Raw genomic sequence first — 121,487 nt, forward strand, 5'->3', positions numbered from 1 at the left:
AGGAATCATTCCCGGAGGTTCTAAGGATCAAACCTGGGTCAGCTACGTGCAAAACAATGACTGTACAATTGATCCAGCCCCAAGATTTAAGCATTTAAGGGATAGCATATGCTAAAATATATTCTGCCATCCCCTAGTCCAGAGGAAATTATTCACCATGGCAATTTCTTTCTCATACAACCTCTAACAAATGATCTGAAGCAAGGTGAGAGACATGGTCTAAAGCCAGCAGGATCTAATTCTCCCAAGAATTCTGCAAAGTGTGCATCCCGGCAATGGCCCTGAGACACTATTAATCCCACGTTGACACCAGATGCCAAGGCCTTGGGTTTTCCTCTAAGAAATTCTCTCAAGTTCAGCTTTGTAAGGAGTACAGACTAATTCCTCCTCAGGACAGCAAGAACAAACAAAAGAATAATTTGCAGGAAGGTAGATTTGTAATTTTCTTTTCAGTGGGTTTTTTGAGATTTTCTTTTGAGATTAGGGCACTAATGACTTCACAGAAGCTATATGGAAGGCTTATCATGTCTTTGCTATTTTGGAAGATCTTGAAGAGGATAGTTAATAAATATTCCATGAAGATTTCGTAGAAATTTTATAAATTACAAGTGACTCCATATAAAGCTGATTTTTGTTCATGGAAAGATTTTTAATTACTATTTCTATTCTTTATTTGTGAATATTAAGTTTAGGTTGTCTTCTCCCTCTCACTCAGTCTTCGAAGTTTGTATGATTCTAAAATTGTGTCCATTTCTTTAAGATTCTCCAAGTTAGTGGCATAAAGTTGTTCACAGTAACTTCTCCTCATATTTTGTATTTATCAGATTTCTATTCAAATAGAAGTAAGCATCGATGTCAAGAGAGGGGTTCGACAGGGTGATACCATTTCACCGAAACTCTTGAGCGCCACCCTCGAGAACATCATGCGACGACTGGAATGGGAAGGAATGGGAGTGAAGATAGATGGTCGGCAACTACACCACCTCCGCTTTGCTGATGACATTGTTTTAATAACACCAAACATCAGCCAAGCGGCACAAATGCTGGCTGACTTTGACCGTGAGTGTGGAAAGGTAGGACTACAGCTGAATCTTACGAAGACAATGTTTATGAGAAACAGCCTTGTTCCTGACGCCCCATTCGCTCTTAATGGAACGACCATCTCCGAATGCAACAGCTATGTGTACCTAGGTCGAGAAGTCAACATGAGAAATGACCTGGCACCCGAGCTGAGCAGGAGGAAGAGAGCGCTTGGAATGCCTTCAAGAACGTCGAAGAAATAGCTAAGAGGACGAAGAACCTCCGGTTCCGGGCACATCTCTTTGATTCCACTGTTCTTCCTGCGTTAACATACACCTCAGAGACCTGGGCCTTACGCAAACAGGATGAGAATGCTATTCGGGTCTCCCAAAGAGGAATCGAAAGAGCTATGCTTGGAGTATCATGCTTCACTCAAATGAGAGAAAGAATCCGGAGTTCTGGCCTCCATCGAAGATCAAGAATCAGGGATACTGTCTCGTTTGCCAAGGCATCAAAAATCAGATGGGCTGGACACATAATGAGATTTGGAGACGACCCCTGGACTAGAACCGTTACCCCATTACCGACTGGATTCCATGGGACGTCGAAAGACCACGTGGCCGCCCACCTACCAGATGGTCAGACTTCTTCGTCAAGATCCTGAACGATCGGTTTGAGGCTCTCCATGTTCCTAGAACGAACAGACACCATTGGGCTACACTAGCACGTGACAGGGACAAATGGAGACGTTACTGGCGTCCGCTTGAGCAAATCGCCGATTAACGGGAAGTCAAGTGATCAAGTGATCGGATTTCTATTGTAATTTCTTCCCTTTCCTCTGGATCCTAAGTTTTGGTTTTGCTCTCAACCACCTCCCACTGCCCCCAACCACCATCCGCCATCCACCTCGTGTGTCTAGCTAAGGGTTTATTAGTTATGTGACCAGGGAAATAGTCCAGTGTGTAGGATGCTTGCCTTGCACATGGCTGACCCAGGTTTGATCCCCAATATCTCATAGAGTCCCCCAAGCACCTCCAGGACTAGCTCCTGAATGCAGTCAGAAATTACCGAGCATCACTAGGTGTGGTCCCAAAACAACAACAATAAAAGGTTTATCAATCTTGTTTATTCTTTTTATAAAAATGACTCCTGGTTGTGTTTACCCTTTGGATTGTTTGCTTGATTTCTTGATTTCTATTATCATTGATTGATTTGTATTATTATTATCATTACCTGATTGCTATTATTGATTGTTATTCTTTGTGTGTGTGTGTGTGTGTGATTTCGTTTCTTCTACTTATTTTGAGTTTCTGTTGTTCTTTTAACAGTTTCTCCAGAGTTGATTGCAAGTAATTCCCTTGAATTTAAGCAAGCAATTGCCAAATAAGTTTACTCTCATTGGACAATATAATACAGTTCCGCAGTCTTTTTTTGGCTCTTTTTGTGCAATGCTATGTTGCAGCACAAAACTAATTCTGCCGCTTACTGCTTATTTTCTGCCTGTCATTTATTTCACTTCCTTTGCAATATACAACAAATGATACTAGTTTTTCTGGCTTGTAAGGGGCTTTTTAACCCCCAGCAACAAATTCACTAAGAGTTGAGCTATCAGTTAAGAAACATGTTTACTCACGCTAAACAATGCGCTACAAGTTACAGAGTAAATGCGTATTTGTGCTCTTTTCTAGAAGTGCACAAGGAGCAACACCCATCATAGCTGAACTTTTTCTCTAATTCTACCTTTCATTTATTTCAGTTCAAGTGCAAAACACAACAAAGATACGTTCCTCCACAGGGCTGGTAAGTGAAGTTTTAACCTGCTTCTGAAAAATCCACTAGGTGGCGCCAGCAGTTAAGATACACATTTCCTCTCCTTAAGCATTAGAGGATAATCCTCTGTTTGTATCCTTGAATTTCACTGGGAGCAACACCCCACCCACACATTCCACTTTCTACTATTCTGAAATCACCTGTCAATTATGTCACTTCAATTGCAATACACAGTGAAGGGACATTAGTTTCACTGGGCTCCTTTTAACTAGTTTTCAGTAAATTCATTAGTAGCACAAGTTTACTCTGAATGACGGAAAAGTCTGTCATGTATTCCTGCTCTGTCCTTGAAGTGCGTTAAGGGCGACACCCACCATGTTCTGCTTCATACTTCTATGAATGTTTCAGCTGTTTCACCTCAATTACAACACACGGCAAATGCACATTAGTTTTACTGGCCTTGCATGGAAATTTTTAACCCATTTGCAAGGAATTCACTAGGTGGCACTAGCAGTTAAGAAACAAGTTGACTCTCCTTGAACAGTGAGCTACCTGTTGGTCGTTCCCATACAGAGGCCTGGAGGGGCCTTTCTTCTTTTTTTAATTTAAAGAAGGATGATTTACAAAACTATTAGATAGTTGTTTTTAAACCATCCTTGCATTCCCACGATGAATCCTACTTGGTCATCGGGTATGATCTTTTTGATGAGTTGTTGGATCCTGTTTGCTAGTATTTTGTTGAGGATCTTTGCATCTGTGTTCATCAGGGATATTGACCTGTAATCCTCTCTCTCTCTCTCTCTCTCTTCACTCTCTCTCGGTGTCTCTGTCTGCTTTTGGTATTTGCTTTTGGTGATATTTGCCTCATAGAAACTGTTTGGGAGTTTTTTTGTGTTTTCAATTTCCTGGAAAAGCTTGAAAAGGATTGGGAGTGGGTCCTCTTTAAAGGTTTTAAAGGATTCACTAGGGAATCATCTATCTGGGCCAGGGCTTTTGTTTGGGGGGAGAAATTTTAATTTCCTCGATAGTGATAGATCTGTTCAGGTATTCCAGATCTTCTTGGTCCAGACTTGGGAGGTTACATGAACCAAGAATTCAGCCTTTGTAGTTCTCTTGTTTGGTGGCATAAACATTCTTAAAGTAATCCCTGGTGATCCTTTGAATTTCTGTGGTTTCTGTTGTGATGTCTCCCTTTCATTTCTGATTTGGTTGATTTTTAGACATAATAGTGTTCTAGTGGGCTGGAGCGATAGCACAGCGGGTAGGGCATTTGCCTTGCATGCAGCCAACATGGCCAACCCGAGTTCAATTCCTTCGCCCCTCTCAGAGCCCGGCAAGCTACTGAGAGTATCTCGCCCGCACGGCAAAGCCTGGCAAGCTCCCCGTGATATATTCAATATGCCAAACACAGTAACAAGTCTCAATAAAAAACAAAGAAGATGTTACTGGGCCCACTCAAGCAAATTGATGAACAATGGGAGTACGGCGACAGTGACAGTGACAGTGTTCTAGTATTATTATGTTCTAGCATCTAGTGGGCTGGAGCGATAGCACAGTGGGTAGGGCATTTGCTTTGCATGCGGCCGACCCAGGCTTGATTCCTCCCTCCCTCTCAAAGAGTCCGACAAGCTACCGAGAGTATCCCGCCCTCAAGGCAGAGCCTGGCAAGCTCCCTGTGATGTATTCAATATGCCAAAAACAGTAACAACAAGTCTCACAATGGAGACGTTACTGGTGCCTGCCTGAGCAAATCGATGAACGAGAGGACAGTGCTACAGTGCTAATGTTCTGGCACCAACCCAGTTAAGAAATAAGTTTGCTCATTAAACAATGCACCCATCATGGTTCAGAGTCATGTATTTATACTCTTTGCCGAAATGCATTGGCAGCAGTGCCCACTGCCCTCTCCCTTATGCTTCAGTGATTATACCCCTCAGTCATTTCTCTTCAATTGTATGACACCACAAATGAACATTAGTTTACTGAGCTTGTAAGTTAAATGTTAACCCACTTCCAAAGGACTCGCTAGGAGATGAACTATCAGTTAAGAAATTAGACTTAGGATCCTCTGCTTGCTTCCTCGTACTTCCAGGCAAGACTGACCTCCTGACTGACTTCTCGGAGACCTTCTCAGGATGGAGGCAATTTCCCCTTCCTTCTGACTAGGTCAGCTGAGGGCCTCAGGGCCACACTTCCTGAAGCACAAGTCCACATGACAGGTCTACTCATGGAACTTCACACAGCTTACAGTTATTTATACTTTCTGTCACTGGGTGAGACCGAGAGAAGGAAAAAGAGCAATGTGCAGCCCATTCCTTCAAGTTCTCCCAGAGAGTCTGCCTACAGAGACCATCCTCAGCACAGCAGGGACTGTGGAAGATTAATGGGGAAGGCACAGAGGAACTCACCTACTTCGGTTAGTGATGACAACACCACAGGAGGGTCAACTGGTCAACCAGTACAGCCAGGAATGACCCCTGAACACAGAGCCAGGAGTAAGCCTGAGCACTGCTCAACATGACCCACTAACCACCCCCCCAAAAAACCCAAGCAATAAGGAGCATTTATATGCATATGTGCATGTGTGCACATGTGTGTGTGAGTGTGTGTAGTTAGAATTTAATATGCTTCCAGCACAACCAGAGAAGAAGGAGGTGGAGGTGGAGGAGGAGAAGGAGGAGGAGGAGAAGGAAGAGGAGGAGGAGGAGGAGGAGGAGGAGGAGGAGGAGGAGGAGGAGGAGGAGAAGGAGAAAAAGATTCTGTGTGCACTTGAGAGTGATGTGTTCTCATCTTTGCAGGGTAGAGTGTCTTCTAGGTACCTATCAACTCCAGCTGATCTAATCCTTCATTTAGGGCTACTGCTTATGTGTTGATTTTATGTCTATTGCTTTGTCCATTGATGAGAGTATAGAGACCTCCTACTACAATTGTGTTCCTTTCACTTTTATTCTATAAAATTATTAAATTTGCATCACAAACCTATATACATATACATGCTCTTCATTGTTTGGTATTTTTTTTTCAATGGGGGGAGGAGGGTGTTAGTGGGTTTTGTCAGGCAGTGCTCAAGGCTTACTCCTGGCTGTGTTCAGAGCTCATTCCTGACTGTGTGCAGGGCTCACTCCTGGCTGTCTATTGTCTAGTGGGGGGGGAGGAGGGTGTTAGTGGTTTTTGTCGGGCAGTGCTCAAGGCTCACTCCTGGCTGTGTGCAGGGCTCACTCCTGGCTGTCTATTGTCTAGTGGGGGGGGGGGGGCGGAGGGTGTTAGTTGGTTTTGTCAGGCAGTGCTCAGAGCTCACTCCTGGCTGTGTGCAGAGCTCACTTCTGACTGTGCTCAGAGCTTACTCCTGGCTGTATGCAAAGTTCACTCCTGACTGTGCTCAGAGGTCACTCCTAGCTGTGTGCAGAGCTCACTCCTGACTGAGCTCAGAGCTCACTCACTCCTGGCTGTGTTCAGAGCTCACTCCTGGCTGTGCTCAGAGCAGAGCACAGGCAGTGTCAGGGAACAAACCAGGTCAGTTTAGTGCAAGGCAAGCTCCTGAAGCCCTGTGCTATCTCTCTGGCCTCCTATATCAGTACTCTTTAACTTGGTATATGGATACTAATGAGTACATCTTCTTATTAAAGGATTGACCCTTAGATCATTATAAAAGAGTTCTCACTGGGATTTTTGTTTTGTCTTTGTGCCAGGAGAGCCTGGGGTCACCCCTGTGTTCTTCAGCAGTGGTTCCCTGCTAGGACCTGACGAGGTGGTGCTGGGAGCTCAGGGGCCAATCCCAGCAGTACTCAGGGACCCCGGGATGATACCAGGTGCCTCCCAGGGATCTCTGTCATGCTGGAGATCTAACTGGTGACCCACAAATTACCCTGACCCCCACCTCTGTCTTTTTCATGTAAGAGTTTGCTTGTAGGATTGTTTTCTAGCACTTTACTTTGGGTCCCGAATGAGCTTACTGGGGACTATTTTCTCATCCAACCAGCCACTCTGTGTCTTTCGAATGATAAGTTGAGGCCATTGATTCTTAGTGCCATTATTGACCTTGGATGCTGAGTGTCCAGTTGTTGAAAAGATTGAATCCAAATCACCACACAAGTTCATTGCAGCCCAGAAATCAATGTGAGTGATGGTCCAAAAACCCAACCCCCATGGAGGACAGGGTGAGGGGGAATGCACAGAGATTGCTGTGACAACAGTTGAGTGCAGAAGCTGTCTGAGTTTAGGAGGAGATCCACCATCCCTGTCTTCTCAGCTGTGCTCTCTCGAAGGTTCTGCGGTGGAAGCCCAGCTCTGCTCTCGGCAGGCTCTGTTTGCCATGTGGGGTTTTGGCAAGAGTTGAGCAGTGGGTTATAGAGGACAGTTGCAAATTTTATATTTGGAAAATTTATACTTTTGGCAGTCTTCCCAGAAGCCCGCCGAGCCCGCGGGTGGAGGCACAAGTGTTTCACAAGTTGTACACAGCCAACAGGGACTGGCGATGGGATTTTCCGATTTTCTGCAGAAACGTCCATGGCAGCTGGCACTGCAGGGGAGCCGGCCCGGGGGCCTGTGCAGTGAGGCCCCAGGGTGGCAGCTGCCTCCCATATCACCTGCTGCCTAATCCCACCAAGTTCGTGCTGGGAATGAACTGCATGGACACGGAGAGGGCCATGCTGGGGAGGACGCGGCATAGGCCCAAGCCACAGGCTTGACAGACCTTAGCAGGTGCGAGGAACGCGGTGGCAGAGGGTGGCATACGGGCCTGGGCTTTGCCAGGGAATGAGCCTTCCTTCACCAGGGGCCAGGCAGGGGAGCATTTTACCTGCTGTGGGCTGGCCAGGGAGGACGGCAGGCACAGGCCGGCTCGAAATACAGTGCTTCTCAGAGCTGTTGTCACGGGGTCTGAGACATGCCAGGAGAGTGTTTGCTGGCTCCTCCGAACTGAGCTTCTCCCGAAAGTTGCCTGCCTGCCTCTTGAATCAGTGCTTTGGGTACAGTGTTTGAGGATTTCTTTTCCCTGGCCTGTGCTCAGATTCACCCCTGTAGGATCTAGCAAGGGTTGATCCACTGCCTTGCCCCTGTGCTGTGCCTCCAGCCTGTATCATCTCCTGTCTTTATAAAATAATCTAAACCACAACGTCCCATTTTATGTTCAAGGTGGTACGTTTTGTTTACAAAGTGGGTGTCTCTTAGGAGTTTTGGAAGCTATTGGTAGTGGAAGGTATCATTTATTTATCCAATTTCCAAATGATTTGCCTGAGCACTGTCCTCTCATTGTTCATCAATTTGCTCAAGCGGGCCCAGTAACTTGTCCATTGTAAGACTTGTTGTTTGGCATATGAATACGTCACAGGTAGCTTGTCAGGCTTTGCTGTGCGGACGAGATACTCTCGGTAGCTTGCCGGGCTCTCCGAGAGGGGCGGAGGAATTAAACCTGGGCCAACTGGGTCGGCTGTGTACAAGGCAAAAGCCTTACCCACTGTGCTATTGCTCCATTCCAAATGATATTTTTCTTATTTCTGTAGAGCTTCTGTTATTTTTCCCCCTCATCTTTTGTTTCTTTCTTCAATATCCCAATGTTTTTCTGGCAAGAAAGGGAAAAGGAAAGAAAAAAAGAAGCACCCCCAGCCACACACTTTTTTTTTGTTTGTTTGTTTGCTTTTTTGTCTTTTTGGCTCACACCTGGTGATGCACAGGGGTTACTTCTGGCTCATGCACTCAGGAATTACTCCTGGCGGTGCTCAGGGGACCATATGGGATGCTGAGAATTGAACCTGGGTCGGCCATGTGCAAGGCAAATGCCCTACCTGCTGTGCTATCACGGCAGCCTCCACACACACATTTTTGAGGAATCAGCTGGACTTTTCTGAAGCCAGCCACACACTTAAACCCTGGTGGGCAGAAGTGGGTAGTCGCCGGTGAAAGGGCTAGCACCTGTGAAGAGTGTGGCCGAAACTATATCAACAGTAGCTGCACACTGCAATCACGTACTCTAGAATTGTTTTAAAAATGGCAGTGGATATGCCCCCATATAACCTCTGGTTAATTGTTCTAATGTGCATTTAGAGTGTAATACCACTGAACTTCCAGAAAGGAAGTTTCAGGCGCATCAAGCCCCCAATTTAGAGATCAGCTGAGCAGACGTCCTATTTCCAGGGCTCACGCTTTCCATTCTATTGATGTTTACTGAACTCCTCCTGTGATTCTTATCTGTATCCACCATGAAAGAATACAAACTTAGTGGCTTAAAAACAGAGAAATTTAGGACCAGCGAGATGGCTCAAAGGGCTAGAGCACATGCTTCCCATAAAGGAACGCCAACATTGATCCTGGGCATTAGGAACAGTTCTGAGCACCACCGCAAAAAAAAAAAAAAAAAAAAAAAAAAAATCACTCAAGAAGTATATTTACTCACAGTTGTTCATTGTGCAAATCCTTTGCCCTACTTTAAAATTAATATAAATATGACCATATTTTCTCCAGGACATTACAGGGAAAATACATTGATGTCTTTTTCAACTTCTGGTGCCTGCTGACATTTGTCTCATAGCTACCTCATTCCAACACATGCCTCTATTTACAGTGCGTGTGTGTGTGTGTGTGTGTATAAGGGGAGGTGTGGGACAATCTACAGTTCAGGAGACAATAGCAGTTCAATCTCTCACCATTCTGAGTCCCCAACTAGCAAAAAGAACCTGTCATAGTGTTCAAGCCCACAAGTGTGGGATTCAGAATTTCTGGTTCTCCCAGCTGTGAAGCCATGAAGTGATAACAGTGATGTTCCTGCTCAGAGTGAAGCAAAGCCCCTGAGGGGGGTGATAACAGGGGCCAAGGGCAGATAGAAAGTGGACAACGGGGTCAGCGTGATAGTACAGTGGAGAAGGCACTTCCTTTGCATCTGGCTGACCAAGGTTCAGTCCCTGATATCTCATATAGTCCGCCAAGCCTTGCCAGGGGTGATCCCCGAGTGCAAAGCCAGGAGTAAATTCAGAGTGCTGCTGGGTGTGACCCAAACAACAAGAAAACAATAATTTCAAAAAAGGAAAAAAGAAAGTAAACAAAAAATGTCGGCTGCACATACCATATTTCATTATTAATTCCATCTTGGTCCTTCTCTTCTGTCCTCTACTGGTAATAAAATCACTTGATCACTCAATCACTTGATTTCCCGTTAATCGTCGATTTGCTCGAGCGGGCACCAGTAACGTCTCCATTTGTCCCTGTCGCATGCTAGTGTAGCCCAATGGCATCTGTTCGCTCCGGGAACATGAAGAGCCTCAAACCGATCGTTCATGATCTTGATGAAGAAGTCTGACCATCTGGTAGGTGGGCGGCCACACGGTATTTTGACATCCCGTGGAATCCAGTCGGTAACAGCTCTAGTCCAGCGGTCATCTTTAAATCTCATTACGTGACCAGTCCATCTGATTTTTGACACCTTGGCAAACGAGACAGCGTCCCTGATTCTTGATCGTCGATGGAGGTCGGAACTCCAGATTCTTTCTCTCATTTGAGTGAACCTTGATATTCCAAGCATAGCTCTTTCAATTCCTCTTTGGGAGACCCGAAGAGCGCTCTCATCCTGTTTGCGTAAGCCCAGGTCTCTGAGGCATATGTTAACGCAGAAAGAACAGTGGAATCAAAGAGATGTGCCCGGAGCCGGAGGTTCTTCGTCCTCTTAGCTATTTCTTCAACGCTCTTGAAGGCATTCCAAGCTGCTCTCTTCCTCCTGCACAGCTCAGGTGCCAGGTCATTTGTCATGTTGACTTCTTGACCTAGGTACACATAGCTGTTGCATTCAGAGATGGTCGTTCCATTGAGAGCAAATGGGGCATCAGGAACGAGGCTGTTTCTCATAAACATTGTCTTTGTAAGAGTTAGCTGTAGTCCGACCTTTCCACACTCACGGTCGAAGTCAGCCAGCATTTGTGCCGCTTGGCTAATATTTGGTGTTATTAAAACAATGTCATCAGCAAAGTGGAGGTGGTGTAGTTGCCGACCATCTATCTTCACTCCCATTCCTTCCCATTCCAGTCATCGCATGATGGTCTTGAGGGTGGCACTGAAGAGTTTCAGTGAAATGGTATCACCGTACTTTTTGGGGTATCACCCTGTCGAACCCCTCTCTTGACATCAATGATTACTTCTTTGTAGAATGGTGAGATCCTGGTAGTGAATCCATAATACAGCTCACGGAGGATCTTGATGTATTGAGTTTGAATGCCCTGATTGGCTAGGGCTTCGATGACCTCTTCCATCTGAACAGAATCAAAGGCCCTCTTTAAATCAATGAATGTTAGACAGAATGGCATCTTGAACTCCCGAGAAACCTCAATGAGCTTGGTTATCGTGTGGATATGGTCGATGGTGCTGAATCCTTTGTGGAACCCGGCTTGCTCGCATGGTTGTCCTTCATCTAGTGTTCTGCCAATCCTATTTAGGATGACTCGAGTGAACAACTTGTAGATGACAGACAATAGGCAGATTGGGCGATAGTTGCCAATGTCATGGATGTCTCCCTTCTTGTACAGTAAAATAGTCCTGCTGGTTTTCCATTGGGACGGAACCTTGCATTCAGACAGGTAGTGTGTGAAGAGCCGAGCCAGTGATTGATGAGTACTGACGGCAGGTTCTTCAGGTGTTTAGGTCTGACCTTGTCTGGGCCGGGTGCTGTTCATTTCTTTACTGACGAAATGGTGTGTTGGATTTCGGAAGGGAGAACATTGAGAACGACATGTCCATCCTGTGGAATTTGGTATGTCGGCAAGTGGACATGGCTATCAAAGAGATTTGAGTAGAAGTCATGGATAATCTTCTCCATTGCCGTTCTGGAAGATGTGATAGATCCATCAGGATGTCGGAGAGCAGTCATCTTGGTCTTGTAGTTGGCGAAGGACAGGCTGGTGTTACGAATACTTTTCCCAGTTTCTGCCGCATCTACCAGCACTTCTGCTCTTCTCTTTTTGAGTTCTTCCTTGATCGCATCTCTGCACTGCTTTGTGAGCTCGGACATTCGCTTGCAGTTGCCTGAGGCATGCGCCAAACCACGTTGGCGAATAAGCTCAAGAGTTTTCGAAGACAGGTGTTTTTTTGTGGCTATCTCTCTCTTGGCGTTCCTCGCACAATCATGGAGGTGCTGAACCAGTCAATCGTATTCCTCATCAATGTTGTCAATGATGGCATCTTCCCATGTTGCCGCAATAGTGCCAAAGAGCTCCCAGTTGGTGGTCGTTCTGGGAGTTCTCTTTTTAAACTTTGCAGCCCTTTCTCCCCACTCTGTGAAGTAGAATTTTGCACGAAGGAGACGGTGGTCCGATCCCGTTCGGAATTTTGGGACAACAACGACATTGGTCAGGCAAAACCGTCGATTGAATATGATGTTGTCTATTTTGTTGTGGAATCGTCCACCAGGAGACTCCCATGTCCAACGTTTAGATTCGACCTTCTGGATCTGTGAGTTACCATGGATGGTCTTGGTCGACATGATGAACTCAGACAGTCTCTCACCCTGTTCATTCCATTCTAGGCCATAGGTCCCGATGTGAAGTTCTTCAGCTGATCTTTTTGTTCCTATCTTGGCATTAAAATCACCCACGATGATCTTATAGAAGGTGTGGTCTTCTTTATAGAACTTCTCCAGCTCCATGTACAACTTCTCAATTTCTCTTTCATCATAATTAGATGTTGGTGCATAGACAACGAAGATAGAAACTGCTGGCAGTGAGCCACATCTATTCAAATGTAAACATATGGTTTGGGTTGTTAGGCATTCGAATGAATCAATGCTCATGGCCAAGTTTGTGTTGACAAGGACACCGACGCCACCGACACCTCTTTTATCACATGTTCTGAGGAAAAATTCTTCTCCAGTGTCGAAAATGGCATGGTGAGATTCGTGCCTTCTTGTCTCGGTCAGACCAATGATGTCGTGCTTGATCTTTCGCACTTGTACCATCAGGTCCTCGATGGATGCAACTGATGCTAGCGTACGTGCATTGAAAGTACAGATGATCATTTTTGTGTTCCTTTGTTGTGGCAGCCTTGAGATTTTATTGACCTTTCCTTTCTCATCCTTCTCAATGCTGCCATATTGGTGAAGCCTTCAGGGTCAGGGGAATGAGACCCATTGTAATTACTGGTTTTGGCATATTGAATACACAATGGATATCTTGCCATGCTCTGCGGTGTGGGTAATAAAATACCCACTCACAATCCTGGCTTAGAATTTCATGCTCTTCCACATAAACAAACCAGAAACATCCACGCCAAGACTGTAGGTTTCTCGGTCTGTACCTTCATCAAATGCCTTGTGGTTGCTTTTATGAAGTTATGTCTGTGTGTCATTTGGAATTGAGGGGGGGAGGAGTAATATTGATATACTTTAAAAACTACTAACGCTAGGGGCCAAAGCCATAGTACAGTACATAGGACATTTGCCTTGGATTTGAATGATCCAGGGTTTGATCCCCAATACCGCATACGGTCCCCAAGTCCTGCCAGGAGTGATACCTGAGTACAGAGCCAAGAGTAAACCCTGAGTACCGTTGGGTTTGTTCTCCCCTCCAAAAACCCCAGTGACTCCAAGTCAATGAAATGTGTCTACTACTGCTCTTCTGTAACTATTAATAAAATGTGCTTTTTGCTTTTTTGGGGTCACACCTAGCATTGAACAGGGGTCACACCTGGCTCATGCACTCAGGAATTACTTCTGGCGGTGCTCAGGGGACCACATGGGATGCTGGGAATTGAACCCGGGTCGGCCACGTGCAAGGCAAATGCCCTACCCGCTGTGCATTTGCATGCAGCCAACCTGGGTTCGATTCCTCTGTCCCTCTCAGAGGGTCCGGCAAGCTACGGAGAGCATCCCGCCCGCACTTCACAGACTGGCAAGCTACCTGTGACATATTCAATATGCCAAAAACAGTAACAACAAGTCTCACAATGGAGATGTTACTGGTGCCTGCTTGAGCAAATAGATGAACAATGGGAGGACAGTGCTACAGACAGTGCTATTAATAAAATGTGAAACCCTCTACCCTGTTGAGCAAAATAGAACTACTATTTAATTTTTTAATTTTCTCTATTGATTAATCTGTGCACTAGTGCACTCTAGGGAGTTTCCAGCCATTTGTCACCCAAGCCTAACCAAAGAATCAGATGAAAAGATCCCCAGGGGCTGATTTGGGGAGAAATTTGAAATTCTTTCTAAAGGAATGTCACTAGGCTCCTAGGCTTCAAATCTCATCTGCCTACCAGCCAAGAATGGATTCACCCACTTAGCTGAGTTTGGGGGGGAGTGGGGGAGAGCTTGGAAGGGAGAGGAGTTGGGGTCCTTGAGGGAGGGAGGTGGGGACACTGGGGAGGGGTTCGGTGTTGGGATCATGGACTTGGGAAACCATCATTACAGTATTGTACATCAGAGATGCTCCATCAATGTTTTAAAATTTACCTCCCAAAATCTCAGCTGCCTGTTTCCCCACTGCACATTTTAAGGGAGTCAAAATAGGAAAGTATTCATGTTTTCAGGGATCCAAATCTTGGGACAGTGCACGGGATCAGGCACACACAGTCACAAAGAAGCATTTAAGGTAGTGATGGTGCCACTGTCTGAGGGTCAGAGGGCTGAGAGGGTCAAGTGACCAAGGTTTGGTCACTATCAGTCAAAGTCTCATACACATTCTCATCCAGGAAAAGAGGGTGCCCGCACCCTGCTCCCCTCCCAAGAATGGACAGGACAAACAACCTCTTTTACTACCATGTTTCTGTTAAAGATAAGTTAAATTTTCTTTTTTTTTTTTTTTTGTAAATGAGAGTTATTAAGGTTTGCCATGAACCAGTCTTGTATCTCTATGTACTTTTGAACCAGTCTTGTATCTCTGTATTTTTGGACACAAATGAATTTTTCTAGAAATAGGAGGAATCAATCTATTACTAAATATTCTGGCCTGTTGTCAAAGCAGTTGTCACAATTGGTCCAGTGATCATCAACAGGAAGATTGACTTTTCATATTTTTACTGTTTTGGGCATTCTGCTAATCACTCTAATCTTATTTATTTATTTATTTATTTTTTATTGAATCACCGTGAGCTACACTTACAAAGTTTTTATGTTTGAGTTTCAGCCACACACTGATTGAACACCCATCCTTCCACCAGTGCACATTTTCCACCACCAACGTTCCCAGTGTCCCTCCGCCTTATCCCAACCCTACCCCTGCCTCTACGGCAGACGATTTCCGTCTTTCTCTCTACTTTTGGGCATTATGGTTTGCAATACAGACCCTGGGAGGCCATCACATTTGATCCTTGATCGACTTCCAGCACACATCTCCCATCGGGAGTGATTCCTCCAACCCTCATTGACTTAGTGACCCCTGTGACCCAGTCTCTATCCCAGCTGCCTTCTCCCCCAGCTCATGAGGCAGGCTGCCAACCATGGAGCAATCCTCCTGGCCCTTGTGTCTACTGTCCTTGGGTGTCAGCCTCATATTATGACATTTTATATTCCACAAAAGATCACTTGAATGTTATTTCTGTTCATCCTTACAAAAAACGAGTGGTTTAGGTATTCATCTATATTGCCAAAGAGAAAACAAAACAGCTCCTTTGGAGACATTTATTTATTTATTTTCTCTTAAATAGTGTTTCTTTTAAAATCTCACTGTCTCTTTCCCAACTGTCCCTGGCAAGGCTGCTGGCCCAGGTTTCCCTGGGGCGGGCGGGGTAGCCCCCTTGGCAACGCTCTGCTCTCTCTCCTTCCACCTCCGCAAACGCGGCGAGACGGGCGAGTTTTGGGCCCCAGCGGCTGCCGTAATCCTCCCGAGGCCTGCCCCCGCCCCCTTTCGGCGCCCCGCGGCGGCTTCCGCCGCGCTGGAGTGGGCGGAGCCGGCGGGTTTCGGGCCGCTCGACGCGTCCGGATTGGTCGGCGCCGGCGGCGCGTGCGCGCTGGCCGCCGGAAGTGCCGTTGGGCCGGGGCTCGGGAGTCGCCGGCCGGGACGGCTGCCCCGGAAGTCGTCGTCGGGCTCCCCTCCCGCCCCCCGCCGCCAGCGGCGAACATGGCGGTGGACTCGGCGATGGAGCTGCTATTTTTAGACACTTTTAAACACCCGACCGCTGAGGTAAGGCTTCGAGGTCGAGTCGTGCCCCGCCGCCTCGGCCTGGGGGGACCCTCCCGGGGACGCGCCGGGCCCGGCCGGCGCCCTGCTCGGCGCCAGCCCCGGGCCGCCTCCCCCGTCACCCCCCGCCCGGCCTCGCTGGTCCCGCGGGGTCGGGGGTCGCGCCGGGCTCTAGCCGGGGGCGTCGTGCGGCCTCGGCGCCCCGCGACGGCGCTCGGGCTCGGGCCTGGGCCTGGGGGGCCCCGGCGACTGCGGACCGAGGGAGGAGGACGCGATGCCGCCCCTTCCTTCCCCCTCCCCGGCTCCGGCTCGTCTCCAGAAAGCTCCAGGGTTTTCTCTCGTGCCCTCGCGGGCCGCGGGGGGTGGTGGTGGAGGAGGGGGAGCAGGGATGCTCTGGAGACTCTGAACCTCCCGCCCCCCCCCCCCCGCGCCCCCTCCTCGCCCGAACGTCAGCCCGGCCCTGCTGGGCGTCCTGGGAGCGTAGGAGGTTGCCCTGGGTTACGACGTCGGCCAGCCCGCAGGGAAAGTGGAAACCCGCAGGAAGACCCAGGACGTGCATTTCCCCTGCCTGTCTCCCCCCCACCCCGCCACCCGGGACGTGTATTCCCTCTGCCCTTCCCCCCTCCACCCAGGATGTGCATTTCCCCTGCTCTCCCTCCCCCAACCCAGGAGGTGCATTTCCCCTGCCCTCCCCACCCAGGACGTGCATTTCACCCCCACCCGGGAGGTGCACTCCCTCCCCTCCCCCCCTTTGTGAACTTCTTGCTGATTTCGTGGATTCTGCCTTCCCAGGACCCGTGACTGCAGGTTGCTTCCTTGCTTTGAAGCTCTGCTGGGCAGGATAAGAGACGTTTGACAGTCGAGTCTGCTTATTATTTATTTTCAGGAGTGGGTTGTAGGGCTGGTCGAAGGCCCAGCTGGGGGCAGGACGGTCCTCCTTAAGGATAAAGGGACCCGAGGCTGGAGCAGTTGCACAGCGGGTAGGGCGTTTGCCTTGCACACGGCCGACCCCGGTTCGATTCCCAGCATCCCATGAGCACCGCCAGGGGTGATTCCTGAGTGCAGAGCCAGGAGGAAGCCCTGTGCATCACCAGGTGTGACCGAAAAAGAAAAAAAAAAAAAAGACCTGCCTTGCAAGGGGTGAGGGCACCGAGTTTGGCACCTGGCACTAGCTTGGTGGCTCGCTGAGGTCCTGGCAGTTCTGCTCTCGGTGTCCGTCCCCCCCACTCCATCTTTCCCGTCATCCACACCCCCCACCCCGCAATGCCAATGCTGCTGCGAACTTTCAAAGGCCTGCAGACAGATGGAGAGCTCAAGTGAGCAATCCCTGCAAGTTCTGCAGTTAGGAGGATGTCGGAGCACCATGACCAGGAGTCAACCACAACCGAGGCGTGCCAGTAGGAGCAGTCCAACCAGAATCCGCATGAGCACCCCCACCAGAGTGTGACTGCAGGGGAGCAGTGCATGCTTGCAAGCGTGGCGGGCCACCCCCAGGAATGACTGGGACTATGTACACGCACACCACAGCCAAGCAGCTACGGAACCCCAGGCATCCCAGCAGAATTACAGAGCCGAGGGCTGGGGGTTATAATAAAGAAGTTGGTTAACAGTAGTGTTATCTTTTGGTAGATTAATTTATGGTCTCATTTCATGTGTATTAGCTCTGTTCGTTTTTCATTCTTTCTGGCTGTAGTTCCAGCTCAGGTTTCTACGACTTACAATGGAGGTTTTCTAACACATAATGGAGATGGGTTGAATCAGAACAAATCTATAGTCTGCAGAAATAGGAAAGGAGGACACACGTGATGGTTGATCCTCATGTTGTAGTATACCAGTGGCCTGTTGGTAGTCATGGAAAGTGCAGAAGCAGTTTTAATGGGGGCTGGATAGATTTTGATGTGTTTAGTGGTACACCAGGTAGGCTTGAACTATAGGGACTCTTGACATCTATGAAAAATACACCCAAAGGTGCTGCATAATCCGCTCGGGATCGATACCACTAACAAAACGAAAAAAGTAAAACCTGTTGCCTTGACTTTCAAAGAGATTTGTAGTCTAGAGAGAAGATAGACATTTATTCAAGTTGCCCAAGAATAAACTGGTTTTAAGTCACACTAAGAGATTTAAAATTGTGCTCGTTGCTTGTGCTGTGTGTGTACACCTCTGTATGCATAGAATGCCGAAGATTGAATCTGGGGCCTCGAATGTAAAACATGTAGTCTTACTACTGAATTATTTCCCTGACCTCTATGCCCCGCCCCACCCCACCCTTCCCATTTTCCTTTTGGCTTTTGACCACCCAGTGATGCTCAGCCTTACTCCTAGCTCAGGGTTCACTGGGGGGCTCAGGGGAATTAGTCTCTCATATGTGCCGGGTATTGAACCCTGGTCAGCCACATGCAAGGCTCACCTTACCTGTTGTTTCACTGCCTCTGGTTCCTTATGTCCATTTTTAAAAATTGGGGTCTCATCCAGCAGTACCCAGGCCTGGAACCACTCCTGGCAGACGCTCAACCCAGACTGGTAGTTCATAGGGGCCATGCTTAGTACCTCAGCCAGTAGCCATGTGTTTTTTGGGAATGAACATGTGTTAAGCATGTGATCTATCTCTTGAAATTGTCTCTCTGTGGACTTTGTTTTGGGCCAAACCTGGCGGGGGATGGGGGTGGAGTCATCACTCCCAGTGCTACGCAGGGGACCATGTAATGCTAGGGATAAAACCCTGGCCTCCAGCATGCAAAGTTTGTGCTCAGTATGTTAAACTATCTCCAGCTCCATTTACTTATTTTTTTTTAAAGAGAAATATAACTGGTTACTGAAAAATAAAATTCACTTACACCAAAAAATTGAAAAAAGCTAAGACTTGAAATCCGACCTTTCTTATATCATTTTTAGTTTTTCTTATTTTTGTAATTCTCTGGTAAATTTACTTATGCTTAAGCATATATAACTATAGTATCCATACCGTTGGGCTGGAGCAATAGCACAGCTGTAGGGCGTTTGCCTTGTGCGCAGCCAGACCGGCCGAGCCTGGTTTGATTCTTCCGCCCTTCTCGGAGAGCTCGGCAGGCTACTGAGTATCTCGCCCCCATGACAAAGCCTGGCATGCTACCCATAATGTATTCGATGTGCCAAACACAGTAACAACAAGTCTCAAAATAGACGTTACTGGGCACGCTTGAGCAAATGGATGAACAACGGGAGGACAGTGACAGTGATCAATACCGTTATGCAGTTTTGTGATTTCTTTCTTGCCTTATGAGCTGTATATCTGTATATATTAAATGAGAAATCCGGTCACAATCCGGTCACGGTCCTCCCGTTGTTCATCGATTTGCTCGAGTGGGCCCAGTAACGTCTCCATAATGAGACTTGTTGTTACTGTATTTGGCATATCGAGTACGTCTCGAATAGACTTTTCAAAAGAATTCCTTATTTTTAAACTTTTTCCAAAAAAATAACTATTATAACTTATGTCAACATGGCTACACTAGTGTTACCGTTTGCAGTTTCTATGCACAAAATTACTGCACCTTCACTATCCAAGTGCTTGGAGTACTCCACCACTGTCCTTGGCTTCCACTCCTAAACTAGCAAGTATTTTGGACCAGGTTGTTCTAAACGTAGTATGAGATACAAAAGATTTTTGGGGGGCTGGAGCGATAGAACAGCGGGTAGGACATTTGCCTTGCTCATTGCCAACCCGAGTTTGATTCCCAGCACGACAAAGCCTGGCAAGCTCCCCATGACGTATTCGAAATGCCAAACACAATAACAACAAGTCTCACAATGGAGATGTTACTGGACCCGCTCAAGCAAATCGAACAGCTGGTGGACAGTGCTACAATGCCCCTAATAAAGAGCTTTCAAAAAAAAAAAAAAGAAAAGAAATCAAAGAATGGGACCCAGGTCAGTGTGTGCAAGCCAAGTGTCTTGCCAACTATACTATCACTACAGCCCCCAGAGGTTTTTTTTTTTTTTTTTTTGCATAGCAATGTGATTCAGAGATCTCAGATCTGGCAAGTCTGTTGAGTTTGTGGCTGCCTGTTTTTGTTGCTTCTCATTATTTTTTGTTTTCAACTTGTGCTGTATCAGTTCATTTACTTTAGATAATTTAAGTTCATCCTTCATTGTAAATTTCTAAATTCTGAAATCGTAGTTTCTGTGAACATTTATTAAGTATTAAGATTCTTCAGTGGATATATGTGACACTGTAAACTTACCAGTAAACGTAGATCTGGTACTTCTATTTAAAACAATACTTGGGACAATTAAACACAGTTTTTACTTAATTTGATACAAAGGGTTTGGATTTCCCAGAGAAAGGGGTATGTATCTGGATTTGACCTGACTCAGGAAATTTTCCATAGAAAATGGGTATTTAAAGGATCCTGGTGCCAAGAAGTGTGAACGTGAATTCACATGTATAATGAGGAGGCACATGATATGTTCAGGCTGTAAAATTTGGTGTAGAAAGAAGAGATTTGTTAATAAGACCAGTGGGTTTGGCCTAGGGGATACAAGAACAGTGTTTGGGATTGTTCCTACCAACTATGTTGAGCTTACTTAAAACATCATCTTTTTTTTTTTTTTTTGGCGTTTTGGGTCATACCTGGAGATACTCAGGAATTACTCCTGGAGGTGTTCGGGGATCTTATGGGATGCTAGGATTTGAACCCGGGTTGACTGCGTGTAAGGCAAACACCCTACCCGCTGTGCTATCACTCCAGCCCCCAAAACATCATCTTCTAATTGTCTCCTCCCACCTTTTCTCCGGCAAACTGAATTCTGTGGTCAGTGTCCACAGGTTTGCTGTTTTGGGTAACCCTCCCTCCCTCCCCTACCCCTAGTCAGTTTCTTATCATCACTCACATGGGAAATGCTTTTTTGGGTGGGGGGAGAATGACAGCAAATCTTTATAGCACTGCATTGTCCTCCCTTTGTTCATCGATTTCCTCAAGCAGGTACCAGTAACGTCTCCATTGTGAGACTTCTTGTTACTGTTTTTGGCATATGGAATACGTAACGGGTGCCTTGCCAGGCTTTGCTGTGCGGACAATATACTCTTGGTAGCTTGCCGGTATCTCTGAGAGGGGTGGAGGAATCGAACCTTCCTTGGCCGCGTGCAAGGCAAACGCCCTACCCGCTATGCTATCGCTATGACCAAAAAATCGACTAAACAAATTTTAAGGTGACAATCTGTCAGTTGTGTTTTAAAGGCGTGGGGGCATGGTTTTGTGGAAATGCGGGTCATACCCAGCAGTGCTCTGGGACTACTCTTGGCTCTGCTTCATGTTCAGGGGACCATACAGCAAAAGAAATAAAACCCAGGGCTCCCATGTGCAAAGCATGTCCTTCAGCCCTTTGATTAATCTCGCTGGCCACTAGATAGGATGTTTCAACTCTTTGTGATAAAACATCGCTGCATACCAGCGACCATATTCTAGCACCAAATTCTATTTGGAGAATGCATACATTTCTGAAAATGTTCTTTTTTTCTGCAATCCCCACTGAAGTTTCATGCCATAGACAAACCTGGTAATTGTTCAGTTTTAGTGAGAAATGATTGCCTGTGAAAGAAAGAAATAGAAGATATGCAAGAACTCAACTCTTCTCAGCCAGTGTTCTCTCCCAACAATGTTTAAGATTATGTTACACAAAATTCTGGCCTATGGGAGTTAAAGAAAGCATTAGAAAGAATACGAAATACTTTGAAAAACTTTATAATCCTAACTTTTGAATAAGGATACTCATAGCAAACAAAAGCAATTTTTGAATGGGGAAAAAAAAAAGAACTAGGGCATGGGGTTAATGTCTAATCGGCTGGAAAAAAAAACCAGTTCCATACCATAGCTTAAAGAATCACAGCTCCCAGGTGATCATACCTAAACATTAATCATCCCTTCTCCACTTTTTTTTTTCTGTTGGAATGTGTACTCTCATCTTTGCCCAGCCGACTTTATTCTATAGAGTATAAAAATCATTGACCAACTTTTTTTTTTCCTTTTATTAGAGAAACACCATGAGATACAGTTGTAGACTTACAAACTTTTGTGCTTGGGTTTCAGTTATACAGTGACTGAGTACCCATCCCTCCACCAGTGCCCATTCTCCACCACCATGCTCCCAGTAGCCCTCCCCCCCCCCCCCCAACCTGATCCCCACCACCCTACCCAGCCTCTGTGGCAGGGCATTTCCTTTGGCTCACTCTTTCCTTTAGGGTGTTGTAGTTTGCAATAGAGGTTTTGAGTGGCCATCGTGTTCGGTCTGTAGTCTACTTTCAGCACGCATCTCGCATTCTGAGCGAGTCCTCCAAACATCCTTTACTTGGTGTTCCCTTCTCTATCTGAGCTGCTTTTTTCCCCAGCATGTGCTGCCGGCTTCCAAGCCCTGGAGCAGACCCCTGGTACTTACCTCAATTATTCTTGGGTGTTCGACTCCCATTCTGTTACTTTATATTCCCCAGATGAGTGTAGGCTTTCTATGACTGTCCCTCTCTTTCTGGCTCATTTCACTTAGCATGATACTTCTGTGTAGAACCACTTGTCTGTAAATTTCATGACTTCATCTTTTCTAACAGCTGCATAGTACTCCATTGTGTAGATGTACCAAAGTTTCTTTAACCAGTCATCTGTTCTTGGGCACTCAAGTTTTTTCCAGATTCTGACTATTGTAAAGGGTGCCGCAGTGAACAAACGAGTGCAGATGTCACTTCGACTATACTTTTTTGCCTCTCCGGGATATATTCCCAGGCGTGGTATTGCTGGGTCAAATGGGTACTCAATTGCTAATTTTTTGAGAATAGTCCATACTGTTTTCCAAAAGGGCTGAACCAGTCGGCATTCCCACCAGCAGTGGAGGGTCCCTTTCTCGCCACATCCATGCCAATACCGGTGCTTTTGTCCTTTTGGATGTGAACCAGTCTCTGTGGTGCGAGTCTCATTGTTGTTTTGATCTGCATCTCCCTGATGATTAGTGATTTAGAGCATTTTCTCATGTGCCTTTTTGCCATTGGAATTTCTTCTTTGAGAATGTTTCTATTCATTTCATCACCCCATTTTTTGATGGGGTAGGATGTTTTCTTCTTGTGGAGTTCAACCAGTGCTTTGTATATCCTATATCCTTGATATCAACCCCTTGTCGGATGGGTATTGGGCTAATATCCTTTCCCATTCTGTGGACTGTCTTTGTATTTTGGTCACAGTTTCTTTGGAGGTGCAGAAGCTTCTTAGTTTAAGATAGTCCCATTTGTCTATCTCTGTTTTCACTTGCTTGGCCAGTGGTGTGACATGTTTGAAGATACCATTCGCTTCAATGTCAAGGAGAGTTTTGCTAACTTTGTCTTCAATGTATTTTATAGCTTCTGGTCTTTAATCCATTTTGATCTTACTTTTACACATGGTGTTAGGTAGAGATCTGAGCCCATTTTTTTGCATGTAGCTGTCCAGTTTTGCCGGCACGATTTGTTAAAGAGACTTTCCTTGCTCCACTTCACATTTCTTGCTCCCTTATCAAAGATCAGATGACCGTATGTTTGGGGGGAGATGTCAGTATATTCAGCCCTGTTCCATTGGTCTGCAGCTCTGCCTTTGTTCCAGTACCATGCTGTTTTAATTATTACTGCTCTTTAATAGAGTTTGAAGTTAGGGAGGTTGATTCCTCTTATTTTTTCCCCCCAAGAATTGCTTCAGCTATTCGTGGGGGCTTATTGTTCCATATGAATTTCAGGGGTTTTTGATAGCATCATATTCTTAACATTGACAGATTCAAGACTCATCTTTCAGATGCAAGTAACATGAACCACTTTTAATTATAACTTTGACCACTAGGTAATGATGGTTGGTTGAACTACTAGGAAAACTTCATGTAAAACAATGTGGGAAGGGCTGGCGCTGTCATACAGCTGGTAAGTGGCTTGTCTCGCACTTGGCTGACCCAGCTTTGATCCTCAGCACCCCATCTGGTCCTTATACACTGCCACGAGTGAACTTGAGCACTGCTGGGTATGGTCTAATAATTTTGGGGGAAGTAAGGGGGAAAACCTTTTTAAATTTTTGTTTGTAAAAGCTATGTTTCTTTAATCTTGTGTCAAATGATTCATATAAATGTATACCTAATGCTATTTACCTTATTTTTATATGCTGATACATTCTTTTTGGCGGGGATGATTTGGGCCGCACCCTGCTGTGCTCAGGGTTTACTTCTCACTCTACTCAGATATCATTCCTGGGGATACTCTTGGAGACTCTGTGGTTTTGGGGAACCAGGGTCAGCTGCATGCCAGACAGGAACTTCACCCTTGTCCTATCTCTCTGATCCCTATGATAAGTTCTTAGTTTGCATTTTTTCTTAAATTTAAGGTGGGAGTTTAGTAAATTAAGCATAGACACGCCCGCACCCTCACCCCCATGTCTTCTTTCTAATTCAGAGATTCAGAGAGTGCTGGAGATCTGGCCCTTGATGGCTAGCATGTATGAGGTCCTGAATTCAGCCCCCAACAGTGCAGGTCCTGTCCCTAGCCCCAGCACTGCAGGGTGGTCCCCCTCAGCTCACCTCTAGCACCACTGGGTTAGTGACCCTTTACGGGCAAAAAAATATGCCTTGAAATCATTGGACTACTCAATCAGATCCGAACTGATAGAATGCCAGTCAGAATCTTTAGTGTGAATGTTTATATGTGTGTAGATGTGTTACAGTTATATAATCATAGAAGTTGAGAATGTTTAAATAATCAGAGATTTTGTATCATGTTAGCTTTATAACTATCCAATAAGTCAACTTGAGAGGCTTCTATAAAGGACTATGAATTTTTTTTGGTTTAAGCAAAACGTAATTTGGGAAGAAATCTGCATTAAGAAATGCTGTTACATAAAGAAGAAGTCTGACTGGGTGCGTTCTATCATTAGCCTTTTGAATTGGGTGGTGGGAGTGTTGGCGGCTCCCAGCAGTACCACCAAGTGTGCCTGGGCCTCCCACCTGGGGAGCGTGTGCTCAGACCCCTGTGCCTCTTCAGCCCACCATCAACTATTTCAAAAGAATGATTGAGATAACATTGTAAATTGTACGTGAACACTTTGGATGATTCTAAAAGAAATGTGTATGATTTTAATAAATTGTGTTGTATTTATGGTGTGTTCTCTTCTCTTTTTAAAGCAAAGTTCGCACATCGATGTGGTTCGTTTTCCATGTGTGGTTTATATCAATGAAGTCCGCGTGATACCTCCAGGAGTGAAGGCGCACAGCAACCTGCCCGACAACAGAGCCTATGGGTGAGTCGGCTTGCTTCTGAAAAATACTTGATTCTGTATTATTGTAGAGTTTCTGTTCTTGTTTGTGAGCCGGTGATAGTTGGGGGTTACTCCTGGCTCTGCACTCAGAAATTGTTCCCGGCATTTGGGAGCAGGCCATATTGGCCCTATTGAACCTATCGGCCCTGTGCGAGGCAGATACTCTGACCACTGTGCTAGTTCTCTGGCCCCTGGAGAAATACTTTTAAACATAAATTTGAGGTGATGATTTGCAAGTGAAACTGTTTATTTTCGGGCTGTTCTCAGGGCTTATTCCTGGCTCTATTCCCAGGGATCACTTTTGGTAGGATTTGGGGGGACCATATATGATGGTGGGGATTGGACCTTGTGTCAGCTGCAAGGCAAGCACCCTACCCGCTGTACTAGTGCTCTAGCAAAAATATATGGTTGGGGGGGGTTGGGAGCGGGGGGAGGTGGGGCCACACTTGGCATCCAGCAGTGCATGGATTATTGCTCTTTCATGCTCAGGAGTGATCCCAGGTAGTGCTCAAGGAACTCTATGTGATGCTGGGATTGAAGGACAAGCTCCTTACCTTCTTGACTCTTTCTATCGCCCCTATTACATTTCTTATTAATACTATTTTATAGTAAGTTTGATGACTTGTTTGGAGTTGTAGCCTGATTATGTGTCTTTTCATACATTTATGGTTATCTTAGTGTAGAACACTGTCTTGCATGCAGAAGACCTGGGTTTAATCTCTGGCATCTAAAAATTAGCAAATAGTGCTCGCTTCGGCAGCACATGTACTAAACTTGGAACGATACAGAGGAGATTAATGCAAGGCCCTGTGCAAGGATGGCATGCAAATTCGTGAAGCGTTCCATATTTTTAAGTCTACAACTGTACCTCATGGTGTTTCACTAATAAAAATTAAAAAAAAATAGCAAATAATTATCTGGTGCTTTCTCTTTCTTAAGCTCTGTGAGAAATAAATAGGATGTAGATAATAGTCTCTGAGCTTGGAACTTGTTGATAACTGTAACAACTGGCATTTAATAGGGGTTTGATCTTTGTCGTGACAAGAGTAGTTATTTGTTTGCATGACATGAATTGGAAATAGAAGCTAACTTTAGGTTTGGAAATATTAATATATAATAAACCTTAATGAATTTTTAGTTTATAGCATTGGTGTTAATCTTAATAGTAAAGGTAAGGTAAAGGCCCTCCCGTTGATCGTCGATTTGCTCGAGCGGGCCCAGTAACGTCTCCATTGGAGACTTGGTTGTTACTGTGTCTGGCATATCGAATACTCTCGGTAGCTTGCCGGGCTCTCCGAGAGGGGCGGAGGAATCGAACAGTTCATAATTTGTTATGTGTGTGCTACCTAGCATAATTTCTATTATATGAAAAAGTTACCAGATATTTAATAGTGAGTTATCTACAGATTCAAAGCTAAGGCTTCATTTCTTTATAATTGTTAAAAGTAATTGTATATTTATAGAAATTCATTAAAATCTTCAAAGGTTTTGGGGTTATTGCACAGAAAATCAATGCAGTAAAAATATTAATAATGAGAAATCATCGACTTTTTATCTTTTATCTGTGCTTAAGGAAATTAAAAATTCTTGTTTTCCTATAATTTTATCCTACTTTTCCTATAAGGGAGATTGTGTAGAATGAGAAAAAGGAGGTAATATTTATGTATTCAGATATTTAGTAGTACTGCTTTTAGTTAAGAAAGATCAAATATCCTTTACTTTCCATTGTTATAGCAAGGTTAGCAGCCTGAAATCATGAACAGTACTCTCTCTCACTCTTGCAGGTCAGAAAATAAGAAGTGGCTTAGGTGGGTCAGGTTCCCCCAAAATCAAGATACAGGTTGAGACTGCAGTCAAAATATTTACGTGAATTGTCGCTATATACATTTTTTACTTTAGTCTCTCCACAGTTTAGGACTCTGTTGCTAAAATTATTTTAATCCTTTCCTTACGTGCAGTAGTTTGAAATAAGTGTCATTGAAATTAATTTGGTTCTTTTTGCTAATGAAATAAACTTGTCACAGCTATTAGCGCTTGCTTTTAAAACACCTTCAGACAGGGGCTGGAGTGATAGTACAGCAGGCAGGGGTGCTTGCCTTGCAGGCAACTCATCTGGGCTTGATCCGCAGCAAACCATTTGGTCCTCAAGCCCTGCCAGGAGTAATATCTGTACAGAGCCAGGAGTGGGCCCTGGAGAGTTTGAAGTGTGTGGACAAAAAAAAAAAAAAAAAACCCCAAAAAACCAAACTAGCCTTGAAACTTTGAAACACAACAGAAATTTAGAACACAGTAGAACCATTGTACTAATGATAGATGGTAAAATTTGTTGATTAAAATTTGGTTTTCAATAATTTCTTAAAGTGGATAGTCGACTACTTGAGAGTTCGGTGTGAATACAATTACAGGAAATATTAAAATTCAATCAACTATTATTTAAATCTAATGGATACTACACATTCATTTTATACATGTCGTTTGTTTTAATTTGGAACTGATTATTTTGTTGCAAAAACTGAAATTTCAACTTTATCTCATACACAGGGAGACATCTCCGCACACATTTCAGTTGGACTTATTCTTTAACAATGTCAGCAAACCAAGTGCCCCAGTTTTCGATAGGTTGGGAAGGTACGTATCTACAAGGGAATTGCTCTATACATTCATAGGTTGGTCAGCAGAACCTGTTTCTTTGGATAAAAGATACGTGGTGGCAAACTCAAGAATTTAGAGCTGAATCTTAGTAGTATTGTCAATATTTTAAAAAGATCAGTGCTCCTGTGAGTTGCTGATGCAGACCTGGAGACTGTGGGCCTGGACAGCTGGCCCAGCCTGGCCCCGAGCATCAAACGGGGGGCTGCCAGCAGGGAGCTGGGAGCAGAATTGCGGCTGCCTGGGACCCAGAAGCCAACAACGCAGAGTCTAAAGCCTGCAGGAAAGCTCCAGTACGCCAAAAGAATCATTTAAAACAGGTTATGTTTCCCCCACTTCTATGAATTGGGGAAAAAAGCTCCACTATACATGAAAGCTTTGTAACTGTGTTGTATCTCAGTGATGTAATAAAAAACTTCACTATATACTGTGCATTGCTAAGCGAGGCTCTTCTGTAGATGAGGGTTGTAGTCTGGCCATGAATGAGATACAGGATCCTTTTGAACTATGAGTCAGTAAACATGAATCCTGTCATATTTCTTATATAGTTTGTAAAGTTATAATTTTATAATCTTGATTACGCCTTGGGATTTTAGGATCCTACAAAAGTTTTTTGGGGGGGTTGTGGGGTGGGGGGTTTTTTGGGCCACACCCTGCTGTGCTCAGGAATCACTCCTGGGCGACTTGTGGGACCATATGTGTTTCCTAGGGTGTGCTTTTGGCTAAATGCCAAGGTTTGTTTCAGTCAACAGCTAAACCCAAATTTTAAGTTTTTGCCATTTAAAACTTGGAGTTTACGTTTATTTGTGCTTTTGGAGATACAGTTCTATTATAAAAAATACATCAACTCATTTAATTTTGGCTTTTAATAAAATAATTTTGGGAGGAAAGAAGATACTGAATTTCTGTTTACAAAGAAAACTTTTTTTTCCCCCCTTTGGTTTTTGAACCACACCTGATGGTGATCAGGAGTTACCCCTGGCTCTGTACTCAGGAATTACTCCTGGTGGTGTTCTGGGGATCACATGGGATGCCAGAGATCGAACCGGGTTAGCTGCATGCATGGCAAACACATTGCTCACTGTTCTCTCTCTCCATTCCCTACAAAGTAAACTTTAAAATCTGTGAAACATGAACTATTAGTTGGTTTTTGGTTAGTGGTGTGTTTCCCACTCCTCCCCCCCCCCCCCCAACCCCTGAGGTACTCCTGGCAGTGCTTGGGGCACGATTATGTGATTCTGAGGATCCAACCAGTCTTGTTAGCATGCAAGGCAAGCCCTTTACTCCCTGTGCTATCTCTTTGTCCTCTTTTGTTTGCTTTTAATGGTGTATATATTTTTATACCTATAATATATGATTACCTTATTTGGTAAAAATAACTTTTTTGTTTTCTCAAAAACTGTATAGATACTGCATTCTGGAGTTGAGCCATATGCCAATTTAGTGTGTGTAATTTCCTTTATTTTCTCTCTCTGTGTGTCTCATGTATCTTAAATTATTTGCTTTCACTCAAAAATATATATAAACACACTGAGAACTAATATTATCAGACATAACCACAAATCACAAAATCACAAATCATCCTGTTATTCGTCTATTGCCTCGAGCAGGCCCCAGTAATGTCTCCTTCATCCTAGCCCTGAGATTATATTCAAGGCTCTTTAGGAGAATGAGACCCATTATTGTTACTGGTATTTGGCATATTGGGTATGACACAGGGTGTTTGCCAGACTCTGCCGTGTGGGCAGGCTACATTCGGTAGCCTGCCAGTTTGTCCAAAGTAGGAATGAGATAATGAGATGTCGTAATAAGATGTCGCACGGCCGCAAATGTGGCCGTGCGGTTCCGGGAGCTGGTTTTTATAGTCTCTGAGTCTTGGCCGCTGATGGGATTACACGGCGCCAGGGGGCCAGGTGGTGGGTGTGACCCCCGCCTACTGGAATTTGGAGGATCTGGGTGGAGGATGCTCGGTCCCGATCCGAGTAGGCGTGGAGATCTCGGCCCCGGAACCCGCGTGGCTTTGTCCCTCTGCCAGTACCTTCATGTGTGCGGAGAGTGGTCTCAGCATGGTGGTGGCTGGTCCTGGAGGTCTTCGGCTGCCGGAGCCCTGGTCGGGGCGGGGAGGAAAGCTCAACCCGCTCCCCTCCAAGGGGCCCGCCGAGCACAGCCAGGCGCGGGGGCAGGAGACTGCACTGTTCTCTTCCGGGAGCTGGTTTTTATAGTCTCTGAGTCTTGGCCGCTGATGGGATTACACTGGCGCCGTGTAATCCCATCAGCGACATAACCACACTACTTCACAATTTCAAATTCCAGTCAGATTTTGTTAGATAAGTTTTTTGTTTTTCTTTTTTGGCTTTTTGGGTCACACCTGGCGATGCTCAGGGTTTACTCCTGGCCCTGCACACAGGAATTACTCCTTGTGCTGCTTGGGGGACCATATGGGATGCTGGGGCCAAACCCAGGTTGCCCACGGGCAAGGCAAATACCCTCCCTGCTGTGCTATCGCTCCAGCTCAGCTAAGTTTTCTTAAAAGCACAAAAATTTGGGGTCAGAACAATAGTAAAATGGATGTGGTGTTGGCCTTACACACTGCTGACTTAGGTTTGATCTCCTGTACCCCATATGGTCCCCTGAGCCCTTCCAGAAGTGACCCTGAATATAGAGCCAGAAGTAAGCCCTGAACACCCTGGGTGTGACCCCCAAACAGAAGACAGACAATTTAAGGGCAAGAGGGTTGGGGAGAGAGCCCGACAGCAGAAAGCAGGATTTGTATGCTGGAGGCCCACATTCCATTTCTTAGATCATTTTGTGACGTGGTCCCTGAGCATCTCCAGGTTGTGATACCTGAGCACGTAGCCAGGAGTGGCCCTTGAGAACTGCTTTAGACCCCTGGTCCTAAAGCAAAAAACTATATATATCAGCTTAAAATTGAAAAATTTCAATCCCAGCATGAATTCGTAACTCTTTAGACTTTGCTTATGTTGTTAATTCTTGACTTTTTTTTATATTAAACTGTTGATAGCCTGCAAGTTTGTCCAAAGTAGAAATAAGACAATAAGATGTCATAAAAAAAAGTTCTGTTAAGATGTTGCGCGGCCGCATTTGCGGCCGCGCGGTTCCAGGATCTGGATTTTATAGTCTCTGAGTCTTGGCCGCTGATGGGATTACACGGCGCCAGGGGGCCAGGTGGTGGGTGTGACCCCCGCCTACTGGAATTTGGAGGATCTGGGTGGAAGATGCTCGACTCCAATTCGAGTAGGCTTGGAGGTCTCGGCCCCGGAACCCGCGTGGCTTTGTCCCTCTGCCAGTACCTTCATGTGTGCGGAGAGTGGTCTCAGCATGGTGGTGGCTGGTCCTGGAGGTCTTCGGCTGCCGTAGCCCTGGTCGGGGCGGGGAGGAAAGCTCAACCCGCTCCCCTCCAAGGGACTCCGGGAAGGAACACCCAGGCGCGGACAAACTTGCAGGCTATCGAATGTAGCCTGCCCACAGGGCAGAGTCTGGCAAACTCCCCGTGGCGTACCAAATATGCCAAATACCAGTAACATTGATGGGTCTCACTCTCCTAAACAGCCTTGAATATAATCTCAGGGCTAGGATGAAAGAGACGTTACTGGGGCCTGCTCGAGGCAATCGACGAATAACAGGATGATGAAATGAAAAAATGAAACTGTTGATAATCGGTTTTTCAATTAAAAAGGGGCAAAAAATAAGTGATTTTATTTTGGTTCAGAATATATTTTTTGAAGACTGTATAATGGTTCTATACCTTAGGTAATAAAATTACCTGGGATGCTTTTTAAAAACAGTACTTATATCTATACTTATCCTGGGCCAGTCAAATCAGAATCTCTAGAAACTTCATGTTTCTGTTGTTGTTCCTGTTCTTTTTTTCCCTTTGTTTTGTTTTGGGGCTGCATGTAGCGGAACTAGGGCTTCCTCCCGGTGCTTTGTGCAGGGTCGGTCATTCCTGCAGGGCTCAGGGAACTTGATGTGTGCTGGGTGGCAGACGCCGTTCCGCCTTGGACTAGCCAGTGTCTTGACAGGAGTCTGGCTCCAGCCCCTACGAACTGCAGTTCATGCTGCTTCTTGAGAAAATTCTGGGTGGGTAGTAACTTAATCCTCAGTTTTGTAGTTTACTAAACCAAGACAGAAATGGAATATTTTACAAAAATACATGAATACATGATCTGTGACCATATTATTCCAGTCTACCTTTTTCTACTCTTGGCAGCTTGGAATATGATGAGAACACTTCCATCATCTTTCGACCCAACTCAAAGGTAATTGTGCGCATCCTTTTTTAAATCTTTTGGTGTTTTCACTTCAAGAGTTTTTGACCCAAATAAGCCAGTGATGTCAAATGTCAGCTTGTCTACTGCTGCAGAATATCGTCACTTGTTGTCCGATTTCTCTGTATCTAGAAGCAGTTATAAAATTCAACAAAGGTATTGTAAGGTCATTCTGTATCTGTGAAACACTGCTTCGAATTTTACATGTGAGCCAGGAAGAGACCAACCTTTGTGCTTTTCCCTTTCTTCAGGTAGGTGAGCAAGTTCAGAAGATGATAGGTCAATTTTATTAGGCACCACTATGCCTTAATTAAAATGGGTTTTAATTAGGCATGGTAACTCTGGAGAGCCGTGTAAAAACTCCCTCTGGGTGAATTTCCACCAATACTGGTCTTGCATTTTCAGCATGCTTCTAAAAGACATTAATTGGCCCATCGAGTGATTTACAGGTGGCATATTAAAATGCGAACATGACAAATATTTTTCCCCCAACAAATTAGGTGAATACCGATGGTTTGGTCCTAAGAGGCTGGTATAACTGTCTGACGCTGGCAATATATGGATCGGTGGATCGAGTGATCAGTCATGACAGAGACTCTCCGCCCCCACCTCCTCCGCCTCCTCCACCTCCGCAGCCGCAGACAAGTTTGAAAAGGAATCCAAAACATGGTGAGAATGTAAAATTTACCTTGGCAGCTGCAGTCAATATCCGTTATAAAGGAAAAGGCTACTCTAGTAAGTTCTCAGCTTTTTGAAGTTGATTGATATCTGTCAGTCTCCAAATTCCTTGATTCAAGTTTTTTAATGTTAAACTATTTGCATTTTATTTTCTTCCTCTGCTTCCATAGAGTGCTTTTTTGACATCAGGATCTCTTCCCACTTAAGTGTGTAAATTATAATGTATTCTTTTACTTATTCTTTAATTATCACATTTCTAAAAAAGACTGGAAGATAAATTTGTATTTATTTAGATTTACTTGAAGTAAATTTATGTGTTCATGGAACACTTTTGTTGCTAGAATTTTTTTCAGTAGCGCGTTTCAAATTTGTTTAGATGCGTAAATCTTAATGCTGTTTTCCCCGGTTTTGACAATTCTTGACTAAGAGAAGAAAATCTCTCGGGGGGAGGAGGCTCCCAAGAGAGCTTAGGGGCAGAGCACCCGCTTTTCAGGTTTGAGACTGGTGAGGCCATGAATGTGATCCCAGGTGCACCTCTGCCCTTGTGCGACTCTGTTGCTTTGCTCTTTGGGATTCCCAGTGCCAGCACCCCAGGACAAAGCAGGTTAGGTGTCCTGTCATTGCAGGAACAGCAGCAGGGAAGTGAGAGAGAAGACAGAGGCCTCCAGAAAACTTCCGTAACTGCGCTACAAGGCATTGTTCTTGTTTCGCGGGATCTTTTCTGCTTCCAGTATTACTCACTGTGAGCTGTGGGAGCGAGGTTAGGTTGACAGAAGAGCTGTGGTATCAGCGCATCCTCTTCTGGGTGCACAGGAGGAATACATTTCAGTTTGTAACTGACGTCACAAGGGAAGAATGTCTGCCTTGCAGGAAGCTCTTTATGACGCCCAGACATAAGATTGCTGCGGTAATGGTGTTATATCAGCACTTTATGTCTGATGCTCACACACTATGTGTTCACACTTATTGTAGTGTTTTTCTCAGACATATCTGTAATTTTTTTTTAATGTTTCTTTTTTTTTTCTTTTTGGGTCACATCCAGCAGTAGACAGGGGTGACTCTGGTGTGCACTTAGTAATTACTCCTGGCGGTGCTTAGTGGACCATATGGGTTGCTGGGAATCGAACCTGGGTCAGCTGCATGCAAGGCAAACGCCCTACCCGCTGTGCTACCACTCCAGCCCCTGTAATTTTTAATGTATGGCATTGACTACTCAAAGTTTGTGGCAAATTAAAGTTGACTTTTGGGGCCAGAGAGATAGTACAGCAGGTAAGGCACTCACTTTGCATATTGCTGACCTGAGTTCATTCTCCAGGTACCGTGTATGGGGCCCCAGGGGCACCAGGAGTCATCACTGAGCCAAGTAGGGCTCAACCCCCCCCGAAATTGCAGTTAATAAATTCCCACTCATCCCTGATCTTTGGTGACCAATAACCTATTATCTGTGTAATTACATTATTCCATGAATATTACATAAATGGGATTATGCAGTTGGTGTCTTTGAGACTGGTTACTTTCAGAATAATTTCTTTGAGGTGTATCCCCTATGTTGTATGTAGTAATAGGTATTTATTATTGCTAGTTTTGCATAATATAAATGTATCATAATTTAAACATTTAAACATTAAAGGACACTTTGATAGCTTCAGGTGATTGTATGGCAAACAAGGAAATTTTTCTCTTGGATAATGCTCAGGGATGTATGTATTCTTTGATACATAAGAAACCTGGAAGTCTAATTGTCCTACTATAAGTTAATTAGCAAAATTTGTTTGACATCAGGAAGGAAAACAAAATTCTAAAGATAATATTCTCAAAAGACAAACAGAACTTTTCTCATACAGTCATCTCACATGCTTTCATATTTGAAAATTCTTTTTCTGTCTCTCATAAAACTCTAGCTGATGGAGAAAAGGAAGATCAGTTTAATGGGAGCCCTCCAAGGCCTCAGCCCAGGGGACCACGAACTCCTCCGGGCCCCCCTCCGCCTGATGATGATGAGGATGATCCAGTGCCCTTGCCAGGTCCGAGTAAAATCTTGCTGTTTTTAATACCTGTCCCATGTTAGTGCTTTTTGATGAAAGCTGTTTTTAATTAGTGCTTTTCGATGAAGGGAAAAAAGAGGCAGATGGTCAGATGTTGATGGCTGCCGCTCTGTCACCCCGTCCTTGCTTGTGTGTGCAATTTGAAATGTGCGTTGCTTAGAAAATGAAGCTTTGTCCACAGAGACAAGACAAGTGAACAAAGTACATAAGCATTTAGACTAGAAGACCAGCTAATGGTTACCAGAAGGGAAAGGATGTGTAAATTTGACAGAACGGTTCCATTTTATGGTGAGGGTTGAATTAAGAATTTAATGATGAATTTAATGTAGTTTTAAAAAATATTGGTTTGTAATGATTTGTACCTGCAACCTTTCTAATGTTACAGACCAGTGTATGTAGTAATAGTTATTTTCTATTGCCTATTGCTTTAATAAATGTTTCTAATAAGCAATAAAGAGGAGGCGAGGCAGTACAGGGGTTAAGACGCTTGCCTTGCGTGGAGCCATTCTTGGGCCAATCCCGTGCACCACATATGGACCCTGAGCACTGCCGGGAATGATCCCTGAGCAGAGAAGTACGAGTACGCCCAAAGCACTGCCAGCAGTGCGTCCAAAGAAAAGGGAGGGACCGAGGGAGGGCAGTAAAGAAGGAAGGAGAAAGAACAAAGGATCAGAGGGAAGGGAGGGATGGAGAGGAGAGAAGAAGAGCAGGGCTCTGGAGCTGCAGTCATACACAGCACGCAGGGCGCTTGCCTTGCACCCCACAGACTTCGGTTTGATCCTTGCGGCCCCTGAGCCCCACCAGGAGTGATTCCTGAGTGCAGAGCCAGGGGTAACCCTGAGCAGCCCCAAGGGTGGCCCAAAAAACAACAAAAAAATTGCTTTTAATAAAGCAGGGGACCAGAGAGATAGGGCAGTGGGGAAGTTGCTTGTACTGCATGCAGCTAACTGGGGGTTAGTCCCCGGTTCCACACATAGTCAGTCCCCCTGAGCACTGCCTGGAGTGGTCCTTGAGCACAGAAACTAGGGCATCAGCAGATTTAGCCCCTAAAACAAGATAAAGAACTAAAGAGAAGCAGTATTACTGGCTGGGGAGCTGACTTAGGGCTGGAAGCATCCCCGAGTGGAGTGCTCTGAGTTTAACCCCGGGGCCTCATGGTTCCTGCAGCCTCTGCCAGCTGTGGCCCTGCGGGCTACCAGCATGGACAGGCCCATACAGCGCTGCCTCACTCAGCCCGAGCACCAAGGATTGGGGCCCACAGAGCCTAGAGCCGTGTGTTCCGGGGAGTGCCCTGCACCTCCAGGAGTGCTTGGGAGGCTCCAGAGGATATTACGATAAAAGGTAATAAAGGAGATGCTTATATGGTTGCTGAGAAGGATTCGTCCATATTAGGACAAGAGCTAGTACACTTTTTCTTTCAAATTTTTCTTAGTGAAACACCGTAAGGGAGCTAGTATACTTTATTCTCATTGTATAAACTTATATATCAGTATTTTCTTCAAAGTACGTGATCATACACTCTTCCTTTGTTTAGGGCCTTTGCTTTATTTTAAGATTTTTCTTCAGTTTTATTTTCCCCTTACACTTTATATAAAGACTGTGGTTTACAAAGTTGTTTGTGATGATTCGTTGCAGACATTCAGTGTACCGACGCCAGTCCCACCACCATGGCACCTTCCCACCACCCTTATCTCCAGTTTTCCCAACCAGCCTTTAAGCCTGCCCCCATAGCAGGCCCTCAATAATTTTCTATTGCTCGTTATAATTTGCTAAAACAAGGATCAAAAAGTATTTCCTTAGAAGAACGTAAGTGAATATTGTGTATCTCACCATGGAACGATTACGCCCTTGTAAAAGAGATTATTAAGATGTTACGGGTTCAGCCTTCTGAGTTGATATTTTGCCAATGGAGATTGGTTTCCTTCTATGTTACATCCTATCCAGTCTGGCTTATCAGTGTTGTAGAGTTTGAGCTGTCATGCAGCTGCGAATGTTCCAGAAGGTCCAAGATTTTTAACAGGGTGATGCAGCTAAGTTAAATTTTTAACTGGATCCCAGATTTGCGGTGTTTGCATGACTTCCAGGACTTCTGGAAGTAAAGAGATATGGGGAGAAGTAGATCATCCCCGACTCTGTGAAAGCCTAGAGATTTTAGTCAATTTTATACTTTTTATTTATTTATTTTTTTGCTTTTTGGGTCACACCTGGTGATGCACAGGGCTTACTCCTGGCTCATGCATTCAGGAATTACTCCTGGCAGTGCTCAGGGGATCATATGGGATGCTGGGAATTGAACCCAGGTTGGCCGCATGCAAGGCAAACTCCCTAGCCGCAGTGCTATCGCTCCAGCCCCAATTTTATACTTTTTAAATGATACTTTAAAATGATATTTTAAAAAGTATAAAATTGGGGCTGGAGCGATAGCACAGCAGCTAGGGTGTTTGCCTTGCACGTGGCCGACCCGGATTCAAGTCCGATTCCTCTGCCCCTCTCGGAGAGCCCGGCAAGCTACAGAGAGCATCTTGCCCGCACGGCCAAGCCTGGCAAGCTACCCATTATATATTCGATATGCCAAACACAGTAACAACAAAGTCTCACAATGGAGACGTTACTGGGCCCGCTTGAGAAAATCGATGAACAACGAGAGGACAGTGACAGTGTGAAAATGATATTTATATTTTCATTACAATGACAAGAGTCTTTAAACTATCATTTAGGGGGCCAGGAGTGATGTACAGCCGGTTTGCTTTGCATGTGGCTGGGCCAGCTTCGATGCCCGTCATCCCAAATGGTCCCCTGAGCACCACCAGGAGTGATTCCTGAGTGCAGAGCCAGAATAAGCCCTGAGCATCGCAGGATGAGACCTAAAAAGCCAAAAACAAACCAATAAATGGAATTTAGTAATGTCGATTCCTGCTCCTTTCCATTGTCTAAGCCCTAAAATAACCTGTGCCTCACGTCTCCTTCTCTCTCAGTGTCTGGTGACAAGGAAGAGGATGCTCCTCATAGAGAAGATTACTTTGAGCCCATCTCTCCCGATCGGAATTCTGTTCCTCAGGAAGGTCAGTATTCCGATGAAGGGGAGGTAGAAGAGGAGCAGCAGGAGGAAGGGGAAGATGATGAAGATGATGTGGATGTAGAGGAAGAGGAGGATGAGGACGAGGATGACCGACATACAGTAGACAGTATCCCTGAGGAGGAGGAAGATGATGAAGAGGAAGAAGGCGAAGAGGATGAAGAAGGTGAAGGTTGGTTATTTGGAGATTTGGTTTTGATTTTCAGTTTTCGATTTAATCACTGGGGGCTAACTTGATGAAGCGTAAGCAGTGTAAGGAATTTAGAGGAAAAACATGCTCAAGGTTCAGAATGTATCTGGGCCTCAAGATCTGACCAGGAGTGGAATTTCCACCAGAAGTGGAATTATTTTATATCAGCTAATGGTTGTACTCACTCCACAGGTTTACATCTTTTTAGCCAGTCATCCTGAACTGCTTTAGATGAATTTTCATTTCCGTATCCAGTGTCCTGGAAGGGCCACTGGCGGCTTATAATTTTTATCAGTTGCCTCTTGACACCGTTGGCTTTGTCCAGGGAAGCAGGTCATGCAGTGAATACATGATAATAGGGATTTGGTGAGGTTTTTTTCATTGTAAGGTGTGGTGGTGGTGTAATTGGGGTGGAATTCCTAAAGCCTGTTTCCCGGATACTTTGGTAAATACCACATTATTGCAGAAATTCAAGGTGGGGGAGGAATTCTTACAGTAATATGTAACAGTTTGAAGTAGTCTAGCTTTATTTTTTTCTTTAAAAAAAAAAAAGTGAGAGTTAAACTATAACTCTTTAATGTGCCAAGGAATGGTATGTAAGATTGAAGCATTTCTACGAAGTGATATTATGTTTTTCCTAAAATATTGAGAAGGAGGGTCACTCAGCATGAATGTGAGGGTCATTTCAGAGTCACAGGGACTTGTTCTCAGCATTAGGTTGGCTGAGTCCTCATGTGAGGATTTACTCAGCTGGTGGTTGCTAGCTGAGCCTTCTGTGTCCTTGTGTTTGTGGGGCAGAGTTGGCTTCTCTGTGACTTTCCCATCCAATTAGGTGTGCTCCTACAGGAGTGTCGGCATTGTGGATTTGGGGGTCCAGAACTTGAGGATCCATAGAACTGACTGATGGGGCCACATGGTGGCTCTGGGAGGCGGAGGGTGTGGCTGCTGGGAAACCAGAAGTTGAGTGCGTGGGAGGAGGCTACCTGCACCTGAGTTCAAGTAGTTTCCAGAGGTCACAGTCTAAACACTGGGATACCTGGGATTTGGGTGTCTTTGGAGATGAGTTGTGGGCTGGGGCAACTGGTGGAGCGGGAGTAGTTGGTTGTGGGTGCCGTGCCCTGCCCAACGGTGTCCTGGGGATTTCAGCCCGAGAGCCGTGTTTCCATGACTTGAGGTGGCTTGGTTTACTCCTGTCTCTGAGGGCTGGTCCTCCTGGTCCTGGGGGCTGTATGATTTTTTTTCTTTTTTTTCCCTTTTTTTGATTTTTGGATCACACCTGGTGATGCACAGGGGTTACTCTTGGCTCATGCATTTAGGAATTACTCCTGGCGGTGCTCGGGGGACCATATGGGATGCTGGGAATCGAACCAGGGTCGGCTGTGTGCAAGGCAAACACCCTACCCACTGTGCTATAGCTCCAGCCCCTGTGTGATTTTTTTATAGATGACTTATAACTGTTTCAACATCAGGCCTCTGTAGTCCCTTAAACTGAAGTATGATACTGGTAAGACTGAACGGTTTTGAATGAAAGAATATCAGAAAAGGGATGATGTCGATATAATGCTCTGAAACATTGTTTTCCCTTAGTTATTATTGCCCGTTTCTCTCCAGCCAGGTAATATTAGTGTCACGAGCAAAACAAGTTTTCTAACCTGTGTGTATTATTTAAAGGAAAGGGAAAAGCTGCATAAATCAAGACAGCTTTGTTTTACGAAAAACTGAGCATTTTAGTGAACAAGTTTTCCATAGAAATGCACACCCAAGGACCTGAGGGTAGTGCAGTGGGTGGTGTGCTTGCCTGGCACATCGCCAACCTGTGTTTGGTCCTTGGCACCATGTGGTCACACAGGCCTCTCCTCTCCAGAAGTATCCCTGGTTGCAGAGTCAAGACCAAGCCTTGAGCAATGCCGGGTGTGACGCTACCTCCCCCAGCAAACAAAAAGAAGGAAGAAAAGAAATAATAGATAATTGTAGCAGAATATTGGACCATTAAATTAAATTTTGAAAAGAATCTAGAAAGACTAGTTAAATATTGGAGATAGCTTTGTATTTGTGGTACTAATTTGACACTTTAATTTTTGGCCATCAGTTTTTTTTTTTTTTAATCTTAGAATATGTTCTTGGGCCCTGGAGAGAGCAATTAATTATTTCTACCATAGGTTTTGGGGCCCAGTGAGGAGGGTTTCCAGCAGTTCTCAGGGGGCGTTGGGGGCCTTTCTGATGCCGCTTCCAGGCCGAATGATTATACGATTGGGCCTGAAAGTATTGCCGTACTGGGACCACCCAGGCCACCTCGAGAGCCTCTGGGGCCACACCGGGCACTGCTATCAGACTGTGGTACCAGAGATGGGCTGAGCTTGCTAGACATCCGCCTTTACCCCTCCACTACCTTCTCAAGAGTCAGGAGGTCACACAACCTATTGTGCCCCAACTACCAGGCTAGTACCATCCAGTGGCCCGCGGCCCCAGCACCACGAGGACAGCCACATGTATATATATCCTGTCGAGAAGACTAGCTTGATGCCTTTCTTGGAGGGAGTGAGATGTATTGGGGCCACACCCGGCAGTGCTCGGTACTTACTCCTGGCTCTATATTCAGGGGATACGATAGCATAGCGGTAGGGCGTTTGCCTTGCACTCAGCCAACATGGCCGACCCGAGTTCGATTCCTCTGCCTCTCTCGGAGAGCCCGGCAAGCTACCGAGAGTATCTCGCCCGCACGGCAGAGCCTGGCAAGCTCCCCGTGACGTATTCGATATGCCAAACACAGTAACAACAAAGTCTCCAATGGAGACGTTACTGGGCCTGCTCGAGCAAATCGATGATCAACGGGAGCGCCTTTACTTTACTCCTCGCAGTGCTCCAGGGAGCATATGTGGTGCCAGGGATTGAACTGGGATCAGCCATATGCAAGGCAGGAGCCCTGACCTCTGCTACTCTCTCTGGCCCTTCGTTTCGTTTTCTCCTGCAGCTGAAGATATGTGGCTCAATAGTAAGGTTCACGTCTTGTATGCGTGAGACCAGAGTTCAGTTCCCGGTACCATAAAAAAAAATGCAAAAATAGATAATTTCTCTGAACCTTTTTGATAAATAGTTCAGGTTTTTTCATTCTAAAAAAAGGATGGGTGGGAATGGGATGGGCGTGGGGGTGGGGTGCCTAGGGAGTTGACTCAAAGCCACAGCCCCCCAAGCATCCCTCGGAATAGCTCCAGATGGGATGCCTCTCCTGAAAAGTGATTTTGTTCTCTTGAGGCATTCTAGTTCTGTTTACATGAGAGATACTACGGGGGACATGATGCTTGCTCTCACATGGCTGACCTAGTCCAGTCCCTACACTACATACAGTCCCCTCAGCCCCTCTAGCAGTGACCCCTGAGTGCCTGGCCAGGCGTGTGTGGGGTCTCTTCCTGCACCCCCACCCCCGTTCAACTGTCAGACGTAAGTAGTGATTGATACAATAATTGTCTTGTGAAGTTTAGCTGTAGTTCTCCAGAATTATTAAGTATTGGCAGTCATTGGTAAGATGTCACAATTCAGTTTTGTTGAGAAAATCCTTGATTTTCATTATTTGCCATATTAAATGTACTTTTACATTATTCTTGTTTTAAACAGTGGAGTAATATGTATCTGTTCATACCGATTTCCAGGGGATGATGGTTATGAACAGATTTCCAGTGATGAAGATGGAATTGCAGACTTGGAACGCGAAACCTTTAAGTATCCGAACTTTGACGTCGAATACACCGCTGAAGACTTGGCTTCAGTCCCTCCGATGACGTATGACCCGTATGACAGGGAACTCGTACCACTCCTATACTTCAGCTGTCCATATAAGACTACTTTCGAAATTGAACTGAGTAGAATGAAGGATCAAGGTCCAGATAAAGAAAATTCTGGGGCAGTAGAAGCCTCAGTGAAGTTAACGGAACTGTTGGATTTGTATCAAGAAGATAGAGGTGCAAAATGGGTGACTGCTTTAGAAGAAATCCCAAGTTTGATAATAAAGGGACTAAGTTATTTGCAGCTGAAGAATACAAAGCAAGACTCCCTCTGCCAGTTGGTAGACTGGACCATGCAAGCGTTGAATTTACAAGTAGCCCTTCGCCAGCCCATTGCCTTAAATGTCCGGCAGCTCAAAGCTGGGACCAAACTAGTGTCCTCGCTAGCGGAATGTGGGGCGCAGGGTGTCGTGGAACTGCTTCAAGCAGGAGTGATCAATGGGTTATTCGAGCTCCTGTTTGCTGATCATGTCTCCTCTTCCCTTAAATTAAATGCTTTTAAAGCTTTGGACAGCGTCATCAGTATGACGGAAGGAATGGAAGCGTTTTTAAGAGGTAGGCCGGGTGAAAAAAGTGGCTACCAGAAGCTCCTGGAGCTCATCCTTCTAGATCAGACTGTGAGGGTTGTCACTGCTGGCTCAGCCATCCTGCAGAAGTGCCATTTCTATGAAATCTTGTCCGAGATTAAAAGACTGGGCGACCACTTGGCAGAGAAGACGTCTTCTGTTCCGAACCACACTGACCCGGAGCACGACACGGACGCCGGACTGGAGAGAACCAACCCGGAGTATGAAAACGAGGTCGAGACGTCCATGGACATGGATCTGATGGAATCCTCCAACATAAGTGAAGGGGAAATAGAAAAGCTTATCAACCTCCTAGAGGAGGTCTTCCATTTGATGGAAACCGCCCCTCACACAATGGTCCAGCCTCCTGTCAAGTCATTCCCCACCATGGCACGTATTACGGGACCTCCAGAGCGGGACGACCCGTATCCTGTTCTCTTTCGGTAAGGCATGTTTAGTCTCGGGGAATAGGTTGCACGGTGGCGATTTCATCCGGCCGATTTTGTTTTTTACCTGTCAGAATGAGTACGTGAGGAGACTTAATGTTTCTAAGGAGATATTGGGGAGACTGGGGAACTGAGAGAGATGGTGGTGAACTGTATTTAGGCAGAAAAATTGGAGGGCTCTCTCCACCAGCTGTGCTGCCAGGGGGTAGAAGGTGTCAGGGGGTGGGGTGTGGGGCGGGGGGCGGGGAGGAGAAGCATCTCGCCCCTCTGGTGACACTTCCTCACAGGTAATGCCCTGGAACCCCTGGCCTACATCACGTGGCTCTTCTGGCGAAGCCATGCCAGGAATTGCATACGACCTACCTCCTAGCCCCTGGATTTTGTTTTTAGGATCTAGGAAGCTCTTGAATTTTTTGGAGTTGCATATGTGATACGGTCAAAGTAGTATTCTAAGTTTGTATGTGCAGTGGGATAAAATTGGAAGTTAGTGAGTAGATCAGCTGGTGTGGAGATGTAGGTCCTTCTGTTAAGTACTTGACCTGACGTGGCATTTAAAGGTAGTGGAAAATCTTATGTTGAGTTTACGAAAGAGCACTTAACTCGGGCTTGGTAACAGGAGGCTAGTAGTTATAAGAGGTAGTGAGGTGGCACTCAGCATGTTTTTGAGATTTTAGCTCAGGTGGTAACTACTTGGAACTGTGGTTTTATTGGCAGAAGAGTGAAAGGTTATTTGGGGGAGGGATTCCCAAGTGATGCATAAGAAGTTCCTGGCCCAGCATGACACTGATTCATGCGCGGACCCAAGGAGACAGGGCTGCTCGGGGCCCACAGTGCTGGTTTACGTGGGTCATCCTGACGGAGCTGGGGGTTCTAGTGCTGCACTCATTCACTCTTAGGGGACCGTGTGGGAAAGGAAGTCAAACCTTCTGATTCCTGAGACAAAAGGAGTTGTTCTGCAAAAGAACTTATTTGAAAGGAGAGCAAGGTTAAATATCCTGTGTTAGATGACGTGACCGTAAGATTTCCTAGGAGAACCCATAGTACCCTTAGTGTTGTAGTCATAACTGCAAGTCAGATAGCCAACGCTTGGGAGCAAATAGCAGTGAGAAAAGTGACATGGGGCAAAGTTTGGAGAAACCAGTTCTGAGTTTTCAGAGTCTCCTTTGAGTGACAGGATGTGCTTAATTAACCCCCAGCTACGGACCGTTATAGCGTGTGAAATTGGCTGCTGGGGAAGTTCATTAGAATGTCAGGACCCCAGATTGTTGGGGTGGAGCCCATAAGCACCCAGTACTGGATTCGGACTGAGATTCTGAGCTCCTGGAGGAATGCAGGTAAAGAGCATGAGCCGTATTTGCTGAAAAATCTACAGTGAGCATCTTACAGTTGAGCCGTATTTCTCTCCACGGGATACTGAGCAGTCTTCCAGTTGAGGGGACAGCCCACTGCTGGAATCCCAGTGCCCAGATGCTAGTAAAGAAACAGCCTCTCTCAGAGATTAATTAACAGCTTCAGACCCCCCCCCCCCCCCCCCCCCGTTTGCCTTTTGTCGATTCTCCCTAAGATGCTTAAAGCATAGTAGTCAGTGCTGGGGCTAGAGAGAGTAAAGAGGATAAGGCTCTTTTCTTTGCACATCGTTAATCTCAGTACATGACACCATAAATGGTCCCGAATCCCCCAGCACCTTCCCTGCTATACTACCGCTCTAGCTCTTAAAGAGACAGTTTTCTTTTTCTTTTGCTTTTGCTTTTTTGGGTCACACCTGGCGATGCTCAGGGGTTACTCCTGGCTCTGCACTCACGAATTACCCCTGGTGGTGCTCGGGGATCATATGGGGTGCCGGGAATCGAACATGGGTTGGTCGTGAGCAAGGCAGATGCCCTACCTGCTGTGCTATCGCTCCAGCCCCGACAGTTTTCTGCTATGCGGTTTCATACCCAGGAGCAAGCACGTAGTACAGCGTAGTGTGGCCCCCAAACAGAAATTAATGGGACTGCAGTATAGCTGGTAGGGCACTTGTATGTGACTGTGCCAGTTTGATCTTCAGCACCCCATCTGGTCCCCTGAGCCTTGCCTGGAGTGATCCCTGAGTGCAGAGCCAGGAGGAAGCCCTGAGCACCACGGGGTGTGACCCAGAAACAGAACAAACAAGTACAAACAATTAGTAATGTTTCAGGAAGTCTGCAGAGACTTGTGTATTCTCACTTGCTGTGACTAAAAAGATGAAGGACACGAGTCTTTGTTGGGGGCCTGGCTCAGTGCTCGGTGGCGCCTGGAGCGAGTATCCTGTTGCAGCCCCCGCGTGGCGTGCGCGTACCCTTCGCCCTCTTTCCGGCCCCCAGTGAGCTCTTTGGAGTCATCTTTATTATTTATGGCAGGAAACTATTTTTTCTTAGCTCAAAATTAAGTTTACACTGAATCTGTCTTTTTTGTTTTTAAGAGCTGTTTTGAGATTTTTTTTTCTTATTTTTGAATTTTGAAAAAATGCTATTTTGTTCTTTCTTTTTCTATAAAATTTGGTTGATTTTTGTTTGAATTTAAAGTCAAGGTTGATTCTGGAAAGAAAATTTTTATCAGTGGTTATCGATCGAAAATTTATTGGATGATAGCAGAAAATCATAGCACTCACCCTCAGAAGGTTCAGTAGAGCGGATTTGTTTGTCGCCCTGTGTTTGTTGAAGTCATACGTAGCTGAGGATTTGGATCCTTCGTTAGAATTCTGCCTCTTAAATACTGAAATGGAGTGCGTGAATGTTCTTGCCCTGACGTAGTGTGTGCCGCTTCGTGCTTTTTCGCCAGGTATCTTCACAGCCATCACTTCTTGGAGTTGGTCACCTTGCTTCTCTCGATCCCAGTCACAAGTGCCCACCCGGGTGTGCTGCAGGCCACGAAAGACGTTTTAAAGTTCCTTGCGCAGTCACAGAAGGGTCTTCTTTTTTTCATGTCAGAATACGAAGCCACAAATTTGTTGATTCGCGCCCTCTGTCACCTTTATGATCAAGATGAAGAGGAAGGCCTTCAGTCCGATGGCGTCATCGACGACGCCTTTGCCTTGTGGCTCCAGGACTCCACGCAGACGCTGCAGTGCATCACAGAACTGTTCAGTCACTTCCAGCGCTGTACAGCCAGGGAGGAGACAGACCACTCGGATCTCTTGGGAACCCTTCACAATCTGTATTTGATTACTTTCAATCCCGTGGGGAGATCGGCAGTCGGCCATGTTTTCAGTCTTGAGAAAAATCTCCAGAGCCTTATTACTTTAATGGAGTACTATTCCAAAGAAGCCTTAGGGTAATTTTCTGCTACTCCTTAAATTTTCTGTTATTTTCAGTGAACTGCACTGATGGACTAGTTTATTCAAAAGAACACAGGATTTTGAGAGTAAAAACTCATTATTGAACGTATGCATGGTTGGACTAGAATGTAGGAAATCTGTAAAATGTGAGCTTGACTATATAATTGGATCTGTTAGAATTTTTTTTTTACCACTTTTCCTGTCAACTGGTGATCACAGCTGTGGTACTCTCTAGTTTTGTGTGGGGGAATCTGAAAGCATAGGAGTTTATACCTAAGAGTAATAGTAACTACTTTGCTAACTTAAAACCTTGACTCCTAAGCTTTATTTTTTGGATTTTTGAGTCACACCCGGCGATGCTCAGGGATTACTTCTGGCTCTGCATTTGGAATTACTCCTGGCGGTGCTCAGGGGACCATATGGGATACTGGGAATTGAACCCAGGTTGACCAGGTGCAAGGCAAATGCCCTACCTGCTGTGCTACCGCTCCAGCCCTGCCTTCTAAACTTTTAACTGCTCCTCTGGTTTCAGAAGTACTTTTGACTGGTAAGGGTGGGGAGGGGAGGTGTTTTGAAGAGCACGCCCAGTAGGGCAGGAGGCGTTGAGTATTTAAGAAGTAATACTCTTGCGGGCTGGGAGATAGCACAGTGGATGGGGCATTTGCCTTGCACGCGGCAGACCTGGGTTCAATTCCTCCGCCCCTCTGAGAGCCCGGCAAGCTACTGAGAGTATCTCGCCCGCAAGGCAAAGCCTGGCAAGCTACCCGTGACGTATTCGATATGCCAAACACAGTAACAAGTCTCACAATTTGTTGTGAGACTTTACTGATACCCACTCGAGCAAATCGATGAACAAAGGGAGGACAGTGCTACTCTTCTTGCATCTAGTTCGCTGGGCTCACAAGGTCCCAATAGGACTCATTGAGTGAGGCATTAAATTGGGTATGTTCGTAAGCCTACAGACAGCATTGATTTCTTTGTCCAGCTATATTTTTGTAACTCTTGTGAAGATTGATGATGATAGTTGATCCATCATATTTATTGTTATTGATGCAGAGTAGACATATTTTAAAGGAGACCCAAGAAACATAATTTCTAATCTTCAATGAATAACTTATTCATTGTTCTGACCCTTAATAGGACTAAGTTCTTAATAGAACTTCACTTTCCATTATAATTCTTGTGCTTTAAAAAAAACCCTTTTATGGGGCTGGAGTGATAGTACAGCAGGTAGGGCTTTTGCCTTGCAAGCGGCTGACCTGGGTTCAATCCCTGACATCTCATATGGTCCCCCAAGCACCACCAGGAGTTACTCCTGAGTGTAGAAACAGGAGTACCCCTGAGCATTGCTGGGTGTGACCCAAATAAACACAACCCCCCCCCCAAAAAACAAAAAAACTTTTAGATGTTTTTGAGTGAGTTGGAGGTGGAAATCTGAACTGTAAATTTTCTTTATCATTAAAATGAGAAAAGTGGAAAAATGTTCAAATTGTTTCTAAAGTACTGTATTCAGACCAAGAAGTGTGAAACTTTCTTCTGTTTCAGTGATTCCAAGTCTAAGAAGTCAGTAGCATATAATTACGCATGCATCCTTATTCTGGTGGTGGTTCAGTCTTCCAGCGACGTGCAAATGCTGGAGCAGCACGCGGCTTCTCTCTTGAAGCTTTGTAAAGCAGATGAAAATAATGCCAAGTTGCAAGGTAGGGGGCTTGGGGTTATTTTAAGCCGTCACATTTATGTATGTGGAAGAAAAAAGGCCTTGAATATCTCTGATTTTGCTTTAGTATGTTTCGATGATGTTGTACTTAGTAATATTCTGTTTTTAGCCTCCTGAAAGTGTGTTTTTCTGAAGATATTTTTCTAGTGTATATGGTGGGGGAGGCGGGAAGCGGCTGGTCACTAGCGTTGACCTGGTGCCTTGGCCCCTCTAACCGTCCTTGGCCTGTGTTCTTTCAAATATCTTTAAGGAAATCATTGGTGGTACTTTTTTTCTGGGAAGTCATGAAAATTTGCTGTTGAAGTTTGTAAATTAACACAGAAGCAGAACTTTGGAGATACACGCGGTTCATTTTTCATTGTTGTTTGCGTGCTTGTTTCTGCTGTTGCATTGAGGGCCATGCCTGGTGGTCACTACTGCTGCGCTGGGAGAAAGTACAGCGAAAGGGTCAAACTCAGGAGGGGGGGCGCAGGTCACGGGCTCTGCCACTGCTGCCACACCCCTGACTCTCTCTTCACCCTCTCCTCTCCCTCCCTCCTTCCCTCTGTCCTCTCTCTATCCCCTCCCCAGAATTCTCCAAGTTTCCATCGATAATACTATCTTGTTTCACTAAAAAGTCCATTTGCAATTATTTTAATGAACAAGAATGATTTATGAACATTATTTATCAGAACTATATAAATAGAAGTTTATAGCAGACTTTAAGTGGGCAGTTTTGAAAAGCTTAGAATACTTAAATCAGTTTAAATTTAATTTTGGCTTCTGACTTTTTGACCTTACCAAGTAGAACGTTGAGTAATAATTGTGTAAATAATTGTAAAAAACTTGTGGCCTCTACTCTTCTTTTAGTGCTTGTATGGACACCCCCAGTGATGTGGGGCTCTGGGCCCTGGACGACTCCCATTCTGCTCAACCCAGCGATAGAACCAAGGGCTAAGAGAAGCCGCTTTGGGGCCTGGCCAGGGCCTGAGTGCCAGTAGGGCTGTACCAGGCAGTGCTATGGTAGTGCAGGGTGAGAGTGAAATGCGGGTGTAACGTGCTAATGCCAGTACATGTTAATAGTATGGAGAGATAATGGGCTGGAGAGAGAGCACAGCGGTAGGGCGTTTGCCTTGCACGCAGCCAACATGGCCGACCCAAGTTCGATTCCTCCGCCCCTCTCGGAGAGCCCGGAAAGCTACCGAGAGTATCTCGCCCGCACGGCAGAGCCTGGCAAGCTCCCCGTGACGTATTCGATATGCCAGACACAGTAACAACAAAGTCTCCAATGGAGACGTTACTGGGCCCGCTTGAGCAAATCGATGAACAACGGGAGGACAGTAACAGTTAATGGTATGTTTGCCACTTCTGCCACGTGTCTCCAGCCCCATGACCTTTTTTTCCTTCTTTTTTTTTTTTTGCTTTTGGGGTCACACCCGGCACAGGGGTTACTCCTGGCTCTGAACTCAGGAATTACTCCTCGTGGTGCTCGGGGGACCATATGGGATGCTGGGAATTGAACCTGGGTCGGCCGCAGGGCAAACGCCCTCCCCGCTGTGCTATTGCTCTAGCCCCCTTTTTTCCCTTCTTAATCATGCTTTTTGCTTGTTTGTTTTTGGGGCCACGCCTGGCAGTATTCAGGCTTTGCTCCTTACTCTGCATGCTGAGATCACTCTTGGTAGGCTCTGGGGGCCTTATGGGTACTGGGGATCAGACCTGGGTTGGCCATGTCCAAGGCAAATGCCTGTCCATTCTCCAGTCCCTTGGTGACACACCACTAGTCTTGAGAAGTTTGGAGGCTACAAGGATAGTACTGGGGTTGAGGCACTTGCCTTGCACATAGCTGAGCAGGTTTGATCTCTGGCACTGCATGGGGTCCACCAAGCACTGCCAGGAATGATCCCCTAAAGCAGTGTGGCAGGGCTGTAAAGAAAGTATATTTCATTCTACTTTTCATTTATTTGGTTGTATTGTATTGGGGGATTGAGCCCCACCCAGCCTTTGTTCAGTGCTTACTCATGGCGCTATGCGAAGGGATCATTCCTGCCAGAACTAGGGTATCAATCATATGTGATCCAAGGGATTGGACTAGATCGGTTGTGTGTAAGACAGACACCTTATCTGCTGGACTCTCTTTAGCTCTACATTTTACTTTAAAGTTTGAAGATTTAAACATGAGCTCCTCTCTGTTGGAAATTTATATTATTGAAAGCAACATGGGTTTGATAATGTTTTTTCAAAAGAAAAGATTTCTTTTCAAACCTGTATTTGTTACAAAGATTTATTTTAAAATAATGTAAATTACTCTATCTTTTTCTTTAAGAGCTTGGCAAGTGGCTTGAACCTCTGAGAAACCTTAGATTTGAAATTAACTGCATCCCAAACCTTATTGAATATGTTAAACAGGTAAGTGGTGCTTTTAACTGTAGAATTATTTAAAACTTCATGAAGTCAGTTTCAGAGATCTTGCAGTCATTATTAAGTATGCTTGATTACTTTGTGGACTCAGATCGTTTGTGGAAGTGGGTAAGTGGGTGTTTGTGTACATGAATGTGATCATGTGAACTTCATGCTACAAGATTTGGATAATTTTTAATTTTTTTTCTCAAAGTAGAGTAAAGGAACCCACCCCTTTGATGAAATTTATAAAAGGTACTACATACTTTAGTAGTAAATACAATTGTTTTCGTTAAACTTCAATGAACACAGTTTCCCTCAGAATTTTTTTGTGAAAATTGATAGTTAATTTTAGATCATTGCTTTTTGGATTCTGTTTTTGATAATTTGTGATGGCTGACTATAAACCTAAAATAACATAAAAGGTGAAAATCATAACATTGTTAAAATAATGTCCAGTTATGAAATTTAAGTAATTTATAAAAGTTGAAAAATTCATAATCCAACTCAAGTCATTCATTTTTTTCCATTTAAAAATTAATTTTTATTAAAGATATTGTGACTTACAAAGTTTTTTCTTATACGGTTGTTTCAATCACTTAGTGTTCCAACACTACCAGTGTGACCTTCCTTCCACCGATATCCCCAGTTTCCCTCCCAATCCCAACTTGACTGCTTTGAAGCATAACAGATTTGCTTTATATTGCTTATTCCAACAAAGCTTTAAGAAGTGGCAAATGGAATGATCAGAAAATGAATTAGTAAGAGCCAGGTAGTGATTGTTATATGGTTTTGACCTATGTAAATAAGAAAATTAAAATCACTTAATATGAAAAATGCTCGTTCTCATTTACATATATACATTCTCAGCTCTGGAATCTGAGGTATATTACACTGAATTTTATAATACTTGGATCTTGTTATGGTAATAATCATGTCTCACATGTCATAACGCTTTATTTATTTATTTTTTTGCTTTTTGGGTCACACCCGGCAATACACAGGGGTTACTCCTGGCTTATGCACTCAGGAATTACTCCTGGCGGTGCTCGGAGGACCATATGGGATGCTGGGAATCGAACCCGGGTCGGCAGCATGCAAAGCAAGCGCCCTACCCACTGTGCTATCGCTCCAGCCCCCTCATAACACTTTTAAGGCAATTCTGTGATAATATATTTTGACTTTATATGGAATTGGTGAAGGACGACATATGTAAATTTTCCTCTTAAGCTTATGAAGATTTTTTAAAACTTAGTTCATCTAGTATCTTAACGTAGGAAGGACTGAAGATGCTCCTTCTTAGAAGCCTATGTAGTTTTGAGAAAGGAGGGCAGAATCGCCGTGAGTTAATTACCTGGTCTTTAATTTAGTGGATGAATATGTCAGTCACCTTGGTCTTAGAACTGAAATGTATTACTAGTGCATGTATATTATCTAATCCGGGGATTTTCACCACCGGCCAGTCCCCAGGTATGAAGGGAACAGAAATCCCTGGGCTGGCCTGCCTCAGATTTGTTCCAGTTACTTGTCTCTCCTTACTTTCCCTTTCACTCCATTCCTCCTACGATGCCATCAGCTTCTGTAGTTCTAATTCTGCGTCAGATGGTATCTAGATGTTTTTACTCAGTCTTTCATTTTTCAAAAGTATTATATCCTGTATATTTAGATTGTCCTGTGTTCAAGGTACTAGGGTGTGGGTGTATTCCTTTCCATTAAAGAGTCTAATAACTGTCGGACGGGTTGTGTAAACGTATTTAAGCCACAATATATTTTTCTTCTAGAAATTTAAATTTGGTACTGCAATTAAGAATTTATTTTTATGTAAATTTCCCCCCATTCATTACAGTTATTGTGAGTCTTATTTAAAGACTTAAGGCTGTTGCTCAGGGCTGGAGTGATAGTACAGTGAGTAGGGCGTTGGCCTTGAATGCATGCAACTGACCAGGTTCCATCCCGGCACCCACATGGTTCCCCGAGTACTGCCAGGAGTGATTCCTAAACTCAGAGCCAGGAGTAAGCCCAGAGCTTCGCTGCATGTACCCAAAAACCAGAATACAAACATGAAAAACAAAATAAACAACAAATGCTGAAATTCCACTTCTGTCCTTTGCTGCTCTGTGTAATTTGTGACTTAACGAAAGGAAATGAGATGGGAAGCAAAGGTAATCTAGGTGGGAAACAATGGAAGTTTTTTTTAAGTTTTTCCACTAAGTCTTAGAAGTTGAATTTCTTTTTCTTTTCTTTTTTATTTATTCCCCCCTCTTTTTTTTATTAGTGAAACACCATGAGGTACAGTTGTAGATTTACAAATTTTTGTGCTTGGGTTTCGATTATACAATGATCAAATACCCATCCCTCCACCAGTGCCCATTTCCCACCACCAAGGGTCTCAGTATCCCTCCCACCCCCGATCCCCCCCATCCCACCCTGCCTCTGTGAAGTCATGAAATTTTCTTTTTCTTTCTGCTTTCCTTCTTTTAACGGCATAGAAGGGCAGAAGAGGGGAGTGCACAGGGCAGGTCCGCGCGGCCGACCATACATGTAGCCCAGCCCCATTCAGTCCCTGGCAACTGTACATGGAACCTGAGCACTGTCACTCGTGACTCCTTGGTACAGAGACAGAAGAGCACTGCCTGAGCACTGCCATTGGGGCAGCTTCAAAAACACCCCAAACCTACATAGAGCAGTCTGTTCTGTGGAAGCTTAAAAAAAAGAAAAGGCGGCAACTTAAATTTTAACTGGTAAATTGTGACGAAAGGAAATGAGATGAGAAGCAATGTAATATTGGTTTGTGCTAAGAGCAGGACAGCTCTTTCTTTTCTCCTCTGATCATGCCCCAGCTGACTTCATACACAGGCCCCGTGGTATCTGTGTATGGTAGGTAGTACTTAACGCTCTTCCTTTTGGTATGTAGTGTTGAATAAGGCATGTTGCAGATCATGTATGGAAAGAGTATAGAGAAAAGTACATTTAAAATTTTTAACACGGGGCTGGAGCGATAGCACAGAGGATAGGACATTTACATTGCATGCGGCTGACCCGGGTTCAATTCCTAGCAACCCGTATGGTCCCCTGAGCACCGCCAGGACTAATTCCTGAGTGCATGAGCCAGGAGGAACCCCTGTGCAAAGCTGGGTGAGACCCAAAAAGAAAAAAAAATTTTTTTTTTTTTGAAATAAATAGATTTTATTTGGAGGGCTTTTAAGGTGTGGAGGGAGAGAGAGAGTAACGTGCTCCAGAAAGAACCCGGGCTTCTCCAGAGGCGGAGAGAGCCCCTACAGACACCCAGCATTAGGTGTGAAAGCATGAAAGTACACATCTCAAGAGGGGAGATGTGGGCGACACATGTGCTCGGGCACCACGTGGGCTCGGGCAGCATATGCGTCCCCCTCTCCCCCCCCAAATTTTTTTTTTTAACACAGACAAATCTCCTGCACTTTATGTTACTTTTAGTCACTATTTACTTGCAATATACAAAAATGAAGTAAGGAAATAGTCCTCACAGGGGCCTTTAGTTGAAATTATTTTTTTGGGGGGTGGGGTTTGGAGGAACTTGTGGCCACACCCAGCAGTGCTCAGGCCTTCTTCCTGGCTTCGCACTCCTGAATCACTCCTGGCGGAACTTGGAGAACCATATGATGTGCTGGGGATTAAACCCGGGCCAGCTGTGTGCAAGGCAAGTGACTTACCCGTGGTACTTTTCTCCAAACCTTCTGAAATTAATATTTTTTCCATTGAGTCATTTTATGTGCTCGTAAGTATTATATCCCAGTATTATATCTCACAGACAGGTTGAAATTCATATTTTTTAAGTGAATCTTCTTTGGGATCATCACTTGATCTCATTGGTAGCAAGGTAATCAACTTTCTGTTCTTTATTTCTAAAGAATATTGACAACTTGATGACCCCGGAGGGAGTTGGCCTCACCACTGCTTTGCGTGTTCTTTGTAACGTGGCATGCCCACCGCCGCCAGTTGAAGGTAATGTAGCTACTTTAAAAGGTCTCGCATTCTCATTAAATGAAATACTAAGAACCCTTAATTTTTGACACGTAAGTAATTCATTTTTCCCACCTTTTCCTCTGTAAAGGTCAACAGAAAGATCTGAAATGGAACCTTGCTGTTATTCAGCTCTTTTCAGCTGAAGGAATGGACACCTTCATTCGGGTTCTGCAGAAACTGAACACAATTCTGACTCAGCCTTGGAGGCTCCATGTCAACATGGGGACAACCCTTCACAGAGTGACTACCATTTCCATGGCCCGCTGCACGCTCACGCTGCTTAAGACCATGTTAACGGAGCTCTTGCGAGGCGGATCCTTTGAGTTCAAGGACATGCGCGTTCCTTCTGCACTTGTGACTTTACACATGCTCCTGTGCTCTATCCCCCTCTCAGGTCGTTTGGACAGTGACGAGCAGAAAATTCAGAATGATATCATTGACATTTTGCTGACTTTCACACAGGGAGTCAATGAAAAACTCACCATCTCCGAGGAGACTCTGGCCAATAATACTTGGTCTTTAATGTTAAAAGAAGTTCTTTCTTCAATCCTGAAGGTTCCTGAAGGATTTTTTTCTGGACTCATACTCCTTTCAGAGCTGCTGCCTCTCCCGTTGCCCATGCAAACAACTCAGGTATCACTTCCAGATAACATGCATCTTAGAAATGATTGCATTGCTGTAAATGTGTTTTAAAAGCCAGTGATTAAAAAAAAAAAACAAAAAACAGGAAGCACAATATGTTCTCATCCTCATCCTCTAAAAAAGACAGGATAGCTGGATGAGGGTGAGATCAGTTGAAACAAGTTGGTCATTAGGGAACTATGGGGTTAACATTTTAAATGAATTTTTGTGAATGTGAATTTTTATGCTGTTATGTATCATTGTATCTTTTATTTTTAAATTATTATTTTCTTTTCATCGTGCAGTAGAATTTGCCATATACTAGGTTGCTTCACCAGTGGACTGCTCTGCTCACTGCTAAACCGGGAACAATAAGATCTTTCTAGCTGCATTGAATACAAGCACATGTTTCATTGTACTCTAGAAAATTAAATGTTTTAAGAGAGTGGTAAAGATGTCCTCTTCATAACAGTTCTTCCTGAATGAATTTTGTGACTAAATATTTTAAGAAACTCTACATACACACTCATTATACTTCCTCAACAGGTGATTGAGCCGCAAGATATCTCCGTAGCACTCAACACCCGGAAGCTGTGGAGCATGCATCTTCACGTGCAAGCCAAGTCGCTCCAGGAAATTGTCCGCTCCTTCTCTGGCACCACCTGCCAGCCCATTCAGCACATGCTGCGGCGAATCTGTGTCCAGTTATGCGACCTGGCCTCACCCACCGCGCTTCTGATCATGAGAACGGTGTTGGATTTGATTGTAGAAGACTTGCAAAGGTATTTCCACTTTTTTTTTTTTTTTTTTTGCTTTTTGGGTCACACCCAGCGATGCACAGGGGTTACTCCTGGTTCATCATGCACTCAGGAATTTCTCCTGGCCATGCTCGGGGGACCATATGGGATGCTGGGAATCGAACCTGGGTCAGGCTGCGTGCAAGGCAAATGCCCTACCTGCTATGCTATCACTCCAGCCCCGGTATTTCCACTTTGTATTACAATGTTTTTCCTCCAGTTGTCCTTGACCAAGACAGATTTTTTTCCACCTCGGATTTGGAACCCAAGTTGAGAATGCTATGGAGACACAAATCTGTGATTCTTTGTTTCGGTTTTCCTGGTCTGGATGTCCCCAGCACTGCAGGGGGGCTCCAGCACTACATGGAGAGGTGCCTAGGAGGCCAGGCAGTGCCGTGGATCAAGCCCGGGGTCTTTGCCTGCACCCCGACTTAGGGAGACCCAGCCCTGGCTCCTTCCTGGATTATTTTAAATGAGAAAACAATTATTTCATGTGTAGGATACCCACAGCAGAGAGTAGTTTTCACAAAACAAAGCACTCAGACTTAGTACGTCATTATAAACCCAAAATCATCAAAATGTGTAGTGGACATGAAATGCAGAAAATGTTGTCATATCCAAGGAATGAAATGCTTATATAAGATTTGTTTGTATAAGTCGATATGTTAAAAAGTAACTGTTAGTTAAATGCCTTAAAATCAAGAATTTTGTTTGCTAAATTTATTGGTTTTTGTTTCAGCACTTCAGAAGATAAAGACAAACAGTATACCAGCCAGACCACCAGGTTGCTTGCTCTTCTCGATGCTCTGACTTCACACAAAGCTTGTAAATTGGCTATTTTGCATCTAATTAATGGGACTATTAAAGGTGACGAGAGATACGGAGAAATATTCCAGGATCTGTTAACGTTGGTGCGGTCTCCTGGGGACAGCGTCACTCGCCAGCAGTGTGTGGAATACATCACCTCCATTTTGCAGTCGCTCTGTGACCAGGTGTTTATCATTGTTTTGCAAATTGTTGTGTATGCTTTTCAGAGCTTTTCTTGATAGACTTTTCCTGTGAGGGCCAGGGAAAACAGTGGGTAGCGTTTCGGGAGTGCATCCAACATGCTAAACTCTGCTTGCCTTGCACACAGCCAAGCCAGGGTCAGTCCTCGGCACCCCATGTGATTCCTCAATCTGCTCCGGGGGGAGCCTGGAGTGGATTGGGGACTATCTGGGGTGCCAGGCATCCAACCCGGGTGAGCCACATGCACGGCATGAATGTGCCTACCCTTTCTTTGTACCATCTCTCCAGCTCATGGATAGTTGTCATATGTGCCACTGTATTTGCTATTGGCTACGTTGAGTGAGGTCTCTTTCTTTCCAATTTTGATTTAAATCATTCATGAATTTTACAGGTGTGTAATTGTTTGGCGTAATCACCATGTTCTCTTGTAGGTTTTGAAGATGTCATAGCATCATTTAATTCTGTTTTTCCATGTCCTCCTTTTCACATATAGATGAGATGAAGGGTGTGGGCTGATGTGTCTGTGGGTCAGTTTATTGTGCCTCTTCTGTACAGTTGTAGCCCGTGGTAAGCGCCAACATCCGGTGTTGCTTCGGGCTTCCTCGTGGCTCTGCACTCAGGGTCACTCTTGGTGGGCTTGGGGCACCGGATGGGGTGATAAGGATAGAACCCGGATGAGTGTTGTGCAAGGCAAGCGCCCTACCCACCGTACTATCTCTTTGGCTCCAGGAGGCCAATAATTTAGAGTATCTCAGATTTCTGTGCTTACAAATGTTGACAGAAAGTCACAGTCCTTCCATCTGTCTTTGATAAGATTTTCAGTTTTTAGTTCAGTAAGTTATTACGAACTTTTAAATCGGAGATTCTTTTTCTCTGCTCCCTTCCTCACAGGACATCGCACTTATTTTGCCCAACTCTTCGGAAGGCTCGATCTCTGACTTGGAGCAGCTCTCCAACTCCCTCCCTAACAAAGAGCTGATGGCCTCCATCTGCGACTGCCTGCTGGCCATGCTGGCTAACTCTGACAGCAGCTATAACTGTTTGCTGACATGTGTCAGGACTATGATGTTTCTGGCAGAGCATGATTATGGATTATTTCACTTAAAAAGGTAACTCCTCGTATACTGAATGTACGTTGAAATATGACTGTTACCCCTCAAATTATTCTAGAGAAGGTTGAAGATGTAACCTCCTTCATGGAAAAGATTTGTTAGCAGTGAAATGTTCTAGTAATAAAAATACTTGGATTTAAAATATAGGTGGGGGGCTGGAGCGATAGCACAGCAGGTAGGGCGTTTGCCTTGCACGCAGCCAGTGTGGCCAACACAGGTTCAATTCCCAGCACCCCATATGGTCTCCCGAGCACCGCCAGGAGTAATTCCTGAGTGCATGAGCCAGGAGTAAACCCTGGGCATCACCGGGTGTGACCCAAAAAGCAAAAAAGCAATAAATAAATAAATAAAATATAGGTGGGGTAGACTAATGTACGATTTTTAAATTGTGGATTTTTTTTTTTTTTGGGTGGTTATCCCTAACTCTGTTCAGAGGTCACTTGTTTTGGTCAGGAAATCGTATGCGGTGCTAGGGATCAAACTGGGGTCAGCCCTATGCAAGGCAAGTGTCTTAGCCCTGTGCTAAGATTTTTTGTTTAAGCAGGAAAAGTTACTGTTTCAGAGATGCTGATTCAGCTTTAAGATAACTTGTCTTGTGGTCCTTCAAAGGTCATATTTGGTGACCTTAAGCCCCAAAGTGCTGATCTTATTTTTCTCTAAAGAATATCTAAGAAAATTAAATTTTCAAGTGTAGTTTCTGCTCTTCTCTCTGCCGGACTCTCACCTTTTTATTAGGAAGGTATCTGGTTATTACATACATTTCATGCTTATGAGATAAAAAGCACAAGAAAATACATATTTTTGCCTCAGTACAACAAATGTGTTACATTTGTGTTCTTGATGCTGTGTGTGATGTGGTGCCCACCTTCTTTATCTTTGTATCCTGATAACCCTGTCTCCTGTCTTGCACTCTCTGTTTTCAGTACCTGCTAAGTATCCCAGGTATTTTTACTTTCTTCTAACTCTAATCACCAAAGACTTGACATTTTATTTCCTGAATGTCTTTTCCCCTACTGCTTGGATGTTTTTATCCGTTAGCACAGTGGTTTTTTTATTTCCGGTCTACAAAGAAGTGGTGGTCTGCAGGAATAAAAAAAAAAAAATAGTGGAAATTCATTGCTTTGGAACTTGACCTATACATTACATATATAAGAAAGCCGAACACTTTTCTTAATCCCCCTGGTTATAGACTGTCATAGACGGGAATGATAAACCTCAGAAATTGATGATGTGTTATTGATATTAGCCTTGACCATTTGATTGAGGTACTGTTGGCCAGGGTTATGTGTTGCAAACTTGATGGGGTTATTTATTTTTTTTTTGCACCAAACCCAGCAGTGCTCAGGAGTCACTCCTGGCTGTGATGATGGGACGATATGGGATGCCAGAAATTGAATCCAGGTCAGCTGTATGCAAGGCAAACACCTTACCCTCTATTATCTTTTTAGCCCCTAATTTTTCATTTTTCACTTAATCACTTAACTTCCCGTTAGTCGTCGATTTGCTCGAGCGGGCGCCAGTAACGTCTCCATTTGTCCCTGTCGCGTGCTAGTGTAGCCCAATGGCATCTGTTCGCTCCGGGAACATGAAGGGCCTCAAACCGATCGTTCATGATCTTGACGAAGAAGTCTGACCATCTGGTAGGTGGGCGGCCACGCGGTCTTTTGACATCCCGTGGAATCCAATCAGTAACAGCTCTAGTCCAACGGTCGTCTTTAAATCTCATTACGTGACCAGCCCATCTGATTTTCGACACCTTGGCAAATGAGACAGCGTCCCTGATCCTTGATCGTCGACGGATGTCAGAACTCCGGATTCGTTCTCTCATTTGAGTGAAACGTGATATTCCAAGCATAGCTCTTTCTATTCTTCTTTGGGAGACCTGAATAGCGTTCTCATCTTGTTTGCGTAGGGCCCAGGTCTCTGAGGCATATGTTAATGCAGGAAGAACAGTGGAATCAAAGAGATGTGCCCGGAGCCGGAGGTTCTTCGTCCTCTTAGCTATTTCTTCGACGTTCTTGAAGGCGTTCCAAGCCGCTCTCTTCCTCCTGCGCAGCTCGGGTGCCAGGTCATTTGTCATGTTGACCTCTCGACCTAGGTACACGTAGCTGTTGCATTCGGAGATGGTCGTTCCATTGAGAGCAAATGGGGCATCAGGAACAAGGCTGTTTCTCATAAACATTGTCTTCGTAAGATTCAGCTGTAGTCCTACCTTTCCACACTCACGGTCAAAGTCGGCCAGCATTTGTGCCGCTTGGCTGATGTTTGGTGTTATTAAAACAATGTCATCAGCAAAGCGGAGGTGGTGTAGTTGCCGACCATCTATCTTCACTCCCATTCCTTCCCATTCCAGTCATCGCATGATGTTCTCGAGGGTGGCACTGAAGAGTTTCGGTGAAATGGTATCACCCTGCCGCACCCCTCTCTTGACATCAACAATCACTTCTTTGTAGAATGGTGAGATCCTGGTAGTGAATCCGCAATACAGCTCACGGAGGATCCTGATGTATTGGGCTTGAATGCCCTGATTGGCTAGGGCTTCAATGACCGCTTCCGTCTCAACAGAATCAAAGGCCTTCTTTAAATCAATGAACGTTAAGCAGAGCGGCATCTTGAACTCCCGAGAAACCTCAATGAGTTTGGTTATCGTGTGGATATGGTCGATGGTGCTGAATCCTTTGCGGAACCCTGCTTGCTCGCATGGTTGTCCTTCATCTAATGTTCTGCCAATCCTATTCAGGATGACTCGAGTGAACAACTTGTAGATGACAGACAATAGGCAGATCGGGCGATAGTTGCCAATGTCATGGATGTCTCCCTTCTTGAACAGTAGTACGGTCCTGCTGGTTTTCCATTGGGACGGAACCTTGCATTCAGACAGGTAGCGAGTGAAGAGCCGAGCCAGTGTATTGATGAGTACTGACGGCAGGTTCTTCAGGTGTTCAGGTCTGACCTTGTCTGGGCCGGGTGCTGTTTGTTTCTTTACCAACGAAATGGCTTGTCGGATTTCGGAGGGGAGAACGTTGGGAACAACATACCCATCCTGTGGAATTTGGTATGTTGGCAAGTGGACATGGCTATCAAAGAGATTTGAGTAGAAGTCATGGATAATCTTCTCCATTGCCGTTCTGGAGGATGTGATGGATCCATCAGGACGTCGGAGGGCAGTCATCTTGCTCTTATAGTTGGCGAAGGACAGGCGGGCCTTACGAATACTTTTCCCGGCTTCTGTCGCATCTACCAGTACTTCTGCTCTTCTCTCTTTGAGGTCTTCCTTGATCGCATCTCTGCACTGCTTTGCAAGCTCGGACGTTAGCTTGCGGTTGCCTGAGGCATGCGCCAAACCACGCTGGCGAATTAGCTCAAGAGTTTTCGAAGATAGGCGACTTTTTGTGGCTATCTCTCTCTTGGCGTTCCTCGCACATTCATGGAGGTGCTGAACCAGTCGATCGTATTCCTCGTCAATGTTGTCAATGATGGCATCTTCCCATGTTGCCGCAATAGTACCAAAGAGTTCCCAGTTGGTGGTCATTCTGGGAGTTCTCTTTTTGAACTTTGCAGCCCTTTCTCCCCGCTCTGTGAAGTAGAATTTTGCACGAAGGAGACGGTGGTCCGATCCCGTTCGAAATTTTGGGACAACAGCGACATCAGTCAGGCAAAACCGTCGATTGAATATGATGTGGTCTATTTCGTTGTGGAATCGTCCACCGGGAGACTCCCATGTCCATCGTTTAGATTCTGCCTTCTGGAACTGTGAGTTACCATGGATGGTCTTGGTCGACATGATGAACTCTGACAGTCTCTCACCCTGTTCGTTCCATTCTAGGCCATGGGTCCCGATGTGAAGTTCTTCAGCTGATCTTCTCGGTCCTATCTTGGCATTAAAATCACCCACAATGATCTTGTAGAAGGTGTGGTCTTCTTTATAGAACTTCTCTAGCTCCATGTAGAACTTCTCGATTTCTCTTTCATCATAATGAGATGTTGGTGCGTAGACAACGAAGATAGAAACTGCAGGCAGTGAGCCACATCTATTCAAATGTAAACGTCCGATTCGGGTTGTTAGGCAATCGAATGAATCAATGCTCATGGCCAAGTTTGTGTTGACAAGGACACCGACGCCTCCAACACCTCTTTTATCGCATGTTCTGAGGAACAATTCTTCTCCAGTGTCGAAAACGGCATGGTGAGATTCGTGCCTTCTTGTCTCGGTCAGACCAATGATGTCGTACTTGATCATTCGCGCTTGTACCATCAGGTCCTCGATGGATGCATCTGATGCTAGCGTACGTGCATTGAAAGTACAGACGATCATTTTTGTCTTCCTTCGTTGTGGCAGCCTAGGTCGGCCTTGAGATTTTGTCGGCCTCTCCTTTCTCATCCTTCTCAGTGCTGCCATGTCGGTGAAGCCTTCAGGGTCAGGTGAATGAGACCAGTTGTAGTTACTGGTTTTGGCATATCGAATACACAGCGGATAGCTTGCCAGGCTCTTCCGTGCGGGCGGAATACTCTCGGTAGCTTGCCAGTCTTTCCGAGAGGGATAGAGGCTTTTGGGGTGACCTCTAATCACCCTTGTAGGTGTTACCATATTTGAACCCTATCAAATATGGTACGACAATTCCAGAAGATGTGTATTTAGTGTCTTATGATGTGTTGTGCGGCCGCTTGCGGCCGCGCGGGTCCGGAAAGCGTCCTGGAGTGTGGCAACGGCTGGGTAGTGGAAGTAGTGGTAGTAGTATTTTTAATTGCAGAATTTTTTTACTGTCTTGAGACCAAAAATATCCTATTTTTGCTTAAACATTTTGTTCCCCCAGACCTTTCTCTACCCCCTTCACAGAGCCAGGAGAGACCCTAATACTACTAGGTGGTCTCAAAGCAAAAATTTTCATCCGCTAATTTAAGTGTCCAGTAGAGAATCTTGGAATGTAGGAGTTATTAGTAATGTCTCCTAATGGTGATATTCTAACTCAAAAGTTTATTTCTGATTTGTTATTTTTCCTTTTGTGTGAAAGAATGGTTATTTTTATCTGTTCAGGAATTTATTGGTTGAACTCATGGATATTAATATTTTTCTTAGTACTATTATGATTATTGAGTACTATTATTATTATTAGGGCTGGAGTGATAGCACAGTGGGCAGGGCGTTTGCCTTGCACGCGACACATGCAGCCGACCTGAGTTCGATTCCTCCGCCCCTCTCGGAGATCCCGGCAAGCTACCGAGATTATCTCGCCTGAGATTATCTCGCCTGTACGGCAGAGCCTGGCAAGCTCCCCGTGACTTTTTCATATGCCAAAAAAATACAGTAACAAGTCTCACAATGGAGATGTTACTGGGCCCCCTCGAGCAGGACGATGCTGCTATTGTTATTATTGAATTACTGTGAGATACACAGTTACAGTGCTGTTCATGTTTGGGTTTCAGTCATACAATGTCCCCAGTTTCCTGCCCTTTACTCCCCACTTCTCTCCCCTCCCCTCCCCCCACCTACACCCCCACCAGCCCACCAGCCTGCCTCTATGCAGGCACTCCTTTCTCTCTCTTTTCGGCCATTATGGTTTGCAATACAGGTACTGAGAGGTGATCGCTTTTGTTCCTTTACCTCCCTTCAGCACGCAGTTCTTACCCAGAGTGATCATTTCCAACTACCATTGTCTTATGGTCCCTTCTCTATCCCAAGTGCCTTGCGACTTCCACCTGGGGAACCCTGCAGAGCTGGGAATCAACGCCAGGCCTTCCTCATGTAAAGCATGTGCTCTAGAACACCAAGCTCACTCTCCAGCTTTTGTAAATAACATTTCATTGGAATTTAGCATTTATGTGTTTTCTCTGAGTGCTCTTCTACTCTGCCAGTTAGCATTTGTGATTGAGGCTACTGTGGTTTTGCAGTTGTCTGTAGCCCAGGGAAACCAAAGGTTTTTTTGATTTTTTTTCTTTATTATTTTTAATTTTTTTTTGGATGGCCACACCCTGTGGTGTTCTGGGATTACTCCTAATCTGCACTCAGGTGTCACTCCTGGTGGTACTCGGGTAGGGGCACCCCGTGGGATGCTGGAGATCAAACCCAGGCCAACCACATGCAAGACAAGCACCCTACCCACTTCACTATCAATCTGGCCCCAGAAAAACCAAGTTTTTAAATTTTTTTTAGTATCTTTTTTTTCTTTTTATTAGTGAAACACCATGAAGCACAGATGTAGATTTACAATTTTTTTGTGCTTGGGTTTCGATTATACAATGATCAAATACCCATCCCTCCATCAGTGCCCAATTTCCACCACCATCGATAATATTCCCCCCCCCCCCCCCCCATCCCACCCTGCCTCTGTGGCAGGGCATTCCCTTTTGAAAAACCAAGTTTTTATCATTAGACTCTTCCCATAAAAATTGTCTAGGGGCACTGGTGGAGGGATGGGTATTTGATGATTGTATAATTGAAACCCAACCACAAAATTTGTAAATCTACAACTGTACCTCATGGTGTCTCACTAATAAAAATTAAAAAAAAAAAAAGTCTAGGGGCCTGAGAAATAGTCCAGCAGGTAAGGTGGATGCCTTGTATGCAGCTCTCCCGGGTTCAACCCCCAGTACCACACAGGGTGCCCGAAGCCCTGTCCGGGATGACGTGTGAGTGTAGAGCCCGGAGTCAGCACTGAGCACCCCCAGGTGTGGCCCAGCTGCAAGAGCTGAGGCGCTTCTGACCTCTGTCGTGGGCCCTAATAGAGGCATACATTGTCCTCGCACCCAAGGGTTTTTTTCCTTCGGGGATTTAAAGCTTAGGGCTGGGAATATGACTTGGTGCTAAGCACCTGCCTTGTAGAAGACCTCTTGGACGTCCGGCACCACAGGAAATCGCCAGCTTTCAAGGATGTCTACTTGGGACCAGAGTGATAGTGCAGAAGGTAGGGCGTTCCTTGCACGCTGTCAAGCTGGGATTGATCCCGGCATCGTATGTGGCCCCTGGGAACCGCCAGGAATGATTCCTGAGGGCAGAGCCAGGAGCACCCTCCCCCCTCCCGCCCCCCCCCCCCCCCCCCACACACACCCAGCACAGGGCGAGGCCCAAAAAACAAAACAAAAACTGTCAACTCTAGAAACAGCTTTGTTTTCATAGCTTTTAAAAGGTAAAGTAAATTTTAGGGTGGTTTTCTGGTTTCTGTATGCAGGTGCACCAAAATTTTACTTTGTTTTACTGGGATTGTACCTGTCTCATACTAGTATTTTTGTTTGTTCAAATTTTGAGACATTCTCTATTAATCTTTATTTGCAGTTCTCTAAGGAAAAATACAAATGCTTTGCATAGTTTACTGAAACGAGTGATCAGCACATTCAGTAAAGACACAGGTGAACTTGCTTCATCATTTTTGGAATTTATGCGGCAGATTCTTAACTCTGACACAATGGTAAGTGTTAGTGTTTCTTAAGTTTATGAGCTTTAATTACAAGTTAAAGAAACGCTCAGATTAAAAAAATAATGGTATAGTGGTTTTTGGAATTTAGAACAATGTTTTTTTCTGTACCATCATGCTACTGTAAATACATGTGTTTTGTTTATTACATAGATTTGGATTTTTGGTTTGGTTTTTGGCCACACCAGCAGTGCTCTGGGGTTACTCTTAGCTCTGTGTTCAGTGAGCACTTCTGACGGGCATAGGGGACCATATAGGGTTCTGGGGATCAAACTCCCACAGCTGTGCGGAAGGCAAGTGCTCTGCCCACTGTACTCTTTCTTTTCCCCCCTTCAATTGGCGTTTTAAGAGTAGGATTTATTTGGCCTGAGCAGCAGCACAGTGGGTGGGGCACCCGCCTTGCATGCTGCTGACCCAGGTGTGATCCTGGGCATCACATGCAGTCCCCAGGCATGCCCTGGGCACAGAGCCGGGTGTTGCCCAAACTGCACCCCCACCCCAAAAGGTTTTTTGGCCTCTTCTTTGTTAGTTGTCATTGGTTTTCTATGGTTTATAGACATAAACAGATAAAATACTATCTAAGATGCCCTACTTTGATGGTGGGTAGGGGGTGGGGGGTGGTTTGGTCTGCATCTACCAGTGCTCAGGAATAACCCCTGGCAGTGCTTTAGGTCACTGCAGAGTGAAAGGCTCTGCCCATTTTTTTTTCCCTATTTTAAGCCTTAATTCTCTACATCAAGTTACGTCCCAGAGTCATTTAGAATCATTCAGTTTTGTCACACTCTGTCATTAATTGAACATTACTCATTGTGTTTTCGGATTTTATAGCTTGGGAATGGATATAAATTAAAGGTTTTTACATCCATAGTAAACACGAATGAGAGGTTTTATTTCTCCAAATAAAAATTCTTATTGCTAAAATCTGATAGAGAATTTCTTTATTTGGGGCCAGAGATAATATAGCAGGTAGGACGTTTGCCTTGCATGCAGCCAACCTGGGTTTGATCCCTGTGTACGTTCCCCGTAGCCCGAAAGGAGTCATCCCTGAGCGCAGAGCCAGGAGTGAGCCCCGAGCACCTCTGGGTGTGACCCTCCCCCCCCAAAAAATGAATTAAAGAGTTTCTCTTGGAACTGGAGAGATAGTACAGGGATTAAGGCCCTTGTGTGTACTCAGCTGACCTGGGATCAGTTCCTGCCACCTCATCAGGTCCCTGCCAGCCGCAGAGACAGGAGGGCCCTGCACGCCGCCACGGAGCTTCCGCTCCAAGTGTTTGCTTGTGGGAATGAAAGCTGAAAGAGAGGCAAGAACCTTGTGCGTCTTTTCTACCAGTTTGTACTTTGGTCTTTCTCCCCAATAGTGTTTTTGGTAGATTTTAATTTTTAGAGCGGTTTTAGGTCCACAGCCAAATTGAATGTAGGAAGTTCTTGGTACTTTGCTTTCACCATCTCCATCCGCAAGATTTTATCATTATTCGTTTTCTCCTGGCACCTCCTACCAACCTATTGCACCTGAATGGTATATATGTTACTGTTGTTACATTGCTGTACATAGTCTAGGTCTCTATATTATCCAAGTCCATAGGCCTCTCACTTTCTATTGGGTTATTCTGTGGATTTTTTGCAAATGTACAATGATGTATTCACTAGTATAGTATTCTATACATTCTAAAGCTTTTGTGCTCACCTCTGTGTTTTTTTCCCTAATCCCTGGCATAAGGGCAAATACTGGTATTTTATTGCACCCGTAATTATGCTTTTTATGAATATTATATAATTGGAATCAGATCATACATAGAAATTCTTTCGTATCTATTTTTGGCTTGATAGCTCATAACTTTTGAGGGCCAAATAATATTATCCAGCTGTACTACGTTTTATTTATTCATTGACCTAGTGAAGGACCATCTTGGTTGTTGCCAGATTTTGGCCATTATTACTACAGCTCTTAAAAACATCTGTGTTCACGTTTTGTCTGAAACTAAGTTCTCCCATCTCTGGAGTTGGAGTGGTCGTACAGCAGGTAGGGCGCTTTCCTTGCCATGGCTTACCCGGGTTTGGTCCCTGGTACTCCAAGCACCATCAGGAGTAATTTTGCATAGCTGGGAGTAACCGCCTGAGTATCACCAGGCGTGGCCCAAAAAAGTAAAAGAAAACAAAACAAAACTAATAAGCCAGAGCACCAGCTCAGTGGGCTGAGCACCCGCTCTGTCTGGGAGTCCCGGCTTCGATCTCTGCACTGTATCTTGGTGGAGCCCCCTAGCATCATCAGGTGTCACCCCCAAACAGAGAATAGTGATCTCTGTAAGTGCTTTCTGATTCAGCGAATAGTCACCCACCTCAGGAAGAGGCATCAATAGTTAGGAGTGAGGAAAAAACTAGGTGTCTTTAACACCTAGTTTGTAATCTGGCTAATGTGTTTATTTCTACACATGAATATTGGTCTGTTATCATATGCATATTTAGTTTGACCTGGGGACTGCCTTGGAAGTACTCTGCTTCCCTTCCTAACTGTGATCCGGGGCTGCTCCCGGCTCTGCTTGGGGAATCCTCCAGTACCAGAGGTTGAGCCCAGGCCGCCGGCATGGAAAGTGCACGCATGACCAGAGTATGCATTTGCTCCACAAGTAGGGACCATTCTTCTTCCCTTTCAAGTGAAATAGTTTGGGAGCAGAGAGATAGTGCCAGAGGTAAGGCACTTGCCCCGCGTGTGGCCAACCCCAGTTTGCTCTCTGGCACTGCGGTATGGTGTCCTAAGCACAGCCAGCTGTGCCCAGGCCCTTGGCCCTACCTGCCCCATCCCCTCCAAATTTTATTTTGGGAAATGAGGGAGTAGGGAGGAAGGAGAGGGAGTCACATGCTCCCGAGAGAAGCTAGGGGCTTCTCCAGAGTGGAGGGAGCAGAGAGGACACATCTGGGAGATAGAGACTGCCCCTGGGGTGCTTCCTCTCTGTGGTTTCTTCACTGTGTGCCAGTGCACTCCGATGATTGTTTTTTGTTCACTTGAACCTTTTTGAATAAAGATAGATTAGACCTTTATTGGTCTCGCCATATCTGTGAGGACATATTAGTTTATTAAGTTTCTCATTAAAACTGTATCTTCTCGGGCTGGAGCGATAGCACAGCGGTTAGGGCGTTTGCCTTGCATGCGACTGACCCGGGTTTGATTCCCAGCACTCCACATGTTTCCCCAAACACCACCTCGGGTAGTTTCTGAGTGCAGCGCCAGGAGCAACCCCTGACCGTTGCTGGGTGTGACCCAAAAAAGAAAAAAAAAAACATCAACCAAACAAAACTGTACCTTCTCTTCCTTTGCACAACGCTAGCGAGACTTAGTCTGTAGTTTTCTTAAGTATTAGTTTTGGGGGGGGGGAACTCTTTTTCCCTTTTTGTATTTTTTAATGGAAAATTACAAAGATATTTGTGATTGAGTTTCAGCTGTACAGTGCTCCATCACCAACCTGAGAAGGGCAAATTTTTTTTTTTTTTGGTTTTTGGGTGACACCCAGCGATGCTCAGGGGTTATTCCTGGCTCTGCACTCAGGAATTACTCCTGGCGGTGCTTGGGGGACCATATGGGTTCTGGAGTCGTGGCCGTGCTGGAGAGCCGCTCGTGGGGGGCAACTGATGGCCTCGGTAGGGCGTGAAGGGCGGAGCGAAACGCCCCCCTTCCCATGAGGTTTTAGTCGCCCCCACACTCCCGGCTCATACCTGCTGTCCACAAGGCTCCCATGTGGCCGCCATCTTTCTTTCCAGAGGGAGGAGGGCGGAAGGGAGCAACACCCTTTCCCCTCTGGGCAGAAATGATTGCCTGGATTAACGCATAGTCCTTTCACTTTTCTGCTCCAAGCTGCTGGGTTCTGCATTAAGCCCTTGTGCTTCTGGGGCTGTGGCCGTGCTGGAGAGCCGCTCGTGGGGGGCAACTGGTGACCTCGGTAGGGCGTGAAGGACGGGGGGACCATATGGGATGCCAGGGATCAAACCCAGGTCGACCGCATGCAAGGCAAACGCTCTACCCGCTGTGCTATCGCTTCGGCCCCGAAAAGGGCAAATCTTTTAAAGAATAATTTTCATTTAGACTTTGTTTTGGGGGCTGGAGTGATAGTACAGTGGGCAGGGCACTTGCCTTTCATGCAGGCAACCCAGGTTTGATACCTGGCATCCCCCAAGCTTGCTAGGAGTGATTCCTGAGTGCAGAGCCAGGGGGAAGCCCTGAGCATCACTTGATCTGGCTTCAAAACGAAGAAAGAAAATGTGTTGTTAGAAATTCCAAGCAAATTTTGAGAGAGAGAGAGTAAGTGAGTGTGTGTGTGTGTCTGTGTGTGTGTGAGTCAGTCAGTGGGGCTTAAGGCGGTACATCTCCCCATTGGTGCTAAGGGCCATTGTGACCATATCCAGTGGTACTTGGCAGGCCATGTGCTACCAGAGAGCAAACTCAGGACCCAGGGAATGCCAGCTGTGCGCTCCAGACCTTTGAGCCGTCTTCCTGGCCCCCAATGTTCATCGTTAAAGCCTGCTTAAAATGCCAGATCTGGGGTGTGGGTGTCAGTGGGACTATTGATGTTTCCTATGTCTGAGGCTTGGCTTCATTCCCCTGCACCTAACAGTAATAGATGATAATCAGTCGTCATAATAGATGATGGTGTGTCCTAAATTAGTAGGTGTAATGTTGGATATGGTATTTATTTTGAGCCCTATTTCAAATAAGTCTGTGTTCTGAAGATTCAAAACTATGAGTTTTTTTTATCATATGTTACAGTAGGATGGATTTATTGTCATGAACCACGATTTGTTTTGCTCCATGAGTTTTGTAATAAATTATACCCCGATTTGATTTGATTTTATTTTTTAAAGTTATTTTATTTTATTTTGCCTTTTGGGTCGCACCCGGTGATGCACAGGGGTTACTCCTGGCTCATGCACTCAGGAATTACTCCTGGTGGTGCTCGGTGGACCATATGGGATGCTGGGAATCGAACCTGCGTGCAAGGCAAACACCCTACCTACTGTGCTATCTCTCCAGCCCCTGCATCCCAATTTTAAGAAAGTTTTCTTGGCATACTTTTTATTGTACCCCTGTTGCCAAATGCTGCTTCTCTTTAATTTCTTGCCTTATCTCCAGAAAGATTAGAGTCCATCAGTTCTCACTATTTATGGCAGGCATTTTATTGAATGTCAGTATGTCATGTGTCCTGCAAATGCCAGTGTATTTGCCATTGGATATTTTTGTTGAGAAATTTTGTTGCCACCAAATCGTGGTTGAGTCATTTGAATGCATGCGTTTAACTCTGTCTTACTTATATCTTACTTCAGCTTTCAGCTGACTAAATCTTTCTTAAAATTGGTCACTTGTAACGGTGTCAAACCAGTACATTAAGGGGAAGGTTGCAGCAAATGATTTAAATATCTGAATAAGTTTGGAAGCATCTTTGCGAATTTCTCTGCTGTCAAATTTAACTTGTGTGTGACATTTACAGGGATGTTGTGGAGATGATAGTGGTCTCATGGAAGTAGAGGGAGCTCATCCATCACGGACGATGAGTATTAATGCTGCAGAGTTAAAACAGCTTCTACAAAGCAAAGAAGAAAGTCCAGAAAATTTGTTCCTTGAACTAGAGAAGCTTGTTTTGGTAAAAAAGACAAAACAAAAACAAAAATCAAAAAAGCACCTCACTCCCAAGACACATTTCTTCCCAAATTGACTAGTACAGTAAAAGATTTTTATAGTGTCCTTTCAAAATACTGACAACTCAGTTGGACATTTATAACTGTTTCCAATAATTATTTGAATCCATAATTTGGAGTGAAGTTCTCCGTTCTGATACAGATCTTTAGAGGAGTAAATGGAGACAATGCTGTTTGAATTGTTTGTTGTTTGGGTGCTGGGTGCCCCTGCCATCATCCTTTAGAAGTGAAATGGCAGGTCTGTGTAGTGCCAATTTGATTTGATTATGTTGGATGTTTATGGATTGATGGTACTCCTTATTTCTGAGTAATGAAATGTGTAGCCTTTTCTGCTAAAGGGTCAGTAGATTATGGGCATAAATGCTGGGTTTTTGCCCGCAGCGATTTATTCTGCTTTTGTTTGTACCTAGGAACATTCCAAAGAGGATGACAATCTGGACTCTCTGTTGGACAGCGTTGTTGGGCTGAAGCAGATGCTAGAGTCTTCTGGTGATCCTTTACCTCTCGGGGACCAGGATGTAGAACCAATACTTTCAGCTCCGGAATCTCTCCAAAATCTGTTCAATAATAGGTAAATCAAGCAAATAGTTTATCTGGGAAAATAGTTTGTGTCTTGACTGAGATGTAGAGAGAACGTTTTCGGAGGCTGGAGCAATAGTACAGCAGTTTGGGCACTTGCCTCGCACGTGGTCGACCCAGGTTCAATACCTGGGACCACGTATAGTCCCCTGGGCAGTCAGGTGTGGTCCAGAAACAAACAAAAACCCACAAAATTTTTAGTAAGACGGGCTGGAGCGATAGCACAGCGGTAGGGCATTTGCCTTGCGCGCAGCCAGCCCAGCCAAGCTGGGTTCGATTCCTCTGCCCCTCTCGGAGAGCCCGGCAAGCTCCTGCCTCTGCATCACTCCTGGTGGTGCTTGGGAAGCATATGGGATGCCAGGGATCGAACCCAGGTTGGCTGTGTGCAAGGCAAAAGCCTCAGCCCACAGTACTATCGTTCCAGCTCCAATTCTGACAATTTTGATGTACAGAGTTACTTTGCTTCTACACCACACAATGTCTGCCAGCTTGCTCAGGGCCTTTGTATTACTACCAGCCTCTGTCTCTCTCTCCCCACCTACCCCTTGCCCTACTTCTTCCTTGACTTTCTTATTTCTTATAATCTGGGGCCAAGGATTTGCATCATTTAATTTTAATTGAACTTTCCACAGATTTTACTTAGAAAGATAATCTGAATATTTTCTTTTTCAACTCTGCTTTTTGTTTAAATACTTTTGCTTTCTAGGACTGCATATGTACTCGCTGATGTCATGGACGATCAGTTGAAATCTATGTGGTTTACTCCATTTCAGGCTGAAGAGATTGATACAGATCTGGATTTGGTATGAACAATTTTCTTACTAAGCACTGTAGCACTGTCCTCCCGTTGTTCATCAATTTACTCAAGCGGGCACCAGTAACATCTCCATTGTGAGACTTGTTGTTTCTGTGTTTGGCATATCGAATTCGCCATGGGGAGCTTGCCAGGCTCTGCCATGTGGGTGGGATACTGTCGGTAGTTTGCCGGGCTCTCCAAGAGGGATGGAGGAATCGAACCCGGGTCAGCTGCATGCAAGGCAAACGCCTTACCCGACTATCACTCCAGCCCACTAAGTAGTAGGAAAAAAGTTACTATTTAAAAATATATTTGGCATTGTTGGGGCTGGAGCGATAGCACAGTGGGTAGGGCGTTTGCCTTGCACGCAGCCAATATGGCTGACCCTGGTTCGATTCCCAGCATCCCATATGGTCCCCAGAGTACTGCCAGGAGTAATTCCTGAGTGCATGAGCCAGGAGTAACCCCTGAGCATCACCGGGTGTGACCCAAAAAGCAAAAAAAAAATACAAAAAATTTCTTTGGCATTGTTAGTACTAAAATACTACACAACTGTTAAAAGTCTCTTAGGGACCAGTACTGTGTTACTTTCTTTCATTAGTTTTCTTTTGGGGCCACACCTAGCAGTGCTCAGGGGCCAGGCCAAACAAGAGTGAACCTGTATCTCCCAAACACAAAGCATGTTTTCTAGCCTTTGAACTCTCCCTGGCCCACAGCACTGTGGGTTTTTGTTTTTGATCACTCACTCACATACTGGTTTCTAGGACTCTACGTTGTTTGGGGGAGGGCGGAAGGGATTTTAGGGGCCACAGCCAGTAGTGTCCAGGAGCAGTTCTTGTTTCTGTGCCCGGGAGACCATGTGTGGGTGGTGCCTGGGATTTACGATGAGGTTGGCCACAAAGCAAGCGCCTTAATCCCTGTACTAGCTCTCAGGCCCTGCACACTCTCAGTTTTTATGCTACTTAGTTTGTATCTCCCTAGTTAGCAATTATTTTATATTAGAGAATGAGACTCTTGGAGGAGAAATTACATTTTCTTAAGTTTCCTCTTACTGTGTTTTCTTATATTTACAGGGTACATAATAAAGAAAAATATCCACAGAATCCCCAATTCATTCCTGTTTGGGGGTTTTAAAACAATGAATCGTGGGGTGGTGTCAACCTAGGGGTCAGAGGGATAGAACAGAGAGAACTTTCTGTTGAGCCACAGATGTGTGGTGATTCTCATCACATGGTTGAGAAAAAAATTGGAGGCCTGTGGGCTTGATAAATTTAAATGACACCTACGTGTATATAATTTGTTTTCTTGGAAGTAAACTTAGTTCCTCAGGGCCTCGTTCAGTTCACAGAGTGAGAGCCGTGGCCCGGAAGCCTTGGGGCACATAGGCCAACGTGCAAGGCCCACACACTAGCGCGTTCTTCCCAGAGTCATTTGGGGAACGCTCTGGCGATGCCGTATTCTTAATTTGTAGAGGGAAATCTTGAACTGCATGTGAGGAGGAAGAGGTCTCCGGATTGCCTTCCTCCGAGGAGGGCTGTGACCCTGTGGTATACTGTGGGGGTGGCTTTTCATTTTGTTTCATGTTTATGGCCACAGGTAAAAGTTGACTTAATTGAGCTTTCTGAAAAGTGCTGCAGCGACTTTGACTTGCACTCCGAATTAGAGCGCTCCTTTTTGTCAGAACCGTCATCTCCAGGAAGAACCAAGACAACAAAAGGGTTCAAGCTGGGGAAGCACAAGCACGAGACCTTCATAACATCGAGGTACAATTGCCTGTCGGATACCTGGCTTCTGTTGGTAGTCACGGGAGCGGGTTTTGATACAGACACACGATTGTCACTCCCCAGTGAATGGAATCCGCACGTCATCCTTACCCCTACCTCCTCTGTTGCAAACTAATAGATGTGTGTGCAGGCTCAACTCGATAAGAAATTGAAAAGTATTTTTCAGTATTGCAAAGCTGAACTTGACATTTGCACCGAACACACACACACACACACACACACACACACACACACACACACACACACACACACAGAGGGAGGACACAGCTAATGGAGTCTTCTTGTTCCTTTACTAGCGGAAAATCAGAATATATCGAGCCTGCCAAACGCGCCCACGTGGTGCCACCGCCGCGGGGAAGGGGCAGAGGAGGCTTTGGGCAGGGCGTGCGGCCCCACGACATCTTCCGGCAGCGGAAGCAGAACACGAGCAGGCCCCCCTCCATGCACGTGGACGACTTTGTGGCGGCCGAGAGTAAAGAAGTGGTCCCGCAGGACGGAATCCCGCCTCCCAAGCGGCCGCTCAAAGTCTCGCAGAAGATCTCTTCTCGCGGTGGCTTCTCAGGCAATCGAGGAGGACGGGGGGCCTTCCACAGCCAGAATAGGTTCTTCACTCCGCCTGCCTCGAAAGGTTAGCTGCTTGCACTTTCCAACTGGCTAGAATACAGAAATATTAGAGTATTAAGTGAGAGCCAGGCAGACAGACAATTTTTCTGTAAGTACCTTTAAGCTTCCTCAAAACCAATGTGGTATGGTCACACAGTCCTCTACTGGTCAGAGGAAAATACCTTTCTGAGTTAATTTTTGATTGTGTGCACCATTCGTGATGAGTTTAAAACCTTGGTTATTTCCTTTATACATTAAGAATCAGGTTTATCCTATCTGAATAATGTACGTTATTATCACTATTACGCTCACCATTACATTTCCTCAGACTTGTTTTTTGAACATTGATTATCTTATCTACTTTGTTATATTTAATCCTTTTATAGTTTTTTTCAGTATTTAGTAGCTCTTTGAATATACTTACAGAGGTTATATTGCCAGCAGCATATTTCTGGACACAAAATTATCACCAAGCTTTTCAATAAAGATCCAACACTTCTCACATTTTTTAAAAGGGAGGGAGAGAGAAATCTTCCTTAGCTAGTGAATTGATGCCACGATTTCAATGTTGCTGCTAAGCTGGGATGGTAATAAAAGAGAATAGAAGCTTAGATGAGTGGTAAGTATGTAGGTGTGTGAAGGAATTGTTCCGATCACTTTCCATATGAGTCTCTCTCATCCCCATAGGTGGTAGGTCTTGTCTTCCTCTCTTCTCAGAAGGAAAGACTGCCTGTCAGCTGATCAGGACATAAGTGACAAACGCAGTTCTTGAATCCTGGCAGCACTCAGTTCCTGACACAGGATACTGCTACCAAACTGACGCTGTAGTAGGACTTTATTTACAGAATTTGATAGCATCTCTCAGTACTTTTGAATATTAATCCAGTTGAAACTATGGAGGAAAATAGAATTTGATTGTGTTGTCTGTGTTTAGGGAATTACAGTCGTCGGGAAGGAACTCGAGGCTCCAGTTGGAGTGCTCAGAATACTCCTCGAGGAACTTACAGCGAAAGTCGTGGAGGCCAGAGCAATTTTAACAGGGGCCCTCTCCCACCATTGCGACCGCTCAGTTCTACAGGTACGCGTCCTGTGAGACCGGCCAAGGAGGAGAGGCAGATCTTCCATCCAGACTGCCCGCTCTTGAAGACTCTCAGCCTGGGAGCGAGTTCTTTGGAAGACGCATTTATAATTCGGAATTTAATTTCATGTAATATCATGAGTGCCCAACATCCATCTTTTTTCAGAGATACCAAAGTTTTTGAGTCTGAGTGTTGTTTATAACTTAAGCAGTCTCATGGTGATATACTTTGTACTTCAGTGATGCAGTGCATCTTTAAGGTGTCTTCGACCACAGTTTTGTTTTGGTTCTTTGGGCCTCCACCCCGAACCCCGCTCCCCGGCAGTGATGGAGGATCCTGCAGCAGGGGCTTGGGCCCGCATGCGGACGTGAGCGCTCTGGTGCGGGAGCCCCAGCCCCAGCCAGGGCTGCGCTGCGCCCGACCAGGCGCCTCCGTGACCTTCCACACTCGCGGGAATTGCATATGGATTTTATTTCTTTTTTGGTTGGGGGCCACACCTGGCAGTGCCCAGGACTTAGGCTCTGCTTTCCGGGATCGCTCCCTGCAGGTTGTATGACCATGAGCGGCGCCGGGCACCGAAGCTGGGTGGGCCGTGGGCATGGCCTGCGCCCGCTCGGCCGCAGTGTCAGTGCTTAGAGACACGGACAGGAAATGAGGCTGGGACTGAAAACGATTCCCTCTCTTGCAGGCTACCGCCCGAGCCCTCGCGACCGAGCGTCCAGGGGCCGAGGGGGACTCGGACCTTCGTGGGCAAGTGCAAACAGCGGCAGCGGCGGCTCCCGGGGAAAGTTCGTCAGCGGCGGCAGCGGCCGAGGCCGGCACGTGCGCTCCTTCACGCGATGAGATGAGAGGACTCGAGCACGTCTTGGCCGAGACCAACGAATGGTTCAGGAGGACAATAAAATAAGACCTTGAAGGACCAATTTAGACTTAGCAATTACCTGGAGACATCTGAGAGAATATTTTTATCTGAAGAAAGCCGATTTTGTTTGATACCTAACACAAGATTTCAATAAATATCCAAACTTTGTATGTAAGTTTCTCTGTTTTTTCCCCCATATGTGACTATTTAAAAAATTTTTTTTTTTTACTTAGCAAATGTAACAGTGAAATAACTTCTGTTGTGGTGTATTTCTTTTCTCTACCAAAGACGTTTCCATACTTGCTCAGTTTGTTACACCCTTTAGTAACTTTGTTCACACCGTAGCACTGTCCTCTTGTTCATCGATTTGCTCTAGTGGGCCCAGTAACATCTGTTTGGCATATCGAGTACATCACAGGTAGCTTGCCAGGCTTTGCCATTCGGGTGCAATGCTCGGTAGCTTGCCAGGCTCTCTGAGAGGGGCGAAGGAGTTGAACCGAGGTTGGCCCTGGTCGGCTGCGTGCAAGGCAAGCAGCTTAACACTGTGCTATCACTCTGCCCATTCACTCCATACCTGCACCCAAAGAAATACACAGAGCTTCCATTTATTAGGCATTTCAGTCCGAACACCGTATCAGCAGTTTGTCATAACCTTAGTAATCCGACATGCATTGCTTCTCAGATCTGGAATTAGTCTGAACATCTGTGTCATTTCCTGTTCTACTACTGTGTTCTACCATTTTGCAAGTGTTGAAAGTCTCTATTTTGCAAAGATGCTGTCATGGAAAGGACACAGTGCTATCTAATCCTACAAATGTAAACTGCCTCAAATTGTCTTGTGTCCATTAGATGTGTTTTTCTCAAAAATTTAGAATACCCTGTGAAGCACACAGGGTATTCACTAGAGTGTCCTGGTTTACTGTTTGGGAAGTCTTTTGTAACAATATCCAAAAATGCATGACAGTCTTTACATTAGAAAGAAACATACTTTTTGTTTCTACTTAGAAACTACTCATGCTATTGAAGTGTAATTTTTAAATTTATTTTTTTGGTTTTGGGACAAAATTCTTTTTTGTTGGGGGGGTGATGCTGGAATAAGAATACAGTGGAGGGCTCGATCCGGGTTTGATTCCCAGCATCCCCTATGGTCCCCCGAGCACTGCCAGGAGTCATTCCTGAGTGCAGAGCCAGGAGTAATTCCTGTGTGTCGCGGGGTGTGACCCAGAAAGCGGGGGTGGGGGGGGGTGGACCAGCAATAGGGGACTTGTGAGTACGGATGACCCAGAACTACAGGACCAAGGTCTGCATTCAGATGTCGTGGATTGAAGTTAACCTCACCTATGCCAGCCAAGCACTCTGGCCATGGAGTCATCCCCTCTGCCCTGGAACTGTTGGTGTGTCAGGGTGGGGGGCAGCTGGCAGCTGTCCTTGGCTCTGCTTGGCTGCCATAGTGTGATGCTGGGAATTGAGACAATGTTGGACATACGATTTACAAGCACTCCAATACTGCATTTTTAAAATGACATTCTAATCTGTCTTTTGAAAATATAGGATCAAGGGAGAGCAGGGAAAAAACCCACTATAATGTGGAAATACAGAGTCAGTTAACAACTAGTATAGGGCCAGAGCGATATGCAGCGTGTAAAGTGGTCCCTTACAGGTGCCAGCCTGTCATCCCCAGCCCCCCACAGGGGGTCCCGAGCACTGCCAGGAGTCATTCCTGAGCACTGAGCCAGGTGGAAGCCCTGAGCAGCGCTGTGTGTGACCCAAAACAAGAAGAGATGTCTGAAGTGCCTGAGGAGGACCATTACTGTCCCCCGCACGTGGGCACGTTGGCGAGTCTGCTCTTCCGTAGTTCTCTTGCTGAGAGGGCAGGCCAGACAGGAAACACACACAGGTCAGGAGGAAGGGGTGGGGGGAACGGGAACGCAGGGTCAGGGACACAGCCCGGGGCAGGCTGGTCCCACGGCCCGTGGACAAGATGAAGTCTGAGCAATGCCCTGAAGAAAGGGAGCGAGCAAACCTGAAAGGAATGTGTCAGGGCACCCTGAGGCACACGCGGAGGCCTGGGGTTCCTGGCCTTCAGGCAGGCCCTGCCGACATCTCAAGGGTGATCTGTTTGCCTGTCCCCTTCTCTCTTGCTTTCCAGCCCAGACTGTGATGCACTGTGATGATCCTCACATCCCAACTCTTCAAAACATAGTCCCGGGAGCTGGCCAACGGGCCACACACTAGAGCTGTCAAAAGCACTCAAGGAAAAGTTTCTCCTCTAGGGAAAATGTTTTCCTTTTACTAGATGCTGTCAAAAACACTTTCCCGCAGATCGGGAGACGATAATCCTCACTGGGGGAGCCTGTCTCCCCTCTGTCGCCTACCGACACACATGGGTACTGCAGCCTAGCTGAGGGTGGGGAGGACCTGTCTCCTCACTGCCATCTACCAACACTGCTAGGTACTGCAACCAAACCTGCAGCCCCTTCAAGCTCAGTATCTTCTTTAACTTGAAATTTTCTTTACTGATACCCACTCCTGCCAGCAGTGCGCTTGTTCCCATTCAGCTTCTTTTTAAATCGTAGATAATGTTTTAACTGGAATTCTATTTATTAAAATATCTATTTGCTTATTCTTGGGCTGGAGTGATAGCACAGCAGGTAGGGCGTTTGCCTTGCACAAGCCGACCAGGGTTCGGTTCCTCCGCCCCTCTTGGAGAGCCCGGCAAGCTACTGAGCATATCTTAACTGCACGGCAAAGCCTGGTAAGCTCCCCGTGATGTATTTAATATGCCAAAAACAGTAACAACAAGTCTCACAATTTGATGTGAGACGTTACTGGTGCCCGCTCCAGCAAATCGATGAACAACGGGAGGACAGTGCTACAGTGCTTATTTTTTAAATTTTTATTAAAGAGCCACGATTTACAAAATTACTGATAGTTGCATTATAGGCATACAATAATTCAACACCCGTCCCTGCACCGGTGTCAACTTCGCTCCACCAGTGTTCCCAGATTCCCTCCCTACACTGACCCCCACAACCCCCTGCCCTTTCAACTTGACAGGCACATTACAAAGTTTCAGTGGTGGGACCAGAGCAGTAGTATAGCCGGTAGGGTGTTTGTCTTGCACGCGGTCAACCCAGGTTCAATCCCCGGCATCCCATATGGTCCCCCAAGCACCACCAGGAGTAATTCTGAGTGCAGAGCCAGGAGTAACCCCTAAGCATCCCTGGGTGTGACCTAAAAAGAAAAAAAAAACAAAAGTTTCAGTGGTTGCTGCTTAAATGGTTTCAGTTCTGTTGAGTCTATGTTTTGGATATATGGCTGTACCCTTCCTCATATCACTGATATAACTGAAGCCCTGATAACCTGTTCACGGTCATGGTCACGGTCACAGTCCTCCCATTGTTCATCGATTTGCTCGAGTGGGCCCAGTAACGTCTCCATTGACACTTGTTACTGTGTTTGGCATATCGAATACGTCACGGAGAGCTTGCCAGACTTTGCCGTGCGGGCGAGATACTCTCGGTAGCTGTGTGCCTGAAGTATGACCATTAACACATGGTGTTAATGCCTATGTCACTGTCACTGTCCTCCCGTTGTTCATCGATTTGCCCAAATGGGCCCAGTAACACTGTGAGATGACTTGTAACTGTGTTTGGCATATCACATACGTCACGGAGAGCTTTCCAGGCTTTGCCGTGAGGGCAAGGTACTCTCGGTAGCTTGCCGGGCTCTCCGAGAGGGGCGGAGGAATCGAACTCGGGTTGGCCATATTGGCTGCATGCAAGGCAAATGCCCTACCGCTGTGCTATCGCTCCAGCCCGATAACCTGTTCACCAATATTTATTTATTTTAAAAAAGTGCTCATGTATCCTTATACACAAATGAGGTATATTAAGCTCCAGTTTGGTGGATTTTTCTTCAAAGATGTGAAACGTTTTCTGGATTACTTCTTGTTTTCTTTAACAGTCTCTTCTCTCTTCAATGGCAAATCTTTGTTTTGTAGCAGTTTTCAAAAATATCTTCTTAGCTCCACAAGTATTCTTTGTGGAGGTCACCCAAAAATGTTCTTTGGATCCTTTTTACAGTTGTGTCAGTGTTGGGCATAGCCAAGAGTAGTCTTTTGCCACCTGAAATAGCTTTCCAATGAGCAAATTTATTTCTTCATATTTTCTCTAATTGTTTTTATAATTATTGTAAATTTGAGAATATGGCTACAATGGTGTTGGCATTCATCGTACTGATGTATACTGTTAACACACCACTAACAAAGTGTCCCAGACCCTCCACCAGTGTCCTTCTGCTCTTTGTCACCTCATCATTCCTCTCCCCACACTTGGTAGTCTTACTTTGATAGAGTTTAGTTGAAACTTTATGTTAAATTGTTTGTTGAAACGCAATGAATACCCCTTCACAACTGCCTGCTCTAGCTAGCGGTCTTCCTTCAGCCTTTTTATTTTTAATTACATAGGCATTGGGGCTGGAGCGATAGCACAGCGGGTAGGGCGTTTGCCTTGCATGCGGCCAACAGGGCCGACCCGAGTTCGATTCCTCCGCCCCTCTCGGAGAGCCCGGCAAGCTACCGAGAGTATCTTGCCCGCACAGCAAAGCCTGGCAAAGCCTCTCTGTGACGTATTCAATATGCCAAACACAGTTACAAGTCTCACAGTGTTACTAGGCCCGCTTGGGCAAATGGATGAACAATGGGAGGACAGTGACAGTGACAGGCATTAACACCATATGTTAATGGCTATACTTCAGGCACACAGCATTACTGTATCACACTCCCCACAGTGCCAGCATCCCAGTGCCAGCCACTGTCCCTAGATCCCTTCCTCTTGGTCCCTCCGTGTCTCCACCTCCACTCCCAGTCTCCTCCTCTGGCAAACCTCGGTCTGTTGCCAGAGTTGAATAATTTTGTTTTCACAGGACATTCATTTTGATTCTTTTTTTCTGTCCTCATTCTCAAGGTTGGCAGAGTTATCACTGTCCAGAACTTGGAAGGTAAATACTGAATGACATCACCGCCTAATGACATCACTTGCCTGCTTTAAGTTCTTGATTACTTTTCCAAGTCTGTGGAGAGGACCCCTTTTCTGAGAGTCCCAGAATCAATCACTTCTTCATCTGAGGTGATCACCCCAGAGCCTCAAACTGATTTTGGAAAATAATGGAAGATGGCACTAAATCGAAATGGATCACTTACTAATTTTGGGTTTTTGTTAATTAATTTTAGCTTCACATTTTGATACTCATGGTCTCTTCCTGGCTCTGTGCTGGAGATAGCCGAGGGGCGCTTGGGGGCCAGGTTCTAATCCTGCAGTGCTCTGAGCAACCTCCTTGGTCCTCAGTGAGATTATTTTTGCAGGGGTGGGAAGAGGGAGGCTCTCCCAAGAGACCCTCAGGTAGGGGTTGTGGGCAGGGCCACTGAGATTCTCAGCCAACCATCAATGTGAATCTTAATTTTATTACTATGACTACTCTTATTATTGCTACAGCATCATTATTATTTGAGTTTTTGGGCCAACCAGGCCGTGCTCAGGCACTGCCCTCCAGGCTCTGCACTCAGCGATCACTCTTGGTAGGGCTCAGGGTACCATATGGGGTGCTGGGGACTGAACCCCCGGTCATGTGTTTAAGGCAAGTGTCCCCTACCCGCTGTACTACTATGGCTCCGCCCCGCAATGTGAAATTTAAAAATCAAAATCCTATTGGTTAGGTAAGGAAAGGGCTCTAAAGCAGAACACTGATGTTCTTGGTGCCCTGCTGGGTCCTAGCATGGGAGGGAGCAAGCCCAAACAACCGCCTGGGAGGGGCCCCTTAGCACCAATGAGTGTGCGCCTTCCAAATAAAAAACATTATTTAATTGGTTTATAATGCCGTGTATGTACGTATAAGCCTTAGAGCTCCCGCCACCCAATGATCGGATGATGGATGAACTTCTGTCCTTTCATTCCCACGTTTCCCTCACCACACCATCATACTTTTCACCCTACAAGTTAACGTCAGTGATTTGTCGGTTGTGTTAGTGATTTTTTTTTGTTGTTGTTTCGGGGTTGGGGTGGGGGAGCACATCCAGCGGTGCTCAAGGCTTCCTCTTGGCTCTGTACTCAAGGATCCTTCCTGGCGGGGCCCGGGGGAATCATCTGGAGTGCCGGGATCGAACTGGGTTTGGACAGGAGCAAGACATGCATCTTATACCCGCTGCCCTCTCGCTGCATCCTAGTCTGAGTTCAAATACAATTGCATGAAGGAATCCAGTGCATCCCATATCCGTATAAACCACCTATGCATAATTTCTATCATTGCAATCATTGCACTTAGCACCCGGAATTAAAAATTAAAAACAAAAACAAAAACAAAGGGGCTGGAGCAATAGCACAGCGGGTAGGGCGTTTGCCTTGCACGCGGCGGACCCGGGTTCGATTCCCAGCAACCCATATGGTCCCCTGAGCACCGCCAAGGGTAGCTCCTGAGTGCAGTAACCCCTGTGCTTCGCCGGGTGTGACCCAAAAAGAAAAAAAAAAACAAAAACACCCCAAACCCAAATCTATGCACGCCCACGTCACCTGTGAGTTCCGTAAGCGCCAGATGCATCGTCTGCGTGGGAGCTCGGGACGCGGACGCCCCGCCCAGCGCTGCTCCCGGCCGTCCAATCAGCGCCGCGGCGGGGCGGGACGGAGCGCGCATGCTCGGCAGCTCGGCCGCGATTGGCTGGGCCGGCGCGGGAGCCTTGAGCGGCCGCCGAGAGAAGCCGAACGCGGCCGCGTCCGGGCGGGAGGTGGGCGCCGGGGCCGGGGAGCTGGGCCGGGGTCGACGCAGCCCGTGAGGGGGGAGCCGGAGGGTTCGGGGAGGGGGACGCAGCCCGTGATGGGGGGAGCCGGCGGGGCCCGTGAGGAGCCTGTGACGGGGAGGTAGCCCGTGAGAGGGAAGCCGGCAGGGCCCGTGAGGAGGATGCAGCCTGGGAGGGGGGTCTGTGAGGGGGGGATGGAGCCCGTGAGGGGGACGCAGCCCGTGAGGGGGGTCTGTGAGGAGGAGGGGATGGAGCCTCTGAGGGGAAGCCGCCAGGGTCTGTGAGGGGGGATGGAGCCCGTGAGGGGGACGCAGCTCGTGAGGGGGGTCTGTGAAGAGGAGGGGATGGAGCCTCTGAGGGGGAAGCCGCCAGGGTCTGTGAGGGGGGATGGAGCCCGTGAGGGGGACGCAGCTCGTGAGGGGGGTCTGTGAGGAGGAGGGGATGGAGCCTCTGAGGGGGAAGCCGCCAGGGTCTGTGAGGGGGGATGGAGCCCGTGAGGGGGACGCAGCTCGTGAGGGGGAAACAGCCTGTGAGGGGGAAGCAGCCTGTGAGGGGGATGCTCCCCTGCCCGTGCGGGGGAAACCGCCAAGGTCTGTGAAGGGGTTGCAGACTGTGAGGGGATGTAGCCTGTGAGGGGGATGCAGCTTTGAGGGGGATGCAGCCCGTGAGGGGGAAGCCGCCAGGGTCTGTGACGGGGGATGTAGCCCGTGAGGGGGATGCAGCCCGTGAGGGGGATGCAGCCCGTGAGGGGGATGCAGCCTGTGGGAGGGATGCAGCTGTGAGGGGGATGCAGACCCAGGGTCTGTGAGGGCGGAGTGTAGTCTGTGAGAGGGATGCTGGCAGGGGCGGCCCCGGAGGAGGATGCAGTTTGTGTGGGGGAAGTCAGCCCTGAGGGGGAAGCCGACGGGTCACGTCTTTCCCGCCCGCAGGGCTTCGGAAGTTCGGACTCCACCCCTCGGACACCAAACCCCCATCCTGCAAACCTCAACTGTGACGTGACCCACAACACTACGTGGTTGGAAGCTTTGTGGGGTTTTGGCTTTTTTTTGGCTTTTGTGTGTGTGTGTGTGTGTGTGTGTTTAGTTTTGTTTTTGGTTTCGGTTTCACCCGCTCTCAGGGGTCACTCCCTCAGGAATCACTGGTGGAGGCGCCCTCTGGGAGACTAGGGGCCGCATGGGATGGAATCTGGGCAAGGCAAACAGGCCCTCCCCGTGCCAGTCCACAGAAGCTTTGTTTGAAGAGCTTTAAGATTTCATGGAGATGTCCCCCAGAACACCCGTTTGTTTGTTTACCTTTGGGCCCCACTCTACTCAGTCAGGGCTTAAGCCCCTGAGGAGTAAGGGGGGGGGCGGGTTTCGAACTCCCGGCCCTGACGACCGAAGTTCCCCTTCCTAAGTGAGCTGACCTCTGCCGCTTGCCTCTCTGCAGACTCCCAACTCTTTGGGTTGCTCCAGGCTCCCTGTGCACCCACATGAAGGAATGCTGGTTAGGGGACAAGGAAAAGACACGACGGGGGTGGGAAGCTAGTTCTGATTCACAGGGTTAGTGTGTGAAACGAGCTGCCTGCTTTGTGTTGCTCTAACGTTAATCTAACGTTAACTTGCATGCTGAGGACTGTGAGGCTTCACTATATTCCCTGCTCTGGTTCTGTCATGGTGATGCTTAGACGTAGTTATTTGATTATATCCTTGATAGTTCCTTGGGGTGATTTCACAGGTGTGCAGTTTCCCAGTTAGTGCGGTAATTCTGATTCCCCATGTCCATCTTTGTTGCCTACCTAACAGTGTTTGGTGGAAACGCTGTGAACCGGAGTGTTGGCGACATCTCCTGCACAAGCATCAGCTATATATGATCCTTGTCTGCCCTGCCTAGTCCTTAGTAAATATATTAAGCGAAAGTTAAAATGTCTTATTCTGGTGTCTAAATTTAAGGTTTCATTTTTTCCTTTGTTGTTGGATCACACTTGACAGTGTTGGAGGTTTGCACGCTGCAGATTTATGTGGTGCGGGTATTGAAATGACTTCCTGCACGCAAGGGATGTGCTCTCAGGGCTGCAAATTCTCTCTCTCTCTCTCTCTCTCTCTCTCTCTCTCTCTCTCTCCACATCTGCTGATGCTCAAGGCTTACTCCTGGCTCTGCACTCAGGAATGACTCCTGCCAGTGCTTGGGGGACCATATGAGATGGCAGGGATCCAACCCAGGTTGGCTGCGGGAGAGGCAAATGCCCTATTGCTCCAGTCCAAGACTTCAAATTCTGCTTTTCAAATTAACTTTGATTTCCTTCCTCACTTCGCCAGTTCCTCTGTCGTGGGGGTTTGCACACTTGCCCAGCTGTGGTGCTTGCACAGCTGCATTGTGGAATTCATGGTGTTCACTCTTCAGGCCAGTCGCTTGGGTCTGGTGCTCACTGAGGTTTGTATTCCTTCCATTGTAGTGTGTGCACACTTGCACTCAAGGACTGAGTGGTGGTTGTACTTGTTGGGGTGGCCCAGGAGCTGACAGACATGCTCACAGACAGGGCTCACTGTTCTGGCCATGGCACGTGTACATCTTTATTTCGGTTGTGCTCACCAGTTACTGCATTCCTTTCTGTGCTGCACACACATGGCTGTGATGAGGTCAAAAATTGCTTTCAGCTCTCTGGGAATCATAGGCGCTGTCAAATGGGAGAGCTGTCAGGATCACTCTTGGCATGTGTGGTGCATTGTGGATTTCAGCTCATCACCATATACTTACACGGTTCAGGACCCGGCACTATTCCTTCTGGTCCAAGATTTTACTTTTCTTTTTTTTCCCCCTTTTTAACCACACCAGGAACTTCATCAGTGCTTACTGCTGCCTCCAGGCTCAGGTATCACTCCTGGTTGGGCTCCTAGAGCCCTATTGGATGACCACATGCAGAACAACCACTGCTATACTATCCAACACAAATCTCACTATTCAGAAAGGATATAAAATAATAAAAATAAATTGAATTATAAACACGTCATTTAAATTATAAGAATATTTTAAAAAATGTTACAAAAAAGTTTGTTACAGTGATTGGTGCAACTTACAGAATGATGAAGAAATAAGCATAGTACCTACGTCATGTAATTTATATATTCATTGAATAAACCAAAAGGTCCATGAGAATATTTTCTTTGATTTTTGCAAACTTCCATGAAAGTCTGTCATTTAGGGGCTAGAGAGATAGCACAGCGTGGAGGGCATTTGCTTTGCGCGTGACTGACCCAGGTTTGATCCTCAGCATCCCATATGGTCTACTGAGCATCGCCAGGAGTATCTCTTGAGAGCAGAGCCAGGAGTAACCTCTGAGCATCGCCAGGTGTGACCCAAAAAGCAAAAATAAATAATCATTTAATCTGTAATCTTATGAAAATTAAAGTATGTTCAAATTTATGTCATCCTATTTAAATCTTTGACCGTTCCAATATCCCTTTATGATAGAAAGTAAATTTTTTTTTCCTATTAAGTTTCTTTCTTTTTTTTTTTTTTTTGCAGGGGGCCACACCTAGAAATGCTCAGGGTTTACTTCTGGTTCTTAGGGGTCACTCCTGGCAGGGATCGGGGACAATAAGGGGTGCCAGGGATTGAACCTATGTCTGCCCCATGCAAGGCCAGTACTTGCCCTCTTGCACTGGGTTTGGGGGACTATATGGGATGTCGGAAATAGAACCCTGGTCTTGTGCAAGGCAAGTACCCTACTCTCTGTACTATCTCTAGCCCTGTATTAAGTTTACTTTCTAAGGCTTTTTTAGAGCGTTATTTTATTATATTTTTAAAGATGTGATAGTAATGAGTAGTCAGACTTGTGAATAATTTTTTATTGGATATTTTTCAGGTTGATCCTGCCAAAATATGAGACGGTCTGCAGCACCCAGTCAGTTGCAGGGGAATCCCTTCAAAAAACCCAAATTTATACCACCTGGAAGAAGTAATCCAAACCCGAATGAAGAGATTGTGAAGCTGAATTCAGATAGAAGACTATCTGAGGTAAAATAATAATATCACGGTCCTCCCGTTGTTCATCGATTTGCTCGAGCGGGCCCAGTAACGTCTCCATCAATGAGACTTGTTACTGTGTTTGGCATATAGAATAATAATAATATAATAATAATAATAATAATAGGAGCATGAGCCAGAGAGAGTGCACAGTCGGCTGAGCACATGGTTTACATGCACGTGACCTGAGTTCTAGCCTATATACCACATGATTCCCAGAGTACGGCCAGGAGTAACCCTGCATACAGCTGGGAGTAACATCTGATTTTTTTTTTTAAAGGAAATAAAGAGTTGACTACATAATAGATGATAAAAATTTTGTGTCTGGCAGACCCTTCCAAGATTTTAATAACTTTTTTTAAGAAATGATACTCAATTTGGTCTATAACACAATCTTTTGGTGAGGTTAGCAATACTTCTGTGGCTGGAGAGATAAAGTACAAAGATTAAGGTGCCTGGCTTGCATTCCCACCAACAATGGATGAGAGTTCCTTCTTTCCACCCCCTACGTCCAGGTCAGCACTTGTTGTTCTTGTTCTTTTTGGTATGTACCAGTCTCTGTGTTGTGAGATGGTAATCTCGTTTTGATTTGCGTCTCCCTTATGATTAGTGATGTGGAGCGTTTATTTTTTTCACTTATCCTTTGTGCATTTGTAATTCTTCTTTGAGGAAGTTTCTGTTCATTTTTTTTCCTCCCCATTTTTGATGGGGTTGGATTTTTCTTTTTTTTATTTTGTAAAGGTCTACCAGTGCCTCATATATCAGATAAGGATCCTCTTATCTGATGGGTACTGGGCAAATAATTTTTCCTATTCTGTGGGCAGTCCTTTGTGTATGTGATTTATTGTACCAGAGCATTGTGGTTTGAAAAAATGTTGGATATTATCTGTATCTGCATGATTTTATGGGCACTTGTTTTCCCAGCATGCAGGACATTTCCAGTGTGCACTGGAGAAGAATTTGAACTTGGCTGTTTTGGGGGTGGAGGACTGTATAGATGTCTATGAATCCCCACCCCCTGTTCTTATATACCTATCTTTAAGGTCAATATTTCCTTATTGATTTTTTAAATGTTGTTGACAACATTGACGAGGAATACGATCGACTGGTTCAGCACCTCCATGAATGTGCGAGGAACGCCAAGAGAGAGATAGCCACAAAAAATCGCCTATCTTCGAAAACTCTTGAGCTAGTTCGCCAGCGTGGTTTGGCGCATGCCTCAGGCAACCGCAAGCTAACGTCCGAGCTCGCAAAGCAGTGCAGAGATGCGATCAAGGAAGACCTCAAAGAGAGAAGAGCAGAAGTACTGGTAGATGTGGCAGAAGCTGGGAAAAGTATTCGTAACGCCCGCCTGTCCTTCGCCAACTACAAGACCAAGATGACTGCCCTCCGACGTCCTGATGGATCCATCACATCCTCCAGAACGGCAATGGAGAAGATTATCCATGACTTCTACTCAAATCTCTTCGATAGCCATGTCCACTTGCCGACATACCAAATTCCACAGGATGGGTATGTCGTTCCCAATGTTCTCCCTTCCGAAATCCGACACGCCATTTCGTCGGTAAAGAAACAAACAGCACCCGGCCCAGACAAGGTCAGACCTGAACACCTGAAGAACCTGCCGTCAGTACTCATCAATACACTGGCTCGGCTCTTCACTCGCTACCTGTCTGAATGCAAGGTTCCATCTCAATGGAAAACCAGCAGGACCGTACTACTGTTCAAGAAGGGAGACATCCATGACATTGGCAACTATCGCCCGATCTGCCTATTGTCTGTCATCTACAAGTTGTTCACTCGAGTCATCCTAAATAGGATTGGCAGAACACTAGATGAAGGACAACCATGCGAGCAAGCCGGGTTCCGCAAAGGATTCAGCACCATCGACCATATCCACACGATAACCAAGCTCATTGAGGTTTCTCGGGAGTTCAAGATGCTGCTCTGTTTAACATTCATTGATTTAAAGAAGGCCTTTGATTCTGTTGAGACGGAAGCGGTCATTGAAGCCCTAGCCAATCAGGGCATTCAAGCCCAATACATCAGGATCCTCCGTGAGCTGTATTGCGGATTCACTACCAGGATCTCACCATTCTACAAAGAAGTGATCGTTGATGTCAAGAGAGGGGTGCGGCAGGGTGATACCATTTCACCAAAACTCTTCAGTGCCACCCTCGAGAACATCATGCGACGACTGGAATGGGAAGGAATGGGAGTGAAGATAGATGGTCGGCAACTACACCACCTCCGCTTTGCTGATGACATTGTTTTAATAACACCAAACATCAGCCAAGCGACACAAATGCTGACCGACTTTGACCGTGAGTGTGGAAAGGTAGGACTACAGCTGAATCTTACGAAGACAATGTTTATGAGAAACAGCCTTGTTCCTGACGCCCCATTCGCTCTCAATGGAACTACCATCTCCGAATGCAACAGCTATGTGTACCTAGGTCGAGAGGTCAACATGACAAATGACCTGGCACCCGAGCTGCGCATGAGGAAGAGAGCGGCTTGGAACGTCTTCAAGAACATCGAAGAAATAGCTAAGAGGACGAAGAACCTCCGGCTCCGGGCACATCTCTTTGATTCCACTGTTCTTCCTGCATTAACATATGCCTCAGAGACCTGGGCCCTACGCAAACAAGATGAGAACGCCATTCAGGTCTCCCAAAGAAGAATAGAAAGAGCTATGCTTGGAATATCACGTTTCACTCAAATGAGAGAGAGAATCCGGAGTTCTGACATCCGTCGACGATCAAGAATCAGGGACGCTGTCTCATATGGCAAGGTGTCGAAAATCAGATGGGCTGGTCACGTAATGAGATTTAAAGACGACCGCTGGACTAGAGCTGTTACTGACTGGATTCCACGGGATGTCAAAAGACCGCGTGGCCGCCCACCTTCCAGATGGTCAGACTTCTTCGTCAAGATCATGAACAATCGGTTTGAGGCCCTTCATGTTCCCGGAGCGAACAGATGCCATTGGGCTACACTAGCACGCGACAGGGACAAATGGAGACGTTACTGGCGCCCGCTCGAGCAAATCGACGACTAACGGGAAGTTAAGTGATTAAGTGATTTTTTAAAGAAAATCTGGTTAATCTTTTCAGTGTTTGGGCATGGTGTTAAATTCTCCTGCTATTGTTTCAGTTGATTCCTGCCTACCTGCCTGCTTGCTCCTCTCCCTGGGGCTGTCAGCTCCTGGTTCTGTGCTCAGCAGTCACTCCTGAAACTAGGTGGTGCCTGATACCGAATCAGAGTTGGCTACATGCAAGACAAGCATCTTATTTCCTGTGCTATCTCTGCAGCCCCTATGTACTTCTTTAGACCTGTTAGTGGTTGTTTAATGTATTTTTGAAGCTCTTTCATTTGGTGTATATATGTTAATGGATGATTAGTTTTCTCTATGTAGTGATTCCTCATTATATAATTTCCATCTCATTTTTTTCTCAGTTGTTCTTGATTAGTGAGTAAAGACGATTGACATTAAGCAAAGCAATTGAAGTAAAGGGGTTTATTGGCATTTAAAAAATCAAGTTCTGGGTGGCTTGAACCTGGGCCTTGCAGAGTACACGCTAGCATGTTGAGCTGTCTCTTCACCCATCTCCCGATTCTTATACCCAAAGTGCCACACAGATCTCCCAGGGCTAAGGAAGAGCAGTAACTTGAAAGGGTGTATTAGTTTGCGAGATTTTAGCTGTTAGCTTTCGGCTTTCTAGGTGCAATAGCATTCACTTGCATTTCTCGGCTACTTACATATCTATTTTTTGCTTATGAGTGCCTGCTTTCCTATTCAGTGCCGGCCATAGGGTCCAGAGAGATGGTACAATGGGTAAGCTGCTTATTTGCCTATGGCTGACCCAGGTTTCATCTCTGGAACACCATGCGCGTCCCTCCAAGCTCGCCAGGAGTGATCCCTGAATGCAGTTAGGAGTAAGGAAGCCCTCAGCGTTGCTGAGCCGTGGAGTCCCTGAAACCAAGGCCAGCAAGGGTAATTTGAACCCTCATGTTGCTGTCTCTCTGGTTAGTTGTAACTGGACTCCTTTGATTACATTGGATAATTAGGATGCCCTCTCTGTCTCTGGGTCCTTAACCTAATTACACCTGTAAGTCTTCTTTTACTTTTTGAGGTTACATATTTACAGATCTAGGGATGCCTGGATGCCCCCTGGTGGTGCTCCTGGTCCTCCAGGGACATGCCTGGGGAGAGAGCCAGGGTTGGCTGGCCACTGTTGACAGTTTGACCCTGATGTTCGCTTTTTATTTTTATTTATTTTACTTTTTTTGCTTTTTGGGTCACAACCGGCGATTCACAGGGGTTACTCCTGGCTCATACACTCAGGAATTACTACTGGTGGTGTTTGGGGGACCATATGGGATGCTGGGAATCGAACCCGGGTCGGCCACGTGCAAGGCAAACACCCTACCTGTTGTGCTATCACTCCAGCCCTCATGATGTTCACTTTTAAAATCTGAGCTATTTAAATAGTGTTCCTAAATATTTGGGTGCATTTTTTCATATTTTATTTCTCTTGTGTGTATTCCCAGAAGCAAAATTGTTGGCTCCTATAAAATTTGTGTTTAATTTTTTTTAATGAACTCTTTAATGACTCTTAATCCAAAATGCCTGCACTGTATTCATGCTCACCTCCATTATTTGAAGACTTTTGATTTCTCCATGTTTTCTACACCATGTTTTCTACACTCACATGTTTTTTTTTTTTTTGGTTTAGCTATACTGTTGGGTGAAGAAGTCTCTCGTATCTGGTTTTGATTTGCGTTTCCCTAATAACTGCTATTCTTGATGATTATTTCTTTGGGGGAGGGAGGACGTATTCTTGGAACACCTGGCAATGCTCACGGTTTACTCCTGGTTTTGCACACAAGAATTACTCCTGGTGGTGCTCAGGGGACCATTTATCTGGGATGCCAGTGATTGAACCTGGGTGAGCAAGGCAAGCACCCTACTTGCTGTGCTATTGCTCCAGCCCTTCCTATTTTATTTTCTAAGGGTGGTGAAGTTTGTGCCATAGTGTTTGAGGGCTACTTCCTGCTTGGGGGTCACCCCCATCGGTGCTGGGGAAGAAAGAATGTGGGCCTTAACCCCTACATGATTGTTTTTTGCATGTGCTTATTAACCGTTTATGTGTCCATTTCAGAGGATCATCTATTTATGTTCTTCTTGATGTCAGATTATTTGCCTTTTATTATTGAATTTTCAGCATTTATGTATTCCAGGTACAGGTTCCTATGAGATCAACAATTTGCAAATGCCCGCTCAAGTCTTTCTTTTATTCAAAATTTTGTTTTTGTTTTGGGGCCACTCCTAGCTCTGTGCTCAGGTCACTCCTGGTGGTGCTCAGTAGACCATATGGTATTTTGGGAATCAAACCCCATCGTCCAAGGCAAGCACCCTGCCCACTATACTATCGCTTCATCCCCTGATTTATTTTCCACTTCTACCTTCTCTCTATTGAGGTTTCTGTTGTGATGACCAAGGGTCACACACATGCTTGGTTGCAGGAGCCGGGGTGATAGTATAGTGGGTATGGCAGCACTGTAGTATAGTGCTGCCTTAGTATAGTGGGTAAGCCGGGGTGATAGTTCAGTGGGTAAGGTACATTGCACACAGCCAACCTGAGTTGGATTCCCAGCATCCCATCTGGTCACCCAAGCCCACCAGAAGCAAACCCTGAACGCAGAGCCAGGAGTAAGCCTGGAGCACTGCTGGTGTGGCTCCCAAACCAAATGGCATCAACAACAACATGAAAAAAGTAAAAAAGCCTTGTGTGTGGTGTTTGCACATGTGGCTGTGGTGCTCACCAGGAGGCACACACTTCGTTTCGAGTCTTTGCACATGTGTATTCTGGGACTAGCTGCCATGCTCATGCACATTCTGGTCTGAGTGCTCCGAGGTGGTGCTCCTGCTTGTGGGGCCATCTGGGGTGGCCCCTTTGGTTGCAGTGCTCATACCTGGCTCGGCACCAGAAGCCGGGCATCCTTTTGGTGCTGGCGTCCCAGAGCTTGGCACACGCAGGCAGCACTGGAATTCATCTATATTTGCTTTTCAATTTACTTAAGTTACTTTGCTACTTGGATCTATAGAAACTGGTAGCTTTACTTTAAGCTCGGACACTTAGTTTGGGCATTGGAAACTGGATTTAATTTTGGTATAAAATATGTATTTCACTCTTTCAGGATGCTACGAACAATACTATCCTTCAGTCACAAAATAATTCCAGAGTAAGCAGTTTAGAACTCCCTGCTGGAGAAAATACTAGGAAATTGGATCATGGGGAGCGGTACAGTGGACAGTCCTCTTTAGAAGCCTCTTCAATGACAATAGCAGATGTACCTCGGACAGGTAAGGTTCACTTTACTTTTATCAGGTTTATGCTTGACTGGTTGTATTATAGTATTATTCAAATGGATTATTTTTCAGAAATAAATATGTTATATTTGAAAGTTACTGATGTAATAGCACTAGATTGTTGGCAGTTTAGATTTTTTGTTCAAAGTTTGTCTTTAAAGACCAAATTAATAACCATGTAATTAAAGTCTTCAATTTTATAATCGGTGTGTATAGAATATTTGTCGCTGTAAACCTATAGATTTGGTCCAATATGTGTTATTTTCCTCTGTATGAAAATACATTGTATTTACCAATTTGATATAGGGACTTGGGGCCGGGTCAGTGGTGCCTGGGTCCCCGCCTTGCAGGAAGCAGTGAATAAGTCCCCTCGTACTCCTGAATACTGGCTGAAATCACAGTGCCAAGATAGAAACGGAAACTTTGGCATGTCACTACCAACTGTGTGAGGGCTGTGTGTCACCCCTGGGTGTGATCCCCGTCACTGCAACAACACAGCAGAGGGAAGGGAAGTCGGGGCAAAGGTGTGATCAAAAATATGTCTGGTTCTTTTTTTTCCCCCCTTAATTTAAACATCTTGGTTTACAAAGTTGTTCATGATATTTGTTACAGGCATTCAGTATTCCAACACCAATCCCACCACCATTGTCTTCATTTTCCCAACTACACCCGAAGCCTGCCCCCATAGCAGGCCTGCACTAATTTGTTTTTTTATTGCTTGTTGTCACTAAATGGCTAACAGGATGATAAAAAAATATTCCAGTAGAGGAAAATTTGTAAAAATTGTATCTTACCCTGAGGACTTCACACCACGTCTGAGGGTTTACCAAGCTGTTGTTGCAAGCCTGTGTGTTAATGTTTTTGTTAGCTGACATTGGTTGACTTTGTTAGTTTGACATTGGTTGACTTCTGCGTTTCATCCCATCCAATCTGATGTGCTGCTACTGGGATGTCAGTGTTGTAGAGTTTGGGTATTCGTGGCTGCATGCTCCAGAAAATCCAGAATATTAAACTGGGTAATCTGGTCAGAGGCATGGTGGGAGATTTGGGTTGTGGGAGCAACCGCCGGGCTTTGTTGTGGTGGGAATTTGGTCCGTCCCCATTCGAGAGTGCCCAGAATCCTCAGCTGGGAATGGTAACTCAGAAAATTTGCTGCTAATTGATCTCCTTGGAGATTTCTTAAGAGTCTCTGGAACAAGGCCAGTACATGAGCTTACGTGTGGTGGCGGTGGAGTTGTGGGCTTTGTCTGTTTTGTTCTGAGGTCGCACCTGGCAGTCCTCAGGGGTTGTTCCTGGCTGTTTGGAAGTCACTCACTCCTGGGTTGTGCCAGGGACCAGACAGTACAGAATATCGGACTCAGGCCTCTGGATGCAAATCATGCTCTCCAACACATTGGACCGTCGTTCCAGCCTTTAATTAAAAATTTTTGTTTGTTTGTTTTTCTTTCTTTCTTTTTTTTTTTTGAGTTTCTGAGCCACATCAGGTAATGATCAGGGATTAGTTACTCCTGGCTCTGCGCTCAGGAACTACTCCATATTGGATGCTGGGGATCAAACCCTAATAGACCACAGGCAACGCAGGCACCCTACCTGTTGTACTCTTGCTCTGGCCCCTGATTACACAGTTTTCAAATCTAAAATATATGAAGTCTGGGGAGATAGCTCTGTGGGCTGGACCGCATGCCTTGGATTGCAGGACTGATCCTCAGATCAGGCCCGGTACCACGTGACTCCTGAACAATGCTGGGGGACCCTGTTGCTCCTGAACGCTGGGGGTGCAGTGGGGCTGGTGGCCCGGGGTCTGAGCAGCAGTATGTGGGACTGAGTAATTACCTTCAAGGGGTGTGACCTCAGGCTGCAGAGCACTGCTGGGAAAGGCTCCTCCCTCAATAAATAGGGTTTTGGGAAATAGCTCAAAGGGCTGAGAGCAATCTTCGCTGTAAGAGCCCCAGGTTCAACCTTCCACCACCCACATGGACCCCCAGCACCCTTGGGTTAAAAAATAAGCAGTGGTAATAAATGAAATGAGTAAAATCGTTTAATTTACTATCTTCATTGAACAGCTTCAAATCTGTTAAAGTGAAAAAAGGAAGGTGTAACGTTTCAGAAAAATCATTTAACAAACTCCTCCATTGTTGAGTCAGTTACTGATCATAATTCTTTTTTCCTCCTGTAAGAGATCAGAATGTCAAAGGCAACATTCAGACTATAATTTACCAAATTACATCTTGTGTTTTTTTTTTTTTTGCACCACACCCAGTGGTGCTTAGTGGCTGCTCCCAGCTCAGTGTTCAGAGCTCACTCCTGCAGTACTTGGTGTGTTTGAGCCTCTGCATGCTAAGCATATGCTCAGTTTATCAAGCTGCTCTCTCTCTGTCTCTCCCCACATCTCTCTCTCTCTCTAACACACACACACACACACACACACACACACACACACACACACACACAGTAAAAGAGTAAAGAGCCTGTTTGGTCTATATATCACACACACACAAACACAAACATATATATGCACACAAAGTAAGGAGCTTGCCTGCACATGCACACATGTGCACACACACATGCACACACACATGCACACAGTAAGAGCCTGTCTGTTCTATAGAATAGTAAATGCCTTCTTCATGATACTGTTCAGAGTGGATTCAGTGATTTGTGCTAGCCACCGCCCCTTCCTTCCTTCCTTCCTTCCTTCCTTCTTTCCTTCCTTCCTTCCTTCCTTCCTTCCTTCCTTCCTTCCTTCCTTCCTTCTTTGTGTGTGTGTGTGTGTGTGTGTGTGTGTGTGTGTGTGTGGGCCATACCTGGTGGTACACAGGGACTGCTGCCAACCCAGCACTTAGGGGTCCCTCCTGGTGATGCTTGTAGGACCACATGGTGGGTAGAACCTGGACTTTTTTACGTGCAAAGTTTGCACTCAATCCTTGGAGCTCACTCTCATGTTAGCCCTTGAAGGAAGTTTTTTACTTTGTGATGATCAATATATTTTAACCTCTGAATAGGTTCCCTTATTGACAAAATTTTGTATTTTCCCCACTGGCCAGTCCCTTAATGCTATTTATGTGCCCTGATATCTTTCCTCATAGTGCTATTTATGTGTCCGGATAACTTTCCAAAAGCTGTAACTGGTGTCAGGGCAAAGTTCAGAGGATCTTGTGGAGTCCTGAGCAAATGCTTGGGGTTATTTCTGTGGCAGTGTAATTGTTACTCTCTCTGATGATAGGCTTTCTCTTTCTTGCTTCCTGCTTCCCTCCCTCCCCCTTTCCTTCCTTGTTGTTAGGTGAATCTGCTCTTTGCCTGGTTTCTCTCACAACGGTCAAATCTGTGGCAGAAAATGATCATTGTTTACTCCTTGACCCACCAGCATGCATCTTTGTTTTTCATGGCAGCTGATCATCTTTTTTTTTTTTTTCTTTTTGGGTCACACCCGGCGATGCACAGGGGTCACTCCTGGCTCTGCACTCAGGAATTATCCCAGGCGGTGCTCAGGGACCCATATGGGATGCTGGGAATCTAACCTGGCTCGGCTGCTTGCAAGGCAAACGCCCTACCCGCTGTGCTATCACTCCAGCCCCGGTAGCTGATCTTACCAGAGAATGATGATATTAGACTCTAGAAAATATTATCTTATGTTGCTGATTTTGGACTTACTGTGGGTTGTGCTATACTTTCTCACATTGAAATATTTGTGTATTTCTTCATTCTTCCCAAGGATCTAAAAGTCTTAGAAGTCGAGGTCAACCTTTTTTGTTTCGTTTTTGTATTGAACTACCCTCACTGGTGCTCAAGGATGACCTCACTTGGAGTTTTGTGGAGGAGTTTTGGGTGGTCACTCCTGGCTGTGCTCAGGGAACTGTGCTGTGACCTCTTGCATTCAAAACGTACACTTAACCCAAGTACCTGTTGGTGCTGCAACACCAATTCAGTCTATTTCTAAGCACCGGTTATATTAAGAGTTTTGCAAGGTTTATAATTTTAAGTTGAATTTTAATTCATGTATTCACGTGGTCTCCAAAGAAACTTTGATATTACAGTTAGTTCTTAAAGAATATTTGAAGTTTTCCACATACATATTCATCTCTTTCCTCTTTGGTAATAAATGTCCGCACCCTTGAGCAGCTATGTGGGTTTCTGAAATAATTCACCAAGTATATTTTAGGCAGAGGGAAACTTTATTAACTTGCAAAGTAAGGGCAAGTGACCTTTTCTCTGGTCAGTAAGAAGAGCCAGTGTTGTCCTTTGTCAGGGTGGATACTCCCTTTTTTTTTTGGGATGTGAACCCCAACCTCCGGGAGGCCGTTTATGTGACTTAGGCCCAGTGGTCAGGCTGAGGATGGTGTCTTCTTTTTGGTCGGAAGCTGCCTGCATCCTGCTGATAAGTATTTTGCTGATTTGCTGTAAGTTAACTTCTGGGATCCCTGGTATGGATCTGGGTTTGGAAACAGAAGCCTGCTGAGACTCCCTGGAGGGCAGCCTGGGTCTTATCTCTATCTCGCTGGTTGTCTGCAGTTTATGACCTGACTCTTCTGGTGGGTTCCCTGCTGGCTTCCTGAAGCTTGGTTTGTGCCTGGGAACAAGGAGTTTGTTCAACAGTTTTTGTTTTGGAAATAGATCACCCCTTAGCTTCAAAATGAAAGTTCTGCCCTACACACATCAATAAATTTTTTTTTTTAACCTCGTGCCCTGTATTTGCACTCCCAAGTAAAGGACCAACATTTTTATTATTTCCTTAGACTCTGCCAGAAAGAAATATTGGGCTAAGGTAAAGCCCATCAGCTATCTCTCGAGGCTCTGTGCTCAGGAATCGTTTCTGGCAGGGCTCAGGGGACTTTATATTATGCCGGGGATCGAACTCGGGTTGGTCATGTGCAAGGCAAGTGCCCTACCCACTGTACGATCTCTCCTTTCCCCCCCATTTTCAGTTTTTTAAGGGACACCCCCCATACCATTTTCTGTGGAGTCTGTTCCCCTGTCCAGAATCACAATAGCATACCAGGATTTCTTTTTCTTCATACACTCAACATCATTTGTTATTTTCAATCTTAATTTGACAAAGGCCATTCTCATAGGTGTGAAGTGACATTGAATTGTGTGTGTGTGTGTTTGTTGTTGTTTTTTGGAGGGGGGCATCCTGCTGTGCCCAGGGCTGACTCCCGTCTCTGCACTCAGGAATTACTCTTGGCGGTGCTTGGGGTAACATATGTACTGCCCGGGACTGAACCTGAGTAGGCTGCATGTAAGGCAAACCACCCTGCCCGCTGTACCAATGCTCTGCACCCCCTTCCCCGAGCCTCCATTGTGACTAACGTTTCTTTAATGATGTGATATTAAACAATTTTGTCCTGTTGTTGTGGGCCATCTGTTTGGATTCAATCTTTGGAGAAGTGTTTGTTTAGATCATTTGCTCTCTTTTTGATTAGATTGTTTATATTGTTTCTGTTGTTAGCTTGTGTGACTTCTTCATATTTTTTTGGTTATTGTTGTTTTTTAAAATATTTCATTTATTTTTTTATTGAGTTCTGTGCTTTGTAATGTATCACTGATAGTTTCCATGCACACGATTCCAAAACCACACCCTTCAGCAAGAGATGTGGATTTGATCATCCCCTAATCTAGAGCTGCAGCAACAAAACAGTGCCAATGTTTAATGAGGATGTGGAGCAAAATTCATTCGTTCATTGCTATGGGGGCCAGGGAAAGAGCAGAGAGAAGGGCTTTTGCCTTCCACATCTCCCCCTGGGTTGGATTCTTACTGGGCTGGATGCGCATGGCTGAGGGTGCCCCTCTAACGACAGTTGGTGTTCATCATTTCACTCCATCTGGGCCCAAGTCCACAGCACTTGGGAGGCCTTCCACTCACCGACCCTGTCGGCTTCAGGTGACCTGCTGGGCTGCTTGCGGACAGCCGAGCATCCTCGAACTGCAGTTGGTGTGCATCCTTTCAGTCCTTTTTCTCAATGGTGGGCGGTGGGCCTTTGGGCCCGTGTATGCTCTCAGGATGCTCTGAGGGGGGCCACAGGTGAAAACCATGTAACTGGGGATGGGAGGGGAAGAGAGGTCACAGCATGAGACCAGGGAACCAAACAGTACCAACAGACTTGGGCCCAGATGGAGTGAAATGATGAACAGTAGGACAGTGGGACCGGAGAAGGAAACTGGTCAGGAAAAAGGCTGAGAAACACAGGCTCTTAGGCCTTCGGTCACACTTTTTTGTTGTTTATTTTGGGGCCACACCTGGCAATGCTCAGAGGTTACTCCTGGCTCTGCATTCAGGAAAACACTCCTGGCAGTGCTCGGGGGACCACATAGGATGCCAGGACCAAACCAAGGTCAGCCACATGCTAGACAAGCACCCACTGTAGTATCTCCTTGGCCCTTCAGCCACACTTCCTTCACACTGACAATGCAGGGCCAGCCACAGTCCAGTTGCTGATGTACTTATCTGGATTCTCCAGGAAATTTCCACTACCATCTTCATGTCTCTTCAGGTCTCTGTGTGGCATCACTGAGTTCCACTGAGTTCTCTGATAGGAATCCATTGACTGAGGGTGATGCAGGCAGGCAGGCAGGCAGATAGGGAAGGCCCCCTCCAGGTGGTGGCAGTAAATTTCCTGGGAAGTAATAGCTCTGAAGTTGCAAAGACTAGCCTTGCAGAAAACAGGAACTAAGGCCTGATAAGACCCTCACCTGGCATCAGCAACAGACCCTGAGGAGATTGGACCCCTCTCATGTAGGAAATTCCTCGAATACCCTCAAGGCCTCTCCCTTAATCCAATTAACTTTAGTGATTCAGCCCAGAGAAGACTTCAGAACATTCCAGACCAAGACATCCTGAGAAGAGAAGATACTCTACAAAAGCCACCTTGAACAAAGAAGTGTGCCTTATGCTGCCCGAGCCAATGTGCTGCTTGTGCCCATGTGGCCGACCACATATGTCACCCACATCTCTCCTCTTGAGATGTATACTTTCCTGCTTTCATGTCTAATGCTGGGCTATGTGTAGGGTTTTCTCTGCCCTTGGAGAAGCCCGCGTTATCTCTTGAGCGCGTTACTCTCCACTCTCTCACTTTCTCTCCCTCCTTCCCTTCAAAACCTCAAAATAAAAAACCGTAATTTCACTGCTCGTCTACTCCTGAAACTCCTTTCTGTGAGACGAGACGAGACAAGAACCCAATAACCCTGGGTCCTGGGAGGCAGAGGCGGATCGGGAGAAAGTGACCATCTCTCCTCCCCACTTCACATGAGCCACCCGTGGGGCCCACCGACATCAAGGTGACACTCTTTGTCCAGCAGGACCATCTTCCAGCTCAGCGAAGCCCCTGTGCTTCCAGGTCCCACTGGGAACTGTGCATCAGGCTTTCTGGTGGGAGAGGAAGTCTGAGTCCAGCCTCCACACAGGCTGGCAGGCTGGGCTGAGCACACAGGCCTTGTCTTCATATATTTCGGATGTAGGTGTATACCTTGTCAGCTGCATGTGTGTGTGCATTCCGGTTCAGAGGTTGCTATTTTTGTGCGTGTTACTTTTTTGACTATGGAATGTTCCCATCCTCCCTCTCTCCTTCCCTCCCTCCCTCATTTTCCATTTTTATTTTCGCAGTGTGGGGCGCCGGGGTGAGGGGGAGGGGTGTTCTCCCGATGGTGCTCAGGGACCTACTTGTTATTCCCAGTGATACTGGGTTTGGCAGTTCAGGTTGGAAGGTTCAGTGGCAACAGAGCTGCTTGACCCCAATGGTTTTGTTTGGATGACTGTAGCTTCATAGTAGTTTGAAATTTTGGGTACGGTAATGAGATGCCCTCTTACTTGCTCTCCCTCCTTCCCTTCAGTTTCTTATATTTCAATATGGCTTTGGCTGTTTGAGGTGGTTATTTAGTTAGTTTTTGGACTGTGCTCAGCAATGCTCTGGCAGGTGCTACTCCTAGGTGTGTGCTCAGGGATCTCTCCTTATGGGGCTCAGGGAACCACATGGGATGCTGGGGATTGAATCTCGGTCGACCCTGTGCAAGACAAGTGCCCTACCCATTGTGCTATGGCTCCATGCCCTGTTTGGGGTATTTTATGATTCCCTACAAACTTTATTGTAGATCAGTTTTAGTATTTGAAGAATTACATTGAAATTTGGATGGGGGTTGCACTGGATCTACATGGTAATTTAGGTGGGATGGTTCCTCTGACAGTACTGATTGTTCTAATCCTAGAACATGGGCTGTGACTGTCACTGTCCTCCCGTTGTTCATCGATTTGCTCGAGTGGGCCCAGTAATGTCTCCATTTTGAGACTTGTTGTTACTGTGTTTGGCATATTGAATACATCACGGGCAGCTTGCCAGGCTTTGCCGCACGGGCGAGATAACTCTTCGTAGCTTGCTGGGCTCTCCGAGAGGGGTGGAGGAATCGAACTTGGGCCGGTCATGTTGGCTGCTTGCAAGGCAAATGCCCTACCCGCTGTGCTATGGCTCCAGTCCAGAATATGGGCTAATTTTCCATTTTCCAAGGTTTTCTATCTTTTTCTTGAAGGACTTAAAGCTTTCATGGTATAATTATTTAACATCTTTTGTTGAGTTGATTCCTAGTTACTTAATGTTTTTGAACACTATTTTGAATGGAGTAGACTGATCTCTTTCTTTGGATCTCTTTCTCTTTCCTTTCTTTCTGATCTTTTCCTCTTTCTTACGTGGTTCATTGGCATGTAGGAATGTGACAGATTTTTGTATGTTGAGTCAGTGGCCAGGTGCTTTGCTGTATTGGATTATTCTTTCTAGGAACTTTTTTGGAGAGGGGTGGGATTTAGGATCTTCTGTGCATAACATATCACTTGCCAATAGTGATAATTTGACTGTTTTTCTAATTTGGATTTTTAAAATTTCTTTTTCTTGCCTGACTACTGTGGCTAGGACTTCTAATGCAGTAATGAATAAAAATGGAGACAGTGGCCATCCTTGCCTTGTGCCTGATCTCAGGAGCAATGCTTTCAGTTCTTTACACCATTGAGAATGATACTGGTCCTGAGTTTGCTATAGATGACCATTATTATCTTTTTATTTTTTGGGCCATACCTAGCAATGCTCAGGAATTAATCCTGACTCTTCACCCAGGAAATTACTTTTGGCGGTTCTCTGGGGACCATATTTGATGCTGGAGATCAAACCTGGGTTGGTTGAGTGCAAGGCAACCCTCCTCCACTGTACTGTCAATCTGATCCCAACCACTGCTATCTTAGGAAAGGTTCCTCTCAAGCTTTTTATTATTATTATTATCATTTTTTTTGCTTTTTGGGTCACCCCGGCATTGCACAGGGGTTACTCCTGGCTCTACACTCAGGAATCATTCCTTGCGGTGCTCAGGGGACCATATGGGATGCTGGGAATCGAAACCGGGTCGGCCACGTGCAGGGCAAATGCCCTACCTGCTGTGCTATCGCTCCAGCCCCAAGCTTTTTTATTATTTTTAAACATAAATGCATATTGGATCTTGTTGAATGCTTTCTCTGTATTGATTGGTGTAATATTTTTATCTTTTTTTGGTGTGGTATATTATTTTAATTGATTTTTATGTGTTGAATCATCCTTGCATCCCTGAGATGAATCTCATTTGATCTTGGTGTCTGATCTTTTTGATATACAGTTGGATTTAGCTTGTAAGATTTTTTTTGTTTTGTGCTCAGGGCTTACTCCCAACTCTGTGTTTAGAGATCCCACCTGGTACTGCTCACAGGTCCATATATGATGCTGCTGATTGAACCCAGGTTGGCTGCATGTAAGGCAAACTCTTACTTGCCATACTATATCTCCAGCCCATCGCTTTGTTAAGTTTTTGTTGAGGATTTTGGCATCAGTCAGGGAAATTGGCTTGAAATTTTCTATTTTAGTAGTATCTGTCTACTTTGGGTATTAGTGTGGTATTGTCTTTGTAGAATCTGTTAGGAAGAATTTCTGTTTCTTCATTTTTTTTTTCTTTACCTGGTGATGCTCAGGGGTTACTCCTGACTCTGCACTCAGGAATTACTCATGGAAATGCTTGGAGGACCATATAGGATGCCAGGATCAGACTTGGGTCAGACATGTACAAGGCAAATGCCCTGTCCACTGTACTATCATTCCAGCCCCTCTTACATAGCACTGTAGCATTGTCCTCCCGTTGTTCAACGATTTGCTCGAGCGGGCCCAGTAACGTCTCCATCGTGAGACTTGTTGTTACTGTGTTTGGCATATCGAATACGTCACGGGTGGCTTGCCAGCTTTTGCTGTGCAGGCGAAATACTCTCCGTAGCTTGCTGTGTTCTCCAAGAGGGGTGGAGGAATTGAACCCTGGTCTGCTGGGCCGGCTGTGTGCAAAGCAAACGCCCTACAGCTGTGCTATTGCTCCAGCCCCTCTTAAGTACTTTTTAAAAAATAGCTTGAGTAGTAAAGGCAGTAAGTCTTCTTTGCAGGCTTGATATACCCCAACAGCAGCCCACCTGTACCAGAGCTTTCGTTCCTGTTTAGATTCTTAGTGTTTCAGTTTTCTTGTTTGTGATTGGCCTATTTAGGTTTTCTCTTTTCTTCTTGCTCAGTCTTGGAAGAGTACCTGTTCCTAAAAATCTTTTTCCTTTATTTGGATAACCTGGGCTTGCTCAGGGTGGGTCAAGCCTGTATGCAAGGTAAGCATCTTATCCACTATACTATCTCTGGCCCCAAATCCATCTGTTTCTTCTAGGTTCTCCAGTTTAACTTGGAAAAGTTATTCATAGTAACCTCTTAAGGCATCTTGAATTTCTGAAGGGTCTGTTGTAAATTTTCCCTTTTTCTCTCTAATTGAATTTATTTGGGCATTTTCTCTCTCTCTTTTTTTTTCCTCATGAGTTTAGCCAAAGGTGTGTCTGTTTTGTTTGTTTATTTATTTTAAGAATCAGCTCCTGGTTTTGTTGATTATTTGTTTTTGCTTTCTTGATTGTTTTATGCTTCCTTGGTTGTTAATTCCTGACTATGCTCAGGGCTTACTCCTGTCTCTCACTCAGGATCAGTACTGGAGAGGCACAGGGTACCATGTGGGGTGCCAGGGTTAGAACCGATGTTGGCTGTGTGCAAGGCAAGCTCCCTACTTGCTGTCTTATTGCTCCAGCCCTCAAAATGGCTTTTTGGTTGCCCCTTCTTTTGTGATGCCAGCTTGTGTTTTAGCTTTAAGGTTGCAGATTAGGTCTTTGGCATTCTGAGTTCTCTGATTTGCTCTGATTTGCTACTGTATTTCTTTCAGTTCCATTTCGCTGTATTCTTTAATTATTTGCATCAGTTTTGGTTTTTCAAATTGACTTTCTCTTCCAGAGTGCCCTTCATTTCTTTGATCACGTTGAAACCTTACTCTGAGGTCCTTCTTGAATGGTGTCAAAGTTTATTGAATGGTTTTCGGGCATCCCTTGACTTCTTCTCCTTGTGCCTTTGAAGCTAGTTTCCTTAGTTTTTTCATTGTTCTCTGTTTTGTGGGTGATTAACTATGGGCTGCAAGCAACAGTGCAGGTTCAGACAGTTGATGCCCGCACAGGATCTAAGGATGTAGCTGCAGATGAAGGCTGGACTGCAGGGAAAAAGTGAGGGTGGTGTGTGGTGCATCCCACGATTTGTAAGGGGGCAGTCACCAGTGTGGGCTGAGGCTGCGGTGGGTTCCTGTGGTTTTCTGGCTGCTGAATGAAGGTTAGGGTTGCATGGTTCCTACTAGAGTGGGGGACATGGCACCAAGCTTGTGGTGGTATGGGGAAGCGGGGGGTGTTCCTCGCCTCTTTAGCAGTCCCAAAGATGGCAGTGAGGGTGTGAGCTGAGCTTGAAAGGTAATTCTGCATATATGTTTTTTTGGGGGGGGGGATTGGGGGTACCTATATCTGGCAGTGCTCAGGGCTTACTCCTGGCTCTGTGCTTAGGGATCACTCCTGGTGGGACTCGGGGGGCAGTGTATTGGGTGCCGGTGATCCAACCTGGGTCGGCTGTGTGCAAGGCAAGCACCCGACCCGGTGTACTATCTGTTTGGCTCTTAAAAGTATAATCTTAAGAACATCAAGAGAAGATTGAAGAGGGGGTATAAGATAATCATGAAACATATACGGTATCCATATGATACATACACCGTACTAAACAGTTTCTGTCCTATCCAGGTCTATCCTAGAGGTTTCTGTCACTCAGACTTGAAGGGGTAACTGAGCTCTATTCCATCTGGGATAAAGAGCTTTTTAGTTGTCACATGAAGGCATTCGTCACAGTATACTGGTCCTCCTGGTCAGAGAGATACCTCACAGGGCTGCTGCATGCAGGAGGCACAGTTCCACAAGGAACTCCACTCTCTCTCTTTTTTTTTTTTTCCTTTTTGGGGCACACCGGCAATGCACAGGGTTACTCCTGGCTTTGCACTCAGGAATTACTCCTGGCAGTGATCGGGGGACCATATGGGATGCTGGGAATTGAACGCGGGTCGGCCGTGTGCAAGGGAAATGCCCTTCCCACTGTGCTGTCGCTCCAGCCCCACCACTAGCAACTCTTGAGCACAAAGTGGCGGGTAGCTCCTGAGCATTACCAGGTGTGGTTCCCAAACCAGAAACACAAAAACTGGCCCTCACTTCTGTGAAAGGAGACCAATTCTACTTAGAAGTAGTAAGATGCCTTGAAATCACAGTGTGGGCTTGGAGAGAGTGCAATGGGTAAGGTGCTTGCTATGCACGTCGCTGATCTGGGTTCCATCCCCAGCACCCCACATGGTCCTCTGAGCCTACCAGGAGTGATCCCTGAGCACAGAGCAAGGAGTAAGCCCTGAGCACTGCTGGTGTGGCCCCCAAATAAGTAGATTTTCTCTATTGAGATTCTATATTTATTTATTTATTTACTTACTTATTTTGCTTTTTGGGTCAAACCCAGTGGTGCACAGGGCTTACTCCTGGCTCATGCGCTCAGGAATTACTCCTGGCGGTGCTTGGGGGACCATATGGGATGCTGGGAATTGAATCTGGGTCAGCCACATGCAAAGCAAAGCCCTCCCTGCTGTGCTATTGCTCCAGCCCCGAAATTCTATATTTATTATGAGATTTCTATCACTGAATGTAGTTGTACTATTTATTTGATACTATCTTGCTCAATTCAGGTTTTGGCTCCAACCATGTTTAGTATGTATTGATTTTCTTTTGAGAATGATTCATGTTGTCTTAATTCTTCTTTTGCTGAATAATAGTTTTGTATCTTAGATACTTTTTGTGTATTTATCATGAGTTTCTGTATTCTGTTTTAGTCTTTGGAACAATATTACTTTCTATTTTGTGTTTTTCAAACTTGCACTCCATTGGACAAACGCAAAAAGTTTTTTCTCTGAGTAGCAAGCAGCTCATATTTTTGCTTAATTCTTTGGTCTCTTACTGGGATGCTATGCTCTGACCTGTGCATACGTAATTAAGGGTTATTATGATATTTAGGTATAATTTATATGGAAACTTTGGCATAACCTTTTGACCACTCTTACCTCTAGCTCTCTAATTACTGAATTACTACCTATAATTTTCGGTTGTTCTGGTTGTCTCAAACTCACGGTTGTCAGGTTTGTCAAGTTTCCTGTTGGAGTTTCAGCCTCTTTCTGTGCTGAATTTGCCTTACCTTCAGGCAGGAACTGTAAAACAAAATGTTAACCTACACCACTTTCTTTTGAGTCTTAACATCTTTGCAAAATATGCTGAATCTTTGTATGTTCCTGTGACCTCAGGTACTCTTTGTTTTCGTGTTTGTTTATACTTTGCAAGTTTATAGTTGTTCTGGCAAGAGTACTTAACAACATACAGTTAGTACAGCACTAACACACTGTACTGCTAGTACAGTATGAAGGTTTTCCATCATAGAAATGACACAAAATTAAAAAGAAAATTCTTTATAGTAATGTATAAGAACTATGAGAATATGTTTTCCATCTACCGGCTTTCCATGTATCATTTTGTGTGTGTGTGTGTGTGTGTGTGTGTGTGTGTGTGTGTGTGTGTGTTGGGGGTGGGGCGTACCTGGCAGTGCCTAGGGCTTATTCCTGGCTCTGTGCTCATGTGTTACTCCTGGCACACTTGGGAAAATATGGATGCTGGAGATCTCTCCAGGGCACAAACAGGGTCCTATTGCTCCAGCCCCCCATATCACATTTTTCTCCTTTCTTTCTCCCATTTGCTCTTACTTTACTCAAACACTGTTGCTTTTACTCCAAACCAGTTCTCCTTTAAGACCTATGTGCTCATTTCTTTTTCTGCCTGATATTTTCCTACACTAACTTCATTTACACATGTGTTCACTTTCATTAAATTGTTACTTTATATAAAGATAAACGCCCTCCCGTTGATCATTGATTTGCTCGAGCGGGCCCATCTCCATTGGAGACTTTGTTGTTACTGTGTCTGGCATATCGAATATGTCACGGGGAGCTTGCCAGACTCTGCTGTGCGGGCGAGATATTCTCGGTAGCTTGCCGGGCTCTCCGAGAGGGGCGGAGGAATCGAACTCGGGTCTGTCATGTTGGCTGCGTGCAAGGCAAACGCCCTACCGCTGTGCTATTGCTCCAGCCGGAGAGTTATGAAAGAAACTGTCACTGTACTCCCGTTGTTCATCGATTTGCTTGAGTGGGCCCAGTAATGTCTCCATCGGAGACTTTATTGTTACTGTGTTTGGCATATTGAATACATCACGGGGAGCTTGCCAGGCTCTGTCGTGCAGGCGAGATACTCTCGGTAGCTTGCCAGGCTCTCTGAGAGGGGCGAAGGAATTGAACTCAGGTCGGCCATGTTGCAAACGCCCTACCACTATGCTATCACTCCAGCCCTATAAAAGAAACAATCTGTGTAATCCTTATGCCCATGATCTCTTGAATATATGCAGATGTTCTTAGGTATCATAATATGTTACACTTTACCATTGTCTGTTGAACTCTCTTCCAAAATGGTTATGTTATCACTAGTGTAGGAGAAAATTTTTGTACCTTACTACATGTTATTAAGCAGTTTGACTGTTGCTCATTGAGTTAGCCAAAAACTGTTGTGGCTTTTTTGTGTGTGTGTGTTAGTTTTGGGGTCATACCTGGTCCCGCTCAGCTTTCTCCTGGCTCTGCACTTAAGGGATAATCCCTACAGGTCTCTGGGGATCATATGGGTTGCCATGGATTGAACTTGGGTTGGCTTGTGTGAAAGGCAACTCCCTTGCCAGTTGTACTGTCTCCCTGCCTGTGTTGTGATCTTTTAATTTCCATTTCCTTTATATGTTTTTATATGTTTATATTATATTCTTCAAATTCTGTTTGTATTCTACATTAGTTTTTGCTTCCACTTTTTTTTAGTTTGTTATGTATATATATATATATATATATATAATATATAAGCACACAAGGCTCAACTTTCAGAAACATGTTAGTAACCTCTTATAGAAGGGCTTAATGGCCCCTGGGTCAAATACATTGATTTTTACACACTTTCCTCTAAAGAAATACAACGATCACTTGGATCTTGGATCACTTTCAGCAGCTTATTTATAACAAACAATACAAAATGAATTTTATCAGTTCTGCTTTGGGACAGGAGTTGGGGTCCGGGATGGGACCCAAATACAGTGGTGGGAAGGTGTTATGGTGGTGGGATTGGTGTTCCAACATTAAATATAATCAAATATTGTGATTTAAAAATTTTTTAAATTTTAATTAAATTTTTTTAATTTAAAAAAATTTAAACAGACTATAAAAAAATAAAGTGCTGCTGGATCCTCAAAAAAATAAAAGTTTGAAAAAAAATTTATTAGTGAATCATTCTGGACCTGGGTTTTTGGTTTGGGGAAGATATTTGATGACCATTTCAATTTTCTCAATAATAATGGGTGTGTTCAGATATTCCAGATCTTTTTGGTTCAGGTTTGGGAGGTTAGCAATCCAAAAATTTATCCATTTCTTTAAGGGTCTCTTGTTCCTTACATAAAGATTCTCAGAGTAAACTCTTATGGTTCCTTGAACTTCTGTGGTCTATGTTGGGATAGCACATATTAGTTCCCCCAGTCTCTGGCGACCCAGGGGTCACACCCATAAGCCGCTCCCTACTGACACCAGATAGATAATCTCATTGGTCACCCTCCAGAACTCACGGCTGATTCTCCCTGAAGGGAGCATAAAATGAGGCTCCCATAACCATGCCACCCAACTCCATGCCAGGCTGTTATCACTCAGGGAACCCCAGAGTGGGGTGGGTGAGAGCCCTCCCCACCCCAAGGGACCCAGCCCCAGCAGTCAACCTCCACTACCTAACTCCCGCCACGCAGGGCCGCTTTGCGGTCATCATAAGACACTTCCTACCCATTTTCCATAATTATCACACCATATTTGATGGGGTTCAGACAGTAGGCAACAAATCGGAGAGAGAAATATATATGCATACACACACACACACACACATATATATATATACATACATATATATGCCTCTCGGAGAGCCCGGCAAGCTACCGAGAGTATCAAGCCCGCACGGGAAAGCCTGGCAAGCTCCCTGTGACGTATTCGATATGCCAAACACAGTCTCACAATGGAGACGTTACTGGGCTCGCTCAAGCAAATCTATGAAAAATGGGAGGACAGTTATTTATAATTTAACTTTGATAAAATATTTACATGTTTTATATAAAACATGTAAATATTTAAAAGTAATTTCTGGTACAGTTAAATTACAGTTCTTTACATTCCCCCTCAACCTCAGTTTCCTTCCAGAAGAGACAGAGCATCTGACTCTAGTATTTGGTTTGTATCCTTCTAGATTAGAAACGTCTAATGGAAATATAGTACAAATCACGATGGTAGAGTATAAAATGATCTAGTAGCCACATTAAGAGAAAGTAAAAAGACATGAATTGGATTTTACAATATATTTTCTTCTTTTTTTTAGTAAGGTAGTTTTTATTGAGATGTATTTAGAGAGATGTGAGGAGAGAGAGAGAGAGAGAGAGAGAGAGAGAGAGAGAGAGAAGTGTGTTTTCACAGAAGAACGCATTCTCTATTGTGGAAAGTGCGGAATAAACAAGCAAAGGAAAATAGAGACAAGAAAGTGAGTTATTTGTTCATGGGAGAACATGGGCTTGAAGAGCAGGCCTATTTTCCTTCACTATTTTAGTATGTAGTGACTATAAAAATTATTAGTTGTTATTTATGCTAAGTCTTTGAAAACTATTTAAAAAAATAAAATACCTCATAGCATGCTAAGTTTGGATGCTGAATTTTTTTTTTGATTTATTAGTGAATCACCATGGGGTATAGTTACAGACTTACAAACTTTCGTGCTTGCGTTGCAGTCATACATTGGTCGAGTGCCCATCCCTCCACCAGTGCCCATTTTCCACCACCAATGGTCCCAGCATCCCTCCCACCATCCCCACCCCGTCCCCTCCACCCCACCCCGCTTCTGTGGCAGGGCATTCCCTTTCGTTCTCTCTCCTTTTGGATGTTGTGGTTTGGATGCTGAATTTTTATTGGATAATTTTTATCAATATTTAGCTTTAGTGATACTTAGTTTAAACAATAACTTTTTCTTGGTGGGGGGTGTCACACCTGGCGATGCACAGGGCTTACTCCTGGCTCTGTACCCAGGAATTACTCCTGGCGGTGTTCAGGAGAGCCTATGGGATGCTGGGAATCGAACCCAAGTCGGCTGCATGCAAGGCAAATGCCCTACCCACTGTGCTATCGCTCCAGCCCCTGTGGAATAGCTTTTCATTCTGGGGAGATAATATTGGAGTTAGGAGCATGGCTGGCTGTAGCTAGGCGGCCCCCCACGAGGGTCTGCCTTGGACCTGGTGGGCTGGCCCTACACGGCCTGAGCGGCACTCATTTGGACCCTCATGTTGAATTGCTCGTCAGGTTGACTTGAGAGTTTGAGTAGTGGCTCCAGGACCCCTGACCAGCAGCCAGGAGAGCCCCCCTGCTTCCCGCAGAAAAAGAGAGAATAGATTTCCACAAGCTGGATATGCATCTAGTGCTTAATTGCATATATGTGGGTAGAAGGCAACGAACCTTTTTTTTTTTTTTGCTTTTTGGGTCATACCTGGCGATGCACAGGGGTTACTCCTGGTTCCGCCCTCAGGAATCACCCCTGGTGGTGCTCAGGGGACCATGTGGGATGCTGGGAATCGAACCTGGGTCGGCTGCATGCAAGGCAAGCCCCCTACCCGCTGTGCTATTGCTCCAGCCCTGGCAACGAACCTTTGATGGTGCTCCTTCTGCTAGTACTGGAACCTGAATGGTGTCATAATGTTGCCTCCGGAAAAATGCCCAGGCTGCAGGCTCGGCCCAGTGATCAAGTGTACTCGGAGGGTCGGCCTGGGCCCAGCCTGCTCCTTCTGCAGGCCTGGGGGCCCCTGCATGCAGCCGCTTGGCGAAGCTCTAAACAGTGCCTGAGCACTGTGGGATAAGTCCTCAGTTTTCAATAAATGCAGATTTTTTTTTTGATGACCAGATTTTTACATGATACCAGTAATATCTGTTGCACTAGAACAGTTTTATCCATATCTAACTGAAATTCTTTGACAAATTGCAGCACTGTAGCACTGTCCTCCCGTTGTTCATCCATTTGCTTCAGTGGGCACCAGTAACATCTCCATTGTAAGACTTGTTACTGTTTTTTGGCATATCATATACGCCAACAGGGAGCTTGCCAGGCTCTGCCGTGTGGGCGGGATACTCTTGGTAGCTTGCTGGGCTCCTTGAGAGGGAAGGAGGAATCGAACCCAGGTTGGCTGCGTGTAAGGCAAATGCCCTACCCGCTGCGCTATCGCAAATATAAATATAAATATAAACATGTATGTGAGTTCACGTACATATTTCTAGTGAATTGATAGCATTTCTTTGTTCATTTATGATAAAATGTGATCCAAGTCATTGTCACTGTCCTCCTGTTGTTCATCGATTTTGCTCCAGTGGGCCCAGTAACATTGTGAGACTTGTTATTGTGTTTGGCATATCAAATATGTCATGGGTAGCTTGCCAGGCTCTGCCGTGCGGGCGAGATACTCTCGGTAGCTTGCCGGGCTCTCCGAGAGGGGCGGAGGAATCGAACTCGGGTCGGCCATGTTGGCTGCGTGCAAGGCAAACGCCCTACCCGCTGTGCTATTGCTCCAGCCCATGATCCAAGTATCAGATGAAAAGAAAATTACTTGTGATTTATTTGGAATCAGTTCATCTTTTACTATACTTAGGCCATGTTACAGGCAATTATTTGCTTAATTGAAGAGCTTTCATTTAAAATATCTTTAACATATCAAAAAAAATTTTCTAGCAGTTTCCTTCATTGGACAATCATTCTTCTTTTTTACCATCTCTTCACCTAAAACACAGTAACAACAAGTCTCACAACGGAGACGTTACTGGGCCCGCTCGAGCAAATCGATGAACAACAGGAGGATAGTTCTACAGAGCTACACCTAAAAATTATTTTTTTTCTTTTTTTCCACAAGAAAACAAGCTAGTTGAATGTTAGGGCTGGCGAACAGGTATTTGGGTTTGTGAAACGCACTGAGAATCAAAGTCTTAAGGAACTTTTCTTCAGAGAAATGGGACCGTTGCAAAGAAAGGGCAAAGGACTACTGTCCTTCTGGGCTCACACGTCTCTGATGTGAGGCCCCACCCGTGAGAGAGGCCTTGTGTCTGATGGAGGCCTGCTAGTCAGCTCTGGGATGGTTTCTAGTTACAGTAAGTATTGCCCTGCACCTACTGATAAGTCTTTTGCTGAGTGGCTGTGAGCATCTGGGTCTTGTTTCATGGAACAGAAGCTAGGGGAGACTTCCTGGAGGGGGCCAGCATGGGGGTGGGGTGGGGGGCTTATCTCCCACTGTGGTTGCCTGAGAGATGTAGGGCTTGTATCTCCTAATGGGTCCCCTGCTGGCTTCCTGCATCCTGGTTTGTGCCTGGGAACTAGGAGCCCATTGAACCCTGGTGTTTGTTTTATAACCATAACCTCTTAGCTGCAAAATGGAGATTTCCACCTCCAATACTCATTTATTTTATAGCTGGACAGAGTGGCAAGTTCAAATCTATTGCTCAGACTTTTACAATACTTCTGGACATTTCATTCTGCTTTGAATTGACTAAACATCAATTCCTGTTTGATGCGAGAAAAAATTACCAGATGTTCTGTGTATTTCTAACATATTCCCTTAATGCTGTCTAGTTTATTATATTAAAACCATTTTAATTTAGTAAATAGTTTATTCCTGTGGTTCCCGTATGGTCTGTTGCATTTGGAGTTCATCAAGAAATTTATGATATGCTTTATTTCAGCCCCCTCCGCCCGAATTTTTTACTATCCCAATATGAATACTAGCTTGATTCTACATCACTAATATTTGATGTTAAATTTTTTTTTTCTTTTTGGGTCACACCTGGCGATGCACAGAGGTTACTCCTGGCTCTGCACTCAGGAGTTACTCCTGGCGGTGCTCAGGGGACCATATGGGGTGCTGGGAATTGAACCCGGGTCGGCCGCATGCAAGGCAAACGCCCTACCTGCTGTGCTATCTCTCCAGCCCGATGTTAAATTTTTAAAAAAAATTTTTTTTGCTAGAAAATAATGATAAAATTGAAGCTATATCAGTAACAGCTCACACAAAATGTTATTGTAATTTCTGCTGTCTGTATAAAATGTTTAAAATTTCTATTACAAGCTATGTCAGCTTATACAGGAAAAAATTCAAATAGAATAAGTGTGTTAATATTGATCTCATTGGTAATGTGATTTTTGTGTAATGTTGGGAAAATAGCTAGAACAAGTTTACCAGTTACAGAGACCTGACTCAAGATTATTGCAATAGTGGGGAGAGATTGGAGTCAGTTTCCAGTGCAACAGGAAATTTTAGTCAGTGGGTAAGATTAGGGAGTTAGTAGATGAAAGTAAACTAAAAGAAAGGTATGGAGTTGGGGGGAATCCTGATCAACTGGCTTAGCCAGATTCTTGCCAAATCTGTGTTTGGCAACCCTCCAGGGTCTAATGAGAAGAGGACTCTGAGGAGCCTGACCGAGTTTACTCATGGAGGGAATTCCAGTCAGTGATGTTAGAAACAGCAGTTCCTACAGCACGAAAGAGTCAAGTAAAATACCATTCTACCAAAACAATTAAGTTGAAGGAAAAATAAACTTTAGTTAAAATTCAGCAAGATTTACAACTCAGTTTCTCAGCCCCATTAACCACATTTGAAACAATGCTTATGGGGCCAGAGCGATAGTACAGCCCGTAGGGCATTTGCCTTGCATGTGGCCGACCCAGGTTCAATCCTGGCATCCCCATATAGTCCCCCAAGCACCTCCAGGAGTAATTCCTGAGTGCAGAACCAGGAGGAACCCCTGAGCATCGCTAGCTGTGACCCAAAAATTTGAAAAAAATATGCTTATGTGCTAACTTGGGGTGTTGGCTGTATGGAGTTGTAGAGCTTTTTGGACTGTCTTTTTATATACAGGTATGTCTAACCAACATGCAGTATCCACTCATCTGTATTTGTATTGTCATTTTAACTGTACTAAAGTTTATTTTTCACTCAAGACACAGGAACAACTAAGTAAGAAAGACTTTCTTGGCATAAAACAGAGGTAAATTGGGAAGGACGAGAGATGGCGCTTCCAAGAGCAGGTGGAGTCTGCCCGCAGGAGGGATGTCACAACCGCTAGGCACTCTGGGGCTTTCTCAGTAGTTCCAGTAGGGACTTCCCACTGATGAGAGCTGCCAGGGGAAAACCAAGTGACAGGCTCTGGGAGTTGGGAGAACTCACATTCCACCGGCAGACCCAGCAGAGCCTGGGCACCAGAGGCTGGGCCCTGCACATGATGTGGGGGACCTTGTTTTATAGGCGATCTAATGGGGACGTGGCATTTGCAGACAGCTGGGGGGAAAGTATAAAAGCATACTCTCAAGCCTCTTATTTGCAGAGCAAGGTCGAGACCTTCTCAAGGCCATTCTGATTACCTCCTGCTGTTGTGAAGCCGGGTAAGACTGGTTCAAGGACACCCCAGGCACTTTGTGTGGTTTCACCCTGTAAGCCAGCTCACAGCCCTTGGCAGTTGCAGTTTGGTGGAGATGAGGGTAGGATCCTATTTCCCTCTTGGGCTGTATCACACAGTAGGGCAAAGTGAGCCTGAGCAGCTGGAAACAAGTAATGGACGTGTTGTCACCAGGTGTGTTGTAGAATGGTATTGAGGAGTGTGGCGGGAGATTTAGAAGAGCCCCTCACCCCCCATCCCCCTCTTACTCGCACGACCTGGTAGGGTCCAGGAGCCATATCTATGTATGGAAGTTTTCGTAGGCTTCTGTCTGGCCCACTTCCATCCCAAAGGATGTAATGAGGTGACTTCTCCCTGGGAAGGAACCTTACTGTAATGTTCTCCCAACTGGCTGCAGACTGATTTCTTTTCAGCTTTTCCTACTCCCAGGTAGTCCCTCTAATTTTTGTTTGTTTGTTTGTTTGGCTTTTTGGGTCACACCCGGCGACGCACATGGGGTTACTCCTGGCTCTGCACTCAGGAATTACTCCTGGTGATGCTCAGAGGACCATATGGGATGCTGGGAATCGAACCCTGGTCAGCCACGTGCAAGGCAAATGCCCTACCTGCTGTACTATGCTCCAGCCCCTGTTTGTTTTTGGGGAGAGAGGAGAAGGAGCAGGGAAACCAAGTTGGAAAAACTTGGAAATACTTTGGTAGTACTTTGTTTTGGTAAGCATAATGGTAAAGCATTTGGTAAAGCAAATTGTATTTTTGTTCTTGCCTTTTAAAAGGAAACTTGAGGCTTTGGGTCTGTACCTGGCAGAGCTTGGGAACCGTGTGGCGCCAGGGACTGAACTCAGCTCCCTGCATGCAAAGCACGTGCACCGATCCACTGAGCCCTGTACTTGCTCATTCACTTGCTATGAGTTTCGGAGCTTATTCTACGTCAGTGCATAAAAATCTGCCTCTTTCATCTTAATGCTGCCTGGACTAAATGGTCACAGGATGCATATTCTTTGTGGGGTAGAGGACCACATACACTGCCTCTCTGAGCTGTTCTTGGACTGGACGGAGTATACAGAATAAGAAGAACTAGCAAAGGGAAAGCAAGTTTAATAACCTGTACAAGCAAGGAGCTGCAGTGATTCTGCAGGTCTTGTCTCTGTTGGGAGAGGAAATCTTGAAGGGGCCAGATGCTGGGAAAGTCAGGGGGTGTCTCGGCTGAGATGGGGCAAAAGTGATCGAGCACCTTGCACGTGCTGAGCCCTGTGTTTATAGATTTATAAATAATCTCATTAACTCTGTATTATCTGCACGGCAGAGCCTGGCAAGTTCCCCGTGACGTATTCAATATGCCAAACACAGTAACAACAAAGTCTCCAATGGAGACGTTACTGGGCCCGCTCGAGCAAATCGACGAACAACGGGAGGGCCTTTACCTTTACCTTTAACTCTGTATTATATGTAGTCTAAATAACTCCATATAATACAAATCCATAATTAGCAGTAATAAGTAAACAAGTTTCTAAACTAGCCCTAGGTGATCTGCGTTCTTTAATATTAACATTTTCTCCCCAAATACCAGAGGGCCTCAGTTAGCCTTAGTTCTTCATACCAAGATGGCTAAGGGGCCCTGATAATGTACATTTGGAAAATAATCAAACTTATGAAGAGATTGCCCAGCCCTGAAGTCATCAAAAAACATGAACACCACATCACTTAACACGACTGGTCTTTGGTACATCTACACAATGGAATACTATGCACCTGTTAGGAAAAATGAAGTCATGAAATTTGTCTATAAATAGATGGACATGGAGAGTATCATGCGGAGTGAAATGAGTCAGAAAGAGAGGGACAGACATAGAAGGACTGCACTCATTTGTGGAATATAAAATAACATAATATGAGACTGACACCCAAGGACAGTAGACGCAAGGGCCAGGAAGATTGCCCCATAGATGGAAGCCTGCCTCATGAGCTGATGGTTGGAGGAATCATTCGGGATGGGAGATGTGTGCTGAACGTAGGTAAAGGACCAAATGTGATAACCTCTCAGTATCTGCATTTGTAAACCATAATGCCCCAAAATAGAGAATGTGGGGAAAATTGTCTGCCATGGAGGTATAGGAAGGGTGGGAAAGGGGGGTTATACTGAGACATTGGTGGTGGGGAATGTGCACTGGTGGAGGGATGGGTATTTGATCATTGTATGAATGTAACTCAAACCTGAAAGCTTGTATTTCACTGTATTTCACGGGATTCGATAAAAAAAAAAAATGGAAAATACATTTATTTTAATCACGGGTCCTCCCGTTGTTCATTGATTTGCTTGAGCGGGCCCAGTAACATCTCCATCATGAGACTTGTTGTTACTGTGTCTGGCATATCGAATATGTCACGGGTAGCTTGCCAGGCTCTGCCGTGCAGGCGAGATACTCTCGGTAGCTTGCTGGCTCTCCGAGAGGGGCGGAGGAATCAAACTCGGGTTGGCCATGTTGGCCGCTTGTAAGGCAAACACCCTACCTCTGATCATTTATTCAAAAATGACATAATACTAATTATGAATTTTTGAATAAAAGGTTTATATTTAGAAATAAAAGCAAGACCACAGCTCTTTGACATATGAATCTTGAGCTTTTTTTGGACAGGAGAAAATGAGGCACCGCCCAGACACAAAAATCCAGAGAAATGTGGACCCTTTAGTGAAGGAGAAGCTACTGGAGAATCTAAAGCTTGTGGTGAGATTAGAAAGGGACCATTCACAGTGCAAGGAATACGATTAGTAAGGGGGCATCAAGGCTTTCCTTCTGGCACAAAAATTAATTCAGGTGTTGTCACAGGGAAAGAGTCCTGGACTCTTGATAGTCCTTTCGTATTCTTATCATGACCTCAGATTGTCCTTTTCTGAGGGGTCCTCGGTTTCTCCATCTCCAAAGAGCTCAGATTTTGCATCTTCTTTTTAAAAAACTGTTTTTATTGAGTCGCTGCAAGACAGACCCTTCCAAACCTGTTCATGATTGGATTTCAGTCATACAGTATTCTGTGTAATCACAGAATCAATGAGTGAATGTGGTGGCAGCGGTGGCGGTCTCTTGCCTGCCACGTGCATTTTGTGGCCATGAGCCACTTCCCCACCCTGACCTGCAGCTGCTGTTAACAGACACATGGAGGGAACAGAGCTGCCAGGCTGGTTGGTGATCAGCTGCCATTTGTTCCATTCTCCCCATGTGCCTGTTTTAGTCTCACTGAGCCCCTCATTCCCATCTCCTCCTGTCTCCCGCTGCTAGTCTCTCCGTGCTCTCACTTGCAGCCTTGGTCTCGAGCCCCACCTCCAATCACTGGGGGTAGCAGCTACACCCAGATTTGTAGCACAGTCAACGAGAGCTCTTCCTTCTGATCTGCTCAAGGGGACAAACACCACCTCGGGGTGTGTTTCTCCTTTTCTTAGTCCGATAACCATTTAAACATTCATCTTAATTCTACTTCTTAATATTAGTCATTTTGTATGGATACATTAAGCTTGTAGGGGACATCTCACTATAGATCCCAGACTACAGTGCTCAGACTAGATTAGTCGTTTCTAACCCTTGCAGGGTCCTAATCCAGTTGTTACTCTGGATCATAACAGAATTTGTCCACGGCCGTGCTCTTAATTTACAGTTAAGTATTATGTCATTGACCTGGCCTGTTTTGATGCTAGGGTATCTCACAGCTTGCCCTGGGTCCACCAACCAATAGTATCTTACAGTATTCAACACCCATCCCTCTGTCAATGTACATTTCCCAGCACCAGTGTCCCCAGGTTCCCTTATATCACCCTCAGTTCCCCTCACCCAGCATAACACTATGGAAGGCACTTTTCCATTTCTTCTTCTTCTCTCCCTCTCTCCTTTTGGGCATTGTGGTTTGCAATATTGATACTGAAAGGTTAACAAGAACATCCCTTTATCTACTCTTAACCCTCAGATCTTGTCCAGCCAGCATGATCATTTCCAGCTATTATTGTCATACTGGTCTTTTCTCTATCTTACCTACCCTCAGCCACACACACACACACACACACACACACACACACACACACACACACGGTTATTTCCAACCGTTGACCAGTCCTCCTAACCCCAGTTTTCCCTGGCTATGGGTATCAGTCTTCTACTCTCTATATATTTTTTTATATACCACAACTGAATGCAGTCATTCTACATCTGCCCCTCTCCTTCTGACTTATTTCATTTAGCATGATGCTCTTCATGTCCATCCATTTATAGGCAAAATTTCATGACTTGATTTTTCCTAACAGCTACATAGTATTCCATTGTGTAGATATTGTGTAGATGTGCCATACTTTCTTTATCCATTCAGATTTTGCATCTTAAGGGAGTGTTGTCCTCTTTTTTGGGGAGGCTAGGCAATTTCTTTTCTTTTCTTTATTTTTTATGTAGGAGTACTGCTATTTGTTCAGCCACTGATTAGGCTGATTGAATTGTGCATGAACTCCGCTAGGCAATTTCTTAATTTTACTGTTTCCCAAAAATCTCATTACCAGGAAACACCTATCTGTCTGCCGACAACATTATTTTAGTTTAGGTAATAGGGTTACAGTAATGTCTAAGCTTATAGTATTGACATGTAAAGGTCCTTACTAGAGAGACAAAACTTATTTGCATTATTATTTGCTTTAAAAAAATTTTTTTTTGGGTCACACCCAATGATGCTCAGGGTTTCTTCCTGGCTTTATACTCAGGAATTACTCCTGGTGGTGCCTGGGGGACCATACGGGATGCCAAGGATCAAATCTAGGTCAGGTGTACACAAGGTGAGCACAGTGCCTGCTGTACTTGCCTCACTATTTTCTGCCATTCACTGAGCAGTAAAACTGCTCGAAGACAATGAGAGTCTGGAATAATTAAGAATCTGCTCCTTGTACTAGTAGGACAGGCCACGCAACACCTTGCTAGCATTCTATTGATTACGCAGCAGTCTTTCAGTCCGACCCCCCCATTCCCCACCAGATAATAAATCCATAGCTTTCAAATACACTGTCTCCTAAGGAGAACTCAGTAAATTTAATTTTCCTTTCTTCTGTTAAAGGTATGAAAAACAAGGTTACTTAAAATGTATGGCACTTTGAGCTGCAGTTGATGGAATGAGGCTTTTTGTAGATTCACCTTTGTTTCCCTTGGACTCTGCACAGTACTCAGGAGCACTTCTCTTGGGGGGGGGGGGTCACTGATGAAGGAGACTGTTCCAGCGCTCATTCTTTCCCCTATCTCTAGGGGCGTCTCCATTGGGAGAAAATTGTGGCTTATTTTGCTTACTTTCTTAGTTATATCATGTTTTCAGACAGGGATTAGAAAATATTTTCTAAGCATGCAAACCATTGGCTTTGCAAAAGGCTAGGCTAGCTGTTCTCCTTCACAGTACAAATCATAGTTCTGTAGACATAAATATTCTATTCTGTAATAGCAAGTGGGATTTGGTTTTTGTTCTTGAGGCATAATTTTGCTGTTTCTATTATGAAGGGTGGATTTTACACACAATAAAGCAGGCTGGCATATTAGCATGCTTTATTTAAAGCTAGAATACTCCATTGCTTTAAAAGCAGAATTTTTTTTTTTTTACCTACTCTTTAGATATATTATGCTCAACAAAAAAAAATTTCAGGAATCAAAACACCTCAAACAGTCAACAAGCAGAAAGCAAAAAGAAAGAAAACCTCTGCAGTGGCTCCAGTAGACAGTT

The 121,487-nt window shown here is 45.3% G+C and overlaps 2 protein-coding genes and 1 non-coding gene across 4 annotated transcripts; all 3 read left to right on the forward strand.

Moving 5' to 3' along the window:
- Window positions 1-15,750: 15,750 nt before the first annotated feature.
- Window positions 15,751-76,876, forward strand: VIRMA (vir like m6A methyltransferase associated). Of its 2 annotated transcripts, none has more exons than XM_056109673.1 (24): window positions 15,751-15,884; window positions 25,035-25,150; window positions 27,710-27,796; window positions 32,049-32,097; window positions 32,607-32,775; window positions 34,686-34,808; window positions 37,805-38,071; window positions 41,743-42,883; window positions 45,686-46,177; window positions 47,727-47,881; window positions 50,201-50,283; window positions 54,162-54,255; window positions 54,365-54,909; window positions 55,444-55,679; window positions 56,434-56,686; window positions 57,594-57,811; window positions 65,085-65,217; window positions 70,698-70,850; window positions 71,316-71,476; window positions 72,191-72,287; window positions 73,877-74,043; window positions 74,361-74,692; window positions 75,602-75,745; window positions 76,435-76,876. In XM_056109673.1, the coding sequence occupies exons 1-24, from the start codon at window positions 15,822-15,824 to the stop codon at window positions 76,587-76,589; spliced, it is 5,433 nt and encodes a 1,810-aa protein (XP_055965648.1). In that variant the 5' UTR covers window positions 15,751-15,821; the 3' UTR covers window positions 76,590-76,876. The 2 variants fall into 2 exon arrangements, with proteins under 2 accessions (XP_055965648.1, XP_055965639.1); XM_056109664.1 differs by having other exon boundaries at window positions 37,805-38,077; window positions 76,435-76,875.
- Window positions 25,913-26,020, forward strand: LOC130022977 (U6 spliceosomal RNA). The gene has a single exon (XR_008792352.1). It is a non-coding gene; the product is annotated as a U6 spliceosomal RNA (small nuclear RNA).
- Window positions 76,877-87,259: 10,383 nt separating the features above from the next.
- Window positions 87,260-95,040, forward strand: LOC130021727 (DNA repair and recombination protein RAD54B-like). Its single transcript, XM_056112520.1, has 4 exons — window positions 87,260-87,394; window positions 91,082-91,084; window positions 93,608-93,773; window positions 94,964-95,040. Exons 1-4 carry the CDS (start codon window positions 87,260-87,262, stop codon window positions 95,038-95,040), a joined length of 381 nt encoding a protein of 126 aa, XP_055968495.1.
- Window positions 95,041-121,487: the final 26,447 nt, after the last annotated feature.

The sequence above is a fragment of the Sorex fumeus genome, unplaced genomic scaffold, assembly GCF_029834395.1.
Source record: "Sorex fumeus unplaced genomic scaffold, SorFum_2.1 ptg000002l, whole genome shotgun sequence".
NCBI classification, from domain to species: Eukaryota; Metazoa; Chordata; class Mammalia; order Eulipotyphla; family Soricidae; genus Sorex; species Sorex fumeus.

What these genes read in the sequence shown, in the direction of transcription:
- VIRMA (XM_056109664.1), top strand. Translation starts at nt 15,822, where the DNA reads ATGGCGGTGGACTCGGCGATGGAGCTGCTATTTTTAGACACTTTTAAA. An exon ending in CCGTATCCTGTTCTCTTTCG is followed by an intron (nt 42,884 to 45,685) that starts GTAAGGCATGTT and finishes CTTTTTCGCCAG; the next exon opens with GTATCTTCACAGCCATCACT. An exon ending in CAAAATCTGTTCAATAATAG is followed by an intron (nt 71,477 to 72,190) that starts GTAAATCAAGCA and finishes TTTGCTTTCTAG; the next exon opens with GACTGCATATGTACTCGCTG.
- LOC130021727 (XM_056112520.1), top strand. Translation starts at nt 87,260, where the DNA reads ATGAGACGGTCTGCAGCACCCAGTCAGTTGCAGGGGAATCCCTTCAAA. An exon ending in AGCAGATGTACCTCGGACAG is followed by an intron (nt 93,774 to 94,963) that starts GTAAGGTTCACT and finishes AGATTTCTTAAG; the next exon opens with AGTCTCTGGAACAAGGCCAG.